Source organism: Solea senegalensis, linkage group LG4, assembly GCF_019176455.1.
Source record: "Solea senegalensis isolate Sse05_10M linkage group LG4, IFAPA_SoseM_1, whole genome shotgun sequence".
Lineage (NCBI taxonomy): Eukaryota > Metazoa > Chordata > Actinopteri > Pleuronectiformes > Soleidae > Solea > Solea senegalensis.
Genome location: NC_058024.1, coordinates 6,877,566 through 6,983,603, shown reverse-complemented (window position 1 = coordinate 6,983,603; position 106,038 = coordinate 6,877,566). Strand labels below are relative to the sequence as shown.

Below are 106,038 nucleotides of genomic sequence, written 5' to 3'. Positions count from 1 at the left end.
CTATCATAGATCTTTATCAGTTAGAAAACTATTACACATCTATAGTGGATAAAATCTAGTAAAAAATAATCTTACTACAAATCTACAAGATTACACTGGCTATAGATCAACACAGAAAATCACATATAAATCTGTTAGATAAAATCTACAAGAGAACGATGAAGACAAAATATTCTTTACTTCTTCACAGTTTAACTCTACTACACACCTCTAGTCGTTTAAATACTTTTAATAAAATCTACTACAGATCTAGAAATCTATTGCACTGTAGATCTAATGTAGAAACCTTCTGTTTCTGCATAGGGGCAAAATCAACAGTATAAATAATAATAAAAAGTATATTTCACAAGTAAGTCAGATGGCACTGCCTTTTATTGAAGGACAACAGGATCATCACATGGGTGACAAACACCACACATCACACACTGGATTCTGTCAAACACTTCTTAATTAACATTTTGTGTTTCAGTGGTTGTCGTTACTGATCTGACACAGTTCAAGTTTTCAACTCTGAAATCGGCACAAACACTCAATCCTCCATTTTGGTCCAGGGATCACTCAGTCCATCCATTCACAAGATATTTACAAAGTACAGTGGATACAAAAAAGAAAGTGGAACGCTAAGTCTGAGTGAATATATGGCATAATTCTCAGTTTGCATATACTGTAGTATCAATATACATTGCTCTGGATGAGATGGGTATTTGAAAGCAAGGTGTAGTTTTAAAAATCTGAGTGGTTTATTCATAAATGTAAACCACCCATTTCTCAAGTAACTGAGAAATAGAGAAGCGGTGCAGGAAAAAGCCAATTTAATAAGGACATGTCAGATTTACCTATGATTATCGGTTTAATAAAGCCAAATTCAGTCAATCAAACACTGAAAGCTGAATCACATTTAAAATGTTTTATCTTTAAGTGGATGAGCACTTGATTTAATGGTGTGCATGTCTGTGTGTGTGTGTGTGTGTGTAAGCAGCAGAGCAGACGCTCTACACCAGTCTCCGTCTTTTGCAGTCTCGCTCCATCTGGTCTCCAGACATGCAAGTGGCTGCACCCAGAGGAGACACCTGGTTCAGCATGGAGTCATCTGATGCCTGACCAAACAAGGCCATGAGCAGAGCAACACCAAATCCTGTGGCACGCTCTCCCTGCAGAGACCAGGTAAAATGCAAAAACAAGGATCAGATCACAATATCCAGTGTCATTACAGTAAAGCTTCTCTGCACCTTTCAATAATATCACTGAAACACCATGCTGCTCTGTTTGTTCTGAACCCCTATGATCAGCTTCTTGGTAATTGTGCTTCGAAAGGTGATAAATGCAAAGTTAAAAATTAGGGTTTCTTTAAAAAAAAAAAAAAAGATTTGTAAAACATCAACGGAACTCATATCCCTGATTTCTCGGTGTTGCAGCACTGTCTGATAATGAACATTTCAATGAAAAGACAGCAACTTGATGTTTACATTTTAAAGTTACACTACAGATTTAAAAGCAGTTCCCTCTTCTTTTCATTCAAAAAGTATAAAAAGTATACTTGGACTAAGAGATTTCTGTGCATGTATTCCATAATTTAAACACCACAAACAGTCAGACGTGGTCTAAATTGATTTCTGATGCCAGAGTTAAACATCACATCTAATCTTTCTAGTATCTGATTGACATTCATGAGCTTAGTTTTTTTTTTTTCCACTTAAGAAATGTCACGTCAAGATTATTATTGGGACAAAAATCAAATCACTGACTGCAAACTGTCAGTCAGCACATTAAAAACTCTGGTACTCACAGCATGAACAGGAGAGGCGATATCAACATGGACCCAGACACCAGACCAATCAAAGCCCAAGTGGGAACCAATAAAGAGGCCAGCGCAGGAGCTCTGGGCGTTTTCTCGATCCTGTCGAAAGAACAGGGAGAACGAGAGAATTACAACATAATACATTCAATGTCAAATAGTTTGGTTAAAAGCAATGACACTGTATATTGATTACTTATTCCTGGGACAATTTGACACCTCTGTTTACTCCAACATACAGCATAGTGGTTCTCAACTCTTCTTAGTTTTGATGGATTTGTAATACGTCACTTACTGCCACAGAGTTCTTCATGTCAGCCATGGCAGAGGTGAACTCGCTGAAATGCAGCTCGGGGCAGTAAACCAGAGGGTGAGCCAGATCTCCGCTGCTGCGGCCGGCGCGCACGCATGCAACCTCCCACTGCTCGCTGTTGGTCATCACAGCTGCATGGTGCTTTCCTGTGGAGATCCCCTGGACGATAGCAACAAAAAAGGGTGAGGGATACAAAGACAAAACCTGCTGACTGAAAATTAGGAGCAGGTGCAGTTACTAACGAGGTGAACGGAAAACTGCTGATAAAGCAGTGGGGTTTTTATACTGTATGTTTGAGGTGGTTATGCTAACTATGGCTCTGGTCCATCATTGAGACATATTTTAGAAAAAACATTCCTAAACACAAAACTGGAGAGAAATGGTTTCTAGTTGTACTATTTTTGCATCATCAGCCACTATTTTCCAATATATATATATATAATGTGTGAAGAGGAGACATTCTGTAATTGGCACCAACCTGTGCCCCCGTCAGTGTAGCCATATCCAGAATAATATCAGCTGACAGGTCTTTGCTGGCGTACACCACCCCATCAGCCAGCACCAGCCTCCCCTCTGCATCAGTGTTGTTGATCTCCACCGTCCTTGAGAATAAAACAAATGATAATTTAGCACCGGTTGATGTTCCTTCCTGTTGATTTGGCTTGTGCAGTCATTCTGTGATAGGACAGAGATATAAATAAATCAGGGAATAGACACTTAAAGGGACAGTTCAGGTATTTATTTAATGTACTGACACATGGTAAGCTGCTATTGTCAGGGTCCAGCCTGAGAGAAGAACACTCACCTCCTAGCTTTGAAGAAAATGAAAATGTTTAGCTTGTGGGGACACAGGAGCTGCTGGTCATCCAAAGGAAGAATTTAAACACCAAAGTCACAAAATAACACATATCAACCGACTCATAGAGACAGCAGTAGATCAACAACTTATGTGTGTCAATTAAAATGATTGATTTTTGTTTTTCTTTGGACTTTAATATGAGAAACTTCAATTTCTAGTAGCAAAAGACTGTAACAGTGGCAAGTGGCAAACATATTCTTAAGCCATTGTAGACTTCAATGGGCAGACTTATTTTTAGTTGAGCCTTTCTTTAAGTAGCTAAAATCTGTTTTTTGAAGTCACGTTTTTCTTATATGCAAGCGTACATGACTCAGGCTGGCCCATGTCACAGTGATGTCAGCGCCGACTATGTGTCAGTACCTCATATAACACTTAAAAAACCCTGAACTATCACCTTAAGACATCAAATGAAATTCCAAGGAAACGATTAAATACAGGAAGATAAGCCTCACTTTCCAGAGTAGAGTGTGTGGATGTCATCAGGTCGTGTAGCAGCAGGTCCAACAGAGTTCTCAGCAAGGCAAAACACTGCATGGAGATTATCCTTAAAGCCCTAATGCAAACAAATGAGGGATTTGAAAAAAATAAAGCTGAAGATTGACAGAGGATGACAACTTAACAATGGAATAATCTAAATCACCTGTTTAATTGTAGCTTTAAAAGCTCCCAAAATAGCAGCAGCTCCACCACAGTCTCTCTTCATTCCTGGCATTGTTGTCTAGACAAAATGAAATGAAACAAAACAGTAACATCATCAGTCACCTGATCGCTGATGTTCAGCTAATGCTGCAGCTTTCAGAAAGGCTTTTTTCAGCTGGTTTGTAAACCATGTACTTGCAAGTGCCTACATTTTACTATATAAATTGGTGCACACAGATACAACCGTATGTTAAAGGATTATTGACAATCAGCTTAAATCTAACAGATCGTGGATGTCAGTAGAATCATCAAGTCATAGTCGTCTTGTACAAAACAAATCATCCCTATTACAGGTTTTCAGTTTCAAATAATGAATGGTGAACACATGGGGGGTTGTATGGATGTCCCATTCCCAATCTCAAGCATCAGATCAGAGCCATTTTTTTTAAACTGATTGGAGATCTAAAATTGCTCTGATTACAGTGTGACATGTATATAATATTTCTTGTATTTAACTGTTCATATTGTAATAAAATGCTCCCTGCTCTGTTCTCTCTGTCCCGATCGCTGCAGCACATACTCATACCAGTGGCAGTTGCTGGTCTGGTTTGAAACAGAGGAAGCTGATTTCACAACCACTTATTAATACATAAATTCTGCCCCACAATAAATTATGTAAAACTGAAACAAGGAAATGTTATATAGTGTTTTTTTAATTACAGTGTACAATATGTACAAATGCAAATGGCATATATATCGCGGCACAAATAACACACAACGGGCTGCTATTTGTTTTCTGAGCTTCACTCGCAAAATCCGCATCTAACAGACAGTAGGGGCTCCAGAGTCTTGTATATTTCTATCTTGTCAATCAAAAACTGGTCATCAGCACAGCATCTGCATCATACTACATACTACGGTACATAGACCGTGTGGTGTGAGCAAAACTTTGACGTTAATGACCTCATCATACTTTTGAGACACCTTTAATTAATTTAAAGTTATCAGGACATAAAGAGGATTTCAATGAATAAGATAGAAATTGTTTTAGAAACCAAAGCAGTAAACACTAGTCACTGATCCACCACTCTGCTGACTAAAATGGTGAATCAGCAGGACGGAACTCTTTCATAACAGTCACCAACCATCAAGTACCTTTCCTTTTATGCTGAGTCCACCGGTGTCGTACACAATACCCTTGCCTACCCAGGCAATGGTTTGAGTCGCACCATCTGGTGTGTGGCTTAATACTGCTAAGGCTGGAGGATTCTCTGCTGCCTTTCCCACTCCATAGATACCTGGCAGAGTCAAGAGAAACAGATAAAACACATAAATAATCCTACTTACCAATGATCAAGCTGACACTTTGCCATCTTTAAGATGAGAACTTATATGCATGCTAATCAAATTATAAAGACCTAAACAAAAATGTTAAGACAACATGAAATCAAATTAGTATATATCAGGATTGCAGGCTGCACAAAGGTAGAGAATTTTTTTTTAGCGAAATGTAATAAATGTTTGTTTATTAACAAGCAAGCAGTGAGTAAATATGCACAGTTAACAAATAATTGTAGTGTGTTCCTTGGCAAACCAAATGTTAATTTTAATAATGAAAGTAACTGGAATTGATTTTATAATAATTTAACAAGTGAAAATATAAATAGCCTTAAAAGTGTCCCCACAGTATGGGTCAGGTGCTCTTCACATGAAAATACATATTTAATTTAAACATTTGTTTACTTATGGCTGCTGTTAGAAAAATAAAAACTGACACCACTGGCATGGAATAAAAGTTATTATGATGAAAGCTATGTGATTATGATACAATAACTTATTATCTCCATATAGTGAAGAATGCACCAAGTTAAGTTAGTATCTAATGATAATATCATAACTATTTTATAATCAATCTGTCAATTATATCAATTAACTGAAAATTCCATTTTCTGATTAAAAAATGCACTTCCATTAGTAAACCAGCTGTGCTGTTATTTACGGAGATTAAGAGATGTTAACACACTCTTTACCTCCAAACCCTCTTTGCTTCAGTTCCTCTCCACGAATGATCACTGGTGTGATTCCAAGTTCAGTCCCAACAGCCTTGATCTCCTACGAGTATGAGACATGCATTTGTGTGTGGCAAACGTATAATAACGACATCCCAGTTTTGTAATGTCAACAACATTTTCAAAAGACAAATCCTTTCACTTACATCTAAGAAGTGATCTGTATTCATCTCATTGCATGGTGTGTCCACAATGCGCGCTGCCAACCGCACTCCATCAGCAGCATTGGAGAGACACTGAACACACACAAGAAAAAGCTTCAACTATGGCAGACTGCTGTGCATAATGTAATGCTTTGTAAATAAAACAAAAAGAAAAAAAGAAAATAAATCAGGTCACCACCTCAAGTTCTGCCACATTCAGGGGATTGCTGTCCTGACCAATAATCACAAACTCCAGAGTGACATGCTTTTTCTCAGTCCTGCGCAAGGATGTGGAGCGGCGAGAAAAGATGGGGAAAGCCCGAGCAATGGCACAGGAAGACGCAAACACATCTGAACGCTCACACACCATCTGGAGAAGAAAGATGCCAAGTTAAAGTGTCAGTCCAACTGAAATTGTACTAAATCAAATTTCTCAAACTCCAGTTGGACCAGAGTCTGACAGAGGCTGGCCTGGGGGCTCTGGGCATGTGCCACAGTTCCCATCTCCAGCTTAAACAATAACATTTAAAAAAAGAAAGAAACCAGTACACAGAAGCAAAGGTCAACCGCAATAAAAACATGATGGACTTTAGGCCGATACATTTTTTTGGCAAGGAGAGTGATTGCTCTGTCAGCTTAAACAATTTAATATTTTTAAAGTTGACAGACGGTAGGAAGACTGAGAATGAAAACTTGACATAAATCAGAAACTGGCTACTAACAAGTTGAAAGGGTAGCATAGTGTAGGCTGACACACTTCTTTCAACAAATCATTTCCTCCAGTGCATGTATACTGGCAGAAAGACAGTAGTTTAACTGTAGTCAACTGAAAGACTCAAATAGTTGTAAAGTATCCCTGCTAAAAGAGATAACAATAATGGGATCAATTAACTAGTACATAAAAAGGCTAGCACAAATTCAAATGAGGATACTGACCACGATGCAGCGGTTGTTTCCTCCAGGCAGACAGGAACGAACCAGACGGGACAAAAAGTGGGCAGAAGACGGGCTGTTATGTCTGCTGACCCGCGAAGGAAGGGCAGCCACCGTTGCATGGTTGAGATACAGGGGGCAGTTGTCCGTGGGATTTGGGTTCAAAGCATTAAGAGCCGCCTGCCAGACCTGTCAAAAACATTTTATGGTGAATATAGAGTGAGACACTATACTTTTGCACAATGTATTGCTCTTGTGTTAAAGTACAAGGAATTGTTTCCATCCTTTGCGATCTGTAGAACCTGACTTTCTACAGTGCAAAAGTGATCAAGATGTAAGAAAGAAGGGCTCTAAAACAAAATTAGTTCAACTGCTGTAAAACACCAAGAACAAAAAAATTTACTGAGCTCATTTTGAGGACAAGACAGAGTCTGAGAGATATAAGATTTAATATCACCTTCCTGTTGTTTAAGGACAAGAAGATCAGCAGTTTTGCAAAGGTTATGCATTATCTGTCATAACAAATGTGTGTGTGCGTCTCAACAGACCAAGACCAGACGGAAAAAAAAATCACTCTATATGTAAATGGAAAAATGCCACAGTGAGTTTTAAATTTAAGGCTTCCAAGTGTCACCTCAGTGTCAGACAGCGTCACACATACCAGCGTTAAATTAGACAAAGTCCTTTCACTATCTTTCACGATCTAGGAAATAGCTCACTGCAAGCAATGGAGTAATAACTATATTGGACAATCATTTTCAGAGGATATGGAGAAGCACTGGATTAGGAGACATTTCCTGCGAGGAAGAAGAAATCTTCAACTTTAATGAAATTAGCATTGTAATTTATCTTTCCATTAAACAATAATCATATAAACCTCTGACAACATTGATCAAGCTCACCTCTTGAGTTCTTTGATGAATGTGACATTCCTACAGGTTATATCTGTACTCTGTACATAGCTTTCCAATTTCTTAATATTAACTTGTTAACTCATGCTATTCCTTGTGGATTCATCTAGCTTGTAAGAACCAAATTAAGTTTTGCCAAGTTGATCACAACACAGCCATTACTGTTGTTGGATGTAATCAAGCTAGAAAATATAAAATGCAACGATTGCAGTCAGGTTTACTCTGCTTTATCATTTATCTTATTTGTTCTTATTTATTCCCTTTTTTTTTTTTTGATCTTTTGCTACTAGTTTTTAAACATGTTGTCATTGTTCCAGCCTGGTTGAGGTCACGATTAAGTATATTTCGATCAAAGACATTTCCCGTACCTTCAGCAACATTCAAATAAAATCATCACATTCTGCATAGATTTAGAATTTTGATATTTGTAAATTCTAGAGCTGCAGCTAACGATTATTTTCATTAGCGATTAATCTGTGGATAATTTTTTCAATTAATTGATTGCTACTTGTTTAGTACATAAAATGTTAAAAATGTTTATTGATGTTTCTCAAACCTGAAAATAATGTGCTTTAATGTCTTGTTCTGTCAACAAACCAAAATTATTCAGTTTTAAAGATGTCTTTGTCAAATGGAGACCAGAACATATTCACATTTAAGAGGCTGAAAATCTAACACCAAATAATCAATTATCAAAATAGTTTACAATTAATTTAGTAATCGATTAATAATCGATTCATCACTGCAGCCCGAGCAAATTCTATTCATATTAAAATAGTTTGTGACCATGTTAGTCTAAAGGACAGTGACAAGTGAACGTTGTCTTTTCTAAAGTATTCACATTCTCATCTGTTCTCATTGACATAAGTCTAAAATGATATAATGAAACCTAACACACAACAAAGAATAATAAAACTAGTTTTCTTCTCCATTATCTCCAATTAATTAAATAACGTCTCCACTTTTGTACTCCTTCGTATACATTTTTGTACTTCTGTACTTTTCATTACTTCGTTTGAAACATTACATTTTAAGACATTCATTTTTGTTACATAAGATATAAATAAACCTGTTATGTTGTTGTAAATTACTCAATTACAAAAACTTAAAGCGAGCTAGTTAGGTAGCACTGTAGCTAGTCATGATGCTAGGTAACGTTAGCTGCGTGAGCTAACATTAGCTGTCAATGGAGTATCATCATTATCATTATCCACAGCTAACCTCTTTGCTAACCACCGGCTGCAGTTTTCCTTTGATTTGGCTCCAGCTGACTTGCTGCAGGTTTGCCTGCTGTCCGACAATCAGGACGGGGCGATTCTGAGGCTCGGAGTCGCCCGCAGAGACTTTAAACTCCAGCACCACATTCGCCATTTTCGTGACCTGCTGAAAAGATAGCTGTCTGGACGACAGCAGTCAAGAGGACGACGAAGAACAGACTGCTGTAAATCACTGGAGCAGCTGGGACCGGCGACGGCAGCCGGGAGAGGACAATACGACAAATTACAAGATTTACTTCTATTGGCCATTTACGTACGAATAATACTTTTTTATTAGTTAATCATTAGTTAATCATTTTGATAAATATTATATCATCATAACAATGCAAAGAGTTGCATAAATTCTACAATTTATTTAATCTGTACGCCGTTTTAGTCTTAGGGTTATAGTTCGTCTCCTTATTGTTATTTCTGTTTTAGGACACAAAGCCTGTATTAACTATTAAAAAAATATTTTAAAAAAGGCACTGAACAACAAGGGCGGATGGACACACATGTCAAAGTGGAGGTGCATTGTGTGTTCACAGACAACAGACAACTCAAATGGAGAATAAAAAGCTTTATATGGGAGCAAGTTTATTTATTTTTTCTTAATATGAATGTCATCCACAACTAAACCATACAGCAGTCAAGTTGCACTCTGAAATCTTAGAAATATGTTAGGGAAGACAAACAGTTTGCTCAGTGAAAAGCTGAAACGGAGAAATTCCTGAAAACAAACATTTACTCTAAAGATTCAAGTGAAGGTGTAAAACTGCCCTTTGTAGGACACACTCATAGCATAGTGCTTTACTGTATTATAGAATAATTGCATAAACGTTAGGAGGAAAGGCTTCACTTAAATGTAAACTTTTATCTCAGAGTGCAAATTCAAAAAGTTTATTATTAAATGCACAACTCAATTTATAAAACCTTTATCTTTACAGAGGCAGCAAATGTGTGTTCCTGTACACAGTTACTAAGCCAAATACAAAGTGAAAAGAACCAAAGAAAAATGTATTAGCACTGCTAATTTTTCTTGGTTGAAATTTCAGTTAGTGTCAGCTAGTGTTGAAAGAAATGAGTCATCAAGACAAGGAAAAATAAAAAAAAGAGACAATTAGCTGTCATTTCTAAAAAATGAGGGAGTCACTGTAAATCAATACAAATATCTGTGTTTTAGTATCAGGAAACAAGCAATTTGAAAATTCTTACAATATGCACTTAATTTGAAAAAAAAAGAGAATAAAACAAAAAAATCAGTCCTGCTTTATACTTGTTATGCAACATCCAGCTCCAGATGTGCTTTTTATTGCACCAGCTGTACAGTACACACTGACCTGAGGTTCATTCTCAATAATTTGGGTATTTCAAGGTTATACAAAAGATTGACTTCATTTTAAGAATAATATATACACTAGACTCAGTAAACTATATATTTTCTTAAACTGTAAGATGTTTATGACTCTTATCATTACTGAAATGAGACATAAGTCATGATAATATTAGAATAATACAGTTATTATTACCAGTCTTCTACACTCTGGAAAGAATAAGAAAATAGAATCTTAATAATTGCATGGAAAGTTAATAGCACCTGCTGGATTAGATATTTTTGAAAACAAGTATATTACGAAGCAATGCATAATAAGTAATAGCTCTTGAGTCAGCTCTGTATGAGAGTGGAGATTTCAGGCTTTGGTGGTTAAGGAGGTAAGAAATGAAGGCAATACTGACAGTGGCTGTGGTTCAGGTAGACAGGCTCGTATTCTGTGCTCATGTTAAAACCTCCATTCATTTCTAAAGGTTAGTGCTTCATTTAAATAACATATTTATGCCCTAAACTCAAGTAAAATATTAAAAGACAACATAAGAGGTCTGCTATTATTAGTACTATGTAAGACTAGATTTTTAGAGAGGGAGACTATTCTACTGGTGCATGAGCGCACACAGTCTATGTGCAGCTACATGTGACACAAAAGTAAAAATGTCATGATGTGTGAAAGAAAAAGCTAAACATGACCACACTTGTTCATAAAGACTTGCACGTTGTGGTTTCATGTGGGTGATTTTAGGCTACACATGGTTAAGATTTCACTCGGTCTCACACCCGTGCTGGCGCATCTAGTCTTAAGCTTAGGCGTGACAAAGGTTTCCATTGGAAATCCCACAGTTCTTCAGGATGGGATTGAAGAGGGAGGCCGTGCCACCGCCGGCCTCACTGGGAGAGAAAGGCTTCATGGTGGAGAGGATCAGGGCCAGACAGTCGGCCACATTCTTGTTTGGGGCACAGGCCAGAGCTGGTGTGTGGCCTGCAGGGTGTCAACAGGAAAAATAATATTAATTTTATTTATTTATAGAGTTTTTTTGATAGGGACAAACATATAGCCATCTTTATGTATAGCTATCTATTGCTAGTTTACAACTTTTGACCCTAGTTAGGCCTTTGTAAGATTTCAATAAAAGGAGGACAAAAAAACACAAAATGTCTCAATTGAGGTTATGATATACAATTATGATATATGACAATAAGATTAGATATAAAAGCTGGCATGTGTACGATATCAATGTTACATATTATATAGTTACAGTACACAGATATAGAACATTGTTTACATTTTTATTATATAATTTATAATCTTTAATTTTATTGCAGTTGGTAGTGTGTTCCACATTTGTAAGCCTTTTATAGAAAAGGCTGACTGCCCGAAGGTAAAGGACACTGTTTTTACAGGAAAATGTACTTTACTGGCACAGAAAAATAATGATTTCTTCTCACCTTCCTCATCTACAGCCATGACTGCTGCTCCTCTGCTCAGTAACACCTGCACTACAGTCGCCAGGCCTTTCCGTGCTGCAATGTGAAGAGGCCTATACAAAAACATCCCACAGGTCTGGTTACACTGAGTTAATCGTTAGCGGAAACCAACCATCTTATAAGGTAAAGGAAGAGTAAAGGTTAAAGGAGGCAGTAATTCAACAACTACCATAAAATACCAAATAACTATCTTTAAGATTTCACAAGCAATATTACTGAGGCCAGTGACACACAAGTCAATATTGTAAACATATAAAACTTTGTTCTCATCTACAAAACAATGAAACACTATTCATCAAACCCAAAACAATGCATTTCATCATCTACACTACATTTGACAAAGAGATCAGAAAATCAAACAAATGAGACCAAATGTTTGGGGCAAAATTGCTGATCAGCATTGCTGTATTAACCTCATCAGCCTTTATTAACTTTTAATATTTATTCTAATCATACATTCATAATCAAAACATCTATGGTACCCATACGATCATTTTATCCAGACAGTTTAAGTTGAACCTGCACTTGGTCACATTTGCCCATTGAATATATTTTTATTTCCTGGCTTCAGGAGGGAACCAGTAGACTACATAAAATTACAAACAGTCTAGTATTCGTTGAATTTTGAATGCGTGAATTCCAACAACAACTCACATTTGGAGAGCGCTGTTAGTTGCATTTATGAGCGAAGAGTCGCTGATCTCACCAAGGATCAACAGAGCACACATCTCATGACCCTGCAAAGTCAAACACATTGAAAACAGTAAGAATGAGCTTCAATAAGATTGCATTAATTACGTATTTGCAACTGCAAAAACATTTGGCTGAAAATGTAATCAAATCTTTCATTTATTTTAAATTCCATTAAACTGCTACTGAGCAAATGCATTATTCAATTTTTTTAAATTTTTACTTATTGAACATGTTTTAACTGTAATCTTATGATTGTAAAGTATTATGTAACCGTTTTGACAAATGCTTCAAGTTTTAAAAAAAGTATTTATTATTAATATATTTATTAAATAACATGAATTGATTACACTTTAACCACGTTTACAGCAGATATGTCCTTATTTATTAAGAAGGTGATCATAATTATTTTGCCCCTGCATGCATACAGTACATGCACGTGTTTGTGTGTGAGTGTTTGTGAGACCTTGCTACAGGCTAAGTGAAGGGCTGTGTTATTATTGACATCCACCAGGGTCAGATCGGGCTTCGCATTGTGCAGCAAAAATTCTGTAAAGGCAGAAAATAAAATAAGAAAAATTTTTAGTATAACAGGGAAAAATATTATGCATGTATTTGAATATAAAAGGAAATCATCAGCAAGGACTGTGAGGATCAGGACGAGGAGCAACAGATAAATGGAGACTTTTCGGAACAGTTTGGTTTGGTACAGTACAGTATGTATTTTTTGCATATCTATTAGGAATAGTACAAAAATAACCAGCCCCCAGTTCCATTCATGGGCACCCTTCCCTTGGGGTACCAGAGTAAAATTAAATTGTATGGTCAGGGTGGAACTAGACCAACTCCACCCACGACAGTCAGCTGATTGGGCGACAGAAAACCGTCACTCCCTTGCAATCGGTGTAAATATCCCATGGAAGTCGAACACCCGCAGCCTATTCTCGTACAAAGCTTGGCGTCATGTTGAAAGAAACAGCCACAAACCAGGCAGGAAATAAAGAGCTGCTGAATGTCCTCCACGCCCCGCCTACCAAGTAAAGGCACTGTTCTCAGTCAAAACGCAAGCCTGACCCAGGGCTTTACCATTCCAAACCATACCGTACTGTACAAAACCCAGCATCAGAGGATCTATTGCAGGATCATCATCATGAAGTTTTATCCTCACACTGACCTGTAAGTTGTCTTGATGTAATTTAACATTAATACCAAGTCACACACTTTAACAGGATGACATCAAGTATTTCTGTTACTTACCCACAGCCGAAGTCTGTCCACGGTCAGCAGCAATCATCAGAGCAGTGTAGCCACTGTGGTCCACAGCGTTTACCTCTGCTCCCTGGGCCAGAACCACCTGCAGCCCAGCAACATTTCCTGAATAGGCAGCTGCATGCAGAGGTGTCCTGTAGTAACAAAACAACCAATAAATACACAGTAAACACACACATTTAAGTTGTGTGTATTAATTAAAAATAAAAACACTGATTTTATGTTCATTTCAAGCCAAACATTACACTGCAACCATCATCATCTGTACATAGAGTACATTGACTGATTCATAACAACAGTAAACAGATGTTAGATCTCAGCTCAGAGCAGAACCCACCTTCCTTTGGCATCACTAATGTGGACAGTTTGAGGTCCATTTGTCTTCACTAGAAGTTCAGCAGCAACTTCATGTCCGTTAACTCTGCAGAGGAAGAACAATTATGTTTTAAAAGCAGCATTTTGTTTGTCGTCTGTGTAGATTTTCATCCATTTAGGTCATAGTTCTCCAAACATCACTGAGTCAACATGAACAGTACTTGTACATTATTATAAAATATACAGGTATATGTTATGTATATTCTTTTTAATATCAAATGAATTAGTCTCTGATGAGTCTTTACATGTATTATATACTCACAGAGCACAGTGCAACGGCGTGAACAGGTTTCTCTCCTGGTTGCATAAACGTTTGCTTTCAAGTAAAATGTGTAAACATCCTTCGTGTCCTATAGAAAACAGGAAACAAACAAATGTGTTTAACAGAACAACCAAGTGATAAAAATAAGAGACTAAAATGCTGCTATAGATAGATGGTACACTGTGCTGTGCTTGCCCTAAGACTGTGGTAGCCATATTAAAAAAGGCTTTTTTATTTTTTTTTAAGCCATGTTTTTGTCATGTCCAAATAGGGTTGGGAATCATCTGAATTGTATCCATTCTGGTTTGATTCTAATTCTTCTCATCAATTCCAGTTCCAGTATAGTTTAATGGAATATGTGACAACTGAAGTTCATTCAGTGCCAAAAATATACTTGCAAACAACTAGGGCTGCAACTGTCAATTATTTTTATAATTGTCTAACGTGTCAATTATTTTCTCAATTAAGTGAGTACTTGTTTGGTCGATAAAATGTCAAACGTTGTTTCCCAAACCTCGAAATGATCATATTCTCAAGTGTGTTGTTTTGTCCACAAACTAAAATAACTGGTTTTAAAGATTTCTTTGTTATATGGGGCAAAGAAACCAGAAAATATTAAAATTAAGAAGCTGAAAAATCAGAAAACTTGTTTTAATTAATCGATTATCAAATAATAGTTGCAGCCCTACAAACAACTAACTCAGTTCTATTAAAGAAAGACTTGCCAATACACATCTTTTGTTACACAGAATCTAAATAAATCTTTTTCTCATGGGTACCCAATTCCTGGCATATGGCATCAGATTCTACTTCGGTTTCAATTCTTGATTCCCAGCTTTACGTCCAGTTATAATCTGTGAACCAGAGGGAAAAAAATTCTTGCTAGATGTCCCACCGTGGTAGGCAGCCCAGTGTGTGGGTGTGTAGCCTCTGTGGTCTAGCATGGAGTCCAGAGGGTCAGCTTTCACAGCAGCCTTGAGCAAACTGCGGAGTAGCTCGGTGTGACCACAGGAGGCCGCGAGGTGCAGCGGGGTCCTTCCCTGAGAGTCTCGGCACAGAGCGGAAGCCTTGTGTTCCAATAGAGCAGATACAGAGTCCTCACTGTCCAACATGGTCTGAAGAGGGGAAAAGAGAATGTATGATGTGAGGGGACAAAAAGCATCTGTAACTTCATCCCCACTACAATCAGACTGTAGAGCACCAGCACTGTGTTATAATCCTGCAGAAATGTGTTACACTGTCAAATACAAACTTTTGCACTACTACAATTCACCTGTTATTACTTCTGTTTCTGTACTTGCAATGGTACTTTTATATTTTATATTTGTCTAATTGTAACAAATGAATTTCCCCAGTGTGTGATCAGTAAAGTAAGATCTAATCTGGTCTAATCTAATCTAAAAAATCTTAATGCTGTATTTACATACCCATTTACACATATAAAAGTGACAGGATACACTCGCATGCACACACATTCATACATACAGCTCTGTGTAACGCAGTGAAGCCCTTTTTGTCTGCAGCATCAGCGTTCGCTCCTTTCTCCAACAGGATGTGGACACAGTCGATGTGACGTCCCAGAGCTGCCAGCATGAGAGCCGTCCTGCAAACAAATCAAAACAAAGGCTTCACTGTTGTGAGGATTAAAATGTTTAATTCCCTGATCATATCAGAAAAACATTGTCTTAGGTTTGTAGATCAACAAGACTGCAATGAATACAATGTGAGGGAAAATGTGTTTGTTTGGTCACAGTCACCATATAGTAAATGTTCTTGTATACACCCAAATGTCACAGTAATAAACACACTGACTGTTTTATGCTTGAATATCAATTATTTTTAGCATTTTCTTTAAATATCTAGTAAAAACAATGTACAGTTTCAATCTCAACATTCATTTCTGTAATGTCTAATACTAATACCACTACTCTGCGGTGTGGCCTTAATTTAGACAACCTAGTGAAAATGTCAATTAATGGCCAGTTGTGTAACATACTATTTAGCATCCCAGAATGTGAAAGATAAAAGAAGAAAATAGCACAGCATTTAAAAAAAGGATTGACTCACTGTCCCTGTGTATCCGCACAGTCAATGATGTCAGCACTTTGTTCCCTATTGACCAGTAAAAGCAGACAGTCCATCTGGCCCTCAGCAGCTGCTCATGGGGGAAGAAAATATGTATTAAGAATAATTTCCTTGTGTATAAAATAAAGTTGTAACATAGTGTAATTTTCAGTTTAATAACAAAAACCCGACCTCATCATAAACACACCTGCAGCATGGAGAGCCGTCCACTTGTGCTTGTGCTCCCTCAGTGTGTAAGAAGCTTGATGTGTTAGCAGCACCTCCACACACGGGGCAAATCCTCTCCGAGCAGCCAGGTGGAGGGCAGTTCGGCCTTCAATGTCCCGCACATCCAGACTCACTAATGTCTCACACAGCAAATGCAGCGCCTCCTGGTGACCATAATATGCCTACAGTGGAAAAATGCATTTCAATTTCAGAGTCACAGCCTGTGTATGTATGACGCCTGTTCCATGTTTATGCGTACATTATATATATTACGGCATAAACAGTTAGGTACTTTGACTCACAGCTAAGTGCAATGGACTGACTGGAATGTTACTTTCAGCTTCTTCGAGACAGTTGAAAGAAATCTCCAGGAGCTGCAAGAGTCAGAGGAGAAACAATAAAAAACTTTTTGTGACAAAATTAAAATTAAAAGGATTAAAATAAAGGCTGGTACTGACCAGTTCCAGGTGCTGTTTGTTCCCATATGCAGCTGCATAGTGAACGGCACTGTAACCCTTACTGTTCTTCACAATCGGATTTGCTCCATTATCAAGTAAGAAGTCTAAACACCTGAACACACACAGACAAAAAAGATTAGGAATCCTGTTTGTTTTAGTATCCTTTCCATTATTGTTGCTTTGTGTTCCCAAATTTGTTTTTGAACATCAAGAATTAAAGCCAACTTCTTTGCAAATATTTAAAGAAAATTGGACAGCTAGTTAGACATTTGATGATTTACCTGATTTACGATTTTGACATGTAGTTAACTTTACTTCACACTTAAAAGCAAAAAAAAAGCTTCAACTACTTTGTGTATGTGTCAACAAAATGTGACTCACAGTGAGGCCTCTTGTTCCTTTTCCAAACTGTAGTCAACCTCAGAGTTTGTGTTTCCACTGTGGAAAGAAAGGACACGTACATATACATGTGGCTTGAATGAGGTCAGCGATTGCCAACAGAAGAACTTTTCACAGGATGCTACCATTTCTCTTTCCGAGTTATGAAATAAGAGACATTGAATTAAGTGCGCTCTCTTACCCACAGAAGGTGTGTGAAGCAGCAGTGTAGTGCAGAGGACTGCAGCCCATCAGGTCCAGCTCATTGACCTCTGCTCCAGCTCTGACCAGGGAAATGGTGCATTGGCTGTTCCCATTGGCTGCAGCATAGTGCAGAGGAGATCTGCGCAATACAGCAGAGGACAACTGTGATATCAGGTAACAGTGAGGTGCAGTTACAATCTTAGCGCCTATTTACCTTCCCAAATTATCCTTTATGTCCAGTTCAGCACCACCATTTATGATCAAGTTGAGGCAGTCGACATTTCTGTCACATAAGAGGGAAAAACAGAGTAAGATGTAGATTAGGATTTAGAGAAAAATATTTCAGATCTGTGAGAGACCACTGTCATTTGTGCAAAAATATTTAGGCATGTAAAATACGTTTTTTTTACATGCCAAGAAGACAGGATCATGCATTTCCATATATTACATTTAACTGAACAATTGAATTATCTGTTACATGTCTAAGGTATAATAACAGCATCCTTATATTTGCAAAGCATTTTTTCAAAATTAATTAAATATTTTATAGTTACTAGAAACTTCATAATTTTTGGTTTTTTTAATGACCTTCTCTCAGCCCAACTGCAGTATCGCAAAGCCCACCAGGGGGCTGTGGTTTACACTTTGGAAATCACTGATCTGGACAGGTTATCTTAAGCTGGGCAATATATATCAGTATTATATCTCTAGACGATGTCAGTGTTTCTAATGCACCTATCCTTCATTATCTGAAAAAAAAGGTAATAACTGTAAAACAGAGGATCTCAAAAGAGATGAGGCCAGAGAAAGAACCCATGCGCAGCTTTATATCCTCATATATCTCGTATATATCGGGATATAGCCTAAAAATATCTACATATTATTTATAAGTCATATTTGCCAGCCTTACTGGCATCCTATAAAAACCAGTTTAAATGTGGCTGATCAGTGCAACCCCATGGTGATAGGATAATCCTTTAATCTTATACAGAGATTCTAAGTAGATGGATTAAAACTAAGTTGTGACATCTCCTCTTAAAATAAAGTAGAGACTAATCCAAGTGGGACGCGGTGCTGGGAAAAATAATTCTCGACCTAAAAGTTTTGCTGTAAATTAATTTTGTGTTGATATTTCCAGTTACTCCCCTTAAACATTGTTTTTACTTTCCCCTAAAAAATCTATGTGGAAAACTGTTCCAACGTTTTGTTTAAGTGTGTGGTTGTTAGATCAGTCACCCTCCAGAAGCAGCCGCATGCAGACAGGTCCTCCCGAAATCATCCAGGACGTTTACATCAATCCCGACTGATGATATTTGAGATGACATAATGTGGTAAAACTGACCTGAACAACAGAAAACAGCACAAGGTGAGTAAACAGTTAAAGGAACAAGGATGAGAAATTAAATTAGAGGCTGAATCAAACAGATTCTCACCATTAGACAGTAACTTTCGACAACAGTCTGGATATCCATAGAGCGCTGCTAAATGTAGTGGAAGCATCCCATGAATGCCTTGTCTTTATAGATTAGAGTGGAAAAACACAACATTAAAGAATCTCTTGCAATAACGGAATCTGTAGGTGAACATGTGTGTTTCTGTTGGACTGGGTAATACAGATATTTACTAACGTTATGTTGGTCCATATCATAATATATTAAATAAGTTGTTTGTGATAGATCACCTCTTGAATGTGAAAGTATTTGTGTAAATATACAACTGATCCGTACCTTCCTACTTTTTTTTTTGATGGGTAAGACCTTTTTGAGCTGGTATGATGTCAGGCTCTTTATGTGGCTGGAGTAGCAATCATCATCTGGCCATAACACCCCACAGTAGTTTACCGCCAAAGTGCCAGCCAAAGTCTTTACTAATAATAGTAAACTAATAAAGACTATTATTGATAGAAATGTAACACTATAAACTGCATTAATTATAGTTGTGTTATTTACACCTTAGAGGGCAGTAAAATCACTACAGTGAGCTAGTATTAATATGCACTTTCATATTCAAAGTAAAGCGCTGAGTGTGGTGATACTTAAACCAGTTTAATGACTTTGGATTTTAAAACTTCAGCTCCAAAATAAAACCAAATCAATTAAGCTCAACACTATTCAGTTATATATCTAAAGATATCTAGATTTCTTTCTTAAAATGTTTTTTCTTCACACACTACTGGGGGCCCCCTCATCACCAGGGGTTCACCCTGGGGGCCAGCTGTGGGTTTACCATTCCAAACTGTACCATGGAGAACTAAACTTCACTGTACCACTTGATGGAAATGCGGCTGTCCTGGTCAGAATGAAAACACGCCTTGAGAGACAAGCACCATTAGACAGACAATCTGGACTCATCAGATGGAGACCAGTACCTGGACTTTTCAGCTCCATTTGTTAGCAGAGTGCTGATCAACAGCTCCTGACCATATCTAGCAGCAACATGAAGAGGAGTGCTTCCATACACATCCACACAGTCGATCTCCCCACCTGTGTATAAAGACAGAAGGAAACATAGCTTTGATAAGATAAAGTATGTGAGATGAGGACATGAGCTCTGATGTTTTAAGTCAGATTGCATTGTGAAGATAATTTTACAATTGGTCATCATGTGCTTTGATCAGGATGCTGTGTAAATATTTCCAAGCAACATTTAATGTTACCATTTTGGATCAGAATCTGGGAGCCTGTAAAGCGTCCATGCATGGCAGCCATATGCAAAGGGATCTTCCCCTCAATATTCTGTTCAACAGAGAAAACAAAAACATGTTTTGTGTGCAAACACATCATCATTTTTTAATACGAGAGGGCCCTCAACTAAACATTTAATCCTCCAAGGTTAGAATGTGTGGTACATAGGAGAGAAAATGTCAGCCTTATAGTTTGGTAATTATCAGATCTAATTAAAAAAAAAAAACCCTGAATATCAAAATACTTTGCATTACTGTAACTTTATCTCCTTATTACCACACTATTACAATTGCTATTACCAAGCCTATTATTACCATGTTACAAAAACTGTATTACTAGATAGTCCCTTGAGATGAACCATCTAATTTTCAAGGGGTTCCACCATGTTGTCACTGTACTGTAGTGTAAAGTCTCCCCCATCACTTTCATCTACATCAGGTCTTTTCAAATTCACTTCACCTGCAGGTTGACATCAGCCCCGTTGTTGATCAGCAGCTCGAGACACAGCACCCCGCAGGAGGAGGCAGCAGCCAGATGCAGCGGCGTGTTGCCCTGGTGGTTGGGCTGATTGATGTTGGCACCGCCGTTCACCAGCTCATTGGCCACAGTGTCCTGCCCAGTGTGACAGGCCATGTGGAGCGCAGAGTTTCCGAAAGTGTTGAGTTCGTCAATCTGAGAGTCGGAGGAGGAAAATATACGATGACCAGCTCTAAAGCATTGTTTGTTTGTTGATGAATATTAGGCAGACATTAAGACAAGGCCAAATGGGTTCAGAAAGGAGGAATTTTACTTCTTTAAAGACATTATTATTTTGGGTTATATTCAGCTCAATATTGTCTTTAAAGCCAATACCATTCCCAGAGAAAAACTCTCTGAAACAACGTCAGGCACATGTAAATCTATCTAAATCTATGCAAATCCTGTGCATAATGTACAGTAAAAAAAAAAGACAGCTACAATAATTGATTACAATGGAAAATTATGTCGGTTTTGTTTCCACTCCACCTTACCTCCACTCCCAGCCTCAACAGATATCTGACCATGTCTAACTGTCCACTGGCTGCTGCTGCATGGAGCGGAGTGTAGCCACGTTTGTCCATACATGTCATGTCAGCGCTGTGGGACACCAGCAGCTTCATGACATCTGTATGCCCTGAAAGAGGAGTTTATTTAAATGACATACATTTCAGATAAGCTTGCATGCAACAATAGAACCTGTTTACTATGTGTGTCAGTCATAAATAGTTGCCATAGATCAATCATAACAAAGATGTACATCAAAAATGATCACATTAAATGCAATAATTCCATCCTGTCAGAGAAATGTATAAAACAGATTAAATGTGGTAACAGGATGTATGTACTTTCCCCATTATGTCATTGTTTAAAATCTAATTATTTTCCACACATTTCTTTGTCTTAAAATGTTTATATACTCCCTTACTTGAGTCTGTAGTGGAGTGACGTTACTAACCTTGGTATGCAGCCCAGTGGATGGCCTGCCTTTCTTTCTTATCTTTGGCACAGACGTTGGCACCTTTGCTCAGGAGCAGGTTAACCATCTGCAGAAACACAACAACAGGCTCAATTAGTGTGTTTATCACATCATCTCATACCAATCTACTACAACCAACTGGACAGCAGATATATTTTTTTGACAACAGATTGACAAATACAAATACCGTGTGAAAATAGAATAATATAATAGAATAATATTACAAGAAGATTTCATTCACAAATACACCAGAAAGTGCTTCACTTCCCTATAGCAGATTTACTTTTATAAAAGGAAAACATAAAGTGATGTATTTGTAAAACAATCACATGGGTTACTATGATCAACTTTACAGTTTACCTCTCCATGGCCGCTGTGTGCTGCAAGATGCAGTGGTGTCCTCCCTGACCTGTCACTAACATCCAGGCTGCAAACATGTGGAATCAGAGCTTTAGCACAACCTATAGCCCAGTTTGCAGCTGCCATGTGCAAAGCCGTATGCCAGAACTTGTCGCGTGCATTGACCTCTGCTTTGTGCTTTAGTAGCAGCTCCACGGCTTTCTGGGAGGAAAATATAAAAGTAAAAAGGTGTCAGTAAAACAGTAGATTCTGGATCCTTTTGTGTTTTGAGAAAAAGGAACTTACTTCATTTCGTGAGAAAGCTGCTCGATGTAAAGGAGTCAGCAAACCATGGTCCTTCGCGTTGACCTTTGCACCTGTAACACAAGGTGCAAAGGTTTTGTTTTTTGAGTAAAAACAAAATCGGGTAGTTGCAAAAAATTAAAAAGGTATCTGATCTGCTTCTTGATACAAAATTATTATCTTCTACCTGAAGAAATAAGGAGGTCCATAATGTGGACATCACCCAAATAAGCAGCAGCATGAAGTGGTGTACTTTGTTCTTGGTCCTGAAACACATCAAATTTTACCAGAACATTCAGTGTTATATCATTATTTTTCATATATTCAGAAATATATATTCATATATTTTTTGGACTCTGCATGGTCACAATAAACATTTGATCAACTTCACAATTACAGAGGTGTGAACAGAAACCCTGCTTTGCAACACACAATTATCTTAAACATACACAAGTTAATTAACATTTAAAGGAACATTCAAAGCCACAACGCGCTAATTTGTACGAGGGTTAACATTTAAAACATATCGCTGCTGAAATGAAAAAGAGTTAATTTTACCAGTGAATTGACATCTTCGTTGTGGTTCAACAATAACGTCACCTCTTCTGTGTTTCGGCTGAATATAGCTTGGACCAATGGAGACTGGAAGGGAGATGCAAAGCAGAAATTAGTCAAAAATAAAATGAAAACTAGACAAAGTTCCCGAATGCAAGAGATTTGTGTTGATGGTATGGAATACACATTTGCCCTATGTATATACAAGGGGTGCATGATGTTGGACTTTTTGCCAATATCAGATATATCAGGATTGCTTGAGCTGACTTCTGTGGTAAATTTTAAATCATATTTTGCCTACTTATATTGCATCAGATATAGATATAATTTGTTGTCATCAAGCAAAATAAATAAATGTAAAAAAAAAGCATAGAAGCATAGAAGTCAACGATGTAGAAGCCGTAATCATAAATAAATGAGTGAAGACAATGATAACATTGAAACATTTAAATATTGGACAATAAGTATTTCCCCTGACTGTATCAGTCTGTATCAAACTGTTAAGCTTTAACAACTTTAAAAACTTGCATAATTTATAAAATCCCACATGGAATGACAGCACCTCCACTAAATAAACACTTCAAACAAAAGACAATTTGCTATGATCTTTGGTGTTAACGGAACAGTGTAACAGAAAGTTGGTTTTATTTGTTAGCAGCTTCCAATGAGTTAAACTTGCAGAACATGTGCAAGTAAAGCTCAAGAATGTCTGAAAAATCCGGTGAAATAGACCTTTTTAACAGCAGATGTTTTTTTTCATGAATTAGGACAAACACAGTTTTCACCAGTAACATTTAACTTCAAGGGTCAGGGTCCTGCCACTGCTCAAGTTTAAGATGGAGGTATACGGTCACCGCAGCGTTGCTAATGTTTATATCTAGTTCAAGTGTTACATCAACCTGCTCAGGGACGGCAATGGAAATTGGTTTATGGCTACTATCTGGTCATCATATCAATGTTCAGTAACTGTCCCTATAATTAAATACATTAGCCAATAAAATCTGCGCAGACTTTACGGCTTCAGTTAAGGACATTGCGTTAAAATTTCATCATGGCCAAATATGCCTGCAATAGTTATAGTGAATGTGCAGGTTTCCAGCACAGACAGAAATAAACTGTAGATGGCTGCAGTTTAAAGAGCAGACACTAAATGATGACAGGATCTTGGATGCTTAACAAAATCCAAACATAGAATAACGTATCAATTGATCACGACCATGCAAACCCAAACGTGAGGTCTAATGTTACAGGGCAAAACAAATGTGTGACATTAATAACAAGCCTTGTTGCAAACTTTGGTCGACATGTCGCTACCATGACTAGCCAGCTGTTTGCAGCGCCACTGGTCCTGTTAGTTATCTAACGCTAAACTAGACAAGAGCAAAAGTTGTGTTTACTACCTGGTCCTTGATATTTCTTAACTCCATGACCCAGTTATTTACTCTGGAAGATCCTTCATTGAGGCCGATTTGTTTTGACTGGCTACATGTCCCTCCGCAGCAGACAACAGCTAGTTAGCCTAGCTTTAGCTTAGTTAGCTACTAGCTTGGATACTAGCTGACGTACACACCACAGCTGTAAGAATATCGCGATAGTCAGATAGTTAACGTGATTTGGTCAGTATTATTTTTAGCATACATATAATAATAAATAAAAAAAAATAATTATTTTTTGCTACTGTGTCAATTTGAATTTCCTCTTATCCTATGTGCTCATGGACATATTTACAATTATGGTTGACCTAAAAAAACAACACCTTCATTAACGCCTTATGAAAACCCAAAAATCTTTACTGTGGTAAAAGTAAACAAAAAGATTAGTTGTAGATGTTGTAAATTTACTGTGCTTCAGTCTCCCCCTCTAGTTTAAACATGTGGATTAGATCATATATTTTTATATTTTTAATATAAAGCTCCTGCTGTACCGGCGGCTTTAGTGTGATGCGCCTGTCAACCAAAACCTCGGGGAAAAATGCTCTTTCTTCTTCACCAACCAGACCGGTATGTTCACGAACACTGCGCATACGCAGTGTGTGTAGAAATACGACTTAGCGGTAACGTGCTACTCCGTTAGCTTTGTGTACATTTTTGTTTTAAAGAGCTTTTATTGCGAAAACACCGACTCTTCCGCAACATTTACCAAGGTAAGGACCTTTCATAGACTTTTGGGGTTGAGGTAGCTTTGTTAGATGAAGCCAGACATCTAACATTCAATGGAAATTCGTTAGCTTGATAGTGTCAGCACTGGCAGTGTTGATCGCAGGCTTCTTATCATTGAAATTACTTGAAGGTGATGTGCTGGTTCTCACACACTCAACTATATATACACTTTACCTTACAGGGAGAAAAGGAGGCAGCGTTATAACATTACGATTTTAAAGTCTACTTCACAATTAATTACAGCTTTTAACTTGGATCTTGACGGTAGTTGTAACCTAAGGAACTGTGGTAATATTTTCAACTCTTGCTAGTTACATCTAGAAGGAAAGTTGTTCTTCCACGAATATTTGCTATGTCTTAACTTAAATACATACTGCCTTTCACTTATGTATACGTGTAAGCCTAATATGGCCTATTGCATAGTGTAAATAGACTATGATCAAACTCAAATAGGGCAACAAAGCCCGTGATCAATGGTATGTGTTTATGAATTGGTAATACTTCAAGTGAGGTCAGTGCATTTTCTCCATGGACCAGTTAAAACCTCAAACATAGATTTTTCTGGTTAGATGACTGTAAAGACAACACTTGCCCAAGCTATCAAATAGCAATAGCAATCAAATAGAGCCATGTCGGTGCCAGACACGTGAGGTTTTATAGTTTGTTTAAGTGTTTGTTTTCTTTCCATACAAGTTTAATATGGTGAGAATGTGTACTGACATCTTTTTTCCTTTTGGCTGCTCCCTTGGAACAGGGTTGTTGATTCAGGTTTTAATTCTTTAATTCTAATTCTAAATAATTATGTTCAATCATAAAAATATGTATCACATGCCTTAGATTTAAGGGAAAACATTCAGTTCACAGCAAAAGGTGGGAATTGTGCTTTATTCAATCACTGTTATATGAAACAGAATTTTTTTTCTAGACCCCCTTTTTTTCACAAGCCTGCAAGTCCCATGATCCAAGTGGTGCTACATTAGCGATCATTTTTTTCAGTTTGGGAGTTGTCATGGCTGTTGAGTGGTGATTGTACCATCTGTTCTTTGCAGATTAGGCTCCTATAGTGTTTGTTGGACATTAGAATGCTCAACACATTCACATTTAGATGCACACCTTAGATCAATTCAACTTTCCAAACGAGTAACATCATAGTAAGTAACATCATAATTTCACGATGTTATTCAAGTTTGGAAAGTTGAATTGATCATAAGTTTACATAATTGAATGTTAATTAAATGTCTATCTTATTTTCCAGATTAGAGTATAATATACCTTATGTTTATATGTCCAAATACTTCAATATGCCAGTCTGTTTTATCACCATGATCACATGGCCCCTGGGCACCTGTGCAATTTGACAAGAATAGTGCTGACAGTGTCAGCACTGTGTTAAAAAACACTTGCACAATCCAGGACTGGACTCCAAGTCACTTGAGGACAAATACAGGACATGCCAGTATGTCAGATGTGGAGCAGTGAAGCGTGATAATGGACTTTATTTAAAAAAAAACAACAAAAAAATAAAAACTTTTGACTTAGATTATTTACTTTACTACATACTTGACATATTGCTGTTTAGTTTGTGTTACTTTGTGATTTGCTTATTGCATTGTTTAAAACTATGAATTTTACATCATAAGTCAAACTGCAATCACAATATTTGTCAGAAAAATCACAATTTACACATATTGATCAGCCCTACTTTGAGACCTAATCAGACATGTAAGTGACATGACTTACTCAGCAATATCAAAGTGAGAAGCAGCTATTATTATATTGTCATTGTTATTTTATTGTTACATGTAATATTGGACAATAACTGAGACCGAGCATGACTGTTGGCTCAGGTCTTACGCAGATGCAGATGACTCACTGTGCCAAGTTACCAGGTTTAGCAGTCATGCTTGTAGTGTTCTGTAAAGTTGGCTCAAGAATCAAGTTTTAGAATTAGTTCCCATTTTAATTTGTAAGTAGGTGTCTCTCATGATGAGTAATACATAGATTTATATGGTGTGTATTTGGAGCAACGCTATCAATAGAATGAGGACATATTATTTTGGTTGTCTTATTTGAAAAAGTCATTCTCCACAGCAGTTATCCTCAGGCTCTGTGAATAACTGTGATGATTTATTTTAAGATGGAACACAAGTCACTTGCTATGACTGAGGAAAGTGTCAAAGAACCCATTATGTTGTGATGCATATAAATCAGCACATGAGCTGCCCGGAAGTGGCCCTCTGAAGGAAACCTTGACTGATGGCATTGATCCTCTGTCTTTTGCGTCTCATGACCGGAGCTATGTGCTTTCAAAAGAGCCACCCACTCTCAGAGAATGTGGCGTCTACTATGTAAAACCAGTCGTTTGGTTGGTCTGAAGTTTTGTGAGTGAAGAAATCGGAGTGTGTGAGAAAGGTGATGTGTGTGGTGGAAGTGAAACTCTGCAAGGTTCCCTGTTGCAGTTTCTTACAATAATTCACTTAGTCACTGCAATACTGTCAACACTGTCATGTCTCACTTTGAAGTTGGTCATTCTCTCAGTGTGAGAAACTTCAAGTTGTTTTGCAGATTATAAGGCCAAAGCCTCGTGATAATCACAGTTTTCTTTTTAACACCCATGTATTTAAGGCTTATTCGAGTTACGTTTCTACTGTTGTCTTTTTGTAGGGGGGCTGATATTCATCCCTCAAATTCCCAGGGATCCCTCAGCCTGCCCCGATGAAGGCTGAGCAAGACGGAGACATTCTCGAAGGTAACTTCTTAAGATAACAGAAATATGACCATCACTTCAGAAACACACCCACTATGTTCCCCAAATGTTAACCTCCTGGGTGTTTGGTTTGTGCATATTCAGTGTTACTGCTTTTGCTTAAAGCATTTTTTTTACTGTAGAATTCAACTTAAAGGGTCATACTCCAATAAAGTACTAACACAGAGGGAAATCTACTGTCTTTATTCCTGATACCACAGTACTGTATGTGTGTTTTAATCATGTTGTTGGAGTATTTAAAGGGTAAAGGGCAGGCAGGTTATTTGTGCTGAGTGTCGCTTTTAGAACCATGATGTCATAATGTCGTTGTGACATCTAATGAGGGAGGGAAAAAAGAATGATAAAAGATTAGTCATTTGAAAGTAGAGGACCTTTGGACCAGCAGTGAGTTGGCGATGAAGGGAGAAAATAATGAAAAGTACAAATTCAGTGAGTTGTACATGACTTCTAATACTTAAGTAATTATAATTATATATTTGTCATCCATGTAACTGTAATTACGGACCTTATGGACCTACGGACCTATTGCTTTTATGAGAGGTTTTGTTGTTTATATACACTAATCTAATTGCCTTTCCTTTATTGTATTCTCTGTCATTGATGTGAACTAATAACATGTTATTGCTGTACTCATAAACTGTACTCATATTCTGCACAGATCTGCTGGATTTCTCTCTCTAGAAGCTATTCATGTAAAAACAACAAACATGCCCCACATCAACACCTTCTGATTTTAAGTCTCTTAAAAACCTCATCTCTTTGCTTCTCACCTGTGATGTGGGCTCTCTTTGCGTTTTATGATTTTAAATGTTTGCTTTATTACTGTAAAGCACAATGTTGGTCAACTATGTTGCTTTATAAATACATTGGATTGGATTGGACATTGTAGTGTAAAATATTCCAAAATGCCTACATACCTGATAGAATGAGGGTAGTATCAGCTTTGGATTTTACTAGGAAGATATGAGGTGGGGAGTTTGGTTTGTATTAGTTGAAAAGCAGATAAGTATCACAAGTATCACTTCCCTCCAGGTTTGTTCATCAAGGTATCAGTGCATCATGTTCACATATAATCTCTGATTAATGAAATAATGTTGCACAGTCGACTGCATGTTGTTTAAGTGATTATGCCAAATCTTCGCACAGCAATTAAGCTGTTGAGTGTTAATGAAGTTATGTTATTTATTTATGTAATTGTATAATTGACAGGGGCAGTGTGTATAGTGTGTAGCTTCATAGCTTTCCCAGTGACTTGGAAAATGAGGTCAAAGTTAACCTCATTTTCATCTGTTGTCCCTGGACAGAAGGCAGATAACATCTCTGCTAGAGAAGTCATGCCACATGACTAATATGCCTTTCCCTCTGTGGTGTTTTTCTTTTTTCAGAGGACTCTCCTGAGGAGAATGGAGTCCAGAGGAACCAGTACAGCACCATCTCTCCCCCCGCCTCACCTGAGGTCCAGGAAGAGCCCTTCTCCACATACTATGAGGATAAGGTGCCCATTCCCGAGAGTGTCAACCAGGTACTGATGATGATAAATGTTTTTTTGCTCATGTTGGACAAATATTCATTATTTGTTAGATTTGTATATAATAAATTAGATTTTTTTATATATAGATTTCAAGATTCCAATTACAGAATTGGTTAGACAACCACAATTTGGTTTCATTTCAGGTATTCAGTTTCCGTAAACTCTGGGCTTTCACTGGACCAGGGTTTTTGATGAGCATCGCTTACTTGGACCCAGGAAACATCGAATCTGACCTGCAGTCTGGAGCTAAAGCTGGCTTTAAGGTATACAATAGCAAAACATGTTGCCATGACTCAGTCAGCTGGTCTGAAAGAAACCGTTATTCTAGTTGGTCAGTTTTTTTCCTTTATTTTGAAAGATTTTCCTGAAAGAAACATACCTCCCTTTAAATATCAACTTTTATCACAATGGCTGAAATAACCAAGACTTAACTAAGACAAATAAAAATCCCTCTATAAAGTTAACTCAACTTGTGTTGATGTTGTTTTTCTCTCTCAGCTGCTATGGGTTCTTCTTGTAGCCACCATTATCGGGTTGCTGTTGCAGAGGTTAGCTGCACGCCTTGGGGTCGTAACGGGGATGCACCTGGCTGAAGTTTGTAACCGCCAGTATCCCACTGTGAGCATTCCTGACTCTTATGACACATTCTTAGATGTTGTTGAATCACCTCTGAACTCTATGTACCATGAGGTTCAACATGAAAAAATCTTTTTGACAGAACAAACTATATAATTGTATCTTCATACATTCATTTCCCAGGTTCCTCGGATCATCCTTTGGATGATGGTCGAACTAGCAATCATTGGCTCAGACATGCAGGAAGTCATTGGCTGTGCCATAGCTCTCAACCTCCTCTCTGTGGGCAGGTAACGTCTTATCCATGGAAATTGGTGGCAAACATGTGTAGAGTGTTTTTTTTTTCATAGTGGTGGAAACAAAGTGACCATTTTCCCCTACTTTTATGACATGGTCATGTTCAACCCTTTAAAATACATATACTAACACATTTCTGCCTCAAGCCTTCAATAGGGAAGCTGTCCTGATGAAGGAATGTGGCTGAAATGTGTCCGTTTATACATTTTAAAGGGTAAAAAGTGATCATGACATTACATTAAAGGTGTTTTGAAAGAGTGCTTTAGAATTGTCGTTGTTGCTACATGTGTGTTTCTACTTTGTTTGCACATGTCTCCCATTCAAACACCATTATTTAACCAGCCTAATGTGAGTCCAGGAAGAACTTGTACCCAAAGAGATTTCCCTACATTTTCCTCTGTCTGTCCTCCAGGATCCCACTGTGGGCAGGAGTCCTCATCACCATCACTGACACATTTGTGTTCCTCTTTCTAGACAAATATGGTATGTGTGCCTCTCTCGATAAGCAACAACAACCTTGGCCAGTGCATAAAAAGCTGTGTGTGTCGGTGTTGATACAGTTTGTATGTCTTTGTAGGGCTGAGGAAACTTGAAGCCTTCTTTGGCTTTCTCATCACTGTAATGGCTATTAGCTTTGGTTACGAGGTAAGCCCCCCCCTCTCTTTTCCAATGCAAGTTTTAATTAACGTCTTACACAGCATTTACAGAGACCTTCATGGCACTATGACATGTTTAACTTGTTACTTGTCTAGTATGTGCTGGTAAAGCCAGACCAAGGGGAGCTGCTGAAGGGGATGTTTGTACCTTACTGTGCTGGCTGTGGGCCTCTGCAGCTGGAGCAGGCAGTGGGAATTGTGGGTGCTGTCATCATGCCCCACAACATCTACCTGCACTCAGCTCTGGTCAAAGTAAGAAACAAATATATAATCACTTGCAAATTTAAGTAACAAACAAGTCAAATTGACATTTCTCTAAAAATTAGGGGTTAATACTAGGTTTGTACATTGATTTTTCTGTTTTTTTCCCCTTGTGCACCAGTCTCGGGACATTGATCGCAAAAATAAGAAGGACGTAAAGGAAGCCAACAAGTACTTTTTTATCGAGTCAACTGTCGCTCTCTTCATCTCTTTTCTCATAAACGTATTTGTCGTGGCTGTCTTTGCTCAGGCCTTCTACAATAAGACCAACATGGAAGTGGTAGGTAGACATTAAAAGGCACTGTTTTTTATGTTTTACCAAGCACTGCTGAAGATTGTTGATGTGTTTATTTTCTAATGTAATTGTTGATTTATTGAATTATTTTTTTTCCTGGTGGCAGAATGCAGTGTGCAATGCAACAGGCAGTCCTCACACAGATCTCTTCCCTCTGAACAACGGCACATTGGAAGTGGACATCTACAAAGGGGTACATTTCTGAGCGTCATATCTAAATATTATTCTTACACCCAGTGCAAGGAGGTGCACTGCACAATAATTGCTAGTTTCCAATGACACAGTTGTCGCTCACATTATGTAGGTAGCAAATGCTACCTGCTCTCATCAGTGTGCCTGTGTGTGTTGTTCTTAATATGAGGTGTGTTGAAAAGTACTGCACCATTAACCAGCTAATGTCAATAGCTTCCAGTTTTCATACTTTCAAAGTGTGTATTAGATACACCAAAACACACCTACAAATATCCCATACACTAAATACAACCCGACAACACTTTGTGCTGTCTAATTAGAAAAATTGGAGTTAATGCACTTGCGCCAAACACTTTAGACAATGTGTTATAAATTGTTTTTAACTGGGCCCTAAACCACTAATCAAAAGAAAACAGAAAGAGCCAGTTCAAATTATCTAGACAGTCTGTATTAGAGACAGGAAGTCTGATTTAGGTACTTCACTCCAGCTGTTAGTATTTATCAAATGAAAATAACAAGAGAAAAAACATATATACTGTGAACTGATGCCATGTGATGGGAATGTTGTTGTATATACTCTATGTTGGTTTTAACCTGCTTCTACTGTCAAGCCAACAAATATTTAACATGTTTTACTCTCTGAAAATTAGTTTCCCTACAAGGACAAATACAGTTTTCTATTTATTTATCTGAAATATGCCCTTACACTTTAAATGTTCACACTGGAAAAATCCACTAAAACGAAGGAATCTCATGAAATTATTCTCCCTCTCTCTCTCTTTTGAAAGATGGATTACAGATGTTGATCATTTCAATAGTTGATTCTCTCTTGATGTGTTTGTTCAGGGCGTCGTGCTTGGCTGTTTTTTTGGCCCTGCAGCTCTATACATCTGGGCCATAGGAATCCTGGCTGCTGGACAGAGCTCCACGATGACAGGCACTTACTCTGGGCAGTTTGTGATGGAGGTATGTTGCATGTTGCTTAGAAATGTAGTGGTAGCTTTGTTACTTTTTATTTTATGGTCAGATGTGTTACAGAGAGTAGAGATCACTCTAAATGTTTCTACTCATTCATGTTGTCTGCTTATTTATGGGTTTCAGGGTTTCCTGAACCTGCGGTGGTCTCGATTTGCACGAGTGCTGTTGACCCGCTCCATCGCCATCACACCTACTCTGCTGGTAGCCATTTTCCAGGATGTGCAGCATCTGACGGGCATGAATGACTTCCTCAATGTGCTTCAAAGCATGCAGGTCAGGCACAGTCATCTGGAAAGCTCTCAAAGCTTTAACACCCTGTTCTGCTCAAGAAGCCTCTTTTTTCACACATTAATCCTCCTTTTATTGTTTCTACAGTGTGGTTCATAATCCTGTAAACTTTTTTTTCTGTTTTAAATCTATCCAACAGCTTCCATTTGCTTTGATCCCAATTCTGACCTTCACCAGTCTGACATCCATCATGAATGACTTTGCAAACGGAATGTGAGTAAAATATATATTTTTTCTTTTATCATTGTTTTCCATCAATAGCGTTTTCTATCAACTGAATGCCTTTGGTGTAGTTGTATTCTATAAAGCTGCATTTATTTACTGAAAAATTACATTCATAGGAGAGGCCTTTACTTGTCAGCAGTGTATCTGCCTAACACATAAATGACTTAAAGATTCAGGGTTAATTGTCAGGGTGCTGCTCCGCCCTCTCGTGTAGTTCTACCCTTTTCTTCTCATTAACATGTAGAAAAGCAGCATTTGTAGCTTTCTTAAGAACAACTCATCCAAAAACAGGATCTATGTTAGGATCAGTGTAAGTTCTCCAACTGAACTTCCTGGGTTTAGTTATTCAGTGACAGTGAATCATCAGGTAAACACAAAAATAAGCCCTAGAATATACGGTACATAGTTTATTTTACTGTGGGGATTTATTCAATAATTTAAATAGGAAATATTATGTTGCAAGATAAACTGTGTGGTTCTGAATGTTTCTCAGTTGTTGATCAAACTGCATGTTGTGTTTAGGGTGTGGAAGATTTCCGGAGGCATTGTCATCCTGCTGGTTTGTGCAATCAACATGTATTTTGTGGTGGTTTATGTGACGTCACTGAACAGTGTGCTGCTCTACGTCGTTGCTGCTCTCCTCTCCGTTGCCTATCTGTGCTTTGTAGGCTACCTGGTGAGTTCTTACTGCCATCATACATTCACTCTCCTCTTGCTGCAGAAATTAGACATTTTTGCTCCAAGTATACTGTATTAGTGCAGAGAGTATTGTACTATAAATTGTTTTACTAAATTTATTTCCATCTTATTTAAGTTGTTGGCTCAGTCTGTGCACACATGGTTATCTCTTTTATTTATTGTTTTTCTAATTTATTTATTAATTCATAAAATATGAACAACCCTAGAGTCAGTATTTTATCCATAGGCTTTTTTTGTCAGAGTGTGTGTAAACATGTCTTAAGTGTCATAGTACAACACAAACACAATGTGTGTGAGCACAAGCAAAAACGACGCAATTACATCACATTCAAACTGATCAACAGGCCTTGGGACTCTCTCTGCACAATATGTTTTAACATTTGCACCAATGATTCAATAAACCAAAATTAAAAGTGAAATTTGTGGCTTTATAGAACTGTTTTGAGTTGTTTCATTTAAAAATTAAAATTAAATGCTGTGGAGGTTCATAGGATCTTTTAGTGGACGAAAAAAAACATTACATGCATAAAAATGAGCACAAACCCTGTTGTGTTTTGACTGGTTTCTCCTTTGTTGTTGTCTGCAGGCATGGCACTGTCTGGTCGCTTTGGGGGTTTCCTGCCTGGACTTTGGCAGCAGGGTAAGAAAGCGACCTGCTGTGTTGATAGAGGAGCCGTCAGAGTACGACTCATAGAGCTGGACAGGAACAGTTAACCACCAGCATTCCTCTTTCCTCTCTGAGAGACTCTGAGCCCTGTATACAACCAGGACTTCTCAAGATCATGTAGGATCTTGAAAGCACATTTCCTGCTACTGTCACATTTTTATGTGGTGCTTTGTAGTCGCTTAATCAAACATAATCACACTCCAGCACCAGGATTATAAAGGTGCTCGTAATTAATGCTTCAGTCAAACGCTAAGGAAATGTACGCACATAAATGGGATTGATCGATAATTGATGCATTACTCAAAAGCAACGACTGTATCTGTGTTTGCTAATTGAGTGATGAATTACTCATGTGGAAAAATAGCAGACGTTGCCGATCCAGTGTCATCCTATTATCTTCACAGTATTAACACTCTCTACCTAAAATAATAACATTTCTCATGTTCTCAGATGTTGTTTGCTAATAATCGTTGCATTCAGTATCTTTGCTCTCCATACTGTGATACCATCACCCTAGTACCAACTGCATGCCTCATGAAGAAGAAGCTGCTGCATTCTGTTTTCATGTCTACTCAAGGCTACCTCAACACCCTCCACTATCTCATCTGACTCTAGCAGTTTGAATCTCTGGGTCTGGATTTTGTTTTGCATGTAAAGATTAACAAATACCTAACATTTCAAAGAGGTACAAGGAAGTTTTCTGAACTTCATTATTTGTACTAAAGATCTCTAAATGATATCCAGAAGAAAACAAACTTTTCAGGATGTTAAGTGTGAGGCCTATCTGTCAATTTCAAGGTTCAGTATGCAATACCTGAGTGCCACAAGTGGTTACATTTGAGCACACGTCCGATGAAACAAAGGAATTCATGGCAGATAATCCCAGTAAGCTGTCACGCTAATTCAGAAAACTACTGCTAAGGCTTGTTGCAAGTCATTTTGGAGCATTCACAGACCTGGACTTTTCTCTCTCTCTCTCTCCTTGTCCGAAGCCTTTTAGAGCCAAAGAACAAACTTTCTTTGGAGGTAAATCCAGAGAGTCAGTCCTTCAGCTGGACACTTTTAACAACTTTCTGACACTAGTTGTCAGTCCGTTGCTCACTGCGTCTATTGCTGCATTCACATTAAACTCTGGTCTTGTGAATACTCTATACAGCCCTGTTTGAACAGAGCATATTTATGTAGGGTACAGGGTCTCGTATTCATGACAGTACTCAAATGCTGTGTTCCCATCATGTTGTGGTTCGGTCTGGTACAGTATGGTGCGGTTTGGAATGGTAAATCCCTGGGTCAGACTTGCCTTTCGACTGAAAACAGTACCTTTACTTGGTAGGCGGGATGTGGACTGTGCCCAGTGTCCATGTAGTGTGACGTTGTGTTACGACAACAATGACATTGGACACGGCACAACAACACAACAAACGAGTGTGGAGGACAATAGGTTGCTTTTTTTTTCCTGCCCGGCTTGAGCTGTTTGCCTCATCAAGATATCAAGCTTTGTATGAGAATAGACTGCGGGCGTTTGCATCGACTTCCATGGGATATTTACACCGAACGCAAGGGAGCAACGTTTTTCAGTCACCCAATCAGCTGACTGTCATGGGTGGAGCTGGTCTAGCTCCACTCTCACCGTACTGGCCGTTTTTGCTCTGGTTCCACAAGGGAAGTGTACCAAAGAATGAAGCGGTTGGGGACCGATATTTAAAAAATACATACTGTACTGTACTAAACCGAACTGTTCCACTCAGTGGAAACACGACTGAATGCAGTTGCCACACCGGTTACCAAAACAGAGACTCAATAACACACAGGAGTGTGACGTCACCACTCACCTATATTTGACATAGGTGATATTTGTTGTGTTGAAACAGAATGTTGCCTATTGAACCTTTATGTGGCAAGCTTCAGTATATGCACAAGTAATACATGCACACAAGTCACTCAGTTCAACCAAGTCTTTGAAGGAAATATGAATACTGAGCTCAACTAAGTGGCTGCATTCAAGCATGTGCAGCTTTATATGGCTGCAGCCTCAAACCCAGAGCCTCTTTCAGTGCCGACATAATCAGGATGCCAGCAATGTTATGTTCTTCAATGCACTGAAATGGGCCGAACAGTAAATTTATAATTCACAAACCTTAGGGAAGTGCATATTGCTACATTGTGTCTCCTAAAGTCATTGCTCATTCCTGTTTGGGATTAAAGCAATAATTGTCTCTCTTTTGCTAAAGAGAGCGTGTCAAAAAGAAATGGGAAAAATCAAATATATGGACATTATGTGGAGTTTTCTATTTTGATGTTTTTTTTATATATTCTAATCCCAATGTGACTTCCTAGTAAAATAAAGGTGAATTGTGTTTTAATGAGGACATTATTTCTGATTTGTTTCTTGATAAGATGTCTTTGCTGAAAATAATTCATTTAACCTTATAACCTATGGACCACCTTTCCATACAACCTGCTAATTACAATGAGAGTAGCTTTAAATTGGTGTAATATTTACATTAACTGTTGAAATTACCTGTGAGAATAAGTTAACATTCATTTAAAAGAAAAAAAGTGTTTGGTTTTGATGGGTCTCCCACACGCTGCTTAAAAGACACATTTCTTTTCCCATAGATTAAGGGGTCAAAGAACTAAACATTACAGTTCCACCTTAATGTAATCAGAGTAGATGTAGATCAAAGCACTGCATGTAGTATAAATGCTCTTTTCCAGGATTTTCCAGGATTAAATGAGGAAAGTAGCACTTTGACCCAAGGTGAGCATCTTGAATTAATCAATAATTACAAACAATCAAATTCAAATTGTAACCTGACCAGACCTTTTTTTTTTTACCACTCATCAAAATACAGAAATTAAAGTGTATTTTTCCTTTATGTTTTAAAGTTACAGTACAGCAAAGCACCAGCTAAAATTTATCTATTATCTATAGCTATTTTGATTTTAAAAAAGTGAGATTTAGAGTTAGTTTAAAATGAGCTGCAGAAGTGCAATATTTTCACAGGTTATGCTGAGCACTGTAGGTGTTTATGTATGTTTTTCTTTTTTAACTACATGAAATTTTGCAAAGCCAGTGTTTTCGTGATTTTTGATTATCAAATAAGAACAATCTCATTCTCTCTTTCAGATACAAATTGGACTTCCACGACACACAGACATTTACCTGCTGAACGACATGGACGTCGATCCCGCGGTTGAGAGATAAGACGACGTGTTGCGAGTGGACGTGGAGCTGTGGTGACTGACGGACACTGACTCACTTGAGCAAAGCATGGGATGAACCCAGGGGCTTGGTCAGTAGGAGTTCATCTTCACCTCTCGGTGCCTAACACATTTCTAAGTGCACTTGATGTGAGCCCACAGATGTCTAATCGTGTTTGTTTTTCCACATACACTGCTGAAAACATGCTGCAGGTCTATGACGAGACAATTGTGCAAATTATGTTATAAAAAATGGGCTAAAAAAATTAGGCTTGTTTCGAACATGTGGTTCTTGTGACCTCATGTCCATAAAATGGGCCTCTCCAATTCACTTTCCAATTTAGAATTGCAAAAAAAATGTGTATTTGGCCATTTAGTTTAGTTTTTTAGTTTAGTTCTTGTATATGTTATTAATATAAGAAAAATAGTCACCAAAGCTATGTTTAAAAGTGGGACCAAGTGGCCACCCCTTTTATCTAATTTATATTTAAATAAATATTTAAATTAATATAAAGTACAAACAGTCTTGCAACAAGTTACGTATGGACATGTCCTACCGTGTCCTTTTTATTAATCATGTAAGAGAATGACAGTTTCATGTCACTTTTTCTTACAGTAATGCAAAAAATATTTTTGTAATATGTTTTGCTTTTGGAGATGTTCACATCTGTTTGTCTTTTTACAGCTAACTCAGCTAAAGTTAATGTGGTAAGATAAAAAATAGAAAATAAATTATTTCAGTGGTTCCTGGTGCTGGGATCCATAAAAGATAACAGCACACGCTTTTAGCCACATGATAATACATGTATGTGTTTTGTAGCACATGTATACATTCCCATTCAGTATGTGAATGAAAATATCCTTCACAACTTCGGCCAGTGTGTTTTTAAGATGGGCTCATTTATGAGTGGTTTGTCATTTTTAAAAAGTGCTCCTTGGACTTTTATGTAGTTTTTTAACTTTGTTTTGCTTTAGCATGTTGGGGCATTAGAGGCAAGTAGCCGTTTTTGTTAAGTTTTTTTTTTTTGATGAAGCCAAATTTGTGAAGAGTGTGTATAGGTGTACATAAGTGCACTCGGGTTACATGGAATACAAGACTTTAATTTCTGGAATGAAAATGAACACGGGAGAATGCCATGGTTGTGAAAACAGAGGACAGACAGTAAATGATGTAAGGTGTATGGGACGCATGGGACATTCTTACTGTCTTGGTTTTATTAGGAGTTTGTAATTGTTCATGAACAAGTTTGGAACTTGTTAGTCTTGTTATAAATATTGTCTACATTTGGGAACACGTTGCACTTGTCAGAGACCTTTTTCTGGTCCTGTGTCCAGACGGAAAACTGCTATTGTACAATATTGTAAATCAGGTTAAATATATATTATTTCAAAATTGAAAGTGAACATTATCACACTCCCATTTTTCAGTTTTTATCTGCCTGTCTTCTGCTCTGGTTTATGTTTCAACTTGTCAAATAAAAGAAGTTTTAAAAAAGAAATGCTTACCAGGCTATTATTGTTTACAAAACAGGACATGAAAGTAATGTTGGCTTTAGTCAACTTAGAGAATTTCTCACTAGCCGTCATAATCTAATCTTCATTGTCTTATATGTGACAATTCTTTGAGCGAGTGAGCGGTTCATCTTTTTTATTTTCACCTTGTTCATACTGACACTTTAATAAGTATTTATCTGTTCAGCAGTAGATATTATTTTATTTGGTGCAGGACCTACCAAACAAAATAAATAATTCAATCCAAAGTGCAAATAGTGTAATTACGTATTTAAACGAATCATAAAAACAAATAGTGTAGGACAAGGAGTAGAAAAGTGCACAACCCTAACCCCAATCTTAGCCCTAAACGTAACCAGATCCTCAGATATGAGATTCTGCCTCATTAGGACCAGATTTTGGTTTCCATGGGGTCTGACAAAGTCCCTGTTTATGGCAGAAAAGGTCCTAAAGAGCCAACAAAAGTACTAACGCTAACCCTCCTGAATGGTTACCAAGACAACGGTTGAGCATTTCGAGCGGCGCTGTTAAGTACTCCCGACCATGTGGTGGCGCTGTCTAGAGGTCGTTACATCCTGTCCAACAGCTCCGCTGCCTACGTCACCACATTTCTGTGAACGCGATGTAACGTTGTGTAAAACTTTGAAGTTGGTCTCCAGAAACACTGTCAGACACAGGTAAGATAAGCCGGATAAGAAAGGTGTCCTTCAATAAATTAACAGTAACTTCGGGGCAGTCTGTGTTTGTGATTTTGAGAAAAGACGCTTACAGGAAGTGTGGTGCAGAGAGTGCGTGGTTACCGGCTTTAGTGAACACCGGCTGATGTGTCAGCTCGTGTGATGCTAACAAACATCTGTGTTCACATTAGGTTCACAATGAGGGAAACGACTCTGCTGCTCATGTTAGTGTGTCTGCTCCTGGGCCTCAGCCAGGCAGCCAGACAGGGACAGGACATCCGATGTGGAGGTAAAACAAAACTCTTCTTTGTTCTGTAAAACCATAGACATGTGCAGTCACTTGTTCAGTCAACCTTTTTATATGTAATGGACAATAGTGACATCATGTACATGCTTTCCCCAGTCTCCACTCTGACATAACTCCATACATCAAAAAAATCATGAAAACTGAATGGTGTGTTTTCCTCCTTCTCAGCCTGCAGGGCTCTGGTAGATGAGATGGAGTGGGCCATTTCCCAGATAGACCCAAAGAAAATGATCCAGACCGGGTCTTTTAGGATCAACCCGGACGGAAGCCAGTCCATCAGAGAGGTGAGTGTACTGTGCAGCTGCACTCTGAAGGCTGCATCACTACAGTGTGTACTAGTGATGGCTTGGTGCCATTTGTATGATATGATACTGATATCACAATCTCAGGAGAATTCTGATACTGATATCAGTCCAACACAAAAACACAATGCTCTAACAGTGTAAAAATTATTCTGCTTCCAAAGAAGAACTTAACGACTCACAACATGACTCTGTGACTTTACTTTACAGATCCCTCAAAAGTCCAGATGTTGCATTTTTCTCTTTCTCTTACCTTGAATGTTTTGCCTGCTCATTAAGAAATTTAACAACACAAAAATGGTGTCTTCAACTTTCACTTAATTTCCCCTAAATCATTATCATGACACGTCACTGACATTGTCAGCTTGGCAAAAATATTTTACATGGTAAGTAGTTATTATAGTGAATATATTTTACTTGTTTGGATGACAATCTGAGTTGTAAACAGAAATCTGATATAGAGTTAGTTTCAGCAAGGACATTTACAGACATTTTAGCTTTAGATAAAAACGTGTGAATATAAATGATTGAAAACAAAGATACACACACGTTTTTTGAGGATGGTCATTTTAAAAATCTCATGACGTGTATAGTGTTTCTTAAACCGAAATGGAAAATGGAGATGTCAAATCATATAATTTGACATCACTTCATTTCCAAATGTCACCTTCTTTAATTCAGAGGTTCTCATGACCTTTGGTGCCACCAGGTTCCTCTGGCTCGCTCTGAGGGAAACCTCCTGGAGCTCATGGAGAGCGTGTGTGAGAGGATGGAGGACTATGGAGAGAGCACAGATTCCTCAACCGACAGGAAGTCCTACATTAGAGTCAAATCTCGGAGTGGCGAGCCCATGGACCTTTCGGAGGCTGCGCTGGATTCAAGAGTTACAGCCAGCTTAAGATTTGCAGTGAGTCCAGTTTTCTGTTCCAGAAATGTCTATAATTTAATTGCTTTAGCTTTCCATGGGGTTTTGAAGGTGTTTTTTTTGTTTTATTGTGCTTTTGTATCATAAATCTGTGAGTTGTACAGTTTCTAATGTTTTTTTTCAACTAATTTTCACAGTGTGAAACAATTGTTGAGCAGAATGAAGATGAAATCATTGAATTCTTTGCTCACGAGACAGATAATGTTAAAGACAAACTCTGCAGTAAGAGAACCGGTAAGATATCAGCTCACCTTATTTGTTAATCACATGATATAATCTATAACAGATATTCTGCTTTGCATATAATACTGTAAGACTTCATTTCACTGAGTTATTTCTCATCTTGTGTGCTCCGCAGACCTCTGTGATCACGCTCTGAAAATGCCTCATGATGAGCTTTGATATCACCTCGCCACAACTGCCATCTCTTCTCAGCAGAAATGGAGACACTTGGTGCTTTATAGGTTTCAGTCATCAGCCCTGGCAGTTGTTTGAGAAAATTTGTAAAATAGTAGGGCGTCCATCTTAAAAACTAAAAGTGTTAATCCTGTTACCATGAAAACTTTCCTTGACACTCTTGTCATTTGTTTACAGTAAGTTATTACTTATTACAAATTTACTTTTCTCTCGGCTTTACTAGATGTCTTTACTCGATAAAGCTGAAACTGTGAAACTGCAAAAAGTAAGTTGAATTTCAACGTTTTTTTTCAAGGTATATATTAAAATAAAATAAAAATGAAATAATAAAAAAAAAGTGGATAGTGATGAGGCTGAATATATTCATGGCTGCAACATGAAGTATTTGATGTCGCTAGCGTCATTTGATACTAAATTATGCTTTCATGTATTTTTATTGTCAACAAAATGTACTTAACAATCTGTAACTGATGATGCCAGGTTTGTTTTCTGTTAAGAAAACATTGAAATTGCACAAATTGTAAGGGAGGGTATATAAATAAGGAATGAAACTGATTTAAGTCAAAGTAGTTTCATTGTGCAAAAGAGAGAGAGGGAGTGCCTTTATTACTGAACAAATGTATCACACTACTTAAATGACTGATCCCCTCTTACTCATTAGAGGAACCTCAGTAATGTTGTTGTGAAATGAATTACAGTACTGATCACATGTTTTCCTCTACAGATATTAGCAACTAAATGTTACACTCCCATGGAATTATTTCTTTAATTTGGACAGTGAAACATGAAATATTGGAGACTACATCTGTTTCAAGGTAAATAAAACATCAAATTCATATTAATGAAAGGGCTCAAATGTTGCAAAAACAGTAACAAGTAATTATGTCTGGGGGGAAAAAAAAATCCATTTACTCTAACGTTGCCCTTAAAGTCTTTACACTTAACAAAAAGCATAAAATAGGAATAAGATAAGATTGTTCATGTAAACGTTTTCATTCTTTACTCCCAAAACCAGCTGTAATTCTCTTGTATTTTGACATTTAAAGAGTTTCTTTTTTCCCTTAGTGACTTCTTAAACCTAGTATCACTAAGTTGTAAGTAGAGATTCCTCCTCAGTTGGAAAGCACTTGTGCTACACTGTCCATGAAAAGCCAGGACCGTTTGATGTCATTCATTTCACTGTTTATAAAAATGAACTTGCTGTCTCTTTAAATGACTTGTTTTATATATAAATTTTGTATGTTTCCTGCAGCTGTTGTGTCTTTACTCGAAATATATTTATACAACATCAAAATGAGTTTAACACTAACTGCCATTTATACACCACATTAGTGTCTCTTACTGTATATAATCCACAACAATGTCAATGTTATTAAATAGCACATTTAAAACAACCCTCGTTAACCTAAGTGCTGCACATGTATAACAAATACACAGCAGAAACAAAATTAATATATAGTAGAATAAAGATAATAGAATAAGAAAGAAGCAGCACAATAGAAAGTTGTCTAGCTCATCCTGAATTGAATGCCAAGGAGAAAAGATGTTTTCAGAGTCTGGGTTGTTCTTACATGAGAAGGTATACTATTTCATAGACTGGGGGGGCAGCCATTGAAAAAGGTTTTATCACCTATGGTTTAACACCTTATTCTGCAACACAACACACAACAGAATCATTTGAACCCAACAGAGATGCTGTGAAATGGCCTTTTAGAGCTGGGAATCATAAGACTATTGCTGCACTAAAGGGAAAAAATGTCCAAGGTGATGCAAACTGTCATCTATCCTTTATTACATAATATTTGTGTTTACAAAAAATAAGATGGAATATAACATTAGACACTAAATATAATTGCAAAACTATGAAATGGCCCCCTGCTTACTTTTTTTCCTGACACAACCCTTTCCATTTTAACACCGGATGTTGCCAAATAACGATGCGCACCTAAGTCACTGCAAATAATTAAACATTTTATGTAAATGTATCATAATTGCTAATAGCATATATCAACTTGGATCAATAAAAGGTGTGATAAAACTAGATCTGATTGAGAGTATTTTAGATTTCCCTACTGTAAAATGTCAGCTAGCAAAACAAATAAATACTTGTATTTCATTGTTAAATGTCTATGTTGTGTTTAAATTATGTCACAGACTGGCTTTCCTGCTCTACAGCTTAACAATCACAACCTGTGTCCTCTCCTACACTATTTATTTTCATGTCCTCCACACTGGTCTCCTCACTCACACACAATTCTCTCATGTCTGTCTTCACGGGCTCATCCTCTCTTTCTTCCTCAGCTGCTGTCTCATCATTTACTTCACCAGAGCAGGATCCCTCGCCGTCAGCCCCTGCAAACACTTGGTCAAGTTGAATTGCCTGAACCTCATCTTCCTCTGTTACAATAACAGTGTCTCCAGAGCTGTGGCTGCTGCAGGACAGCGTGTCTTCCTCAACACTTTGTTCAGTACAGCATGGATCCTGCTTGGCTACAGTCTCAGAGTTCATGTTGAATACTGCATCTGGGAAGCCCATACCCTCCCGTATGCTCTCTGGATCCCAGTGCTCGCTTACTTCCTCTTCCTCATTCTCAGAATCAGGCGCTGTATGTTTCCTGATGCGATTTACAGCATCCCATAAGGACTTGGGATATTGGTGGGTCAAGTCAAAGAAAACACCACCTCCTCCATGAGGGGGAATAAAAATGTCTGGAGTCCAATCTGGGAGTAATTCATTGGTAGAAGATGAAAATGGAGAAGATTCTTCACAAGAGTCAAAAGGCAGAGAATGTGAGATGGTTTCTCTAATGCCAACATCAGCACTGATGGGATTTAGAGCTGAGCAACAGGCTGAGTCTAGTTCCAGGCAGTCAGAAACATTTGACTCGATGTGTGATGGAGAAGGAAGCTCTGAGAGAAAGACTAAATCTGGTGATGGAGACACCTTGCTGTCTGGGCCAGATGGTTCATAGTCAGATCCACTGTTCTGCAAAATTTCAATCTCTTCTTGGGATATTGATTGTTCCTCGTCACATTCTATTTCTGATGGCTCTTCAGCTGTTAAACTATTCATAACATAAGACACATTCTCTTTTTGGCTGAAACAAAATTGTTCCTGCACAATGTTTACATCTATGTGAGTTTGACAATCAACTGCAGTGTCTTTGAATGTTTCAGACATCTGAACTTCATGACCTGTATCTTCACTGGCTTCTCTCTGTGACCGTTCTTCAGTCACAAAACTCTCTGTTGCACAGGAAACGCCTTCTTCTTGGTCATCATCAAAAAGCAAAATATTGATCTTGTCATGACCAGTCTTGTTTTCTGTGTCTGTTGTGTTTTCCTGTAGTGTTGTAGTTTTCAAAAGTCCTTTTGGATCCTTGCTGGCTTTTTGTTGTAGTTGCTCTTTGGTAAGATGACTTACTTTATTACAAGTGATATCATCTGCTTGTTTTTGTAGAATGTCGACATCTATAGCATTTTCTTTGGACTGTTCAAGAGTCTGTTCCCAAAGGTCTTCAGGGTCACTGTCTGCTTCTGTTTGTTGCTCATCAGTGATGTTGCGTTCTTCTTCACAAGTGTCACTGTCTGATTTCTTTTCTCCACAACTATCATTGTTGGATTTCTCTTCTCCGCAACTATCATTGTTGGATTTCTCTTCTCCGCAAGTATCATTGTCTGATTTCTCTTCTCCACAAGTATCATTGTTCTCTTCTCCATTGTTTCTCTTCTCCATTGTAAGTATCATTGTCTGATTTCTCTTCTCCACAAGTATCATTGTTTCTCTTCTTAAGTATCATTGTCTGATTTCTCTTCTCCATTTCTCTTCTCCAGTTCGTATCATTGTCTCTCTCCACAAGTATCATTGTCTGATTTCTCTTCTCCACAAGTATCATTGTCTGATTTCTCTTCTCCAGTATCATTGTCTGATTTCTCTTCTCCACAAGTATCATTGTCGGTTTCTCTTCTCATAAAGTATAATTTTCTGATTTCTCTCTCATCATTGTCTGATTTCTCTCTCCAAGTATCATTGTCTGATTTCTCTTCTCCACAAGTATCATTGTCCATTTCTTTCTCTTCTCCACAAGTATCATTGTCTGAGATTTCTCTTCTCCACAAGTATCATTGTCTGATTTCTCTTCTCCACAAGTATAATTTTCTGATTTCTCTTCTCAAATCATTGTCTGATTTCTCTTCTCCACAAGTATCATTGTCTGATTTCTCTTATAATTTTGATTTCTCTTCTCACAAGTATAATTGTCTGATTTCTCTTCTCCACAAGTATCATTGTCTGATTTCTCTTCATTCTCACAAGTATCATTGTCTGATTTCTCTTCTCCACAAGTATCATTGTCTGATTTCTCTTCTCCAAGTATCATTGTCTGATTTCTCTTCTCCACAAGTATCATTGTAGTTCACAAGTATCATTGTCTGATTTCACTTCTCCACAAGTATCACTGCCTGTTTTCTCATCTTCACAAGTATAATTTTCTGATTTCTCTTCTCCCACAAGTATCATTGTTGGATTTCTCTTCTCCACAAGTATCATTGTTGTATATCATTGTCTGATTTCTCTTTCTTATAATTTTCTGATTTCTCTTCTCCACAAGTATCATTGTCTGATTTCTCTTCTCCACTCTTCTCCACAAGTATAATTTTCATTTCTCTTCTCCACAAGTATAATTGTCTGATTTCTCTTCTCCACAAGTATTGTCTGATTTCTCTTCTCCACAAGTATCATTGTCTGATTTCTCTTCTTCACAAGTATCATTGTTGTTTCTTCTCCACAAGTATCATTGTCTGATTTCTCTTCTTCAAAGTATCATTGTCTGATTTCTCTTCTCCACAAGTATCATTGTCTGATTTCTCTTCTCCACAAGTATCATTGTCTGATTTCTCTTCTCCACAAGTATCATTGTCTGAGTTCTCTTCTCCACAAGTATCATTGTCTGATTTCACTTCTCCACAAGTATCACTGCCTGTTTTCTCATCTTCACAAGTATAATTTTCTGATTTCTCTTCTCCACAAGTATCATTGTTGGATTTCTCTTCTCCATCATTGCCTGATTTCTCTTCTTCACAAGTATCATTGTTGGATTTCTCTTCTCCACAAGTATCATTGTCTGATTTCTCTTCTCCACAAGTATAATTTTCTGATTTCTCTTCTCCACAAGTATCATTGTCTGATTTCTCTTCTCCACAAGTATCATTGTCTGATTTCTCTTCTCCACAAGTATCATTGTCTGATTTCTCTTCTCCACAAGTATCATTGTTGGATTTCTCTTCTCCACAAGTATCATTGTTGGATTTCTCTTCTCCACAAGTATCATTGTTGGATTTCTCTTCTCCACAAGTATCATTGTCTGATTTCTCAAATTCAAATTGCTGCTGTGACACCACCTCCTGCTCCTCACGGTTCTTAGAAGCATCACTGGATTCATCGTTTACAAGCTCTGATGATTCATTTTTGTCATCCTTGTCCTCAATACCAGAAATTGGTTCCATCAGTTGATCAATTAACTCAGGGGAAGGCCTTGGGGAGTGACATTTATGGGGTGTGGAACTTGGGGAGGATTTGGTAGATCCAGGAAGGAGAGGAGATGGTTGTCGGTATGATGTTGCCTCAGGCAAGGATGAGGTTTCAGGACAAGGAGCAAGGTTTTCAGCTAGATTTAATGCAACAACATCAAGATCTTCCTCTGTGGTTAACTGAGAGATATAAGAGAGAGAAGTAAGATTGGAGTGTGAAAGAAAAGACGATTTAGAGAGGCACTCACATGGATATGGATGCTGAAGAGAGGGATCATTTGTAACAAGCTGATTTTCTTCCCCATTCTCTTCAGTTGTACCTTCTTCATCAGTTGGTTCAAGCTGTCTGTCCTCAGTCTTTTTAGTCTCCTTTGATGTTTGGACATTTGCTTCGAGTTTGGAGTTGTTGTCCATCTCTTCACACAGAGCAGATACTTGCTCCTGAGGTCCTGCAAAATGCTCACCATCTTCATTTTGTACCTGATCCTCAGCATCATCCTCATTTTGACACGTTACTAGGTGATCCTCTTTGGTGTCTGGGAGTTGTCCAGTTCTGTCGTGATTGTCATTTGTTACTGACAAAGGTTCATCCATCACACACAAGTCGAGGAATGATGGCGCTTCTTCACTTTGTTCTTCTGTGATGGAGCCATGCAGAGGGATTCCTGGGATTCTATCAGAACACTCCACTAAGGTTTCCCTCTCAGAGAAGGAAGATGAAGGCTTGCAGGTGAAAGACAAATCACCTCCTCCTTCAGATGCCAATTTCATTTCCATATCTGAGTCTTGTTCATTCGTCAGCAGACTGTTAGATTTGGGAACGTTGCTTGACTGAATATGAAGTGGATTTTCTCCGGTGTGTACTGTGGAGCTTAAATAGTGAACATGATCTTTCTTTGGTGGTGGAATCAGCTCCATTTTGACAACAACACATGTTGTGTCAATGACCAGAAGACTCTCACTGTCCTCAGACTGTGTGTCTCTCTTGATGTCTAGTCTCCTCACTTCGACATTGATTGGATGAGCTGTAGCACTCTTTTCTTGGCTGTGTAGACCACCTGATTCTTCTTCCTTGTGGTCTGCTTTTAAAAACGAGGATGGATTTTCAGTTTCTGCCCTGCTTGTGAAACTTGGTTCCCTCCACAAAGGATATTTGACTGGCACAGGATGTGCACACTGTGCAACTTGTCTCCCAAATGTAGAACCATTTAAATTATTGTTTTCTGGAGAAATACCTGTCTCTGTCTCAAGGCTGTCGATACCAGTGGGTATCGTCTTCACGTTGGTTGTAATATTTCTTGTATCAGAAGTTGATTGCTCAGTGGAAGCTGCCGCTCTGAAGTCGACCTCATCTGCAAACTTCTGTGTTTGAAGAATGTCACCACTGTCCCTTTGACCTTCAGAAACCTCTGTGAATTCTGAGCTTTGAATGTTTGCTTGAGAAGTGCACAGTGGCCTGGACGGGGTTTGTGTGATGTCGGCTATTCGGGAAACCAGGCAGAATATGGTCATCCCTCCTGTCTTTTTATTTAACCAAAACTTTTTTCCTTCGATCACCTTTGATGATGTTTGCTCAGTTGCCTTTGTATTCTGGACTGATTGTATTATTTGGGGATGTTGCTGTATATCCTGAACAGTGATGGGACTTCCTGCTTTTAAGGCATCTGATCCTGGTGTCCTATGCTGGAGTCCTTCCAGCTGTGCACAGGTTTGATTCCCGTCTCGGTTTGTTAACTCCTCTTTCTCTCTTTTATTCTTATCCTGCAAATTTGATATATCCTGCTTTTTAATTGTGGGTTGAGACCAGTAGGTTTGTCTCTGACCTCCCTGCTCTCTGTTGGTGTTGCTATGTTGCATTACAGGTGAGCACTTATGTGGGCTGTTATAAGGAGGAGGAGCAGTGTAGCCAGGAGGATGGCTAAACATTCTCCTTTGATAGCCTGCCTTTTCTATAATGTCCAGTGTGTGGCTTGTGTCAGAGGCAGGAACTTGCAGTGGATGACAGGTTAGAGTTTGCCGTCTGTCCCACACTGCTCCTGATTTGTTACCATCTGCAGATTGTCTGACGTGTTGGAGGAGTGACACCTGAGGATTTATTCCACTCCTGTTCCTCTCTGTTGCCCCGCTGCTCTCCAACAGACTGTGAGGTGTGCATCTTAATTCTTCCTCTCTGTTTTTCCTCCTAGGAAGTGAATGGCTGTACTGAGCTGCCCAAGACTCCAGCCCTTGGTAGCTGTTGTTGCTCCTCTTAGTAGACACTTCCCTCTTGTAACGAACGGGACTAGAAGGCTCCCATATCCTCTGCCATCTCTCCCTCTGAAATCCTCTTTCGTAATCTCGTTGAGCTGCTGTCCACTCTCTGCCTCTGACTTCATATGGCTCATATACTCCAATGTCCTGGTGCTGCTGAGTTTGACGATCCAAATTAAAAGGGAAGTGGGAAGAAGATGGGGCAGCAAGCTCAGAGTGCGTCCAATTGGCACTGTCCTGTTGAGACCTTCCTGTTCTTAGGCTTGGTACAGTCCAGTAACCAGACTCCCTGCCTTGACCCTGCTGCTCACCATAGGAAAACGGGTAACTGGTCGTTTGATGTCTGTCATGATAGCTGTGAGAAAGGGTGGGGAAATATGTGCATGAACTTCAAATATATCAGAAATATTGTCAAGACAAGCAGTTAGTTTTTATTAGCTCTGGTTTACTGTCTTTAAAAGGTGAAAATAAATCATTTTAATAAATTACATTATTTTTGCATTTAGGTTGATAATTTGGTTGTAAATGCAAAATAAAACTGTATTGGGCCAATATTCCAAAGTAAATCAAGCATCACATGCTATACATCATTGTTTAAAGCACTAAACTTACGTATGTGCACAATTTCTCCGAGGAACAGTACCAAATCTGGCATAAAGAGATGAATGTCCCTGCTGCTCAGGCCAAAACTCCATCATCCGATCTAAATCAAGGATCTGAAACATAGAAAAAAATATTACATTTGAAAAGATTGATGTAAATAAATTTTCAAACAGAGATTTTAAACCAATGCATCAAAAAAGATGCAACACTAGCTAAACAAACAGAAATAAATAAATAAACTAAAGGGATAAATGCACACATGTACCTTTAGCTGCCTGGTTCAGATTTTTGTCCGTGTTGCTCATAAGGTGTCATGAGGTCTAATGAAGTCAAACAGGACAAGGGTTTAAAAGGAGCGTGGTATTCATCCCCCTCCCACCACATTACACACACACACACACAGAGTCACTAAACCCATCCTACTGTCATTTATAATTACAAATAATAAGCATTAGTATACTTTTTGTGTCCCTAATAAAGTTTGAATTGAATTGAATATACTTGATGTTTGGGTTGATTCAAACATGTTGTAACATTCAAACATTTATAAAACAGTTAGAAAAATAACTCACAAATAGAAAAATTGGACTGGGATTCAACTTTGTTGTTAGGTTGATAGAAGATAAAACACATTTTACACCAAAGAGAATTTCAAGTGCACAATTACTGTTAAAAGTGTAAATGACAGCTCTTTTGATGTTTTCTTATTAATCCTGAAAAAGTCACTGCTCATCATCACAACCACTTCATTTCCCTCAGCTTTTCACAACTATCAACAATTATCAATGATTATTGTGACTTATTGTAACACTTGTTCGGGAGGTAGTGGGCATGATGGAAGGCAGACTGCAGGGAGATAGGGATCTGTTGTTGGCTGAATTGTAGTGGATGGAGAGATGGACAGCGGATGACGGGTCGTCTCCCCTTTCTTTGAAACTCTGTAGCGTAACAAACAGGCTTTCCTTTAGTGAACAGAAAGTCTGTACATCAGCAGAGAACAGGAGAGAGGGGATGAGGTAAGTATAGACAGCAGCAGGCTGCAGGAATGACAATCGGTTGATGTTGACAGAATAGTTGGAGGGCATGGGATGAACTTTGTTTTGGTTTTTAAATTGTTCACTAAGAAAACAGCATTGTGTTCCAACATGAATGACTGATGTCACCCCAAAAAAATTCTAAAAACTTAACTTAAATGTCACCATATTCAATGTGCCAGTTAAGTTTTTATGTTTTTTTATGCTTTGCCATTTCACTCAAGGTTGCCAAGTAGATCAAGGAAGCATAAGACATATTTAGGAGGAGCTCAATTCATACAACTTTTCCACAGCATAAACATGAACAGGCTATAAATTAAAATTGTGAAAAATTGCTGTATCTATATTAATAAAGCCAATATTTAAAGTTGCACTGTGGAAGCTCTGTTACCCCATGGTGGACCTTTGAGTAATTACTACAACACTGCAGTCCTAATTTGACCTATATTCTTCCTCACCCCTCATATACAAACACAGCTAGAAATGGAGGATTAAAGTTTTTTCTACGGTGCTTCAGTAAGTAATGTGTTATTTATACTTCCTTAACCTTAGTGTTACTTGTGCAGATTGCATCAAGGAAACTTGGAGCTGTGAGTGCAGACACAGGCATGTACGCACAAAGTCATGCAGTTGTAAAGGGGAGTGCTAGGGAGTATGCACTTTCAATATCAATCATATTTGTGAGAAGCCAACATCGCGATTGTGGTTAAAATGGGACTAAATGTCCGACTTCATTTTTAGCATGAAAATCCACTCCTGAAACTTTTTGTGGAACCTTCTTGGTGTTTACCGCCATTGTGCTGCTGTGTAAAGCTTTACTGGCACTGTGTAAAAAATGTGTCACTCTTTGTTGTGGTGCAGTAATGTCACCACAGACACTATAACAAAAAAACTTATATGGAAATTGTTTGTACAGACATGTGTACATATTAAAAAAAATAACATGTCCTTAATCTCTGATGATACAGTATAATATGGTCATTTTATGCAATCGATTTCTTAAATAATGCTCCTTTAAATAAAACTGCATGGTACTAGACAACTTGTACTGAATTCTTGTCTAAGACAAGAAAGGACAAGTGATACAATGGAATATGTCAAGCAATTTTTAGTAGTAGTGTAGAAATACTACTAGTAGTGGTAGCAGCCTGGTAGTGGTTAGCACTCTGCAGCAAGTAGACCTGGATTCACAACCTGTGGAACAGCATGGAGTTTGCATGTTGTGTGTGTATGTGTTTACTCTGGGTTCTCAGGCTTCCTCCCACAGTCCAAAAACATGCTGATTTTGGGATTAGGCAAATTGGTCACTCTAAATTGACCATAGGAGTGTGTCAGTGGATGGATGTTTGTCTCTATATGTGGCCCTGTGATGGCCTGGTGACCTGTCCAGGGTGTACCCCACCTATTGCCTTATGTCAGCTGAGATTGGCACCAGTGCCCCATGTGACCCTCATAGAAGATGAATGAGTGAGTGAGATGAGTGAGTGAGTAGTAGCCTGTATCTGCAGGAGAAGCTGTTTAGAAGCTGAAAAATAACTTCACCAATCTGCAAAAACAATAAGCTCAGAGTTCAAAGACAATCAAGATATTCATTAGGATACTTTAATAATTACAAAAGACTGTGTTTCCTTTTCAAATCATATAAAATCCCTTTAAAAATATATGAGTACCTGCCATAAAGGCCCATAAAAATCTTATAGTCAGTTGAGTAAAAAAGTAACTTCCATGACATAGTGCAGCTCGACAGGTAACCTCCATCTTTTGTATGATTCACTTCATTTTAAAATTAAGAATGTGCAACATGCTTTGCGGATTGTTTTCGCTGTTATTTAAAAAAATATCTAAGACATTTGATCCATGAATTGTTTCAGTACATCCTAGTTCCAGTCCTAAAAACAGCTGCTCCAGCTTTCACTCATCTGTTTTCAAAGATGCCTTGTAGATATTAATGTTTTGTTGCTCATCACGGTGCACAAGTGCCACATTAAATCTGCTTGGCAGACATTCTTCAAAGAAACGCTGAGTCCCGTGCTCTCCCCGCATCTTGGACGAGAAATAAACGACAGCGCCCTTCTTACACAAATGACTTAGTGTCTTCATGAGCAGCAGAAATGTGTCTGGGAGGTAAATTATATCTGCGCCAAACACCAGATCCCAGTCAGATGTAAAGTTCAGGTGGTCCTCACCCCAGGACAGAGGGAGGACCCTGGGAGGAGTAGAAGGCCAACCACCGGCTGGCATGTTGTGTGAGACATTGACTTGGAGCTGTGGGACAGCATGAGGAAGGTCAGTGAGGGTCACAGCTGCACCTGAATGGCCAAGGTCACAGAAGAATTCATTAATAATATACTTTGTCAACATTGCAAGTACAAGATAAGGCAACAAAGACTGTTGGACAGGTTTTTTTTTTGGTTTTGTTATTTTCGTTAAAAAGACTTGTTTTATATGTTTAAATGAATGAAATAAACGTAACCAACAGTTTCAGCTGTAGACTAAATTAGTATTTTGAAATAATAAACCACAAACGCTGCTGTATTTTATAGTTTATTTTGATACATTTATTAGTTATTAGTATTTTATTTAAATGCATTATGATGTATTTTTGCCCACATGTGGACCTAACATTTGTTATGACGTGTCAGCTGCATTTTGCAGTGTGTGCCTGAGGGTGGCAGCAGTGAGCTACATGAAAATGTCAACTTTGAGCTACAGTTAAGTACAGCGAGATAAAGAAATAATGAGTTTTGTGTATCAACAGTGAGTAAAGGACGAACTCTGTCGCTGTGAAAATGTCAGCGTGGACCTGTCACGTACCGAAGCGAGCTGCTAAAATACCAACCACGCCGGTCCCCGCTCCCAGCTCCATGACACGTTTTCCTCTCAGCTCCACATGCTGCTGCTCCAAGAAACGACACAGAAGCAGCGCCTGCGCGCACACACACACACAAACACACACGTCATCGTTATCAATATTCTAAAATTCACAGTTAGTTTTGTTTTTCCTTTTTTTTTAAAGCAAAATTACAGTATGCTCTTACAGATTCCCAGACCGGTGCAGCCACGCCGAGGTTCGCACCAAACAGTTGTCTTATCTTCAGCTCCTGACCGCACAAACTGTACTGAGTCTCCTGACTGAATGTTTCAGCAAACAGAGAGTCGTATTCCACTGGAAATGGGTAATTTTCTTCCATTACACAAGCCTTGAAACACAGTAGTGGTGAAACTAAAACTGTTATTTCTTCTTCGTCTTTGGCTTCAGAGAAACAGCAGCTTGCGTCCACGTCGTCGCATTACTGCCATCTGCTGGCGACAGTTGATTCCTACAGGAATTCCCAAATTTTTGCCTGGTTACTTCTTGTCTCGTCAATTTTCTCCCACATTTAAGCACGTTATTTACACCTATTTATTTAATTTGTTTTTATTGTGGTTTATTGTATGGCTGTTACCTTTATCATGGTTCATGTTTTTTATTATGTGAGCTTTTATTATTCTGTACAGCACTTTTGTCCACTGTGGTGGGTTTAAAGTGCTTTACAAATGAAGTTGAATCTTGTTAGTCCTGATCTTTTAAAAACCGTACTGTTTGCAGTTTCACTTACTTTAACTGTTAACTGTTGCATGCTTCCCTTTAATATGAAGAGTCCATTCAAATTACGGTCCACTGGTACATCCTCTTACCTTTTCCATCTCCACAATAACATGACAATCAGAGGTGTAAGTATTTATCCCATCCATTAATAAGCAGTGTTTGCTGTCCTTTAATAATCAGTGATAATCGGATCTTATCTGAGTTTATATTGGGGAAAATATGGTAATCTGCCTAGTTTGATCCATATAACAGTTTGTCTTTTTCATTTTTAACATTTTTAACATTATGGGTAATCCTATTCAACCGGAAATGTTCATTAATTTCCTTAATGCCAAGGTCAAATAGCTTAATTTATTGTCATATATAAAAAGAGATTCTCCCAGGGCAAAAGCTATAGTTTTTTTAGTAGTAAATTATCAACACCACATAATAAGTACTTTGACTAATTGAAGAATGGTTCCAGTTGTAGAACAGATTTACCTCCATCGAGAAAGTGACTGATTTGTGACCAATTCAAAAGACAAATAAAACCCCCACCATGTTATAGGTTTATTTTAAAAAAGCTGCTTTCTCCTCACCAGTTTTGTTCTGCAAAAACAAAACTCCAGTGGAGTACCACTAGTACATAACCATTATTCACAAGCAACTTCACATCAATGACAGAGAGGATTTTAACAGGTGTATAAACTGCAGTGTAGATATGTCAAAGCTCTTCATTTCAAGTCGTCAGTCTTTATAAAAACACAAAAAGTTTCCAACAGTCAACTAAAATATAATGTGTGTGAAGTGAAAGAAAAAGAAACAATAAACAAAAACAACCTCATAACGCTGTCTTCACGTGTCTGCTTGTGTTGGACTGCTTCACAGTTTTCTCACTGGAGTGGACAATAACAACAGTTGGGTTCAGACATCAGATCACACTAATTTACTCGCAGTACAGTGATTCCGACCTGAAACCCCACACCTCTCATCCTCTGGATTCTTTGAAGCAATTCAAAAATAAATAAGTCAATAACTCTTTTCATTATACAGATGCCAGTAGTATCACATCCATAACACCTTCCCCTCCCCAGGCCTCAATATGTGCAAACTGCAAGTTTTTTAAAAGGTAGCACTTAATGCAAGGACCATGACAAACAAACAAAAAACAATTAAGTGTTTTAAAATGAGCACTTGATGCCACGTGTAGCAGGTGTGACACAGGTATGATCTTAGAACTGAGATGGAGGATCTTCCACAGACTATTAGAGGGGAAGCAGGGACCATAGTGCGTTGTATAATTATTTAAGTAGGGGTAAAATGAGAAAAACCTGGTGATCCTTAAACCAAAGAATGTTTTTGGTACTTAATGATTATTTTAATCCTGTCTGGTGCTGCCGTAACACACAGAAAATGTAAAAATACTGAACCAGGTTGTGATGAAAGTGATTTTGTTGTTAAATTAAGATCTACTGCATGTTTCTCTTTCACAGACATTCTCTCGTGTCAAAACTCTCTCACGGGAACTAAATATCTGCACTGTTATTTAAACAGAAATGATGCCTCTTCACACAAGACATGTCACAATTAGTGCTTTGAGTTCAAGCAGAGAACACTGCCTTCACATTTCATCAATGGCGGAACGGTTTTATACCCCCCAAAATAGCAGTTTCTATATAGACACAGAAATGTCAACACAGTTGGGTTTAACAAACCTCTATCAAAGAGCGTTACAATGATTTGGATGCGAGCCATTTGATAAAATGGCTTAGAGAGAAGGTTGATTGTTTCTTTCATCAAAACAGATTGTGGAAATTATCCCATCATAGTCATAAGTGCCACTGCACAACGATGTGGGTGGGATTCTTCTTGTCCTGGTAGGTTTGGAAGGCAGTCAGCTTTGTTTTGAGTTAAAACCAAGACCAAGTTCAAGTCCACACAGATGCACAACATACACCCACACAGAAAACAAGAGCCAGAGGAATGCATGACTAAAACTTTGTTCCAAAAAGAATAATAATTAGAACAATGACTATGACGGTGAGGATCAAAATGACCAGCATCTTTCTGTTTTTCTTCTGATACTGCTCCGCCTGCAAAGAAATTGACAAGAGAAAAAAAAAAAGTTATATTGGATCTTAAAATAAGTATGCAATAAGGACATATTTATCTCTAAAGTTTGTTGTCTTTTTACTGTTTGCAGCTCTAAACAATCAGTATCACATGTAAAACTTCCCAGTAATTGTGTTACATTAATCTTTTATAGCAACCTACACCGTACATTTGTAATAAATTCACCAAACCAAAAGGTTAAAGTGACATATAAGCCTCTCACAAATGCATTTTCATTTTACCTTTTGTAACTGTTTTAATCCATCTTCTGTTTTTACACAAGACTGCTCCACATTGAAGTCGATTCGGTCAAGAACGGTGCCCTTAAAGAAAAAGACAGGATTTTTTTAACGGATGATATTTTGCCCTTTGATTTTTTGGTTGGGAAACACAGTAACACAAGTACTTGATTAATCAATTATGAAAATAATCATCAGTTGTGGGCCTAAAGTGTATTACTTGAGGACTATAACACAGCAAACCACCTTTGTAAGTTTAGGGTTTGCTTTGACTTGAGGGTCTGATGATTTTAAAGTGTCCAGCACTTCATTGTTACCGATTCTCACCTTTTTAATCAAACTGGGACACACTGTCTCAATATTCAGCCTTCGGGCAGTTGATAACTGTTCATAGCCCTGATGTTTTGTGACCCATAGAGCTCTGAATGTCATGTGACTCTTTTTACGAAGTGCCATTTTGACAGGTTAAGATGCAGCTCACTTCCCTGCGTACTTTAAAATCCACTAATATATCACAAAACACAGCAGGCTGAATATATCTGATCCTTATAATGCCATCAGCGTGCTTTTTACAAGTGTGCAAACAGCCGGAGAGGACATTATTCCAGGCCTGCAGTATCCTGACATCTTCAATCTTTCTAATTAGCTTCCATTCATCTTACTCCAGAGAGTCACTGAAAGTTTACAAGAGCCTGGAGGGAAACAAATGGACACAATCTGGCTTTGTGACAAACATTCACCTCTGGAGGCTACCGGCTAAAGATAGCATTGTTGTCACTGGAAGTGTGTGTCACATAAGCTAGTGGAATCTTATTGTTACCTGTTCAACCACCATTCCAGCCAAATCCCGGAAAATCTCGTTCAGGTCCGAGATGGACTGCACTATATTTCGGATCTCACGCTCTCTTTCTTCAACCATGACGGTGTTCTGCTCCACCAGCATCAACTGGTCATCTGTGAATCCCTGAAACGGCAGAAACCATAACACGGAGTGAATATTTAAATTCAATATTTCACAAACCAAGCAAAATGTTTAGTTTTACTCTATTATGTTTAGTTTTTACTCTAATTGACTGCATATATTTTAGTCGGTTTGTACATGTGATCAGTAATAATTCTGCTTTATTGTACAGTACACAGAAGGTACAACTGTGGAGAAAGCCCACTCACTTTGTCATACAGAGCTAAATCTTCATCCTCCTCCATTAAGGGTCCCGAGTCAAAAAAGTGCTTTGATCTCTCCTCACGATTCTTCATACCTGGAAATCAAAACAAAAACATGACGCGCAGATGTTTTGAAGAGATATGAAATGAGATAAAGCCCTGACAAGTGACAACAGTTCAAATATGCGATATGATAGCAGAGGAGTAAATATGTAGGGAAAAATAAGACCAGCTTTGGTGCCAGTTCTTACGTTTTAAGTAGCCAGACTGTGTGTGTCTAAAATTGATGGACAGCTCCTGCAGACTCTGTGCCAGAGATGACACCACATTTCTCAGTAGCCTCTCCTCCTGCTCGGTGCAGTGGCCACAGCGAGACTGCAAACCTGTCACAGCTCGCTGGCATCTGTGAAACATCTGCAGTGAACACAAAACCAGTGAGCAGATAGAAAATGAGCAACATTTCATGTATAATTTTAAAAATAACATAAACACACATACATAAATACATACATATATATATATATACATATAGATAGATATATATCTTGATTACCACACAAGATACCAAGAGCTAAAGTTATTTAACCTGTGTGATCTCCTGGGTGGTGATTTCTATGGCGTGCTCTTCTTCAGTGCTATCATCCAGTGTGGGTCGATTCATATGCTTGTCATGAAGTATGGCCAGATCCTTCATCTTCTGCCGAATCCGTGTGATTTCATATTGGATCTAAAAAGGGAAGTTTAAAACCAAGAAGTAGACTTATTTAGTCAATGCCTATTTATTTCCAAAAACACAATAGTTCACCATACACACAGAAGTTTAATTTTACCTCATCAACTCCCTCTATCCATTTGGGAGGCAGTTTCTTGGTAACTCCAATGGCTGCTTCAGGGTCCAGACTAATTCCTGACACCAGGGCCATTCGATCATCAGCCAACTTTAAACATCAACAGATGATGCATTAACACATACTACAACATAATATCAATGAAAATGGTGTTATGGTTTAGAGTCTAAATTCTACCAGAAGGGAAGCAGCAGTACCTCATCAAGCTCCTAAAGTGATTGGCAGAGAGAGGAATGGTCCCATGATCCAACATAGACCAAGGAAATGGAGAGAAAGACAGAAGTGACAGAAAGTGAGGCCTGGAAAATCAGCAGTGAAAACCCAGAAAGTATGTGTGTTTGCATCTACTCCCACCAAAACATTTACTACTTTATAATTAGAATAATGCTTTATACAGCAGCTTCAGTGAAGCATATTCTGGAGGAAATCAGTCTCCACCAGATTCATAGATCATTTAACTAATGACTCAACTGAACTACTTCTGCACTTATCAGGAGTGAAAGTCAAAATATTTGATGTTTTTTGAGGAAGGGTGAGGAAGATGGACGTTTCTTTAACAGTAATGCAAATACAAAAAATAAACTATCACTACTGTAATTACTTAGATAATGCTCTACAACACTTATGGGTGTAGCTTAAAACAAGGCATTAACCTGCGCAACAAACAAAACACATTTTGACTACACACATCATTTTCCATATTCATTTATGACATCTCTGAGCTGTTCCATAACTGCTGTTCTAAATAAAACATAGGGCAATTCATTGAGTGACAGATATGTAATGTTTGTTTTTTTCTCTCTGGAAAGACAAACATAGGCCAAGTGTACAAACGTTCATCAGCAAAACACAGCCACTGAACTATCAGGTATAAATCGGTAGTCACAAAACTTTCGCACCTCTGCTGCATCATTTTCAGTTTCTCTGCCTCTGAACCTGCTTGCTTTTGTCCTCTATGGTTCTCCTGAGGTTAACCCCAGAAACAGCACTCTATACACTCATGCCATACAAAGTATTAACAGACAGCATGTGTCAAAGAACCACAACTACCATCTAAAGTGCTCTGCTCTGCGGGTTTGACTGGGCTGTTTGTCCTCTTTCAATTAAAGGTCAGTATTTTCAGGCCATGACAAAAAAGACTGTGGAAAAGAATTTGAACTGTTCACCCTGGTGCGTAGTGTCAGTTTTTGGCAAATGTGGTGCAGAAACCTTCCTCTGATGGGATACTCCATCATGTTTATTACTCAGGGTGCACAGGACAGGAAAGGAATGAATACAACACCAGAAGGTAACAGGTTAAAAAACAGTGGAGTGTGAATGCACACACACCTGACACCTGCATGCAGTATTGTACAGGTCAAGTCTAAGGCAAATACTTACAGTGAATGGCTATAAAAGAGGAGCCACAAAAGAGCTATGCTGATGCTATAATGTGTGTTTAATAGTGTATGCAGTGGGTTATAGTTTAGACTGGGAAAGTAGATAAAAACAGAAATAAACATGACATATGTATAGAGACTACACAGAAGAACTGCAGAGCGAAGGAAAATTAAGGCTGCAATTCCTTCTCATTTCACAGATGAGGAGCCTTTTCATTTCTTTAGAGATAAACCCGACAAACACACTATATTAAAGTTCAATTCAATTTTATTTGTATAGCACCAAATCATAACATACATTATATCAAGGCACTGTGCATAGACAACATAAAGTTGATATCAGGATTTCAGTTCAGCCTTTTTCTATTTTATTTCCCTTTAACATTTTCACTACAACTACAGATGCCAGCGCTCTAGTGTAGGGTTGGGGCAGCAAATGCCAAGAGATTAATTAAAAGCCAGAACATATTTTGCTATACTACAATGTGTTGTGTTTGTCACATTTTAAGGGTTATTACAGAGTGAATAACTGAAGTGAACCTTCATTTAGAGTGATATTGTAAAACTGCTATTTCAAATCTGTAACATTATATTTAACCCAAATCGTTCAGTCCTATATCATGTACTGACTAAAATAATTACAGACAGATATGTATCAGGGCCTTGGTGATTTCATTTAAGCAGGACTGGGATTTAGAAATACTGGATATACATACTGTGTCTTTATCACATCAATGAACTAAAGCACTGAAAAAATCAAACAATATTGTCAGACATAAGTCATACAAACCTATCCGACTAATTATTAGGAATATTATCTCTATGGCCATTAACATCTACGTCACAATATATAACATTGTGTTAAACTATTGTACCAATATGGATCAACGCTATTCAAATAGAACAGTCGATGTGCACCTTTCTATAAAACCCATATTATTAAAAACTAAACAAGGACACTGTATAAATAATAACTAGCAGCTCCTGGCACACACAGCTGCAGCTAGCTAACTGCTCGGGCTCCATGCAAACACACACACACACACACACACACACAGAGTAAAGTGTCAAAACGATGCAGACCACTCACCGCAGCATTGCTACGTGTACTCAGACGGGGGTCGTATGTACTCACTTGCTCAGCCAATATTTGCCGGTTTTGGATTGCATTGTTCCGCATTAACAAGAAGGCATCGGTCAGACGCCTAGTGGCCATGACTGCCTTTGCTCGGTTTCTAAGTTAACGCTGGACAAAAGGCGGATCAGGTGGATGTGATATATATATATTTAAATATATATTAAACGTACGTCCACAGCCGCTGCTAACGCACCGCTAGCGTTAGCTTCTAGCTTTGGCTGCGATGAATGACGTGGAAACTCGCAGTTCACCGTCTACAATGGGCGACACACGAGCTCAAGCGCATCCATCGGTTAAGTGTCGCTAATGCTTGCGTTAAAAGTCAGAAACATGGCCGCGGGTTTCTTCAGAAATCTGAATTTAGCGTCAGATTAGTGAACGTTTCTCCGTTTCAGAAAACTGCGGAAGAAGGAAAACGTAAACATCTGCGTCAAAGCCTTCTTCTTCTATTGATCAACGGTGCAACCGAACGAGCATTACCGCCACCTGCTGTCAGCGATGCCACAGTGAACACTTAAAACTCCTGTATTAACATGATTCCAAACTGCTAAATTATGGAGACAGATGTGTTCGTTCCGAACAAATATTATTCTTTTTTTTTCTAAAACGTTTCTCAAATGTATGGACACAAAGTGTATCAATTAGCAGACTTTGTTCACATAGAAACACTGACCTTCACATTCATGGAGCACCTGTTCAAACTCAATTGGAAGAATACTCAAGTCATGTGTCGGAGTATAAATTATGCCTCAAGTGATTTTCTAAATATTTCTTTTGTTACCAAATTGTGTGATACTGATTATTTTTTTTACTACGTAAAATTTAGCAACATTTATTGGTGAAGCTATGATACGTAGCCAGAAGTTGGTTAGTTAGTCTGTCTGGGCTATTGTAAAATCACAGTTCATTCCGGGGTAATGAAAAACAACAATTCACACTATCAGGCAGTGGCATAACGTAGTAATGACAAGCCCCAGTACAAGCTTTTATGACGGGCCCTTGTACATGTGAGTTACTAAGAGTGAACACACACGCACACACACACTGTATACAGTAGAGGTGGGTCAAAAATATCAATTCGTTTTTTTGGTCACCCTTACTCGTGCAATACGATAATCTATACGTCAGGGCAAATATTGATATTTTAACTAACAAATGAAGGCTCTCTAAAGTAAACAGTCCCTGCATGTTTCACACTGCTTCATGTCTCATCACGGCAGCTCTGCTCTAAGTAATGAGGGAAACTTGGTCAAAGAAAAGGGAGTTTACAGCAGGATAATGGCAGAGAAAGCTATGGGGCTAGGGGAAACGATTGGTACCATGGACGGTGCGTGGTCAGTGCTGAGGGGAAAACACACGGGAGCCATAGCAGAGGAGCTGTTCACTGTCACTGTATTGCTGAAATGACCACTGAAAGTGACAAAACTAACTTCATCACAGCACTCCTATACTTGATAAATAGGCAAGCAATTGTAATAGTTATATGAAGTCTATAGAGCACAACGAGACTGTGAAAGCAGCATCATACAAAAAGACACGAGCTTCCTCTGGTGGTCCTTGGAGGAAAATCAGAAATACTGTATACAAAATTTGAAAACCCCATTGCATATCCCAGCAGTGTCTCTACTAACCTGGTAACCAAACCTGCCATCCATAATCACTGAAAGAAATTGTGCTTGGTTTATTACAGTCTTATAAGTTTATTCTGGATGGTGCATATGTAACTGACCCCTCAGGTCGTTTGTTCAGCTCTTGCGGCCAGCAGCTTGATTATTGCAAGACATTGTACACAGTTTTGTTGTCCCAATATTTCCCCGTGTCCCCAAAAGATTAGGCTGCAAGTAGCCAGTTTAAGTGTCACATTCACTCCAACATTTGTCTCCAAAACAGCGCAGCTTTACGCACACCCTTCTCCAGGTGCGCATCAATGGTGCCGTGGAGTTTCCTGTGTTCATACACCACTCATAGATGTAACTGAGAGCACTCATGGAGTTCAATTTTCACTGTCAGGCGCCCCCAATCTCACTCCCCTCACCCATGCATTATTTTAGAGGGGTGGAACACAAACTCCAGCAGCACAGCATAAATTATAAATCCCAGACCCGCCCCTCCCCGCGGGCCCCCATCTGCACGGGCCCCAATGTATCTGCTGCACCTGCTGCAACGCCTATAGTTACGCCATTGCTATCAGATGACTGTACACTGGTTAAGTTTGGGAATGCATTATGTCAATGAGTGTCTTCACCAGGATAGTCGTGAGTGTGTGTGTGTGTGTGTGTGTGTGTGAGAGAGAGAGGCGGTGCCACTAATTGTAATTACGGCTGAGCGCTCCTCCTCTTCCCACGCTTTAATCCCTTCTATCCGATAATACCGCGGCACTCGCTCATCTACTCACAAGTACCAGCTGCAGTCAGACAACACGCCAAAGTTCCGTGTGGTGCAGAAGCTCCCGGTCTGGGATCCGTTTTGATTGACTTTAACTGAAGTCCGAGTAGAGACACAGAGAAGGTAAGAGAGTGCGGGACGTTCCATCTCCTCTGTTTTACTGTAACCCTGCAGTGTTTGGCTCAACACCTGTGCTAGACCTAAACAAGAGTGAAGTCCTGCCTGTCAATCACCTGTGAAGACCTGTAATTATAATCGTGTGTGATGGATGCGTTTTAATCTTAATGGCTGATTTCTGAAGTGCTTTGCAGATTGAGTGGTTAATCTGATGGGATTTTGTGATGGTTAGGAGCTGTGATAGAATAAAGCTGGTAAATTAATATATGCATATAATAATATATAATATATCCAATTGTCCATAAGAGGCTGACTCTCTGCAAATTACCTTAGAGACTGTCATTATTATTGTGGGTAAATTGTTGATAGATTTAGTTTTGACCCTATGTTTTTAAAGGTGTGAACTTGTGAAATTATCTGCACAATAACTTTTCACACTCAGCCCAGATCAAGCCGATGCCTGTCGACACCTTGGATTTCTCGAGAAACTCGAGAAACCTGGTAAAGTTGTTGATCAGTGTATACCCACAAGGGCGTGTTTGAGGAATGGAGGCAAACCAGTTCATATGCGTCACAGACAAAACAGTGACCTGACTTATATGACAGACTGAGTCCCCGTTCTAGCTGTAATCAGGTGTGGAGTCAGATATCTTCTTTTTATGTCTCTTTTAAGGTTCAAGGTTCAAGGTTCACCTTATTGTCATTCATAATGTTAAAAACACAGAGAGGGAAAATTGTCACTTGGGACCAGCAGAGAGAAATATACAATAAATACCTAATCCATTCATAACAGTAAGCATAATAGCATAAAAACATAATAAGAGCATAATAATACCTGTGACCATCCTCTCTGTTTTATGATTAGAAATGTATTCTTTTTTGAATATAATTTAAACACACTACAGACACTGACAGCAGCAGTTAGTCAGTCATATGGAATTAAAAGAAACACATCCAAGACACAGGTACATCTGAAAAAAGTAAGAGAAGAAAGTGATAATTTGAAAAAAAACAAACAATTTAAGTCAAAATACACACACAAAAAGCGCTTTTCATGCACAAACATTCAAGGTGCTGTACTAGAAACAACTCAGAGCCAGAATTGAAAGAAATCAATGCAAAGTCAAAAAATACAGTCAAGAAATAAGAGATTAAGAAGAATAAATGTTAAAGAGTAGTAAAGAATAATACCTAAAATCAAAATAATATAATATAATACAGATTAAATGATAACAAAATATGTAAAAAGCATGGCAGCATATTACTGATCTATTAACACAGAGAATAATTGATGCTTTAGTGCATCATGGTTCACTGCCTGTTCTTTACCACCTGCAATATAAGAGAGATTCTAGCCCCATTTCATTTGATTCTCCTCCACCTTGTTAAACAAATAATTGTTCAGCTGTAACGCAGAGATGGTGTCACTGCAGAGGAGGCTTTTTGTTCTGGAACCATTTGCTTTTGGTCCATGCAGATTAAGAACAGTCTGAGTCGACAGTCGTACAGAGAGATCACCCAAAAAAAACATAACAAAGAGCCTTCGCCGTCACGCCGCCACCATCTCTTTGTGCCGTCGACCAAACCCACTCTGTACAATCTGGACAGTGTGTCCACATCGTGTCTTCTCTGTTGTCTCACAGCGGCTCAGGTCATGGCATCCTCTGACGACAGCGAAGGGTCTCTGACGCCTGTGGATTTTATCCAACTGCAGAAGTACATGGAATGTAAGTATATCTATCCATCTATCTATCTATCTATCTATCTATCTATCTATCTATCTATCTATCTATCTATCTATCTATCTATCTATCTATCTATCTATCTATCTATCTATCTATCTATCTATCCATCCATCTATCCATCTATCTAGCTATCCATCCATGTATCTATCTATCTATAATCTATCTATCTATCTATCTATCTATCTATCTATCTATCTATCTATCTATCTATCTATCTATCTATGTCTGTCCTTCCTTCCTTCCTTCCTTCCTTCCTTCCTTCCTTCCTTCCTAGTTACCTGTCTGTCTAACTAGTTACTAGTTACCTTGTTGAGTATGATTTCATGTACAGAACATGAACATTTCTCCCTTATTTCAACTCTATTGGAAAATAAATCAAGTATAAAAAGAGAGTTTGAGTGAGAGTGACTTCCATCAAAGTCTAGTACGATGATGAAGGAAAATGCACACGATTAAATAACTCATTTTCTTAATATAAACTGCCTATTCACCTGTAACTTTTACATACGAACATTTTTATCAGAGCTTACTTTTAACCAGAGTTTTAGACCAATCATTTCACTTGTGCTTGAGGATAATGTCTTCCAGTACTTTTACTTCAGTAGAATATTTCAGTAGTGCTCTTTCCACTGAGTGCTGGACATCAACATCGTTATAAAACTCAGGAGCGAGGACTTTCTTTTCATCGTTCTCCATCAGCTCAAAGGACGCCTCCTGAATGAAAGTGTGTGCTCCTGCGCTGGGGTTTGAGCTAATGCAGAATTTGATTGACCTGTTGACCACAAACACAAAGCGGAACACGACTAAAAATACACAGACTTCCTCTCAGCGGCTTTGAAAAAATGAAATAGGTCTGTAGGCTTTTAGTGTTAGTGTGTGTGTTGAATTATGTTGGATAATGGAAGGACGATAATTACACTCGCTCCTCTCTCTCTCTCTGTCTCTCTGTCTCACACACACATATTCATATAACCTTTAGGAAAAATGTCTTTCACAAGAGGGTTCATTAAACCCATCCAAAAGAAAAAACTACAGCAGGATAAAATATCAAAGTATACAAAATGAAATGAAGTGCAACAAATGTTAAATAGACAAGAGAACTTCTCTGTTAATAATAATAATAATCATCATACTTTCATTCATATACATATAAAGCACCTTTAAAAATAATAATAAATAAGAGAAACACAAATAAGAGAAACACAAAGACAGAATTCAGCAAAAGAGAAACAAAACCGAGAAGAAAATGGCATTCAAGAGTGAATAAAGGAATACAAATTAATTAATTAGAGTAGTAAAAGCATTTAAATACTGGATGAATATGAATGATATGGCCAGTGCTGTATTTGTAGTTTAGCTTATTTCCAAGCAGTGTATCATTTCCAAGGGTACACCACGTGACACGTGACATTTTCCCATTCTTTCCCATTCAGTCTAGTATTTCTAGTGTCTACAACTTTTCTTTTTATTGTTACACAAAAAGTAAACTATAACTATTGGAAGTGTTTTAAACTTTTCACTAATGTTAAATTATATACACTGATGTCTTGAAGTTTAACACATTGTTGGAAAATTTGGAAAAAATTGAGTGTTTAATGATTTATACGGATAAGGGCACTTTTCTTCACTTCACACACTGAATAACGTATAAAAGGATGACATCATCATCGAGTCTGTAAAAATGGGTGCCAACACGTGATTTAAAAGATTCTTCTGAATTTGCATGCATGCGCTTTCTCCTCAGGAAGGTCATTTCAAAGTCAAAGGGCCTTGAAATCAAAAGTTCTTTCATCTTTAGATTAATATTTGGGAGATTTTTCTCTGTCATGTCATGTTCAGATCAGTCCGTTAGCATGTACTGCATTCGTGTCATGACACGTGTGGAAATGGGAGTGAATCTTATTATATGTCACGTCCTCTGATTTTATTTGTAGACAGCAGTTTGAGGGTGAAAGATGTGATTAAGGAGTTTCAGCCCGGAGGTCGTCACGCCCAGCACAGCTTTGGAGAGGTCAGCCAATGTGTCACAGTGTATTCTTTCCTCTTTTCTGCACATTCACATACACGCGGAGAGATTTTTTATTGCAATTTCCTGATTTTTCATGGAAAACATGACTATCATTTCATTACTTACGCAATCATGGAAACTTTTTCGAACTTTGTTTTAAATTGTTCTCTTGACTGCAGACAAAGTTCGCTCTTTAAATAAAGGTCAGTGGTCGCTCTGCACAGCAGCCAGTTTGACACGATTTAGCAGGAGAAGCACAGGTGTTGCTGATCACATTAATAAAGATGTTCAATGTTGGTGAGTCAGGACAGTTTCACAGTAAACCAGCATGTAGCCTGGAACTGAAGATGCTAAATGGAACATAGCCATCATATTATACCTGTGACTTTAGTAAAGGTCAATAACATCACCCAGATATTATTTTCCTGGTAAATAGAGAATTGTTTTTGTCTCTGTGTCTCCTCTAACAACTGCTCTGATTTCTCATCAGGGTGTTGATGCTGCGGGTTTCCGTCTCTTTCTGAAGACCTACCTGGAGGGGGATGATTTTTCTGACGATTTCTGCCGACGTCTTTTCCACTATTTTCAACATGTAGAGCAGGAAGGAAACACAAAGAGCACGCTGCCCAAAAAAGGTAAAGTATTTGTGTAAGCGTGTAAGCATGTATGCAGTATGCAAACTTGGAAAAGTCATGCGCAACTCAGATCTTGATTGGACTTCAGTGCATTAAATGATGAAAAAAATGCTACAAAAAGTCCGTCACTTTTTTCTATAAATTATTCTATCTTTAGCACGTTTTACTCATGATTCATTCAAATCTAATATCATATTGATTTGGAACACAAAATAGCTCATTTGCACAACTCATTGTTGTTTATTTGGTTTGTTTATCTGCTACACTTGACACTTTATTATAATATTTTTACACTGTCTCTATTTTCTGGAACATTTTATATTTTATTTCACTCATGTCTCACATGTCTGTCTATCTATGATGGGTAAAAAAGATGATTCTTTCAGGCATCTATGAACTATGAACCAGTCATGAATCCAGTCATTCTTTCATTCATTCATTCATTCATTCCAATGTCCAGTCATGCACATTTTGCACTCTGGTTCAATCACATGATTTTACGTGTTACGTGTCCTTTGTATGTTATTATTATGTTATGTTATATATTATGTTATTATTATTATTATGTTATTATTTTCTGTAGAAATGATTTTAATCACTTTAATAAGCACAGCTTTAGCGATTAGTGTGCCATCTTTTAAATTGCTATATGGCAGCAACATCAGGACCTGAAATCATGCTTTTTTAGACTTCAGTGATGCCAAAACGTGTCTCTGATTTCAGGAAGGGTGTTTCTCCGCGATGTCTCCTGTTACTTCTCAGTGCTGGAGGAAGGACAACCTCGAGAGAAGCTTGAGTGTTAGTTTTCAACACCTCTTGATTGAACATTTTTTTTGGGTGTTTATTGACATGTATTTATTTTGCATTTACTTATGAAGTAAAGAAACAATCGTCGCATTACTGATTTAATGTCTGTTTGTGTTTCTAGTTACTTTCAAACTTTACGACAAAGACATGAATGGAGTCTTGGACAGTTCTGTAAGTCAACGAGTGAACTGTTAAACATTCACAAACTATATTGCATGGTTTAATTTTCCCTTACTATGTTAGTTTCAGTGAGAATATTAATTAGAATCCCTGCCTAAAATCTACATCTCAGCTGGACCTGGACTCTTTAACTACTACTGAAAACCTCCAAGTTAAAGCACTAGAGTCTCAAAAAGTAATACTGTTATTCTGCCTCTTTCTGCACTGAGAATTTTATTTGCAAACTGAAATAATAAAATGTGATGGAGCAGTACTAAGTTCTTCCGATGGTGACAGGAGTTTAATACATTTAACCTCACAGTCCTGCTGCACATATGAAAGCCCTTATGTAACCACAACAGCTCTCAACATCCTGTACTTAATAAATGAGGAATAATTAACCAAGAGCTCTGAAATGTGCAGTTTTAGTCAGCAGATACATTGATAGACTTGTTTAAAAAAAGTTTGATGACCTGACTGTGAATGCAAACTGTGTTGTCTCCATCAGGAAGTGGACCGTATAATCACCCAGATGATGCGAGCTGCCAATTACCTTGGCTGGGACGTGACGGAGCTCAGACCAGTATGTAAACACCTTTTGTTCTCTTTATTTATTCAGTGCATCATTATTGGTCCCAGAGAATGTTTTAAATGTGCTTTGCAAAAGGTAGAGAGTTGCAGAGACGTTCAATAAAGTCATCACCGATGATTAATACTCAGTAATAATGTGGTTGTTGCTGCTGTGCAGGTGCTGAAAGACATGATGACAGCGATCGATGCAGACAGCAGCGGGACAGTCACACTGGAGGAATGGGTGAAGGGAGGCATGAACAATGTGCCTCTACTGGTTCTGCTCGGACTGAAGGTGAAGAACAAACATTTCTACTGACTACAAACAACATTGTACAGTCTCATTAAAACTTGTAGCTGACATTTTCCATGTCCCTTTCTTCACCCAGGTGCCAGAGAAGGATGGGCAGCACATCTGGAGGATGAAGGACTTTAAAAAGCCGACTTACTGCGGCGTGTGTCAGAACATGCTGCTCGGCCTCAGAAAGCAGGGCCTCAGCTGCACCTGTAAGAGCTCACCGCTGCCACCAGGGGGCAGACATGCACCTCATACGTTGTGAACAAAAATGTCAATCAATTCCTGCCTCTGCAGTTTCACAGAAATATGAATCATTGTGACTGCAGAACAGAGGAAACTGTGTCTCGGCGTCTGTGACATGTTTCCACTTTTCTACCCACAGGTTGCAAGTACACTGTGCACAGTCAGTGTGCCAACAAGAACCCTGAGCCCTGTGCCAGTACCTTTGTCAAGTCAAAGAAGAGCATTGGTGTAAGAACACTACAATACATTCTCACTTCCGCTTCCTTCTGTCGCGCTGACCTTTTCAGTTCAAAGCTCAATTTTTCTATTCAATGTTGTTAGGAGGAGCACGTCAACGTCAGGTTTTTATTCCCCACCAGAAACCAAATGGCAGTGACGGTGAACACATTAACAACAAAGAGCATTAGGGTACATTAGTCAGTAATAAGTGCAACCCATCAGTGCATTTTTTTAAGTGCGGATTAAAGCGGGCACACTCTGCACTGTACATCCGCTTTGCACAATCATGGAAAAGGATTTGGTTGTTCCTCTGTCACAGCCACAGCTCACTCATTCACAACATCTTTAATGCATCACAACGGTGAGCTGTTCTACATGTTTGCAAACATGCTTCATAATTATAGATATGCTGTTTATCTTTCTTTTTTTGTGCAGGTCTATATTCTATAGCTAAATAGTATTGTATAATTCCGTTTTTGCTTCTCCCTGCACTGTAACCTTTATCTTTTTGTATATTTATATATATGTATTTATGCAAAAACAACAAAATGAATATTTGATTCGATGAGGCCAAAGTTCAGATTTATCCAAATAGTCATAAATCTGCAGCTGTCTGTCACCTCAGCAGCTGCTCAGGCGCAAGTTGCGGTCGGTGCAGATTCTTTTAAAACCACTAGTGATGTCATTTTTCCTGCAGTCATTTGGGGCTGGGCCGTTTCAACGTCAACATTGTTCTCTCAGATGTGTTTGATTAGCATCTCAAGACCTGTCGAGACATTCCACAGATATGTGAAAACAACACTGGGTATGTCAGACAGTGGTAACACATGTGTCCTCTGCTCCTGTGCGTCTCAGGTAAAAGCTCACGACTGGATCAGAGCTGACTGTAAATCTTCCAAGTGTCAGATCTGCCATAAGAAGATCAAAAATCTAGCAGGGAGGCGTTGTGTGTGGTGCGAGGAGGTGGTAAGCGTCGTGTATGTGGTTGTATATGCAGACATACACTTACTGTATATCTACAGGTTTTTTTTTGTTTTTAAGCGCCATGATGAGTGTCTTCTCTCTGGCTCACCATCCTGTGACTGTGGGCCTCTGAAAGATCATATTCTGCCTCCATGGGCCATATATTCCGTCTCAAAGGTAAAAAAAAAGAACATCAACCCCATCACTTTGCTTTAAATTAGCATTTTTATGAGTCTTGTAATTGTATTTATTGGTTGATTATCCTCGCTTTCCTTCAGGAGGAGGACACCAGCCTGTTAAATGTGACTCCTGACGGCCAAGTCCTGCAGGTCTGCCTCTGGCAAAGACTTCTTACATGCACTGATTTCTTTCCCACCTGTTCACCCATGTGTTTTCTCTGCAAAGTCTCATTCAAGTTGTCTGCTCAAATTACCATCAGCACACGCACACTGCTTAAGGGAGAAGCTCTTATTTTAGTGATTTGTCATATAATGCGTCATGCTCAAAAAGACTCTATACTGGTGTCTTTGTAGTCTATTTGCTTTGCTTCGTTCTTGGACAAATGCGACTGCAATGGTTCTGTCTGCATCTGCACAGACAAGCCCTTTCATTCAACGCTTCAGATTAAAGAGGACATATTTTTAGGATCAGATTCTCGCTGAGAGGTGGTTGTGTGCCGCGTGTGCTGCTTGCCTCTTGACAAAGATCAGTTTGTGTTATTTTAATTATGAAGGTTGACCAAAATCTCTCGCCACACTTTACTACCCTCCATGTGCTCAGTATGTAACAAACACATGTCGGATTGTTGTTCGTTTCTTTACATGAGTACATTTCTATATATTTACTGTTAAAATATTTCAGTTTGATGTTTTTTTTTTTCAAATATTAAAACATCTGCTATAATAATTACAAGAGAATAGAGCAGTCCTTCCCAGAGTCTGAATTCAACGGTCACTTGAGTTTTTGGGATCACCAAATTAATTTGCCTATTTTTTTTTCTTTTGCTTAACTTTGATACCATATGTATATGCTTTTAAATAACCTGCATATACAGTAATTAAGTTCATTAACCAAACATACAGTGTATTTTGGAAATTACAGGTTTGCTCTGGACATGATTTACGTTAGGTAGACAGAGTTAGTGTGGTCAATGTATGTATAAACAGAAGACCTACATTGATTTGAATGGAAGTATATGTCTAAGTATCTACACACTCAAATGTAACATTTAAGGTGATTAGTTGGAAATATCTGTGTGTTTGTTTTTCAGATAGCCCCAGTTCCTAATGCTCATCCTCTGTTGGTGTTTGTAAACCCGAAGAGTGGAGGAAAGCAGGGCGAAAAGTAAGACAGAAGTATTGATATGGGTAAAGATCTTATTCAGATCACTAAGGCAATTTAACATCAGTATAACATCTTTTCATACAATATGTTAACAATATACACACTCTCTGGCTATCATAGATATCATTATGTACTGTTGAAGATGGATGCTATGTTGTCAATGTTGTTGTTTTTTTAAACTAGTTACCCTAGTTAATGTTACCCTATACACTAGTTAATGTAAAATGTGAAATACATCTCAAAACATACATTGTAATTTTGACTGATTGAGTATCTGTATTAGAAAAAAACAACTTTGTAGTTTCAGCATTTTACATATTCTCTATGTTTCAAATAATTTGGAAAATGGCTGCCTGAGGCCCTTCTGCAATACCTCTAAGGTCCACCACTGGACCATGGCCCCCTCTTTGGAAAACGCTGGACTTAAAACATTATATGTTCCCTTGACTTTTCCTCCTGTCTGTGTTTTCTGCAGAGTGCTTAGGAAATTTCAGTACATGTTGAATCCGCGCCAAGTGTACAACTTGTCAAATGGAGGACCTGGACCAGGGTACAGTGCACTTTCACTGCAGTGGGAATCACATTTTTATTTTATTTGTTGTCTTTTATTCACATTAACATTGCCTTTGTATTTTAGGCTGCAACTCCTCCGCAACCTGCGTGATTACAGGATCTTGGTGTGTGGAGGAGACGGCACGGTTGGCTGGCTCCTTGATGCTATAGGTACCACAGGTCCTTCTGAGTTTCAAACGGAGCTAACTGTTAGGCTAAAGGCTAAATGATACCAGTGTGATTTCAGACAAAGTGGACCTGCAGGTGCCTCCCGCAGTAGCTGTCCTGCCTCTGGGTACTGGGAATGACATGGCTCGCTGTCTTCGCTGGGGAGGAGGTAAAACCACAAAGTCGTTACCTTCATGTACCTGCACTGGCTTTGGTGCCATTCTCACTCTGCTTCATTTCTACTTCATTTAAGGCTACGAGGGCTCAGATCTGAGAGAGATCCTGAAGGAGATTGAAGCCAGTAAGATTATTCCACTGGATCGCTGGAGCATCCAGGTGATACCAGACGACCCTCAGGAGGCAGGAGACCCTGTACCATACAAGATCATCAACAACTACTTCTCTATTGGAGTGGTGAGTCAGTGCAGGGAGACTGGGGGCTGTTTCCACTCCAACCTACTGGCTGTTAGTGGAAATCCAGTGAGGAAGATCAGGGCTGGTTTTCCAGTGAGGAAGAGGAAACAACTGTTTGGAACACAGAGCCATGTAATTGTACCGGCTTTTTTTCCGAATGCCCAGAATTGCAAAACACAGAAGCATGTGAAATGGATGCTCTCCTCCTTCTTCTTTGTCTGTTAGGGCTACTGTAGAAACATGGCTGCGAGAAGCAAGGCCTTTGCCTAAGTACCTATAAAAGGCTTATTCTAAGGCTATGAAAAGCATTTTAAAAATACACTTATACAAACACATAATGGGTAGTATATTCAATTTGTTACACTAAATCCTCCTAAACATCATTTTATTTGTGTCCATGTGCTCAGGATGCCTCAATTGCTCATCGTTTCCACTCCATGAGAGAGAAACACCCCCAGAGATTCAATAGCAGGTGACTGTTTATAGTAATGTACAGTAACAACAACAGTAACAGAGATTAATTTGGTGATGGTGAACTTCTTGTTGTCCTCTCTTGTTTCTAAGAATGAAGAACAAACTTCGCTATTTTGAGTTTGCCACTTCTGAGACCATTTCTGCCTCCTGCAAAAGGCTGAAGGAGTGTCTCATGATTGAGGTGAACATTTATGTTTCTGCTCTGCTGGTAGTGTTTCTTTTGTTTTTGAGTCTTGCTTCAGAACAGTCGCGTTTAAACAATTCATTCTGGTACTGTGCCTCCGCCAGTGCTGTGGGAAAGCTCTGGACTTTGGCAACACAGCTCTGGAAGGAATAGCTGTCCTCAACATACCCAGCATGCACGGAGGATCCAACCTCTGGGGCGAGTCTAAGAAGCCTGAGGGTGCGCCAGAGGTAGAGCCCAGTGAGGTTATCACTGATCCTGAACTTCTTAAGTTAGTCTCACAAGGTGAGGCTTGGCTGTATTCTTCTAAATCACTTTATTTATTTGTCATGCAGATTAGTACTAGTTTAAATGTTCTCCTCTTCCTCCTCCTTCTCTGTGCTTGTTTCATCACTCTTCAGACATGAGTGATAAGCGTTTGGAGGTGGTGGGGCTGGAAGGAGCCATAGAGATGGGACAAATCTACACTGGACTGAAGAGTGCTGGACATAGACTGGCCCAGACCTCTCAAATCACCATCAGGTTGTGTATTTTTTTTCTTAAAAATGGATAAGAAAAAAGACCACTCAGGTGTTTCTGTTTTTGTTGATTATTAGCTCACTCTCACTCCTTCCTGTGTGCAGGACAATCAAAGCCCTGCCTATGCAGATTGATGGGGAACCGTGGATGCAGCCTCCCTGTACTGTGAGTGTTATAAATGCATTACTGTAATTACATGCATCTGTAATTAAACTTAAGGTCCAGCGTGTAAGAATTAGTGAAATCTAATGGTGAAACTCCTCTGCTCAACCGTCCCTATCTCAAGTGTATCATGGAACTACAATGCCAACAAATCCTTCCAAATATTACACACTGGACCTCTGTTCGTACATTTCTTTAGGCACAAATGAGAACCTGCAATGTTTCTGTGTGCAGCTCACCATTGGCTTCATATGATGTGTTTTGATTTATTATAGATCTACATAACTCACAAGAACCAAGCCAACATGCTCATGGCTGCAGCAACCAAACCATCGTCCTTCTTTCACCACAAGTAGAGAAACCATTTCGCTGCGGCATCCAATCAGCAGACATGTCATTTTTCTATATGAATTAAAATAAACTCTGTTTATATAGCACTGCTTTACAATGGATGGAACATTATGAAAACTATTAAAACAATTAAAATAAGCTGAAACAAACACAATAACGTAAAGTAATGATAAAACACTGTAATAAATATAATTATCATGAGAATGCCACTCGTCTTATAAGACGATCAAACTTATAAAAGGACATTTATAAAAACATTTTTGAATGATTTAAAATACTTTTTAGACTTTAAGAGGCTGCATTAAAAGAGGAAGGATGCAGGATGAGTGTTGTATGGGGATGGCTACTGCTAAGCATGTAGTTATGTGTTTTTTTATTATTAATTATTCATGTGTTTGTGTCTGTGATGTCATTCTGAATGCATCCATCTGTTTTGTGTCTGTACATAAAATAACAACAGAGTTTATATGGATACAGTGAACTACAATATATGGACTAGGAATATAAACTTTTTTTACGTTGCAATAGCTTTGTCTTGCTTTTCTTGTGACTTTTCATCTGTACTTCCTAATGCAGCTTGTGATGAGTGTTTTGATTTGCTGTGCTACAAAGTGTGTTCATCTGAGCCAAGCTTTCTGTGCTTGTGCTGGCTTAACCAAACCTAAAGCCTCAGTGAGAGATAACGAGTATCATGACGGGGGTCGTGGATGACTCAATAAGTTCACGTACGCACAAACATATTCTGTCAGATGAGAATCGATTAAAGAGAATCACTTTGAATCATCCTGAAACATTTCCTACAATTCTGGCACGTTAAGAGTGAAACCATGTCTGAAGAAGCTGATTTGCGAGTGTGTGATGCTTTTTCTTTGTTAAATTTCAAGCTGAAACACTGAACATAACCAGTTCCAAACCAGGTTATATCTGGCTCTAGACTCATCATATCAGAAAACTTTTACTGTCGCTGTTGATCCATCTGAAAGAAAAATATATTTATTTATGTGTGCATGTTTGTATTTATTCCTCTCTGATTTTCATTGTTTATAAAAAGGGTGCAGATGAAACAATGTAACAATGTTTGTCATGTGGGTCAGGGAACTACGTGCCCTACGTGAAGTCTTTGGTGTCGTGAGACTTTGTGATGTCATTCTTCATTTGCAAAATGCACACTGTGGCTGGTTTGTACCTATGGGCTGCTGCTGAAACATGGCGGTGCAAGATGTAAAGCTTGCTTTAATTACATATAAAAGGCTTGTAATGCTACAAAAAACCCTTTTATTTTAAAGCAGTTATACACTTATACAAACATACTTATTGGTGTATTCACATTGTCTGTATAAACCCTCCTAAATGTTACACACTGAACCTCTAACTGCAACCTGAAAGTGCTTGCGCTCCTACATTTACTTTGTGTTACCTTCTTAAAACCTTAAAGTTGTATTGGACATCAATAATAATAACATCCCCAGTATTGATTTCCTGTAACATCACTGACAAATTGGATTATCATCTCTTTAACTGATTACTGAATACAATAAAATGATGCCAAAAAATGTGTGGGAAGAAAACCAAAGTCTCTCCTGTATTATTTTAGCGCTTCATCATACATCACATTGACAACATGCAGTTAATTAAATTATCCTCACACTGATTATCTCGTGTATGGGCAGATAAAGGAAATGCTTATTTAACAAATTGCCCTGCCACATTTCTTCATCTACAAAGAGATTTATGCACTGGACTGAAGGTAAAGACAGTGATCTTGTTTTCATCATAGTCTTATCATAGAAAAACAGCAGGTTACACTGCTGCTTTCAGTTACTTTGCAATTTCGTTTTTTGTTTTTAATAAAGCAGTATGTACTGTTTTAATATAAAGTGTTAGTGGTATTCAATATAATTTGGTATATGCAGGCCGACACTGGATCCATGTGGGAGGCAGAGCAGGAGGACTCATCTCGAGGCAGTTAATCAGCAACAAAGGTTTTGTTCAGAGTAAAAGGCATGTGATTGCGTGTGTGTGTGTGTCACAAGGAAGCTGGTGGAAAGATAAAAGGGAGCCACACATGAAAATCAAAATGTAAATGTGGACGTGGACTAGAGAGTGGTTCTACCTATGTGAATGAAAGCTACCTAACGCCCTCTAAGCATCATTTTCATGGAGCAGCTGGTAAGGTCTGATTTTAAAACTGTAGTTGGCAGGACTGCCGGGAGAGATAGTTGATTGATGAGGTTATTAAAGGTGACAAATGTAAAATATGAACAACAGTGACCTTTAGAGTTTAAAATGGTAACTGCAATCCCAATTCCAAACATTGGAGAATGTGGGTCCACTTGCCACTCACATTATCAAGTTTCCAAAACATTGCGCTGCCCTTACTGTATACCCAGAGGTAGTTGTTTAACGCACATACACAGATATAAAACTCTATTACAGTCTGTTTTATTCTATAAACATTGAACCTACTTGGTTCATTTTCTCTCATGTCAGAGATTATCTCCTAAAGCAGCAGCCGAGTCACAAGATTGGAGACGACAAGGCAACAATAACGGACTGTAAAAGCACTATGTATGTTAAATATTCACTTAAAGGGAACTTGGCCAGTAAAGGGTTGTTGGTTTAAGTCCCTGCCAGGTCAAGTGCTTCCCTGAGGAAGGTACTCGATCCCCCATTGGTCATTGCTAATTGGACACTCTAAATTGACCACATCCAGTGCACTCTTAGCATCAGGAAGGGTATCCGACATAAAATCAATGCTAAATCAAATATGCGGTACATCCTCTGTGGCAACCCCTACAGAGAGAGAGGCCAAAATAATTATCATCAAATATCCACTCATAACGTTTGTGTGAGGAGGGAAAGACAGAGCAGTAGCTAAGCTTAGTTGTACATTTTGGTTTTGTGTCCTTTTCTGGGAGAACAACCAGCACATCTTACACCTGACCAGGGTGTATCTCACCTTTCACCTGTGACAGCAGGGATTGACACCGGCAGCCTCACATGTCAAGTCAAGTCAAGTCAACTTTGTTTCTAGAGCATATTTATGAACAACCAAGGTTGACCAAAGTGCTTTACAGAGTAAAAGGCACAGCAACATACTGTAGCTGTGCCTTTTGTTGACTATTCTTATCATGAAGTGAAGGCCAAAGAGAAGAGGTGAGTCTTTAAAAGCGATTTAAAATGTTCAATGGTGGGGGCAGATTTAATTTCCATGGGTGAATGGTTCCAAAGTTTGGCCACAGCTACAGAAAAGGCCAGATTGCCCGGGTTTTCAGTCAGGATTTTGGCAAATCTGAAGTCAACCTGTTATTAGACCTCAGAGCTTGGCATGGGGTGTGAAGAAGAAGCTCAGAGAGGTAAGATGGTGCCAAACCATCAAGAGCTTTAAAAGCCAACGATACATTTTTATAATCACTTTTAAAACAAATAGGAAGCCCGTGGAGAGATCACAACACAGGTGTGATGTGGTCTCTTTTATTTTTTCCTGTCAAAAGGTGAGCAGCAATGTTCTGGACTATAGCTGGAGTCAGATGACTGATCTAAGCCAACGTGCATATCTTACATAACAACTTTAAAATACTCCACTTAAGTCCGTTTGTTTTCTCTTGTACTCTCTTGTACGCTCAAACCTCTGTCATTATCTGTGGTTAATTCTGGTCTGACTGATCCATCTCGTCAGCTGCTTCAGAGAAAATCTCAACCATTGCATACCCTGAATGATCCTTCTCACTTTCTTCACACTTAAAAAAGAAACAAAGTCACAGCCAAAGATCCCCCTGGAGAAGGCTCAAGTGTTTGTGTACGTCGTTGTCCTGGTTGGTGTGACATAATGGGTATAAGGTGATGTTGAAACTGACGACGACGACGACTTTGGAAGTCTGCGGCTGTGGCTGTGGCTTGCATAGTGCAACATGCTTGATGATGGCATTACTGTGTGACATGGTCTGAGGTTCCCCATTACATGAAATGAAACTGTTCCTAATTGTCATATGTAGGAGGTCAGAATAAAGATCCTCCTTCCAACAGAGGATTGTATGAAGTCTATCTGAACTTGAAAACGATGACCTCTAATGATACTCATCTGTTATCATGTAAAAAATTTTTTTTTAAAAATTGCATCAATTTGACATGCTTCAATCAAAAATCCATACAGTCATGTCTTCTAATAATCATAATATAAAATAATAGTCATATAATCAGGGCTGCAAGCAGCACTGAATGAGCTCTCACCCCGTTTCTGAACATTTGTGTGAGAATAAGGAAAATGGCATTAACTCCTGTGTGTGTGTGTATGTATATATATATACATGTAGGTAAGTATATGAAGTAATGCATGGTGCCTACAGTGAAACATGGTGGTGGGAGTGTCTTTATGTGGGGCTGCATGAGTGCTGCAGGTGTCGGGGAGCTGCATTTCATTGATGGTATCATGAATTCACAGATGTACAGCTCTACGTTAAAAGAGAAGATGCCACCATCACCCAGTGCCCTTGGTCAACGTGCACTTTTCCAACATGACAACAACCCAAAACACACATCTAATGCCACTGTTGCATTTCTGACGAAGAACAGAGGGAAAGTGATTCAGTGTGTCTCCTGATCTGAACCCAATCAAACACCTATTGGGAAAACTGAAGAGACAAATTGAGCGTCTCTCTCCATCCAGCATCCAGGCTCTAAAATAGGTTGTTCTTGAAGAATGGAAAAATTATGTCGCCAACTTGTTCATTCCATGCCTACAAGACTCAGAAGGAGGTAGTAGTTGTTGTTGTGGGTGTACTCATTTTTGCATCAGCTCATTTGGGGTAACTGTGGTGATTATTCTATTATTTTATAGTTATTTTATCAACCTTACTTTCATGTTATGAGTTAGGCAAAGGTTATATAATAGTTGTGTTCTGTAACCTTCAATTGTTTATTGAGATAGTGATCAAAATATTACTTTCAAAAGGTATGTAGTCACTTGTAGCACTGTTCATATATATACTGTAGGTATATATATATATATATATATATATACATATATTTATATATATACTGTATATATACATGTATGTATATAAAAAGTCAGTAAAAAACAGCTACAACTACAAATGAACTTCCAAATCTCCTCCAGTATCCAGGCTTGGGACCGGCAAAGTGACCCAAAAGAAAGTTTTTATTTATTGCGTTTTTTTTATTGCAGTAATTTGAGACAGGGGAGGGTTAGGGGACAGGGTCTCCAATAACACCAGAAAAAGACACTAGATTGTCACTAGTCCCTTTTTGAAAAGAAAAAAAAAATTGCCAGAGGGGTCTTAATACTCACTAAATACGGTAGCGGGAGCTATTCATCTTTCAACTTGAAGGTTATGGGCGGTGGTGCCCCCACCCGAATCAAATTCAGCTTAGGGCCCCATAAAGGCTTGGGCCACCACTGATGTGGACCTTTCTGTTTACTTCATTACTGTCACTAGTTATTTAGGTATAGATTGCATCCATCTGTCATCTCTGTTTAAGTGACTAGTGACAGACAGTACTTCAGGGCCCAATTAGATATCAGCTGGAGCCAGAGCTCCCCGTTTTTTTCTTATACATAAATTCATTTAGAAATTCACCCCCTCACGTTTAAAAACAAAAAACAAAAACTAACAAAACATTGGCTGCTTCATCCTGGTTGTTGAAGCCTATAATACAAACAAAGGTAAACCTCTATACCGCAGGTGTTTCCTGGACTTTCCTGTGATAACACACGCGTGTCAACTGTAACATTTCCAGTCTGAAAACGTCTGCACCTCCAAACGCGGGCTATTCTTAGCGCTTTTCATCCAGTAATAGACCCACGTGAGCGCCGCCGCTGTCGTTTTCAGTTTATATTTAGAACGCACGCTCCCCCGGCTCTTGCGTCAATGGAATCCCGGGCGTGCGTCACACGGAACGACGTCGGTTCGGCGAGCGGCGCTGATTGGCCCGCGCCCCGGAAAGTTCCACCGCCCTGTTTACCATCTATGGGCACGGACCCGCCTTTTTGTCGACGCAGCCAAAATAAAACAAGAGTGTATGGAGTCTTCAGCGTCGCTCTGACCCAGTGTGAGAGTTTGAATGAGTGTGTTTGCTGCCACAGGTGTCACACACTAGACTCTCTGCTTTGGAATAAATGAAAAGCTTCACAATCTGGATATTTACATGAATTAGGTAAGTGGAGTTGTTTTGTTTTTGTTGAATCATTCACTCGTTCACCTTGATGCTGATGTTAGATTTACTCTCATTCACTAACTACTACGACTACACTTTGGTTTAGAGATATACAGGGCTTTAACTATTATTCCATCATTAATTAATCGCCAATTGCTTTTTTCATAATTAATCAACGAGACTTTGAAAACAGTTCTCTTGCTTCTTAAATGTAGCAAAATAACAAAACCAAAGATGTTCAGTGTGTTGTGTCTTTGTTATAGAGAACAAACCAAAACAAAGTAACTATCTCCGGTTAGTGAACAAAACAAGGCATTTTGAGTCGTGTTGATGTTTGACAAAACAGCTGATCAAATAACTGAGAAAATAATCGTCAGATGAATTAGTTAGTTGCAGCAGTCAGGGGGACACACTCACTTAAAAAAGGTCTTTGAGTTCACCTGACCTAACGTGATGCAGATCTAAAACCCCTGCAATAACTTCATTCACAAGTTCCACCATGTCAAAGTTTGTTTGTAACCATCTTCAGAAAAATGTTTCATCTAATTCGATATATTAACAACAAAATACACTCTCCAAACTGAGCACTAGGAGCATTAAGCCGCACACTCACTGTTTAAACTCAGTGTACACAAAACAATCTGGCAACTCAAGTGTAATTCCATTATTTTGAGGACACACATTGTTGTTAGAACACAAACTCTTGTTAAAACTGAGTATATATATTATTTAATAGAGGAAATGATCCAGAGTCAATGTGATGCAGCTTTTCCTGTGAGTAAAAATAATAACAATGCTGCTGCAGCCACAGTGCTAAGAAAACTGAAAACCTCACACAGACTGTCTTTACTGTCTGCAGAGCTTTCACAGCCGTCTGCTCCACATGTTCATGGTAATAGTTCCGAGCTTAATCTTTGATTTTACTTGCAAACGTTTTTTGTTTTTTGTTGGGGTGAGCGTGTATGTGGGGTCTGTTACTGTTGCTGTATAGGTGTGAGGAGTAGGGTGTATATTTAGGATATAAAACACATGTCGGACACTTGAGTAGTGTGACCTCCTCGTAAATCAACTTCATTAATAGGAAAGGTAGGAGGAGGGAATAAAAACCTTTGGATTGAACAGTTTTGGAGGAACATGCAGCACATTTTGTACTGAAAAGCCTAGTGAGGGATTTACCACTTGTGGATACATGTCCATTTACCCACCCATGCGCACACGCACACACATAAACAGGCTTTGCCACCTTTCCCATTTAAGCTGGCATTCAGCCCACCCTGAAACACTATCTGCAACACTCCCTGGTACAGACCCTGTGAAAGAGGGTTGCCCTCCACTGAAGGAGATTTTCAGAGCATTAAGAGCCAGTAACACAATATCCGGCAAGATCAGATTGCTCACTGGACCACCCTCTGCATTTTCTAAAGAGGACTCATTGGCCCTGAAGCTAGAGAAACGGTGTGTGTGTTAGGGAACCGAGATGGTGTTAGTGTGTGCTACTGTTTGGAAGAGTGTACAGACAGGATTAAAAACTTTGACCTAAATGATTTTATCTTATTTGACGTGCAGGTTTGAACACTTTAATGTTGCGCTTTAATAACTCCAGTTAACCCCAGTAACTCACTTGCATCTGTTTTGAAAAATACGCTTAAAAAAATAATTATTGTGTAGGAATTAGTGACATCTAATGTTGAGACTGCATGTTGCAACAAACAGGACTCCTCTGCTCACCCCTCCCTTTCGCAAGTATGTCAGGGAACTACATTGGCCCTTGCATACTTATAAATGTGGAAATGCAAGCCACTGTAGAAACATGATGGCACAAAATGGAGGCCTCACAGAAGCTAGGCCCTGGCCTAAAGTACAGTAAAAAGGCTTATTCTAGTGCTTCAAAAAACATCTTTAATTAAAAACAATTATATAAACTTATATAAACCCACTTATGGGTAGTATATTTTAATTCCTTAATGTTACACACTGGATCATTAAGAATCTGCCTATAGATGTGACATTGAATATTATAACATATATGTATATATGTATGTATATATAATATAATAATATTTTTAAAAATGGAAACTACTGCTTTGTATTGGAATTTTAATGTGATTGTTGCTGTGCTCTTCCCTAGCGATGCCCTGTGTACAAACCCAGTATGCTTCCCTGCCCCATGACAACTACTTCAGCTCTGAGTTCTTGAATCCTGACCTCAGTGCCAAACTGATGATGGACATCAGTGGCCAGAAGGACCAGCTGTCTACATCGTCGTTGCCCAGCATCAACACCTTGGTGGGAAATGGCTACGTGGGGGAGTTTGATGCCTATTCCTGCAAGATTACCACGTCTCCCTCTGCCTCTACCATTCCCTTCAATCATGCCATGGCAGATGAAAGCCCCAGCCCTCAGATGCAGAACCAAGCCTTCAAGCTGGACGACCTCCAGGTGTATGGCTGTTACCCCGGCTCCTTTGCGTTCAGCTGCCTCGATGAAACACTGTCGTCGTGTGGCTCAGACTACTATGGCAGCCCGGTTTATGCTGCTGCTTCTCCTGCAACACCAGGCTTTCAGACACAGACTGCACCGTCCTGGGATTCCCCTTTTAGCCCCTACCCACCGGCCCCTCCCTCCTCTGTGGCCGATAAGGCCCCCATGGCTCAGCAGCTCTCCTTTTTCACCTTCAGCCCCACGCCGGAACAGCACTCGCCCTTGGGGCAGCATCAGGATGCTCCATCAGGACAGGACGACCCTTTCTTCTTGTCGCACCAGCAGCATGTCTCTCCACTTCATTGTCCCCCCATGTCTCTGGATCATGGGCCTCTGGAAAGCCCCAGGATAGTGGAGGGGACAATGATGTCCCCCAAAACCCAGAATGCAGGATCCAGTGAGGGGCGCTGTGCAGTCTGTGGTGACAATGCTTCCTGTCAGCACTACGGAGTCCGCACATGTGAGGGCTGCAAAGGTTTCTTCAAGGTAAACAGATGAACAACATTTGCATGTTTGGACACAAGGAAACAGAGACTATAGTACTGTTAAGGCAACAGTCCAAACATAGGCTGATATTTCTGTATCTCAGACATAATAAATAATAATAATAATAATAATAATATTAATAGTACATTTTTATTTTTGATGCACTTTTCATTTGAAAACAGACTTGGTAGAAAGTGGTAGAAGGATACATAAAATTGTATAGCTGGAAAAGCAATAAAAGGCTAATATGTGAAAACATTGTAAAGGTATAGACATGAAAAAATTATGGTATCAAATATTATATAGTATATTTAAGGAAGGTAAGAAACAGTGGCACCATTTGGTATTATATATTTAGGTCTGAATTCTTTAAAATGCGAGTTTAGTTTAATTTGGCTTATTTAGCTTATGCGTATACATAAGAAAATTAATATCATAGCCTGATGCAGTGAGCTTTCTCAGTCTCAATAAAATAGCAAAGACAAAATCAACAACTTAGTTATGTTGACCTATAATACACTAGTGATAATAGGCTGCCACTGATATTAATATGCATTTTCCTTTCAATGTGTTTTAAACATACTATATAGCACTAATCAGCATTTCTATAATGCACCAAATGTGTGCAGCAACATTAACTTGAATGTAATACAGTATTCTTTCCTCATCCAACAGCGAACTGTGCAGAAAAATGCAAAGTATGTGTGCCTTGCTAACAAAGACTGTCCGGTGGACAAGAGGAGGAGAAACCGCTGCCAGTTCTGCCGTTTCCAGAAATGTCTCACAGTGGGAATGGTCAAAGAAGGTAATACTATGTCAGACTCTTAAATCCTTCAGAGACTAGTGTCCCATGATCATTCATCAATGCTTGAAGTGACATATGACATACGTGTAACCGGAGCCTTACGTCGCCAACTGCAGTAAAAAAAAAAAAAAAAGGGAATCTGAAACTGATACAACAGTTGTTTTTTAAGGTGTGGGTGCAGCAGTGGTCATGTGAGAGTCACGAACATGTACTGATCGTGTTTCTCTCCTCCACATCTCTCACCTAGTTGTTCGCACAGACAGCCTCAAAGGCCGCCGGGGTCGTCTGCCATCCAAACCCAAGACTGTGGCTGAGGCTTCGTCCACAACACCCAGTGTCAACATCATATCCTCGCTCGTCAGGGCTCATTTAGACTCTAACCCTACCACTGGAAAGCTCGACTACTCCAAAGTAAATCTGAACACAGTGGTTACATGATGTAGAGTGGAAATAAAGAAAATCATTTCAGTTTAATAGACCCTTCCTTCTCCCCCCCTCAGTACCAGGAGAATGTGGACAACCCCAAAGAAAAGGAGGATGCTGGAGACGTCCAGCAATTTTATGACCTTCTGACTGGTGCTATGGATGTGATCAGAAAATGGGCTGAAACGATCCCAGGATTCACAGACTTCTGCACAGAAGACCAGGAGCTGCTCCTTGAATCTGCCTTCGTTGAACTCTTCATACTCCGACTTGCGTACAGGTTAGCTTCATTTACAGCAGAACAACATTACAGATCAACTAATAGTTCATAAATATTGTGTATACATTTTTTTCTAAGCTTTGATTGCTCTGCTGTCTTGAAACTGCACAGGTCAAATCCAGAGAAGAACAAGTTGATCTTCTGCAATGGTGTGGTCCTCCACCGACTGCAGTGCGTTCGCAGTTTTGGGGACTGGATTGACTCCATCATGGATTTCTCCCTCAGTCTTCACCGCATGAAATTAGACGTCTCCTTGTTTTCCTGCCTTGCGGCGCTTGTTGTCATCACTGGTGAGGGCCTTTGTTTGCCTTTCACTTTCGTGAATTTCATTGTTTTATTTGACTTTTCTATGTACATTCAGTATGGTGTTTCTTATAAAAACGTCTTCTTCTTTCTTTTACCCAGATCGCCATGGACTCAAGGAGCCCAAACGGGTCGAGGACTTTCAGAGTCATCTCATCACTTGTTTAAGGGAACACTTAAGTGGATCAGATATAACCAGGACCCAACCCAACTATCTTTCTCGTCTTCTGGGCAAACTTCCCGAACTGAGAACTCTGTGCACACAAGGCCTGCAGCGCATCTTTTACCTGAAACTGGAGGACTTGGTCCCTCCTCCACCAATTGTGGAGAAAATCTTTATGGATACTCTGCCCTTCTGAAAAAAAACAAGCGTTTAATATGTAAAGACTGATTCACACACAAAAACTGTGAGGCCCTGAACTCTGCTGGTAAACCTCCTTCTAGCACACTGACCCGTGTGCTGAGAGACCATTATTTTTCTAACATCACATCTTAAAATTTTATATAGTACCTGTGTGAGTACTACATAAACAGTTATTTCAGTGCACTTCTGGACACAGTTTATATATATTATATTTTTGGGTGCATTTGTAAAATGACGATATTGCTGTGCTGTAGATGTGAATGTTGCTATGCAGCTAAAGAGACAAGGGTATTTGGGTAGATGCAATGTAGTGTTACATGCTCGGAAACACACTAATTTCTTAAAAAGCATGTTGTTACTTTTTTTAAAATGACTTTAGTCCTGTTTGTTAAAAAGAAAAAAACAACTGTGGAGTCCTACTTTATTTGTTAATAATTCCCCTTCCTTGTGCCACAAATGATAGTTTTAGTCATAATCTTTCTCCTGTGGAAGGTCTCGGACCAAAGTTTACTCTTATTTTGATAGATTCAGTTTCAAACCTTATTGCCTTAAAACCAAGCAAAATGTTCCACCATAACTCTAGTGCTGCCACCTTGTAAAGGCTGATGCTGGCAGAGCTTCTGCTCAGCTGCGTTTCCCTGTAATAACGTACTTCTCGGGCTTTTGAGAACTAAATTTGACTTGTTGAATGAAAACGCAAAGTGCCTTTTATAAAGCCTTAGTTTGTGAATCACATCGAGAGACTCCCGGTGATTTTTCTATATTATTCCAAATGTCACATGCAGGAAACCCCACATGCTGCAGACATGAGCTATAGGTCACCATGATGAGTATGATCACAACTCTCAATAGCATATCAATATAGTTTGACAAAGAGCATATAATGCACAGTTTACACTAAGCTGGGAGAGCAACAGGTGGTTTAGAATCTACAAGATTTAAATTCTCTTCATGTTTCTGAGGTTTTAGGAGAGTTGTCCATTTTTAGATTGAATTTGGTCAGTGCACAATTCACAGTCAACCATGATAATACACATGGAAAATGGCCACCATGCATTAAGTGTAAATATTTTATGTTTGATATCAACTCTTCCTTGATTCTTACATGTAGACATTTCATCTGTCATTTGTTTTCAACCTTGTACATTTTTCCTTGCTGTCTTCCACATTCTGATGAATTGTGTTTTTTTTATCTCAAAATTTACAAAAGGAACTCTGTTTCTTAAAAATATAATCACAGTGAAATGTGATGTGCAGCTATGAGCATTTTGTTCACATTGTCCAAACAGTAAAAATAATGTAATGTTTTTTTTGTTTGTCCTAATGTTGCGACTTTTGTTTGGAAAATGTGTGGACTTGTGAAAATACTGCCAGGGCTTTAATGGTGCAAAAAATATTCTGAGACTGAGAATATTTGATAATAAATGTTTTTAAAAATACCACTGATTACTTTCATTTATATTTCTGCCGTATTATGATTTGATACTGTATAGGTTTGTGTCCACTTTCAGGTGTGTTGGATGAAATTTTCACTTCCTTCATTCGACATTTGACATTTTTTTTCAGTTTGAAATAATACAAATTCTATAGATAAGATGTATTTTTATCCTTTGAAGTGAATTTTAATATTTTCAACAAATCCTATGAAGAGACTAAAACCAACAATCCATTAGTTAGTTTGAGTTCCTTTTCTGTCTCCCTTAGACGACTCATCCCTGGGCTCAGTTTGTCCCACTGAAGGTGCAAATCTGCAAACACATCATGTAACAGCTGGGCACTGTAGTTTTTAGCAACACTTTACACAAACAGGTGTAAATTGTGCGTTTGTAGGAACTATTTTAAGCTGTGGATCCGATGTTAATTGCGTGACTGTCGCTATGTTTGAAGTCAACCATTGTGTCCAGAGGAATCCAAAAGACGACTGATCCCCCCTGACCTTTCTGACGTTTTGTATTCAATAAAAGGTCATCAAATTTATCAAAGACATTCACGACGGATCACAGAATGAATAACACTGTGTATCGCTGTCCAGTAGTTTGGTTTAAGGCCAAATACCAGAAAAACTAATGAGTAACTTTGTGTTAAGTGGTACTTTACACACATTGCACCTACCTTATACACTGCACTTTACATAGACTACATTACCCCCCACATACTTTTACAGTTGAGCAAAAGATGCAGTTTTGCACTTGTAACGTTCTATAAACCAAATATGAGTTTAGAGCTGAAAGAATTACTCGATTATTAATCGATTACTAAATTAATTGACAACTATTTTGATAATCGATTCATCAGTTTGAAGCTTTTTTCATGATTAAAACAAGATTTCAGAGTATTTTCTTAATTTCTTTGCTCTGGATAACAAAGAAATCATTAAAAGTCAATCATTTTTGTTTGTGGACAAAACAAGACATTTGAGAACATCATCATTTCCGGGTTTGTATCAACATTTTTTAAAGGTTTTCAGATATTTTATGGACCAAACGATTAATGGAGAAAATAATCAACAGATGAATTATTAGTTGCAGCTCTATATGAGTTTAAAAATCAATGTAATAATTTCATTATATGATTGTCTTTTGCCTGAGCAGTTTCCTCCTCATCACCATTTTATCTTTGCATCTCGCCACATCCCCGTTGCTACGAGACAAAGGACGAGCAATTAAAAGTGCCCATTTTCTATTGGATAGTAATGAATGACAGACAGATGGAGAGGGCCTGAGAGCAGGAGGAAGAGTTTATTTTCCCTCATACTTCCCTCATCTTCATTAGTGGACTAATCTGTCATGGTTTTGCACTGACTTGATAATCAATAATTCGTCTTTTATCTTTCAAACACGAAACAAAGCTCAAAGCAACACTGGACTTCAGCGCAGCCTCTCTCACCCCTGTTTAAAATAAGCCTAATCAGGGTTTGACCACACTTGTTCTATACATTGATTATTTTCATAAAAGATATACACTATGTCCAGACTTGTCCTTTAATTAGAGGCAAGAAATAGTTTCATCAGCTGACAGGCTCTACATTGTGCTTCAGCTCATTACATGTTAATGTGACCAAAAGCAGTCCTTCATCTCCTCTTCACTCGGCCTGTGATGTTTTGTCACACATGGTGCTAATGTTGGCATCATCCTTGACCAGAGGAAGCCAACACCGTCCCACTCTCAGCCACAGCAGACTGTGGGACTGCCTGTTTTCAGCCGCCTGACACCCGATCCCACTGTACACCACATAGCGTTCATCTGGATTTTGGTGTTGGCAGACGGAGTGGAAAAAGGGGACAAGGGGAGAAAAGGGGCGGAGGCAGTATGAAAGCCAGCTCGCATTGAGGTGTTCATTATGTTACAAAATGGCAAGTGTACTGCCAGCGTCAGATGTAATGGAGTCAGCAGACTGGTAAAGTTTCTTAAGGAGGATTTATTGTAGGTGAATGCAGTAGTTCAGAGTTTCTTCAGGTTTTGATTGAGGTTTTTTGACTTTTCTTATTTTTTAATCTGGTCACACACCTTAACTATTCACACATGTTCACATGCTGTATTCACTTCACTTAAGACACATGTTCCCCTGTGTCTTAACTGACACACTTAACATGTTCTGACATGTCTGACATGTTCCCTGTTCCCAAAGACAGACTAGAATAGATATTTTGCCTGCGGCTGAAAATTAGAGGAAAAACTTCAATAAATGAAACAAGAAATAAAAATCATGTTATTTAGATGCTTCCACACAAAGCACAAGGTCTCACTGGATAGTCTTGTGTTGCATGCATAGGCTTTATACAGTATATTTACTGGTTCAGGACAACCTGGAAGTAAGAATAATATATCAAACAGCCAAGTCTATGGGAAAGTCTCATTTTATTTAAAAAGACAATAATCATCTTACTGAAGAGTTAATGTCTCAGTCATTAGTTTCAGGTATTCTTCAATAGAAAATTCATCCATCCACCCTCCACATAAGGGTCACAGGGTGCTGTGCCAATCTCAGTTGACATAGGGTGAAAGGCGGGGTACACCATGAACAGTTCACCAGTCCATCACAGGGCCACAGATAGAGACAAACAACCATATTGCATGTTTTTGGACTGAGGAAACTGGAGAACTCGAAAAAAAACAATGCACAGATGTGGAGAACATGCAAACTCCATGCAGAAAGGCTCTTGTTCCAACCTTGGACACAAACCTGGGTCTTCTTACTTGAAATGCAAGAGTGCTAACCACTACACCTACCATGTGGTCCTCTATACAACATGATGACAATTTTGTTTCCATTTAGAGGAATATATATGATACACTGTAAATATGAGTAGAAAAACTGACTTTGCTGACTTTTAATTGCTTATCTCAATTTTTCAAAATGGGAGTTCAGAATCATTAAAGTGACGTCATTATCGGATGCTACTTGGTTGTATGTTGTGAACTATACAGGAATTTTACCTAATTTAACAGCTTCAGAGTCATTGTGATGGTTAAATGGCTTGTTGCAGGGAGATTGGGGGCTGTCTCGACTCCCCCCTACTGTTAATGAAAACCCAGCATTGCAAGATCAGGGCCGCCAACCCCCAAGTCCTCAGACTCAGAAGGTCTTGCAAAGTCTTTTGCAAGACGGCACTACGGCTTCACGGCACTACACACACACCCTGACCAGGTACCGGCTATAAGATCAAGTCAGCGATAGGGACCAAGTGAGGGGTCACACACGAGTAAACATCAGACTGGCTTTTTTGATTGGCAACAATTGAAAAATACAAAAGCATGCATAACAGATGCTGACATGGACAAAGCTCCAAGGCTTGTGCTCGTTGTTGAAAATAGAGAGGAGCTGGAGGAACAATGAGTTTTTACTGCAATGAGGAAAGGCAGTAGACAATGGATGGATGTTTACGTTGCTGTCGTAAAACTATGTACTCCAAAACTGTAGGGGGAGCTCCGTAGAGAAAAAAAGTTGATAAAGCGACCAGACTTGCAAAGTTCTGCTTTAATAGTCACCAGACTGCAACAAAACAGATCACTTACAGCCCCAACATAATAAACCATATCATTATCCCATGGAACTGTGTCAATCTGAGTTTATGTCCAGTGCTAATCTTCTGTGCCAGTGTGGAGAGCAGTGTGTCCACTGATCGGTGAAAGTGGTGACTATGGGCAGCTATGGATCAGCAGCAGAGCAGCTCCTCTGCACACTGGAAGGTCGGGTTTCGATCCAAGGATCTGGTCGTCCACAGGCTGATGTGTCCGCTGCCAAAATGGTCCTAGTGGCTGTGTGAATGTGTATTTCGTGAAAAGCTCTTTAAGTGGTCACCAAGACTAGTATTGTTTCATGTCCCAGACCACCCACACAATCATCATTTCCTTTTTTCCCTATAACAATGTTTTTTTTTATTAGCAAACCCCTAATTTAAATACAATTTACTGTAAAATATTTACCAGAAACTGGATTGCAAAAAAAAAAGAGTTAGCACTGTCACAGAATTTATGTTTGCAGAATTGTCAAAAAATAAATCTTCCTTTCACATCATGAGAAGTGTAGAGAAGTGTAGTCCAGTGACAGATGCTTTGACTTGATTTGTCATGTATACGTGACATAAACTGTGACTTGCTATGTTCCTTAACACCCCGTTTTCCAAAAGTGGAAAATGACCATCTGCCTCCAGCCTCTTACCCTATGACCAGTGGCCCAACATGCAACACTCAGCCTTCAGGAACAAAGTGTAGTCTTACACCCTGCATAGTGGAGACATCATGTTCTGACCAGTAATTTGTGGCTCACTTGTCATCGTGATTTGTTGCACGAAAAAATGCTGACCCTGGTTTTGTATTCACTTCACTTCACTTCTGCAGCCTCTCCCAATCAGTATTATTATATTTTCCTATGTTTTGGTAGCCTATATTTGATCAAGCAAAATAAGTTAACTTGATTTTTACCAAAGGTATTTTACTTAATCCAAGAATGTCCATGGTGAAGGAAAGTCTATCCACACTTTGAGCAGACATTTAATTCACATTTACAAATACGAACCTGGTGACCGAAGGAAACATCAATTCATTGTCAAGGTCAGTGAACACCGTCCTCTGACTTTGATTAAATTGCATTTCATGGTCACACATAGTTATTGTGTTTCAGTCTGGACTAAAATGGTGGACAGTCTGAGCACCTGGCATTACCATCTGTAGAGCCGCTGGCATGGTTAAATATAGTCCATGTAAATATAACACCATATAATAATTTAACACTAACAGGAGTCATTCTTCTGTCTCTGAGTGAGTGAGTGAATGTGCAGCCAGGAGTAAATTCACAGTCATGCTTTAACAGAAAAAGTTACGTTCTTGGTCTATATTATAATTAAAATTGAAGTGTAACATAAGAAACTTTTACAAATATTTATATATACAGAGAGAGAGAGAGAGAGAAAGAGAGAGAGAGGGAGAGAGAGAGAGAGAGAGAGAGAAAGAGAGAGAGAGAGAGAGAGAGAGAGAGAGAGAAAGCAGCTAATTTGTGGAGAATATTGTTCCAGCGGGAGGAAAGCTAATAGGTTTGTTTGTGAGGATGCTGCACCTGTCGATCATTGATGGACTGAGCTGTAAATAACTTTGTGAGGCTGTTTAATGGTCTGTCTGGGTTCCTGTCTTTCTTCCCTCCCTCCCTCTTTAATTCCTTCCATACATTGTGTTGGATACACACCGACATAGAGTGGCTCCTGCTCTCCTGCGGCTCTTCACCACATTTATTTTCTACAGCACCTCGTGCAGCTCGGTGTCTGAGAGCAGCTGCTGTGGTCTTTACGGGCCGAAACAATGTCCATGTCGCCTTCGTCCAAACACAAATTAATTTGTACGTGTACAGTATGTCGGTATATTCGTGCGACAGTATTAATATGTGTGTGGGTGTGTTGTTGAGTGTGGAAAACCCTCTTGGTGTATTTATAGAAGGCCATTGTTGAGCCAATAGAAAGCTCTGTAATTGGATCTGGTCTCGCTCTCTAAGAGGGAGTCTGTTGATAAATGAGTTGGCAGACGTCATTGCTCATGCCATCCATGTGATAGCTCTACGCCCCACATCACCGTCTTGAGCTCTTGGTCCCCGCAGGATTAAATTCATAAGTGAATGGTGAGCCTGCCAAATTATCATTCTGAGAATGAAGGGATGATGGAAACCACTTTGCTTTGAGGACATTTAATGGCTGTCACTGTTGAATCCTTGGGAATTGCCTTATATCGTGCACTTGAATAACTAATACCATATTTCAAACTTAAAAGTGGTCACTTGAGATTACACCACTGAATTGTACAGTGTGCCTCTCTGCATACATAGTTTGAAGAGGATTTCTCTCTTCTCTGTCTGTTTTACACAGGAACACAATGTTTTAAAGGCCCAGTGTTCCAGTGTTAGAATGGCTTATCAGCAAATGTGAATATATACCCATGTGTATGTTGGTATGAGTGTGTCAGCGTTGGAACAAACTTTTTACAGGTACTTTATGCAAGGACCTTGCTTTATGTAGGCCGCCATCTTGCCCCTCCATGTTTCCTGATGCGCCATATATACATATACATATATATATATATACACACGTAGGCACATGTGTGTTTGTGTGTATGTGTGTGTGTAATCTGTATGCTGTGTGTACGTGTGTATGTCTCATTATGTTGGAAACTTCACTCTGCTCGACCAGAGAATATGAGAATGTTACAATTATAAAACAAGATTGACAGGATGGATAGTGTTGCACCGGCAGATGACAGTTCCTGGCAGCATGCCTGGAAGTTATTCACAGCAAATCCGACACACACACACACACACACGCGCAAACACACACACACACACACACAGAGCCCCAAGATGAGGATCAAGTGCAGGAGGCTGGTGGACAGGGTGTGGTGTGTGTGTGTGGTGTGTGTGTCGGGAGAGGTTCAAGGTCAGAGCAAGCACATAGTGCAAAACCAGCAAACTCCCTGGCACAGAGTGTTGGTATAGGGCACAACATATTATAAATAACTGTATCAATCAACTGTTCACGATCCGACTGCTAGAAGGGGATGGCAACTCCTTCGTGGCTGTAGGTTTCCAGAAGGAACCTTTTGTGGAAAGTTTTGAACACTTCAAATTACGAAGCGTCGCACGTCCTTGGAAACATGAGGAGCAGTTAAAAATAGGGACTATGCAGACTTTATCTCAGTTTCTGAAGCATGGTTTGAAGCTTCTGTATTTTTGTATAGTCTTGTGTTATGATAGGCATGCCTTGTGTTGGTGTCAGTTTATTTTGCTCATTAGCTCAGCACAGTTAAGCCTAGACCATGGACCACATCAGAGCAAGGAATAAGCAAACTAATCAGTAGTGTGTGGAGAAAAAAGAGCCACGAAACATTTAATAAACATATTAAATAAATCTAGATATCTTTAGATATATTTAGATATCGAAATAGTGTTGAGCTTAAGTTATTTTGCTTTTAATTTGGAGTTTTAAAAATTAATTCTGAGTTTTAAAAACCAAAGTCATTAAACTGGTTTATTGGTTTAATTCGAGTTCAGTATCGCCACATCAGGTTGTGAGCCCAATCACCAGTTCAGCTGTACTTCAGCTCAGTGACTGATTATAACAATCCAGTAAAAAAAGAACTCCTTTGCCCGTCACTAGTTTGTGTGTTTGTGTCATGTATAAAATGATGTCACAACAGTTTTGTTCTATGATGACCCCGCCCAAGTTGGGGAGATACTATAGTTATGGAAAACAACATGACTGATACCAAACCAAGTAGAGTAGAGCCACGTAGCGCTAGAACTGTATAATGGAAAAACACCATAACTGTTTCACTGAATATAAAAGTGCAAATAAATACTATAGGCCACTTTTTTGATTTTACTGCCCTCTATGGTTAAAACAAAACAAAACAAAACAAAAGTGACACTAGTTTGGAGTAAATAACACAAATATAATTAATGCAAATTATAGTGTTACATTTAATAATAGTTAAGCAACGGCAAATTCAGTTTAGGGCCCCATAAATGTTTAAGAGGGCACTGGACGAAATAATAAAATGCATGACCATTCCCAGGCCAACCAGGAAATGGGAATATAATAAACAGCCACTAGGGGGCAAAAAGAAGGGCAGCAAAAAGAGCTTAGTTTGATGGAAGTTTAAGGGAAAATTATCTTCTACTTCTCACACAGTTAATAATGTCCAAAAACATAATGCTCTCAAATGCAGGTTGAATCTCTTCTTAAATTGAACATGATGTAATTTTTGTAAATGATGTTCCTATGTAGAGGACAAAAATATCAAGTGCAGCACATGTAAGTAGACAACAGTGTGATTGGCAGCTGGTATCATTCAACGGGAGCCTGACTGCCTGACTCTGACTTTCCAGCTGCACATCGTCAACATGGTGCTGATGAAATCATGATTCTGGAGGCTCCAAAATGTGTATTTAGATTCTCGTGGGTGAAATGACGACCGGTTGCCACTTGGCTTTGTCCACAGTTTGAGCACTTCTACATTTTACTAATCTAATATGATCTATTTTGCTGACTTCCAAAACACACTACTCAAAAGGTTTACAGAGTTAGAAATGTTAAATTATATGAGACAACTGCATTTTATAAATAAAGTATCCAACCATACATGGTAACACTGGCTACAGGGAAAGCCACAACACACTGGATCTCCTTGGGCATAAGTCTAGTGGGATCAGATAGCGAAAGGCTTCCTGTCTCATACTTAGCGTTACATAACTGTCTTATAAGCAAAGGGGGCTGACATCCCGCAAGATCACGAGGTGGTGGCTGTGAACTCAGCTGTCGCTGATTGACCCCCAGGGCAAAAACTGCTGCTCTTTCTAGGTGGACTGATGGCATGAAATTAAGGTTCTGCCACTCCACCCACAGACTCCAGCGTCCTAATGTTGGTCTATTTTTTTCCATGCTCAATGCCAACACTTAATGCCACACACACACATACAGGTTTGGAAAGCTATTCTTTTCAGGACACTGCATTGACACATTCATTTGGAGCCTAAACAAAGCGTTATCCCGAACCTTGACCATAACAAGTTAATGCCAAAACCTAACCTTAACCTTATCACAGTTCAAATCTTAGCCCTAAACTTGACCAGTCCTTCAGAAATTAGGTTTTTCCTCATCAGGAACAAGTTTTTGTCTCCATGAAACATGCTTGAAGTGAGTACATAAGATGGATCTAACACTTCTAGCTTTAATATCTTGCTTATTTTATGATTATACTGTGAAGTGTAAGCATTCTCCGTAGTAGGATGAGGGAAAGTTGAACTGAAATTCTGAAAGATGTTGGGATACTGCAGGTGTGGAGTAATGGATTATTATCATCAATTATTTTTGTCTGGAGAAAACAGAGAACAAAACAGAGATAAATTGACCTGGCGCTGGGCCTGAGAAATTCATCACTAGTAAAGATGTTGCATTGACAATAAAGAATCTTGAATTTTGTAGTATATGGTTTCTAGAGCGAGTGTTCACATTTATATTTTCAAATGTGTAATAAATGCTGGTAAGAGCACTAACAAATTAATAAACACACAAACGACTGAACAAATGACAGACCAAATGAACAAACAAATGAAAGAGCATTAACTGCATTTAGAAGCATCAGCGATACACAGAAAGCATCTCCATTTAAGGGTTATGACTGGGTTTTTTTTGACATTTTGTTTGTTGAATTCATAGTATGAATTCAACAAACAAAATGTCGAAAAAAACCAAGTAGCTCAACAGTTCCAATAGCTCAACAGTTCCTCCTGAATGAATCAAGTCTCAATGAAAGGCCTTGACTTTTATTTTGAAGGCAACCTCTTTGAACAGGAAGTTGTATTTTGGCAAGGCTCACCTTGGTTTGACGTAAGTTTGTTTTCATGGACAAACGTGTGAGGTCATCGTTCGGCTGGAGGAGGTTGACAAGAGCAAGACATGCTTTCATTTTCAGCGTAAGTAAACTTTATTTAACTATGTTTGAATCGGATACCTTAAGACAAATGTGTGTCTTTACATGTTTGAGGCTTCACACCTGTTTAAAAACAGCTGTAAAGTGAAAATGAAACAGAAAAAAACGACTTTCAATGTGACCCTTAGTCACCACTTTACAGCAGATTACCATGAAAGAAATCATTTGTGATTAGACAGAGATAGAGGCTGAATCCATGTGAACAAAGAAAGGAAGATATATAAATAATGATTAATTTTATCATAGACAGTACGCTTTCCATGGTCTTTGAAAGCCTTACAAGGTTGTGATTTTGAGAAAATGAATTTTTAAATGTGCATAGGTCATCAAAAGCTCTTGAATTTATATATTTTATATAATTTATATATTGTCATTTTTAGTGTGAATGTATAATATGCAGTGTTGCTCTCTGCCCTGTCTTTTTTTTAAATTATTATTTTTGTATTATTTTGCCTGTTTGTTCTGCATAAGTTGGACTGCAAATTCAGCTAATTATGATGACAACATGAACAAATACTTCAATGGTCAAAATAGTCTATATTAATACAGCGTTTTCTAGTCTTGATGACAACTCAAAGCTGCTTTACACTTCAGTTTTTACATTCACCCATTCACACCCATTCACTCACACATGCATACAATGCATCTATGTGCAGCTCATTTAATAAGCACACATCTTTCATACCCATTCACTTGTTGCTGGCACAGCCGTCAGGAGCAACATGAGGTTGTCTTTCACAAGGACACATCGGCAAATAGACTAGTGGATCCGGGAATCAAACCCACAACCTTCCTCTGGAAAGACGCACACATGTCAGATGAAAGCAAAATGGCAATAAGCTACTGTATTATGCCTCTTGGATCCAGCCACTAATGGAAACAGGCTGTAAGATAATGTAGGCATTAAATTAGGGCTGTAAAAAGATCTAAACACAGAAATATTGCAATATTTCATGTTGAGACACTGTATCAATTATTTGAAGCACTGTATTGATGTATACAGTGGGTTTTATGTTGTATTTAAGCCTTTAACCGCTATTTAGCTGCAGGCTTTTGTCCATCTGACTCTCTCCTCCTTCTTCTGCTCCTTTCACTAGAAAAAGAAAACTGTATATTACTTGTGCATAAACCATGTTATTTTGACCGTGAGAGCTTTTCTACAAATTACAAAACTATTTTGGGTGGTATCCCAGTATATTGTATTGAGACATGTATTCTCACAGATTCTTGAACATACACAGTCCAACACAGTACCAGCCCTGTGTCACTGTGGAGCCCTTTCACAGCTCATACAGTTCCATGTTGTGGAAATGCCAGACTAATACAAACACCGGTTTGTATCTCTCTCTTTGTCTGAAGCCTTTTAGCAAAAAAATAACAGCAAGAGAGTTGCTTTGATCTACTGTCTGCCACTCAAGTGGAACCTGTGATCCATTTAATTGGAAGTCATGATGTACACACCGTATACAGGATATCAGAGCTGGGATCGCCTTTAGAAAACTTAGAGTCAACAGATTTGAATATGATGGGCAGTGTCCATATGTGCTTAGTGTATAAAAGCACATATGGTATAAAAGTGTATAAAAATGATAATAGTCAAGTGAAAATGCTCAACATTTGGCTCAATAACACAGAGAAGGAGTGTGACGTCACTCTCCAATCAAGAATGTTGCATATTAACTAATCTGAGTTTGAATGTGCTGTGGTCATAATCTCCCACTAACAAATCTTACATTAACAAACAACCTGCCATGTAACAGTCATGTGACAGTGTAACTGGGAGATCATGTTCCAAATTATACTGAACGCGGTCTCACTTCTCCTTTTTCAAGTGCTACTTCCTTCTGTTTACCAGTTCCTACAGTTGTGACGCATATTACATCAGTAAAGCATTATTTCCATTAGCTCAACAGGGAAAGCGTCTGATGAACAGTTGTCACTGTGACAACTTTGTTTCAGGCTGTGCTCTGTGAGCGGATTATAGTCTGTGTTTAAATGCTGTGTCTGATTTCTTAACAGTAACAGGAAGCCTGATGGTAAACTGAAGGAGAAATCTTGCTGTCGTGAGGAATGATGAGGAGTCCTGGAGTTTAGCAACAAGAGCTTGCAGACGAGCCCTTGAAGAGTAAGTATATTGAAGATGCTCTGGGATTTAAGTGGGTTTTTATTTTGTTTCATTTTGTTGTCCTTTGTAAGTATAAAAATGACACTTTCTTTGTTTCTTCCATTCATGAAATATATTCTCCTCCAGAAACCTGTTCAGCAGATGTGGCACAGGTAAATATCAGAAAACATTAAAAAATGTTGATCAGTGTTATTCAAACCTGGAAATGACGTTCTCGAATATCTTGTTTTTGTCCACAATATCTTGTTTTTGTCCACAAAGAAAATATTCACATTTAAGAAGCTAAAACAATCGGAAATCTTGTTTTAATGCTTCAAACCAATTCATCGTTTATCGAAATAGTTGACGATTAATTTAGTAATCAATTAATGATCGATTAATCGAGTAATTGTTTCAGCTCTAGACCGTTTCACTAAGATGAAGGTCTCTCACCCAAGAAAGAGAATTAGAAACAATCAAAGAAAGAGCCCTTTACAGCAAGGTTAGATTACACAATACAAGGAACTAAAAAACAGGGAACTAGGAAAACAACAACGAGTGCTGACTCATCTCATCTGTTCTGTACAATGAACAAAGCATTTGCATGGTAAAACACAGAAGAACAAAAACAGAGTAAATGTGTTTATATACTATAATATAATATATATAATATAGTTACTATAATATACTGTCACTGCACAAGTGCAATGTCAATGAGGTTGACACCACATGTGTAGGTGAAAGGGAATTATGATTATGACCAGTGGGGAGAATTTTAAGAAGTTGTATAAAGTGATGGTGTGGTGATGATTTTCCTCCCTGAATTAGGCCAGTTTGTCCACTACTTTAGTTCAGTGATTCTCAGCCTTGGTCTCCACATCCTTTCTGTGGGATAGTTGTGGAAAAAGAAACATTGAAAACAGAATACAATTGTTAAGACTGGAAATTGTTTTAGCATTAAACAGCGTGTGCCAGTGTCTTTGAATGTATGGACAAAGATGCTTGGACAAAACAAAACACCAACATTTTGCCAAAATAAGTTAAGAGTGGGGTCAAGGTCGTGTGCACAAGTCTGTTTGGTCTGACATTGATATTGGTGTGACATTTCCTGAAGCCTCAGCTGTTTAGAAATATAATATGGTGAACATGCTAAACAACATCCTTTTAGCACTGACACTCTGTTTCAACACATTATTATTCCACAGTATCACAGAGCTGCTGTTCACACTTTATGTTGTTTTTTTTTTGTCATGTATACCCAACACCGTGAACATTGTGACTTCTTCTTTGCTCTTAAACTCACTGCAGATCCCTGAGCTGGCGAGATGGAGGAAGCGTACAGTGAACTGTACCAGCAGTTCCTCCGTATGAGGTTGCTCTGCCTGAGACAAGCAGCTCTGTTGCATAAACTCACAGCAGCCTTGCAGAAACAGCAAGGTTTATGTAAAACCAAATCCTAATGTTTACATTACAGTACATGTAGCATCTGTTAAACACATGTCTTTCTGCAGGTGCCACTGTTCCCAATGGGGAGTTGAGTGACTTGATGTCCATCCCCGTCCAGTGTACCCAAGAAATCCCTCTGTTTTTCCACGAAAGGCCACAACCGGTAACGGCAACAGCACTTAACCCTGATGCTCAGTGTGGCATCAATGGCCTGCCTGGGAACTTGGGGACGTGGTCTGATCTCCTTGCTGAAGATATGTCTAAACTCAGTGTAAATTTGCCTCAGTGGAGAAAGGAGTGTGGGACGCTGGAGCATTTTGTTGCACCCATGTCAACCCTGGACTCCGCTAGGTGGCAGGGGGCTTCATCCACTGAGTCCAAAACTGCAGGGCAAGTGGGTCGTCCAAGCAGAGACAGATGTCTGCACAAAATGATGGTAAGTGTTCAAAATCTCATGTGTGCCCATGGGTTCTCTAAAGCCGTGTTTCCACCGAGTGGTTCGGTTCGATTTGGTACAGTTGGCATTTCCATTAGGAACCCACCACAGGGTGGGTTGTGTTCAGTGTCGCCGTTTGTTGTCGTCACACCTCGCGCTGCGCGGCCATCAAGCACAGCCCACTCCCCACCTACCAAGTAAAGGTACTGTTCTCAGTTAAACACAACCTGACCCAAGGCTTAACCATTCCAAACCATACCGTAGTGTACCAAACCAAACTGTACCATGATGGAAACACAGAGCAATCACAAAGTCCCTGACTGACTTGTACTTGTCTGTATCAGATGCCGCTGTCAGACAGTATCTCTGAAGGCAATGACTTCCTGGGCCAGTCTGATGGTTTGCTGTTGTCAGACGTGGCGCTGCAGTCTCACGTGTGCGACTTCTGCCAGGCAGTTTTCCCCGGAGATACAACCACCAAAGGAGAGTTCCTGCGACATCTCCACACCCACATCACCTAGACACAGCTGATCAATCTTCTTGTTCTAATATACTGTGTGTTAATGTGTTTGCATGACAGAGCAGCACTTTCTTAATGTGCTCAGAACTTTGCCAATGGACAAACTATTATTTTTTTGGAGTGATAGTGAAAAATTAAAAGGCATAAATAACCTTCATGTGCTCACATTATATGCAAAAGTATGAAAAAAAGTTTTTAAAATAGCTCAGTTGACACAAAGGACCAACTATTGTCTCTTTCATCTACAGCAGGAACATGTAGCCATGGCTTTATTTGTCCAGTTTTTGAGATTCCTGACCACAGATTTTAAAGAAATGACATGTATTTGTTTATGATAGCTTAGCTGTAACCAAAAGAATATATACCAAAAGTATCTGCTCCTAGCTGCTATTATGTAATATCTAGTTCATATTGCTTAAAATAACTTGTTTCTTCATCCTATCAGCACAATGAAGTTTTAAAAAAATATTTTATTATTTAGATAATTAGTCATTAAATGAACATCCAGTGTACAGAGTTTTTTTTAACGTCTGAAGTGGAGCGTGAAACCAATCAGCTGGCTGCTGCTCAGCTCTATGGTACAAGAAGAAAGAGCCCAGGCTAAGAATAGCCTCAGATATTTATGTCCCTAATTGATGGTGCTGACAGCTGATTGATGATGGTGCCTCCCCTCCTCCGTTGCCACATGCTGCTCTCTGAACCACGATAAAGAAAACCAATTCAAATGTGATCATTCTTATATGATCAGAGCGCTCAGGGACAATTGTTTTCCCTAAACATGCACATGCACATATGAGGACTTCTATTCAGAATGAGTCCACGATTTTTAAGCTTTGAACTCAGTGTTCATGTTTAGTGTGTCATTCTTATCATTTAGCAACTGACAGCTGAGGCTGATGGGAGTGTCATGAGCTCTGCATTTGGTCTGAAATGATCCACTTGGTATCAGTGAAAGTGTGTCACTGAATCTATGGAAATGCACAAGATCAACCTTATGGTGGCACTAGAGGAAAAAGACAACCAAAGTCAGTTTTATATAACCTGTAGGAACCATCAATGTCTGCATCAAAATGTCCAGGCAATCCATTAAATAATTGTTACTTTGTGATATTTCTGTGTGGACCCAAGCGTTAGGCATTAATAACTGTAAAGTGCAATTATAGCGATGCTTAATTTTACGTTGAATGTTCAGTTAGTGTTAGTGTTTAAGATTGAGTTACAAATACACTAACTACACTGAAATAAACTAAACTATGAAGATTATTTGTGGTTTTGAAATCTTAAAGCTGTTATGTTTGGTCTTCATTTTCATGATGTGTCATCCCGTGTGTGTATGCATGAGTGCATGTATGAGTCCGGATAACATCACTGGCACAGGTGAGTCATACCAGTGTCGACGCAGAGTGTCAGTGAAACAAACAAGATGACAGCAGAGGTGTCGCTGGCTCTGTGACGCAGTCAGTGCAGCCAGAGTTGAAAAACAAACAAACAAACAAACACGCTGTGGATTTAAGCAATAAAATAACATTTATTGAGATGTAACAAAATAAATAATCTGTTTTTAGCAACATAATAAACTGAGGTTACTAATGCTCAGGGGACAGGCAGGTGTCACTGATTCACAGAAAGCTACCTCACTGATATACTCTTGTTATCGAGGGTACAGAAATCCTAACATGATCATTATCAACACTGTAAGTAAACATGGAGTTTGAACATCATTCAGTTATTCCTGATTGTGGCCAGTAGGTTGAAATAAATTATAGGAGCTGCTATATGAAAAATCAAGCACCATGAGATTCTGCATGTTTTCTCTTTTTCAAAAAACCAACACGAGGCTGCCCTTGGCCACATCTATGACCAAAGAAATTATTCCATATACAGACGACCACAGGCCATGGGTTTCTGCTACACCTAAAAAAAAGTACATTAATCATCGACTGTTTGATGGGGAAATGCTGTGGTACCTGTAATATTTAGTTGTGAATGCAGGCTGTACAACTGGCACAATGTCAGAAACCTCACTTGACTGTATGAAAAGAAAAGACAATGTTGTTTTCACTTGGAAATCAAAGTGTCTGTGTTATTTGTTGTTTTTTTTTAGAAAGAAATGTTTCCAGATCATTTAAATGCCTCAAACTATTTCCTTTTACAAATATTATCCGGCCTTTTGTCCAAAATTGTTTAATCAAGGAAGTGAGGGAGTAAATAATAATAATAATGGTTCATAAAATGATGCAGCAAAGAACAAAATGTTTCTGAACCTACCCCGTGGTGTTTAAGTGTCATTATGCTCTGGGAAATGTCAATCATTTTACAGTACATAACACTAATCGTTTTCCAGCTCCTCATGCATAACTTGTCTTTGCATGTCAAGGCAAACTGTTCACGTCGGAATAAATCTGACTTCCACACTGATGTGTGTCAAAAACCAGCACATGTGTTTCCTGAGGGTGATGAGCTGTCATAGCCTTAAAATAACGTGAGTAATCTGTGTTGCTGTCGGTGTACTCGGGCTGGGCTGGGTTAACAGATTTCATTTCTAAAGTTGCAGTGCCCTCTGCTGTGTCAAGTATTTCACTTTTTTAAGCAGATGCCAATAACATAAAAAATATATCAGATCTTTCCTAATAAAATAGAAAGAGTGTCTCCCCTACTTTTTAACGGGTCCCTGCAGGTTTATGATCTTAACTGCTGGTAAAATCTGACATTTGCTTGATTCATTTTCTAGTCCATGAGTGTTTTCTCAACATCGGAGGCTTGTGATGTCAGTGAAGTACGTGTGTGTGTGAAAAGCCTGCTCATTGACAGCACAATCTGAAGGGACTTCAATGGCAGGTTGAGCACAACTAGTTCCCTGTTAACCTGTAAGCATTTTCATTTCCCTCGGTGACTTGAGTTGTCTTTGGTGATGCAAGGGCTACTGCTCCTGCACGCTGGTAATGAGCTCCGCTTCTCCACTTTACTGTCATGGTCTGTGGAGAGATGTAAAGTTTGAGATGAGCTCAGGAGCTGATCAAAGAACAAGTGTGGATATAAATAAAGAGCACTGGACACTTGATTTCAGACTGAGGCAAGTACTTTTGTAA

At 38.7% G+C, this 106,038-nt stretch overlaps 12 protein-coding genes across 20 annotated transcripts in view; 5 read left to right on the top strand and 7 right to left on the bottom strand.

The window, feature by feature from the left end:
• Positions 1 to 354: 354 nt before the first annotated feature.
• On the bottom strand, positions 355 to 9,109 carry npepl1 (aminopeptidase like 1). The gene is made up of 12 exons (XM_044023271.1): positions 8,884 to 9,109; positions 6,755 to 6,940; positions 6,018 to 6,188; positions 5,822 to 5,911; positions 5,637 to 5,718; positions 4,762 to 4,904; positions 3,608 to 3,685; positions 3,420 to 3,520; positions 2,587 to 2,710; positions 2,091 to 2,267; positions 1,787 to 1,897; positions 355 to 1,151 (listed from the first exon to the last, which is right to left on the bottom strand). The coding sequence occupies exons 1-12, from the start codon at positions 9,031 to 9,033 to the stop codon at positions 993 to 995; spliced, it is 1,572 nt and encodes a 523-aa protein (XP_043879206.1). The 5' UTR covers positions 9,034 to 9,109; the 3' UTR covers positions 355 to 992.
• Positions 9,110 to 9,494: 385 nt separating this feature from the next.
• Positions 9,495 to 24,617, bottom strand: LOC122768333 (serine/threonine-protein phosphatase 6 regulatory ankyrin repeat subunit C-like). 2 transcript variants are annotated; one of them, XM_044024255.1, is made up of 28 exons: positions 24,441 to 24,611; positions 23,044 to 23,127; positions 22,673 to 22,751; positions 22,489 to 22,559; positions 22,204 to 22,404; positions 21,823 to 21,910; positions 21,359 to 21,501; positions 20,808 to 21,020; positions 20,321 to 20,399; positions 20,033 to 20,147; positions 19,098 to 19,180; positions 18,901 to 19,006; positions 17,879 to 17,947; positions 17,663 to 17,803; positions 17,464 to 17,520; positions 17,083 to 17,194; positions 16,927 to 16,998; positions 16,605 to 16,806; positions 16,400 to 16,487; positions 15,818 to 15,935; positions 15,228 to 15,447; positions 14,333 to 14,420; positions 14,033 to 14,116; positions 13,684 to 13,829; positions 12,893 to 12,975; positions 12,391 to 12,473; positions 11,698 to 11,789; positions 9,495 to 11,230 (listed from the first exon to the last, which is right to left on the bottom strand). In XM_044024255.1, the coding sequence occupies exons 1-28, from the start codon at positions 24,465 to 24,467 to the stop codon at positions 11,055 to 11,057; spliced, it is 3,120 nt and encodes a 1,039-aa protein (XP_043880190.1). In that variant the 5' UTR covers positions 24,468 to 24,611; the 3' UTR covers positions 9,495 to 11,054. The 2 variants fall into 2 exon arrangements, 1 of the variants encoding a protein (XP_043880190.1); XR_006360293.1 differs by lacking the exons at positions 9,495 to 11,230; positions 11,698 to 11,789; positions 12,391 to 12,473; ... (3 more) ...; positions 14,333 to 14,420; positions 15,228 to 15,447 and having other exon boundaries at positions 15,820 to 15,935; positions 16,589 to 16,806; positions 24,441 to 24,617.
• Positions 24,618 to 25,030: 413 nt separating this feature from the next.
• LOC122767778 (natural resistance-associated macrophage protein 2-like) lies at positions 25,031 to 38,918 on the top strand. 2 transcript variants are annotated; one of them, XM_044023250.1, is made up of 17 exons: positions 25,031 to 25,183; positions 27,864 to 27,948; positions 29,352 to 29,488; positions 29,641 to 29,760; positions 29,996 to 30,115; positions 30,257 to 30,363; positions 30,783 to 30,853; positions 30,948 to 31,015; positions 31,123 to 31,278; positions 31,409 to 31,567; positions 31,689 to 31,775; positions 32,621 to 32,740; positions 32,876 to 33,025; positions 33,180 to 33,253; positions 33,788 to 33,941; positions 34,551 to 34,604; positions 37,762 to 38,918. In XM_044023250.1, the coding sequence occupies exons 2-17, from the start codon at positions 27,915 to 27,917 to the stop codon at positions 37,837 to 37,839; spliced, it is 1,689 nt and encodes a 562-aa protein (XP_043879185.1). In that variant the 5' UTR covers positions 25,031 to 25,183; positions 27,864 to 27,914; the 3' UTR covers positions 37,840 to 38,918. The 2 variants fall into 2 exon arrangements, with proteins under 2 accessions (XP_043879185.1, XP_043879186.1); XM_044023251.1 differs by lacking the exons at positions 25,031 to 25,183; positions 27,864 to 27,948 and adding an exon at positions 28,326 to 28,395.
• Positions 38,919 to 39,791: 873 nt separating this feature from the next.
• Positions 39,792 to 42,120, top strand: cnpy2 (canopy FGF signaling regulator 2). Its single transcript, XM_044023252.1, has 6 exons — positions 39,792 to 40,024; positions 40,216 to 40,313; positions 40,500 to 40,615; positions 41,343 to 41,540; positions 41,696 to 41,792; positions 41,917 to 42,120. The coding sequence occupies exons 1-6, from the start codon at positions 39,891 to 39,893 to the stop codon at positions 41,958 to 41,960; spliced, it is 687 nt and encodes a 228-aa protein (XP_043879187.1). The 5' UTR covers positions 39,792 to 39,890; the 3' UTR covers positions 41,961 to 42,120.
• A 442-nt stretch (positions 42,121 to 42,562) lies between these two features.
• si:ch211-159e12.5 (clumping factor A) lies at positions 42,563 to 45,711 on the bottom strand. Its single transcript, XM_044023513.1, has 2 exons — positions 44,147 to 45,711; positions 42,563 to 44,108 (listed from the first exon to the last, which is right to left on the bottom strand). Exon 1 carries the CDS (start codon positions 45,709 to 45,711, stop codon positions 44,152 to 44,154), a length of 1,560 nt encoding a protein of 519 aa, XP_043879448.1. The 3' UTR covers positions 42,563 to 44,108; positions 44,147 to 44,151.
• A 1,031-nt stretch (positions 45,712 to 46,742) lies between these two features.
• On the bottom strand, positions 46,743 to 50,733 carry LOC122767936. Its single transcript, XM_044023511.1, has 4 exons — positions 50,623 to 50,733; positions 50,367 to 50,470; positions 47,104 to 50,109; positions 46,743 to 46,929 (listed from the first exon to the last, which is right to left on the bottom strand). Exons 2-4 carry the CDS (start codon positions 50,450 to 50,452, stop codon positions 46,743 to 46,745), a joined length of 3,279 nt encoding a protein of 1,092 aa, XP_043879446.1. The 5' UTR covers positions 50,453 to 50,470; positions 50,623 to 50,733.
• Positions 50,734 to 52,977: 2,244 nt separating this feature from the next.
• Positions 52,978 to 54,718, bottom strand: LOC122768483 (EEF1A lysine methyltransferase 3-like). The gene is made up of 3 exons (XM_044024533.1): positions 54,430 to 54,718; positions 54,206 to 54,317; positions 52,978 to 53,700 (listed from the first exon to the last, which is right to left on the bottom strand). Exons 1-3 carry the CDS (start codon positions 54,580 to 54,582, stop codon positions 53,303 to 53,305), a joined length of 663 nt encoding a protein of 220 aa, XP_043880468.1. The 5' UTR covers positions 54,583 to 54,718; the 3' UTR covers positions 52,978 to 53,302.
• Positions 54,719 to 55,516: 798 nt separating this feature from the next.
• stx16 (syntaxin 16) lies at positions 55,517 to 62,274 on the bottom strand. Of its 4 annotated transcripts, none has more exons than XM_044024528.1 (9): positions 61,792 to 62,274; positions 59,520 to 59,531; positions 59,305 to 59,412; positions 59,061 to 59,201; positions 58,726 to 58,888; positions 58,481 to 58,569; positions 58,131 to 58,274; positions 57,314 to 57,394; positions 55,517 to 57,052 (listed from the first exon to the last, which is right to left on the bottom strand). In XM_044024528.1, the coding sequence occupies exons 1-9, from the start codon at positions 61,915 to 61,917 to the stop codon at positions 56,951 to 56,953; spliced, it is 966 nt and encodes a 321-aa protein (XP_043880463.1). In that variant the 5' UTR covers positions 61,918 to 62,274; the 3' UTR covers positions 55,517 to 56,950. The 4 variants fall into 4 exon arrangements, with proteins under 4 accessions (XP_043880463.1, XP_043880465.1, XP_043880464.1 ...); XM_044024530.1 differs by having other exon boundaries at positions 61,837 to 62,274; XM_044024529.1 differs by lacking the exon at positions 59,520 to 59,531.
• A 1,928-nt stretch (positions 62,275 to 64,202) lies between these two features.
• Positions 64,203 to 77,724, top strand: dgkab (diacylglycerol kinase, alpha b). Of its 2 annotated transcripts, XM_044024715.1 has the most exons (24): positions 64,203 to 64,347; positions 65,985 to 66,068; positions 68,021 to 68,097; positions 68,585 to 68,729; positions 69,453 to 69,527; positions 69,658 to 69,707; positions 70,204 to 70,278; positions 70,444 to 70,560; positions 70,655 to 70,772; positions 70,946 to 71,034; positions 71,881 to 71,991; positions 72,067 to 72,165; positions 72,267 to 72,317; positions 73,259 to 73,332; positions 73,808 to 73,882; positions 73,970 to 74,055; positions 74,132 to 74,221; positions 74,306 to 74,466; positions 74,874 to 74,938; positions 75,031 to 75,121; positions 75,229 to 75,409; positions 75,526 to 75,646; positions 75,748 to 75,808; positions 76,081 to 77,724. In XM_044024715.1, exons 2-24 carry the CDS (start codon positions 65,996 to 65,998, stop codon positions 76,159 to 76,161), a joined length of 2,166 nt encoding a protein of 721 aa, XP_043880650.1. In that variant the 5' UTR covers positions 64,203 to 64,347; positions 65,985 to 65,995; the 3' UTR covers positions 76,162 to 77,724. The 2 variants fall into 2 exon arrangements, with proteins under 2 accessions (XP_043880650.1, XP_043880649.1); XM_044024714.1 differs by having other exon boundaries at positions 71,881 to 72,165.
• A 4,499-nt stretch (positions 77,725 to 82,223) lies between these two features.
• On the top strand, positions 82,224 to 88,911 carry LOC122767578 (nuclear receptor subfamily 4 group A member 1-like). The gene is made up of 7 exons (XM_044022926.1): positions 82,224 to 82,330; positions 84,459 to 85,297; positions 85,973 to 86,102; positions 86,350 to 86,513; positions 86,603 to 86,805; positions 86,917 to 87,095; positions 87,211 to 88,911. Exons 2-7 carry the CDS (start codon positions 84,461 to 84,463, stop codon positions 87,465 to 87,467), a joined length of 1,770 nt encoding a protein of 589 aa, XP_043878861.1. The 5' UTR covers positions 82,224 to 82,330; positions 84,459 to 84,460; the 3' UTR covers positions 87,468 to 88,911.
• Positions 88,912 to 98,347: 9,436 nt separating this feature from the next.
• Positions 98,348 to 104,234, top strand: zgc:113184 (uncharacterized protein LOC553745 homolog). Its single transcript, XM_044024603.1, has 6 exons — positions 98,348 to 98,426; positions 100,463 to 100,568; positions 100,695 to 100,720; positions 101,856 to 101,984; positions 102,059 to 102,429; positions 102,774 to 104,234. The coding sequence occupies exons 4-6, from the start codon at positions 101,873 to 101,875 to the stop codon at positions 102,948 to 102,950; spliced, it is 660 nt and encodes a 219-aa protein (XP_043880538.1). The 5' UTR covers positions 98,348 to 98,426; positions 100,463 to 100,568; positions 100,695 to 100,720; positions 101,856 to 101,872; the 3' UTR covers positions 102,951 to 104,234.
• Positions 104,235 to 104,471: 237 nt separating this feature from the next.
• The window catches only part of nab2 (NGFI-A binding protein 2 (EGR1 binding protein 2)), an 8,833-nt gene continuing 7,266 nt past the window's right edge, over positions 104,472 to 106,038 (bottom strand). For all 3 annotated transcript variants that reach the window (XM_044024600.1, XM_044024601.1, XM_044024602.1), the window contains exon 7: positions 104,472 to 105,924. In XM_044024600.1, the coding sequence (XP_043880535.1) occupies positions 105,827 to 105,924 (98 nt within the window). In that variant the 3' untranslated portion in view covers positions 104,472 to 105,826. The remainder of the gene's footprint in view (positions 105,925 to 106,038) is intronic.

Excerpts from the sequence above, each read along its gene's own strand:
- npepl1 (XM_044023271.1), bottom strand. The coding sequence starts at position 9,033 with ATGGCGAATGTGGTGCTGGAGTTTAAAGTCTCTGCGGGCGACTCCGAG. Across the intron at positions 3,521-3,607 it reads TTAAAGCTACAATTAAACAG|GGCTTTAAGGATAATCTCCA; the intron begins GTGATTTAGATT and ends TGTTTGCATTAG. Across the intron at positions 2,711-3,419 it reads CACACACTCTACTCTGGAAA|GACGGTGGAGATCAACAACA; the intron begins GTGAGGCTTATC and ends TTTATTCTCAAG.
- LOC122768333 (XM_044024255.1), bottom strand. The coding sequence starts at position 24,467 with ATGGAGTTAAGAAATATCAAGGACCAG. Across the intron at positions 22,560-22,672 it reads GGACCTCCTTATTTCTTCAG|GTGCAAAGGTCAACGCGAAG; the intron begins GTAGAAGATAAT and ends CTTGTGTTACAG. Across the intron at positions 17,521-17,662 it reads GCTTCACACACCTTCTGTGG|TGGAAACACAAACTCTGAGG; the intron begins GTAAGAGAGCGC and ends TTCTTTCCACAG.
- LOC122767778 (XM_044023250.1), top strand. The coding sequence starts at position 27,915 with ATGAAGGCTGAGCAAGACGGAGACATTCTCGAAG. Across the intron at positions 31,016-31,122 it reads CTATTAGCTTTGGTTACGAG|TATGTGCTGGTAAAGCCAGA; the intron begins GTAAGCCCCCCC and ends TTACTTGTCTAG. Across the intron at positions 33,254-33,787 it reads AATGACTTTGCAAACGGAAT|GGTGTGGAAGATTTCCGGAG; the intron begins GTGAGTAAAATA and ends TGTTGTGTTTAG.
- cnpy2 (XM_044023252.1), top strand. The coding sequence starts at position 39,891 with ATGTGGTGGCGCTGTCTAGAGGTCGTTACATCCTGTCCAACAGCTCCG. Across the intron at positions 40,025-40,215 it reads AGAAACACTGTCAGACACAG|GTTCACAATGAGGGAAACGA; the intron begins GTAAGATAAGCC and ends TGTTCACATTAG. Across the intron at positions 40,314-40,499 it reads ACAGGACATCCGATGTGGAG|CCTGCAGGGCTCTGGTAGAT; the intron begins GTAAAACAAAAC and ends CCTCCTTCTCAG.
- si:ch211-159e12.5 (XM_044023513.1), bottom strand. The coding sequence starts at position 45,711 with ATGGAGAAGAGAAACAATGGAGAAGAGAACAATGATACTTGTGGAGAA.
- LOC122767936 (XM_044023511.1), bottom strand. The coding sequence starts at position 50,452 with ATGATGGAGTTTTGGCCTGAGCAGCAGGGACATTCATCTCTTTATGCC. Across the intron at positions 50,110-50,366 it reads CGGAGAAATTGTGCACATAC|CTATCATGACAGACATCAAA; the intron begins GTAAGTTTAGTG and ends CCTTTCTCACAG. Across the intron at positions 46,930-47,103 it reads TATACTTGTGGAGAAGAGAA|ATCAGACAATGATACTTGTG; the intron begins ATCAGACAATGA and ends TGGAGAAGTGAA.
- LOC122768483 (XM_044024533.1), bottom strand. The coding sequence starts at position 54,582 with ATGGAAGAAAATTACCCATTTCCAGTGGAATACGACTCTCTGTTTGCT. Across the intron at positions 54,318-54,429 it reads CTGCACCGGTCTGGGAATCT|GCGCTGCTTCTGTGTCGTTT; the intron begins GTAAGAGCATAC and ends GTGTGCGCGCAG. Across the intron at positions 53,701-54,205 it reads TATTTTAGCAGCTCGCTTCG|GTGCAGCTGTGACCCTCACT; the intron begins GTACGTGACAGG and ends TTGGCCATTCAG.
- stx16 (XM_044024528.1), bottom strand. The coding sequence starts at position 61,917 with ATGGCCACTAGGCGTCTGACCGATGCCTTCTTGTTAATGCGGAACAAT. Across the intron at positions 58,570-58,725 it reads ACAGTCTGGCTACTTAAAAC|GTATGAAGAATCGTGAGGAG; the intron begins GTAAGAACTGGC and ends TTTGATTTCCAG. Across the intron at positions 57,053-57,313 it reads GATTAAAACAGTTACAAAAG|GCGGAGCAGTATCAGAAGAA; the intron begins GTAAAATGAAAA and ends ATTTCTTTGCAG.
- dgkab (XM_044024714.1), top strand. The coding sequence starts at position 65,996 with ATGGCATCCTCTGACGACAGCGAAGGGTCTCTGACGCCTGTGGATTTT. Across the intron at positions 66,069-68,020 it reads ACTGCAGAAGTACATGGAAT|ACAGCAGTTTGAGGGTGAAA; the intron begins GTAAGTATATCT and ends TTTTATTTGTAG. Across the intron at positions 74,939-75,030 it reads CCCCAGAGATTCAATAGCAG|AATGAAGAACAAACTTCGCT; the intron begins GTGACTGTTTAT and ends CTTGTTTCTAAG.
- LOC122767578 (XM_044022926.1), top strand. The coding sequence starts at position 84,461 with ATGCCCTGTGTACAAACCCAGTATGCTTCCCTGCCCCATGACAACTAC. Across the intron at positions 86,806-86,916 it reads ATACTCCGACTTGCGTACAG|GTCAAATCCAGAGAAGAACA; the intron begins GTTAGCTTCATT and ends GAAACTGCACAG. Across the intron at positions 87,096-87,210 it reads GGCGCTTGTTGTCATCACTG|ATCGCCATGGACTCAAGGAG; the intron begins GTGAGGGCCTTT and ends TCTTTTACCCAG.
- zgc:113184 (XM_044024603.1), top strand. The coding sequence starts at position 101,873 with ATGGAGGAAGCGTACAGTGAACTGTACCAGCAGTTCCTCCGTATGAGG. Across the intron at positions 101,985-102,058 it reads AGCCTTGCAGAAACAGCAAG|GTGCCACTGTTCCCAATGGG; the intron begins GTTTATGTAAAA and ends GTCTTTCTGCAG. Across the intron at positions 102,430-102,773 it reads GATGTCTGCACAAAATGATG|ATGCCGCTGTCAGACAGTAT; the intron begins GTAAGTGTTCAA and ends TGTCTGTATCAG.